Below are 144179 nucleotides of genomic sequence, written 5' to 3'. Positions count from 1 at the left end.
TGAATTTATCTTTCAGTCCTAACAGTTAATTTATTTAACAGTTAGGTTCAGCTCATCACTCCATCTTGAATTACTGCATGGTAAACTTGCAAAATGTTGTGATCTAATTAGTATAAATTCTGTTGAAGAAAACATAATGAAGTAAATGATTGCTTTTTATGGAATTTCAATAATTTTTTAAATGTGTTAATATGCTTTAGAAATATCCCTTCTATCCTTCACATTTTTTGTAGGTTATTTTGTTTTAAAAAACTGGAAAAATATTTAAATTTATTTCAAATATCCTACATAATTCTTTGGTTTCCAGAATAAGACTAAAGCCACTCAGTTCTTCACCATCCATTCCTACCAACACAATTTATAAAATTAAAAATTAAAAACAGCAACATAAGCACAACATTGACCTAGCACTGAAAGTGACACACAGCGTCAGAGAAACCCTGGATGCGAAAACGCATGTGCATATTTTAGCGGTCAAAGCTCTGATCGTCCACCACAAGATACAAATCAGTGGCCACAGTTCAGAGCTTCAGAAGTTCTCACAGTAAAAATTTTTGTTCTCCATTTTAAAAAATAATTATCTTACTCTCTTCACTCCAGTTATCCAATGAGGCACGGCCTAGTGTTTTCCTAACAACAGCATGTGTGGAAAGAAGGTGTTGTAGAAGACGTACTTGGGAAGATGTTGGTAAGGCAATTACACCTGATGTGAATTCATTTGGTAAATTTGCCAGCCTTGGTTCACAAATTCCATGATGCTGAAGCTTCATTAAGTCAATGTGTCAGAGGATCAAAAGAATTCTTCCCACCAAGCTGAGCAAAGGATTCATGGTACTTGAAGGAAGGATAAGCCAATGCTAGTTCCCTTCTCAAAAACTAGACTTGAAACTGAATTCCCATCTAACATTGCTGGCACATGCTTATGTGTTTCAAAACTCCCCAAACCTGACAACTGACCTCACCCCCCTACCTTGAAAATGACTTTGCAATTACACAGCACTTAATCTGACAGGGAATCTATCTCCTGGCTCCGATCTAGCTGGTTGGAGGGAAAAGGGTATAATTTCCTCACAATCTCATACCAACTGCAGAACACATGTGCTATCTTTCCAAACTATATTCATCAAGAACTTTCAGGTCTTTATAGTAGGAAAAATTAAGAGTAGTATTAAAAATGAGATTCTTACCTATGACTGATCCATGTTGACCTATGGTAGAAACCAACACAATATTGTAACTATCCTTACGTTTAAACTAAATAAATTTATTAAAAATGAGATTTTTTCACAATCTTGTCATAGCTTGCTTTTGATGGTTTCATTAAATCTAAAATTCTCCAGCTGTTGGTCTTCATGTTAGAAATGAAACATTGCTTTCTACTAATATTAAGTCTATATCCTAAATTTTAAAAAAATATTAAATTTAAAACTGTGTATTTTTAATCTAGCCTCTGTGGAAAATTAAGGCCTAAAACTATACACACGGCCTCATAAACTAACACAAAATTTCTTTTAGAAAAACTCCTAGAGGATATTTCCAATGAAAGTTAGACGCACACAGGAACTAAGTCTGTCATGCCCAGTTTTCAATTATTGCATAAATACGGAAAAATCTAAAAAAACTCTATCTCCCAGAAAAGGTAGTTTTTTTGTGTATTAAATGACTTTGCTCCATTCACGGATCTGCTAAAATGTTAATGTACCTGAAATCTTTGTGTAACAACTTAATGGAAAGCTATTGGTCAGGAAATTGGGAAACCACTATTCCAGACCTGACTCCACAGAGAACTAGCTCTGTAACATAGCAAGTCACCCTCCCTCAATGGGCACTGAAAAAGCTAAAGAGCAGACATCAGTGAACGTGCAGTCCTGGGGTTCTGAGAGAGGGTACCAAACGCCCATCACTCCCCTAACTCAATCTACTTATTATTGTCAGTTTCTAACTGGAGCAAATCTGAAAGATTGATACTCTAAACTTTTTCTTTTTTTCTTTGGAGTCAGAATATTTAACATGAGACCTACCCTTTCAACAATTCTTTTAAGAGCACAGTGAAGTATTAACTCTAGTTACAATGTTATATACAGCGATCTCTAGAATTCATGCATCTTGCATAACTGAAATTTTCTATCCCTTGATTAGCAACTGCCATTTCCCCCTCCCTCCAGCTCCAGAGTCAGCATCACGGACTCAATGGACATGAGTCTGAGCAAACTCCAGGAGATGGTGAAGGACAGGGAAGCCTGGCATGCTGCAGTCCATGGGGTCACAAAGAGTTGGGCACAACTTAGAGACTGAACAACACCCGCCCCAGAACCACCATTCTACTCACTGCTTCTATGAGTTGGACTGTTGAGGATACTTCCTGTAAGTGAAATCATGCAGTGTTTGTCTCTCTGTGGCTGGCTTATCTCATTTAGCTTCATATCCTCCAAGTTCATGTAAGTCATCACGTTTTATAGGAGGTCTTTCTTCCTTAAGGTTGAACAATATTGCATTGCAAATATAAACCTTATTTTTTTGTTCATCCATTCAAGTGCCAATGGACATTTAAGTTGCTTCCACATCCTATTATAAATAAAGCTGCAATGAGCAGGGGAGTGCAAATATTGCTCTGAGATCTTGATTTTGATTCCTGTAGCTTGAAAGTAAGGAGTGCCTCCAACTAGAAATCCAATAAACAGTATCTCTCCTTTTGTCAACATAAACCCACATTAATATCTACATAGACCTCCACACACAAAATTATTGCACAAAGCACTAAAAACATCACACTTGCCTGGGTAATATTGTATCAGTTGGCTTAAAATTATGCTGACAACAGACTCTGTTTTATTAATACTTGGGATCTTTTCCTCCCTAATATTCAATTTAATTTCTGCTGTAATCACCTAGAAATGACTTCAGTTAACATACCTGATGCAATTCCTTAGGAAGAAACATAAAATCAGTTTCTTTTTAAAAGAATGTGAATCTTGAACTTAAAGTCTTATCTTTTTTCATCTTTATCTTTACATGGCTTTAAAATTACAGCATGTTAATCTGCTTCATACATAGACAATGTATTTCCATTACATCCATTCTAGTAGAGGCTCATCAATTTCAAATAATGTAGCTGTTTTGACATGAGTTCTAGTGAACTGTGTGCTTTCAGGGTCCCCATATTTCCCATCCTACACCCTTTTGCTTCAGTATTCTTGACCCAATATTTTCCTATGCTATTTTTAATTACCTAACAATTTTCCTTATTCTGGAACTATACTTATACTACTGGAGTGAGAAACTTTTGTGACTATGTTTCCACAACGATCCCTTCAAACAGAGTAAAGGCACATTCTGAAGTACAATCTAATATACTACCCCCATATGTAATTTTTAAAATAGATTAGTAAAGAAAAAAACTGCAGAATTTATGATACTGATTCAGCCCCACGATTCTTTTTAATCCAGAAGTTCTGTTCTGAATTCAAAATGTTATGTTGAAAATGATGAACTTTCACCACCCAAAAAAAAGAAAAAAAAGAACGTGAGGTTTTCAGCCTGTCCAACCTCAAAGGGGAATGAAAGATGATTCATAAGTGAGAGATGTTACCAATTTTCAGGCTGTTACAGAGCTCTCAATCTGTGCTAAGACATTTCAAAAGTGTAAAATACATTTGTTTCTTTTACAATCTATGACAGCACAAATGAAACAAGTTGCTGCAATTCGGTGTGTGCAAATTCAGGCAGCTGCTGCTGTGCTAAGGAGATTGAGGGTTATCTTACCAGCTCTGCTGAGCCTTCAGCCCCTTCCTTAAGGATAATTGAGTGCTAATTCAAGGGAAGGAGGCAATGGACCAAGATAGTTTTCATAAAATATGAACACTCCCCAGCACACATTCCTTCTGGCAGCTGCTTCTTCATGAAAATTCTGAAATGCATAATCGCATTCACAGTGAATGTGGTTAGCTCTATCAGTTCTATAGGTCAGCCAACATACCATGATTAATCTTTTTGTACCATATGAGATGAGAATCACAGTAATATAAGACAAAAATAATGCTTTAACTGAACTATTTTTTATATCTTCATAAGTTTTCTGACATGACTAGGATTTGGGATTGTAAGCTAAGGTACATTTATGTTCACACGATGTGGATACGTGTTCATTCTGTGAAGGTTTGTGAAGAAAGTGTTCTCAAGATGTACCGAGGTTTCAAGTCTCTAAAACAATATTAAGCAGACACATGTACAGTGGTATTTTTAAAAAATAATAAATCACAAGTTATAGTTAAATACAAGTCTTGAACTAAAATAAACTCTTACATGAATTAGAGAAGTTGTTCTGGATATAAAAGTAACCTGATTAAACATCTGAATGAAATAGTTGCATGCAGATCAGCAGAAAAGATCTAACTGCTGGTGTTCAGTGTGTATACAATATTATTAACTCATAATCTATGAATTTTTGTGGCAGAATCCTGATGGATTTCATGATTTGCTTATTTTTGTATACTCGTTTCCTAATGAACCACTGCCAACTTGCCTGGTATGCTGCACTGATTCAGAGTAAGAGATAGACCTCATACAAGAAGTCCCACTGGAGAAGCAAATAAACTCAGTGTCTCTCAGAGTCAGCTTGTGAGTTCCACATGAAATCTATGGAATATGAATCAATCTGATAGTCTTTCATATTATGTATGTTACACAATCATCACAGTCCAGTCCCGAACACTACAAGAAAAATCTACACCTATTTTTGAAGAGTCTGTTCATGTGGTTAGGTCGTTCTAAACTTTAGCAGTCATCCCCATTGCTTGATGAACTAGTCACACAGTCAGGAACAGAAATGCTCTCGAGCTGTTTGATTTCCTTAAGGAATTCTGATTTGGCATCTCCTCACCTCACCTCTGCCCTCATCCACAAGAATCCATAATTTGTTCTCACACTTCCCACTTTCTCCAAGTCTCCTGAAGGTGTCCTATTACCATCAGACTGAACATAGAGACCCTGTGCTCGAGTCTTGACAAGCTTCATCTCATTAGTGCCTTTTTTAATCATCCAGGGTGACAACCCATGATAAATTATGTCAAAACATAGGGTTCTAAATGAGGAGAGGGAAAGTGAGGGAAAGGAATGTACTCCAAGAATAGATGTGTTTATTCATTTAATTTTGAAATTGAAGAGAAAGAAAGATAAACCCGAGAGGGCCAGGGAGCACTTTGAGCTAGACTGGGGTTGGGGGTTGGGAGGAGAAGTGAGGAAGAAGAATTGCAAATGAAACTCCCCAAAAGGGAAAAGATGGGGAAGCTAGCCATTTCTCAGTTCTGTTTACTGACCTCTTTTACCTATCAAGGGATAAAGAATGTATCTGAATCCAAGAAGGAAGGAAACAAAGAAGGGAAGGAGGAGGGAAGGAAGCAAGAAAGGAAGGAAAGCAGGGAGGGAAGAAAAAAAAAAGTTTGGCATCTCAAACTGAGACACTTGGTTAGTTCCTTGCAGGAATACATTGACTCCTCTGTGAATTCCCTGAAGCAGCGCTGGAGTGAAAGCAGACTTAGCCAGAAGAGGCAGGACCAGGGAGAATCACTCCAAGAATCATTACCATCCCCTGCTACACAGAGCATCTAAACGGGGTCCTTCCCCTATGCTCTCCTGCCCTAAAGGAGCTTCTCAAGGACCCAGAGGCTGAATAAGCAGCAGTTCTGACCACACAGCAGAGAGAGTCCTTGTCACTTTCCTTCCTCTCTCTGTTAATAGTGTGACTCTCCCTCCTAAAAATAAGAATCCAGGGGAAGACAAAAAGGGGAGAGAAAATGGGGAGAACCCTGAGCCCAGCAAAACTTTTGAGTTTAGCAGGTGTTGCCCACAGGTCAGCTGCTAAACTGACCTGGGCTTTTTTGCTGGGCTCAGGGTGACCTGACCTCACAAGTCAGGCTCATCCAATAAAAATCTATGTAATGATTGAAAGAAAGGGCCCAGGATCAGTTTGATACAGCAGGATCTTTAGTTTAACCAAGCAGTCAGGCAAAGATGTTCTCTTTTCTACAAATCTCCTATGACAAGGAATTGACTGAAATATGACCTGACAAGGGGTCTGGTTCTCATTGCTTCTAATTCCAACTCAGGAAGGAAACATCTGAGCTGAACACTGACGCGTCAAAGATGTTCATGGAAAACTGTTTAGATTGGGTCTTTTTCCCCCAAAGTATTTCACGAGTCAAAATATCAGGTTTAATCTGGAAAAACTGAACAAAAAATTTAAAGTAAATGGATTTCCCCTCCAACTCTGACAAATACAATAAATGTGTTAGGTTAGAATTTATACCTTACTTCAATCACTAAAACGGAGGTGACAGATTAATTTCCATTTTCATAATTATAGAAACCTTAGTTCATTGCAAACTTTACACTTTTTTGGCAAGAAAAACTGTCTGGAACATATCACAACATGCTCAGTCTCCTTCACTGAAAAAACAAACCTGTCTTAACTCTCCTTGCCTTTTTTATTGCCTTCTTTCCTACAAAGCCATGCTTCTTTCAAGAAATTTATATTTCCACCTTCCTATCCACCTCCAAACTACGACAGTTTGGCATCCGTTGCCATGACTCCATCAAGGCCACCAACATCTTGGTCTTGCCTAATCCAAGAGACACTGAGAATTCAAAATGTGTCCCATTGCCCACTGGCTCCTTGGAACTCTCTCCTTGTCCTCTGTGACACCACCCGCTGAAGCTTTCATCCCCCTTCCTGGCTCTCCTCCCACGCCACTGATCATACCTCCTCAGTTTTCATTACCGACCCTTCTTCTGCTCTCCTTGTAAATGTTTCCATTCCCCAAAAGTCAATCAACAGTCTTTTTTTTTTAATTTCCACACATTCCTGCTGGTGAGTTCAAATGTCCACAACCTCAACTACTTCCCTCTGGTCCTCTTCCACACCCTTATGCACCTGGGACACATCTTCAAGACATAACTCAACACAGTGTTGGACACAGTGGATGCACACTAAGTACCCGCTGAAGAATGAATGAATGCATGCATGCGCTTGATTTACAGAACATTCTTAACTCTGCTAGGGAAACCAATAGCTGAATTTCCAAAGAGGAGCCTGGATAACACTCAATCTCGCAATAGCTCAAAGCTACCCTTGTAAAGTCACCATCATCATCACTACCCTCTGTTTAATGTATGTAGACAATGGATATTCATTGGAAGGATTGATGCTGAAGCTGAAGCTTTAATGCTCTGGCCACCTGATGTAAAGAGCTGACTCATTATTAGAAAAGACCCTGATGCTGGGAAAGATTGAAGGCAGGAGGAGAAGGGGGAGACAGAGGATGAGATGGTTGGATAGCATCACCGACTCAATGAATATGAATTTGAGCAGGCTCCAGGGGCTAATGAAGGACAGGAAGGCCTGGCGTGCTGCAGTCCATGGGGTCTCAGAGTCGGACACGCCTGAGTGACTAAACAACTAGACAATAGATGGATGAATGCCCAAATCCAAGTCTTTCTGGTTCTAAAACTCATGTTATTTTTTGCTAGTTTATATGTTCCCACAAAAAGAGGGGAGAACCATTCTTTCCCACCTTAAAAAGAATACTCAGAAGCTTCGTCACCTCACAGACTCCACTGCATCAGTGGATTGGGAAGGCTGTGCTAGAGAGACTGGCATCATCCAGCCAAAGTAATATAATTCCAGGAAGGAGACAGCTATGCAGCAGGACTGGCCAAGCAGAGCTGAGGTGCTGGGCAGCCTGCAGGGGAGAGAGGTGGCCCTATTTTAGCAGTAGACAAGTAAACAGAGGCCACAGTAATTCAGCCATGCCCAGAGGAGGAAGTCATTCCTTTACCTACTAGACAGTGACTCTCTGGGGAGTCCCAGGTATTGCCCCAGAAAGGCTATTCTAGGAACCTGGAGTCAGTCATGGGTTTGGAGTTAAGACTCAGGGAAACAGTTGGCCGTGAAAAGTTTTACCTTGGAAAACAGTCGCTCTAAAAGAAGTCATGAAATTTATATGACTAGAAATATCGGTATAATTTTCTTGCTTTATTGAAATAAATAAATCATGTTTTAGAATGTGATGACTCTTCTCTTTTCAGCAGGAATGTTTAATTTTGTAAGTACACTTTCCCATGAGGTGAGAGGAAATATATCTGGAAAGCTATTAAGATTTTATCAAATGTTATCAATTCATGACACCAAAGTATGTCTCATATGAGAGTGAGAAGGATATCCTGAAATAATTACAAATAGATTTTTGCTCACAGCAAACCCACAACAAGCTCTGTTATAAATAGTCTCCTTTTACTGTAAAGTTGAGTAAGTGAAAGGGATTAATTCATGGTCTGAACACACATCCCAGCAGTGCTCAGGGGACAGTATCTCGACAGACATCTGGACAAGCCACTGATTAATTAATAGATTAATTAATCAGACAGCTGTACTCTTAGGAGAGAATTTAATTGTTCGGATTAATAACCCTACTAATTAATCCTAAAAATCAACAACCTTACAGTTGAGAAACTGCTGATTGTCTAAAGTCCCATCTGTATGATAAATATCCTTCTCAAGCACTTACTGGCTAACTGGACAACAGCTACCAGGATGCTCAGTGCCATGAAGGCGATTTTTCAGCTGGGTCAACATTCTTCCTCCCTCACCCCCACCATCATAACCCCACAAGTCTTTATGGCACAAAGGGGAAGTTCTCAGATGGTGTTTATTTGAAACTTGAAGCGCGTGACACCAAAATAAGGCATGCCATTTCCTAGAAAGAAGGCTCTGAATAAAGTTAAAGAAAGATTGCCACGAGCTAGTATGATTGGTCCATATGACATTTTTCAAGATGAAATAGAAACAGACAGAGCCTTATTCCATATCACCTATCTAACAGATAAAGCAGGCATGTACAAATGTTAATAAATGGGCATGTTTGTCAAGTTAGGAGGAAAAATGGTTTCGGATAGCAGCTTATTAATAACTAAGGACAGAGAAACACTTGAGTGTTTGATAACTCATTATTCAAATATCATTTTTTTCAAGTGACATTCTTAGAGCAAAAGATAACTTCATTTCGCTGGAAAATGTGTGTTTAGAAAATAGACGTTAGTCTCCAATTTTCAAGTACACATACACAGAATCAAAAATTTTGCCAAGGTAGCATTTATGGCCACAGTGAAACACCAGTAGTTTAATAAACAGGGAGTCAGAAATATACTTTTAATCAATTTTTGCAAATCATATTAAGTTTCACAACTTGAGAATACTGTATAAGAAAGTTCATGGTAATGACTGTGCTGAGATAAAGACAGTCATGGACCAGTAAGTCCATCTACATCATGACATATTCTTTGACAAAAGTAGAGGAGGTACTGAAAAAAAAAAAAAAAAACAGAGAAAAAAAAGACAAGTACATATCCTGGCAAAGAAGAAAACATTAATGAAGATAAAAGAAATACTAAAATAATGTGATTTTCTAGAGAAATTTTAGTTACTTTTACATGGCCTTAAGTACCTTACCTAACTGGGAACCTGGCAAACACAGAAGGGGTTCCAGCTAAATACATCATGTAAACAGGATGTATTCCAAATATATCTTCCTTAGATACCCATGCCAGCAAACTCTATGCTGCATAAGTCTATATCACATTCATCTGTGTCATAAAGATAAAATAATAATACTGAGTTGTATAAAGGACTCCTGTTATCATTATTCGGAGAAGGCAATGGCACCCCACTCCAGTTCTCTTGCCTGGAAAATCCCATGGATGGAGAAGCCTGGTAAGCTGCAGTCCAAGGGGTCGCTAAGAGTCGGGCACGACTGAGCGACTTCACTTTCACTTTTCACTTTCCTGCATTGGAGAAGGAAATGGCAACCCACTCCAGTGTTCTTGCCTGGAGAATCTCAGGAACGGGGAGCCTGGTGGGCTGCTGTCTATGGGGTCGCACAGAGTCGGACACGACTGAAGCGACTTAGCAGTAGCAGTAGCAGTTATCATTATTTTCCAGATAAGAACTCAGAGGCATGAAGGGTATGGATGAAATGCCTACAAATTAAAATTTAGATAAATGTTGAAAAGGGTGTGGAGAAAAAGGTTCCTTCTTACACTGTTGGTGGGAATGTAAACTGGTGCAGCCACTTTGGAGAAGAGTATGGAGATTTCTCAAAAAACTAAAAATAGAGTTACCATATGATCCAGTGATCCCACTCCTGGGCATACATCAAGAGAAACACATATAACCTGAAAAGATACACGCACCCCAATACTCATTGGCTATTTACAATAGACAAGACATGGAAGCAACCTAAATGTCCATCAATAGATGAATGAATAAAATAGAATACAGAATGGAATATTACTCAGCTATAAAAAAGAATGAAATAATGCCATTTTCAGCAACAAGGGTGGACCTAGAGATTATCACACTAAGTGAAGTAATTCAGACAAAGTAAAATATCATATGATATCCCTTACATGTGAAATCTAAAAAAAGGATACAAATAAAACTCAAAACACAAAAGATTTACAGACTGAGAAAATAAACTTATGGCTACCAAAGGGAAAAGAAAGGAAAGGGATTAATTACACAGGAGTTTGGGATTAAAATATATACATTATATAAAATACATAACCAAAAAGGACCCACTGTACAATAGAGGGAACTACTATACACATATATATATTCTTTCTTAGATTCTTCTAGATATACATTATTACAAGATATTCAGTATGGTTCCCTGTGATCCAGGGTGGTCATCTACGTGACCACTTTCCTAGAGCCAGACATCCTGGAATGTGAAGTCAAGTGGGCCTCAGAAAGCATCACTATGAACAAAGCTTGTGGAGGTGATGGAATTCCAGTTGAGCTATTTCAAATCCTGAAAGATGATGCTGAGAAAGTGCTGCACTCAATATGCCAGCAAATTTGGAAAACTCAGCAGTGGTCACAGGACTGGAAAAGGTCAGTTTTCATTCTAATCCCAAAGAAAGTCAATGCCAAAGAATGTCCAAACTACCACACAATTGCACTCATCTCACACGCGAGCAAAGTAATGTTCAAAATTCTGCAAGTCAGGCTTCAACAGTATGTGAATCATGAACTTCCAGATGTTCAAGCTGGATTTAGAAAAGGCAGAGGAAGCAGAGATCAAATTGCCAACATCTGAGGGGTCATTGAAAAAGCAAGAAAGTCCAGAAAAACATCTACTTCTGCTTTATTGACTACACTAAAGCCTTTGACTGTGTGGATCACCACAAACTGTGGAAAATTCTTCAAGAGATGGGAATACCAGACCACCTTTCCTGCCTCCTGAGAAATCTGTATGCAGGTCAAGAAGCAACAGTTAGAACTGGACATGGAACCACAGACTGGTTCCAAACTGGGAAAGGAGTACGTCAAGGCTGTATATTGTCACCCTGCTTATTTAACTTATATGCAGAGTACATCATGAGAGATGCCGGGCTGGGTGAGGCACAAGCAGGAATCAAGATTGCCAGGATAAATACCAGATGACACCACCCTTATGGCAGAAAGTAAAGAGGAACTAAAAAGCCTCTTGATGAAAGTGAAAGAGGAGGGTGAAAAAGCTGGCTTAAAGCTCAACATTCAGAAAATGAAGATCATGGCATTTGGTCCCATCACTTTATGGCAAATAGATGGGGAAACAATGGAAACAGTGACAGACTTTATTTTCTTGGGCTCCAAAATCACTGCAGAGGCTGACTGCAGCCATGAAATTAAAAGACACTTGCTCCTTGAAAGAAAAGCTATTGTCAACCTAGACAGCATACTAAAAAGCAGAGACATTACTTTGCCAACAAAGGTCCACCTAGTCAAAACTATGGGTTTTCCTGTGGTCATGTATGGATGTAAGAGTTGGACTATAAAGAAAGCTGAGCACTGAAGAATTGATGCTTTTGAACTGTGGTGTTGGCAAAGACGCTTGAGAGTCCCTTGGACTGCAAGGAGATCCAACCAGCCCATCCTAAAGGAAATCAGTCCTGAATATTCATTGGAAGGACTGATGTTGAAGCTGAAACTCCAATACTTTGGCCACCTGATGTGAAGAACTGACTCATTTGAAAAGACCCTGATGCTGGGAAAGATTGAAGGTGGGAGGAGAAGGAGATGACAGAGGATGAGATGGTTGGATGGCATCACCAACTTCATGGACACGAGTTTGAGTAAGCTCCGGTGTTTGGTGATGGACAGGAAAGCCTGGCGTGTTGCAGTCCATGAGGTCGCATAGAGTTGGACACAACTGAGCGACTGAACTGAACTGAAAATTAACGCAACATTGTAAATCAGTACTTAAAAAACCAATAACTTTTTTTAAAAAAGCAATAAAAAGCAAGAATTTTTTTTGAAAAAATTCAATATTGCAATCACTGTGAGATGGGGTAGGAAGTCGGGGGGCAAGTAGCCCAGAACATCTTCATGACCAGCGAGGACAAAAAACAAGGGCATAAGGGCTGCACTAGAGACCTGAGTTAGAATCTGAACTCTACTGACTAGCTCTTGGGAAAGTTATTCTAAGCTGCAGTACTAATTGGGAAAAATAATAGCCTCAATCTCAGAAGGCTGATGTGAGCATTAAGGTATTGATTGTGTATAAAGCTTTTTGCACCATGTTAAAACAGTAATACTTATTGTCTTCAGTATGAAAAAAAAAAAAATTTCACGGTCTGTGTAAGCATTCCACACATAATGGGGAGTTTTGAGGGGGCTGCTCAAGGTGCAGTGGGTCTCAGAGCAGGGTCAGTTTTCAGAGTGGCATACTATGCAGTGGTGTTAACATGTTGAGGAAGTTCTAAGGCAGTTGAAAATTTTTCTACTATATAAAATTAAATTAATAGCTTTACCAAGGTTTTCTTTGTAGCTTTAGAGAAGCTACATTCTGTCCTCCATTTGCGCCTGAAGGAGGGACGTTCAACTGAGTAAATATAACAGAACTGTCACATTTTAAGGTACACAGATCGACTTCTAAGGAAAGTGTGAAAGTGTCAGTCCCTCAGTCATGATCCACTCTTTGTGACCCCGTGGACTGTAGCCCACCAAGCTCCTCTGTTCATGGAATTCTCCTGGCAAGAATACTGGAGTGGGGTGGGTTGTCATTTCTTCTCCAGAGGAAAACAAACACACATATTACACACACATTTTAAAATCACATCGAAGTTACTTCAGTTTTTCTGTAAGTCTTTGAAGATGCTTCAAGCTCTTGAATTACCCAAGGACCAATCAGGTTGAACCTCAATTTTCCTCTAATGGCCTGAATTCACAGACATGCAAGTTGGTGACAATTTCTGATTAACCGACTGTTAGTAAAGACTGATCAGTTTCCTTTCCAGTAATATGTCTCAAGTGTGGATGAGCTCTGAATGCTCACCTCCTGGCTCCATACTCCTGCCTAGTATCTTTCTCCTTTCACTACTGAAAAGGATCAGCCATCATAATAACTCTCTGAAATCCGCTTAATTATATACCTTAAAGTGGAAACAGCTATTTACCAATACCCATCTTTGTCACATAATGGATTAGATGAAAACTTGTAAAAATCCACTCAGTTCCAATTACCTCTGCTGCTCAGAACTTGGTATAATTAAAGTCAATGGCATTATCTGTAAACTTCATTATAATCTCATTTTACCTTCAATCTTCCCTGCCACCAAAACCTTTTACAAGAGCTGTTAATAAAAAGGAAAAGAGACTATTGCATTCTCCTCTTTCTGCTCTTACCTAACCTCTGATCAAGTCTTAACAAGAAAAGAAATGAGAGAAAGAAGAACAAGGGAGGGGCGCAAAGAAGATCAAAGTGCTCAGATAATACCAAAGGACTAATTAAGGCTGTGAAATGGAAGTGCTCATGCTTGTACTTTTCTCTTTGGCTTCTGGTGCTTTGTATTCTACCTTCACAGGAAAGAGTTTACAGAAAGACTAAGTCGACCTCCTACAATGGATGTGTCTGCTAAGCCTCAGGACACAGAGGCGGAAAGTAAGTACAAGAGATGATCTGGGAGAAGAAAGCACAGTGGAGTCTGACGTCAATGAACAAATTACTGAATCAATGCAGTTTTAATTCTTCTGAAGTTCATGCTCAAGTCATGCCAGTATCTGGGACAACCTTTCAGATGCAGACAGCCTGAAAAGTACTGCATTCAGCCAACTGCGAAGAAGGAAATGGCAACCCACTACAGTATTCTTGCCTGGAGAATCCCAGGGACAGAGGAGCCTGGGGGGCTACTGTCTGTGGGGTCGCACAGAGTCGGACACAACTGAAGCGACTTAGCATGCATGCATGCATTGGAGAAGGAAATGGCAACCCTCTCCAGTATTCTTGCCTGGAGAATCCCAGGGACAGAGGAGGCTGGTGGGCTGCCATCTATGGGGTTGCACAGAGTCAGACACGACTGACGCGACTTAGCAGCAGCAGCAGCCAACTGCAAATGCCTGGTACCCAACGCCACTATACAAAGCTTGGGCATTAGCTACAATTCCAAACACATTAACTATAAGGAATCCAACAGAAGTACTAACCAATCATTCTGTAGTACTAATAACAGGTCTATTAAATTGGCAAATTTTGTACAGAAGGCCTTTCTTGTTTCCTCGGTCTAAAGAAGGTCACCTACCCCTCCTCCTAGTCTCCTGTACTTTGGTTTTAGTACACTGATCATATATTTATTTGAATATTTATTCATATCAGTATGTTTTCTGCCTCTCCCCTAGATGGTAAGCTCTGTTAGGACAGGGAACCAAGTCTATTTTGTTTGCCATTATAAATTCATATATTTTCCAGGGTGACAGAGGAGGCTGTCAATATTCAGTAAAATGAATGAGTGGGCAAATACATAGGTGCTCGAATTCAGCCCTGGCCACGGACTTCTGATGTGACCTAGTGAAGTCACTCCCCTTCACCACAATTTCTCTTCCCTCTGTTGTTGTCACTAAGTTGTGTCTGACTCTTTTGTGACCTCATGGACTAGCCCACCAGGCTCCTCTGTCTGTGGGATTTCCCAGGCAAGAATACTGGAGTAGGTTGCCATCTCCTTTTCCAGGGATCAAACCCACGTCTCCTGCATTGGCAGGCAGATTCATTACCACTAAGCCACCTGGGAAGCCCTCTTCCCTCTACACAGCCTTAATTACCTCTGCAATATCCCGGGACATGACTTCATAATTTTTAAAAAAATCATCATAAGCTGATCACAAAGAAAAGTTCAAAACTTTTCATTTAAATGTCACTCATTGAGGTCAAGCCGACTTCTAACTACTGAAGTTTGTTCCTGGTAAACAGGAAATGGGAAGGAAAAAAAAAAAAGACCATGAAATCAAGTAGTGGCTGCCCCCCTCATGTGGGGTGTGACCCCCTTGCCTTCAGCAAATGCTCACTAGTTTCTGATATGTACAGGACCCATGCCAGGCACGTGAGGGATACGAAATAGTTCATTCACTGCAGGAACTTGTATTCCATAGGAGTTATACCTTCTTTGAAGAATTCTAAAGAAAAATAATTTCTCCCGGTTCCTATGTGAAAATAGCTATGGGCCATTTAAGAGATAAATACAATCCTTCTCTCCTGGAAAAACCCAAAGAAATATTTAGGAGCATTAAACCATCACAATTCTGGCTCTGACTTCAAATAAACAGGACCAATAAACCCTCCCTTCTCTGCATTTCTAATTTAGCAAGGCCTTTATACACCCTCTAAGAGCAAGTGAATTTCATATTTGCATCTTATGCAAAATGTGTTGGCATTTTGCTAGATTTTTTAACTGTAGTTGGCAGCACTGAACCATCTATTTGGGAATATAGAGCAATATCTGCTCAGAGCTCTTATTCTGGGCCCATATACACACACACACGTGAATGTACATATTTAGAATATCTATGATGAATGTTTTTTTGATGGAATTAGGGAGGGAGAAAAATCAGACACATCAGGTTAGTGTCCAGTAATACCACTAGATCTCATTTACTGAGTGCTGACTATGTGTTAGGCACTTGCATTTATATCATATTTAATTCTCTCAGAGCACTATAAACAATTATTATCACATACCTAGTACTGGTGCTCAGGCAGTAAAGACACCACTTGCAATGCAGGAGACCCGGGTTCAATCCCTGGGTCGGGAAGATCCCCTGGAGAAGGAAATGGCAACCTATTCCAGTATTCTTGCCTGGAGAATTCCATGGACAGAGGAGCCTCACAGGCTACATTTCATGGCAAAGAGTCAGACACGACTGAGCAATTAACACGTTTCCTTTTCCATGAGCCAGGTTCTATTTTAAGAGCCTGTAAATATGTCATCTTATTTAAGGCTCTCATAGTCTGATGTTATGGCAGAGCACTAACAGTTGGGCCTGTTAACTACCTCTCCATGAAATGCTGCTGTAATCCCACGTGCAAATGAAGGCTGGGGCTTGGCAGGCTGGCTGGCTGGCCTAAGGTCACATACCCTGCAAATGGCCAAGCTGGGCTCTCAAACTAAGTCATCTGTCTCCAGCTCCCAGTCCTTTATGTCCTAGTGGTATGATGGCCACGCTAGATTTGTCTCTGTGGCATATATAAGGAAGAAAAGCTTGATGTTTGAGAAGCAGAGTTAGAGAAAAGAGGGACATGTTTAGAGTATGAAGAAATTGTTCTAAAAGGCCTTACAGACTGACAAACCACAAAAGTAACTGTCCAAACTTTTGAAAGTGAAATGGGTGCTGTTACTAATAATACCGGCACAACAGGCATAAACCAAGAGGTGTGATCTCCCAAAAGAACTCTGATGCGATTCACCTTATTAGTTGAAGTGAGTAAGAAGATGCATAGTAAAAATAACCCACATACCACTTTTTCTAGGTTAGGTGATCCTTATAAGCAACAAAAGTATAAATCATGTTGACAAACAGATGATTTTTTTTTTAGTAGTCCTCTAAAATGTATTTCAAAATCATATCACAGGGTAAGAAAATGAATTTTATTCAGGGAACTGAAATAATTGCCTGAAACCAGGTAATATCATTCACATGATATATTTGTCTAAAATACTTGAAAACAAATTAGATGTTTCAGACTCCTAGGAAAACTTGTTAATTAGCATAAAAATGATTCTCAAGAATAAATGAGATAAATTGAAAGCAACTTTACCCTGGTCTTTGCTTCTCATCTTCCCATTAACTCACTTTATTGCTTGTTTTACCTTAATTTCTTGGCTTCCATTTTTAAAATCCTATAGTAGCAATATCTACCACTGTAAGAAATCAATAGAATTTTAAAAGTAGAAACAGGTCTTCATTCATTTTGAAAAATGAAAAGCTTCAACCACTGAAAGTTTCCAGGTTGTAGACAATCTTTCCGGCAAATGAGTCCTCACAGTCCAACTTTATTTGTTATTATAAACTCAGAAATGGAACAGAGGGAGAGGAGCTAAGTTCTAGGAGACTAAACAACAAAAATAAGTCATTGCTCTGGCAGGCTGAGAGGGGCAAAGCATGTTAGACAGTGGAAGGGAAAACACACAAGTGGAGAAGTCCCATCAAGTCTGGAAAAAGCTGCAATAGAAAAAATAATCACACAGTCAATTCCAGGGCCTATAGGTGCATCCCTGCTGGTGTATTAGTAAATTCACTATGACATGAGTGGAGAATATCTCTTAACCATCTATATTCATTTATTTTACACGATTTTAGATTTATTATACTTGATGATACTTTTACAGAACATGTCTTCAAGAGTCATTAAAAAATATATCTTTAGCAAGAATTATAGTTGTTGAAGGAATGATGCTGAGGCTGAATCTCCAGTACTTTGGCCACCTGATGAGAAGAGCTGACTCATTAGAAAGGACCCTGATGCTGGGAAAGATTGAAGGCAAAAGGAAGAGAGGGTGGCAGAGGATGAGATGGTTAAATGGCACCTCCAACTCAATGGACGTGAACTTAGCAAACTTCAGGAGATAGTGAGGGACAGGGAGACCTGGCGTGCTCCTGTCCGGGGGGTCACAAAGAGGTGGGCGTGACTTTGAGACTGAACAGTAACAACACAGTTGTTGCAGGTGACGGGAATAGAATGCTGAAAAAGGTACAGGCCTGATCTCTAAAAGCTTACAATCTAGCAGAGAAGACAAGAATTAAACAAGTGCACACACAAATACTGTCAAACTCCCTAACTAAATCTAACAGGAAAATAACATCCATTTTATTGGCATTCATGTTACAATCAACGTCACAGGAAAACAGCTATTTTCTTCAAAGCTTAAAATAACATATAAAACCACAGACGAGGTGCAGCGGAATACATCATTTATGTGCTAATAACTGTTTATTATTTCTCATAATTTTTTTTCTTTCAACCTATTAGAGAAAGGCAGGTGAGGAGCAAAAAAAAAAAAAGGAAGAATGCTAAATTTTTTTTCATTCTAACTTTTATTAATTGGCCTTTATTTTATTTTTGCTGTCAAGGCCCTTTTCCATTCTTTCTATGTCTTTATATTTATCTTTATATCACTTACATCTTTATATTATTGCAATATGAATTATAATGGCTAATACTTTAACCCCTGATATTTTCACAGAGTATGCAGGAAATGATAAAAAGAAAAATCTAGGCAGTGTGGACTTATTTAGAGAAAGACCACAGTATTATTGATTAGTTTAAATGTGGGTGGATATTCAGGCAGAAATATTCTAGACTCTCCACTCAGCAATCTCTCTGTAAACACCCAAAGAGCTATTAACATCAACATTAATACAGATATCCCGCCTTTAGTTTGTTTCCCTTGTGAAAGGCAGAAGCATTTTTATTAAATATTTATATGAGTGAAATTTCAGAAGATTGGATGTTTTCAAATATATGTACACAAGGATTTTTCCCCACCCTTTAAAAAATAAGTCAAATACTTCTGTTTCCAAAGCTTTCCAAATACACACATCCTAACAAATTGGTGTGTGATGATATGAAACTAGGCAGTTTGCCCATAATTGAAGACATTTTGCCAACAAGTCCCAGGCTGCCAAGAGAAGCAGTGACAACACTCTGAATATGAGTGTATGATCCCTATGTAAATATCTAGGCATTCTGCCCTTGTGAAGCCATGATACAGGCCCATGTGACTGGCAGATTCCTTAATTAATCATGGCGCCCTGTGATGGCCATCCTTAAGGATGACTGCTACCTCAGCTCCAAGCTAATATTCACTTCCAACCCCATTCTCTGATCTGACCCATTTCTTTTTGTCATGACGACATTGTTCAGAATTGAGGCACCAAGAAATTTCACTTAAACTACAACTCTTATCTTTGTGTGGTACTTACCACTAAAAAAACTTTGATTTTCTTAACACGTAATTTTCACTTTTCACTAGCTGTTTTCTACATTCATGGTGTGAATATATGTATATATTTCCTCTCTCAAACTGAGATGGTATTAGGACTTAAGAAAATCAGTTCTTTACAAATCCACAATTTAAGACCAAAAATAAGAATCCTTTAAATGACACCAAAAAATGGCAGGTTCTTCATAGTGTATATAGGGCTTGTTACTCCTGAAAAGAAGGAAGTAAATTGCTACTCCATTGGAATACTTTTTCAAGCTATGAAGGAGTAATTTTTTATGCTAGAGTAGTAATTTATTAAATGAATTCCTAGTGACCTGAAGACTTAATGCACCTACTAACAGAAGCACTTTGCTGCCTTCTCATTAACAGTTCTTGCCCATTACATAAAGTTCATAAGAGGCAGGAGCAAGCCCATCGCTGCTCGTAAGGGCAACATCTTACTCTCTTTGGTGAGATTAATTATTGACTTTGGGGGCATGTTTTCTTACTTAACAATCACTGAGGAAAGGGTTCCTGCTATAACTCCATCCAGCCTCATTCTTTCCCTCTGATAATATTTACAGCAGCATTTGGAGTTATCTCTGTAGCTTTTTATTTGAAACTGTCAATGTTTAAAAATCCTCCACGGGCCTCCTGTGCTTAGTCACTCAGTCGTGTCTGACTCTTCAACCCCATGGACTGTAGCCCACCAGGCTTCTCTGTCCATGGGGATTCTCCAGGCAAGAATACTAGAGTGGGTTGCCATGCCCTCCTCCAGGGGATTTTCCCAACCCAGGGATTGAACCCAGGTCTCCCATATTGCAGGCGGATTCTTTACCATCTGAGCCACCAGGAAACCACTGGTCTCCATCCCTCTCCATAATAGATCCTCATCTAGTTGCCATGACATTCTCCAGATTCTTGTATCACCATCAGTGGTTCTCAACCTTTTGTCTGCACCATATACACCTCCTATAAATAAGAGACACTCCTTCAAGGGCTGGGGCATTGGTGGTTGGGAATAAAACTTAAAAGAGTCAGTGTGTTGGTAATGTGAATTGCTCAGTCATATCTGACTCCTTGAGACCCCATGGACTATAGCCCATAAGGCTCCTCTGTCCATGGGATTCTCCAGGCAACGAAACTGAAGTGGGTAGCCATTCCCTTCCCCAGGAGATCTTCCTGACCCAGGGATCTAACCTGGGTCTCCTGCACTGCAGGCAGATTCTTTACCATCTGAGCCACCAGGAGTCAATGTGGATGGGTGCAATTTTTAGAACCCTGCCCCCAAATATGGTTAACATAGCTATACATTGATATATCTTTGATAATATTAAGAACCATTTGTTTGTTATAGCTATTTCTACCAGCAAGCTACTTTTGAAAACTCAACGATTTTCTCTCATGCTCTTTTCTTCCTGTCACATTTCCTATTAAGGGTTTTATAGTTGATAGCACATTTGCCAAAGATAACACACAAGTTACATTCTGCCAGGCACTCACAGAACTAATCTAATTAGTGGCTTGAAACCCTTTAACGATAAGTATGTGTCCTCATTTACTTATTCTAAGAAGGTATATTACACTAACAAAATAAGTATATAATTGGAATTTATACAATAATTCATCAGTGGTAAGACACTGTATAGAATCAGGGAAGCAAATGTCACCCAAAGCCATGTTCCCACGCTGTCTGGCATAGTCACTGGGCTTCATTATCCAATAATAAGCAGAGGGGTGTGGGCCAGGCATTGGCCAGGGCAGCAGCTGCGAGTACAGAGCAACACTGGCTGGGCTAGAAAAGCAAGTGGAAGGCGTAGGCTCTGGGCAGCTTCAGGCTAAGTAAGCCCTGCCCAGAACGAGCACTGGGTCTCTGGTATCTTAGGATAAGGAATATGAGTGGCAAAGAGTTAAAGAAGCAGTGGATCACACTATAGAGATTAAAGAATTCCTTTATAAATATATAGTGAAAAGACAAATGACAGTTCTTTGAAAAACAAAAGAAAGTCCTTAGTCAAGAGCATCTGTATGGTCTCCATGAACTGTCCATAAAAATGTATGAAACGGGTTTGTTTGTTTGTTTTTGATGGGCTGTCTTTTAGTAATCATGGAAGCAGTACATGCTCAGAGCTAATATTCATTAATAAAGGAAAAATCATAACAATGTCTATAAATCCAACCAATTAAAGATAAAAATTGGTACATATTGCCGGGTATTTTTCCTACATGGCTAGGCTGTATAAATTTTTACTGAAATCCTATATGCTCTGAAGTAGGTTAAAGTATTTTAAACTTGGTAATATAACTGAACATTTTATGTATATACATCTTAGAAGAATATTCCAGAGATGTAGCTTTATTTGAAAAAAAAAAAAAAAAAGAACTAGTTCTTTTTTTCTAACAAATTTCTTCCAGGTAAATTGCCAATTTTTGCAGACTTTTTTTAATTCCGCGTAATTATCAGGTAACTCATTCCAGAGCAACGGAATCCTTCCATAAATTTCCCTTGCTCTTCATTTTACCACTCTTTTAGCAGAATGGCAAGAGGTTATGGACTACTTTATGAGCAGTTTTTCATTTCAGTATAAGGCTGATGGTTCCTGCATAAAAATTACCTGTAACCTTCTGGATATATCTTTCAAGTAGTTATGCATATGATTTAATATGCTGGCCCAGGCAGACTAGAGTCAGCTAAATATATGGATTGTATGTGTCAGCTCTTTCTCATAAATAATAATGTTGTACTTTCTCTCTCAAAACAATTGGCTGCCACAATGACAACTGATTGTAGGAAAAACAAAGAGGGTTTCTTGTGATGGATCCTTAATAGGTTTTAAATAATAAAAATTAGAACATGATAAGCTCAAAAGCATAGCGATTACATTTCCCTTGTTTAGAATGTAATCCAAATTCTTGCATTAATTCCGTGTTGTGTGTTTATATTTCGGTTCACTGAGGCTTACTGATTAGACCAGATACATCTTGTAGCATTTCTTTCAATCTCCAGCTCACTGTGGTATTGGATTGAGCAACTATTCCCTCCAGAGCGCTGATCTGGCATCTGGAGAAACAGCTGCTCTGTTTCATATTGGAAAAATATTCACATAATGAAATGTTTATGCTTAAAACTGGATATGGATTTTATACATCCTGTTTTTATGTAATGAAAGGGGTATGTTATTTTAAGAAATCATTAAGTATTCTAATGTTTAGTCAGATTTTCATTTCGTGTAACAAGATTTTCCCAGAAGCTGATGCCACACAGACCCCAACCCACCCCATCCGCCTAAAGCAACTGTGTTTTCTAGCACCTGCAAAACAATGAAGGTTTCAGCTGTGCACCACGGCAGGCAGGCAGGCAGGCACCACGGAACCCCAGCTCACACAAGCAGGTGCAGCTAACACCAGGCCTCTGGATGCAGTACTGGTACAATCCAAAGTCTTGCTCACAGCTTTCGGGGCTCTGCACCTTAGAGACTCAAACTTGGGTTTCCCCGGTGGCTCAGTGGTAAAGAATCCACCTGAAACTGTAGGAGACTCAGGAGACCTGGGTTTGATCCCTGGGTGAGGAAGATCCCCTGGAGGAGGAAATGGCAACCCACTCCAGTATTCTTGCCTGAAAAATTCCATGGAGAAAGGAGCCTGGTGGGATATAGTCCACAGGGTCACAAAAAGTCGGGCATGACTGAGCAAACATGCATACTATGGTATGGTACAACTTAGAAACTCAGGGGTGTGTTTTGACAGTTTTTAAAATTAAAACCACATATTTGCAATACAAAGTGCAGAGAGGAAAAGCCAAAACAGTCACTATGCTCATTTTCTGCTTTTAACATACTCAAGGGGGATACCTAGAGCTCCCCTTGATTTTAGAGCCTGCATACTGCCTACTGCCAAGAAGTCCTTCTGCAGAAGACAGCAGGCCAGGCCCTTTCCTAAAGCCCTGGACCAACTTCGGGAGCACAGCTTATTCCGATGGGGACTCTTTTGATGAGCATATTACTATTTCTATTAGGTCAAATATAAAGGTCACTTTAGGGATACAGAGAATCTTAGACATAAAACTAGCTTTGGCAAAACCAGCACTCGGAATTTTCTCACTACCTACTAGCCTATTAACTTACCACACTGGTCCTTTCTATCTTAGATGGAAAGACACCCTCCTCCCCATGCCTAAGGTTGCTGTCTCCCCCTCTACCTGTTCCTGCACCCTTCTTAGGAGCCCCTCTCTGGATGATCTGCTCACTCTATTCCCACATCTCACCTTTAACTCCTCTCTACAGACCCCTCAACCATCGCTAAGCTACCTGTGAAGAGAAGTGAAGTCACTCGGTCGTGTCCGACTCTTTGCAACCCCATGGACTGTAGCCCGCTCAGGCTCCTCTGTCCATGGGATTCTCCAGGCAAGAATACTGGAGTGGGTTGCCATTTCCTTCTCCAGGGGATCTTCCCAACCCAGGGTTCCAACCTGGGTCTCCTGCATTGCAGGCAGACGCTTTATCCTCTGAGCCACCAGGGAAGCCTGCCTGTAGAACTAAACAAAACCAAATCCAGACACCTCTCCAGCCATCTCCCTTCCCCCCAGCTCCAGCCATTCCAGCTCCCGCCCCTTCACAGCCACACTTATTCTCAGTGGACCCCTCTTGCCGTGCTTGTTGTCTCACCTTCCATCCATCTGTCAAAGCCATGTCACCCTTTTTCACTGGAGTCTCTACCTTCCATGTCATGGGGCGTCATCTACTGGCCACTTTTCAGTCCTTCCTTACCTAGACCTTTCACAACACATGACATTGTCAGAAGTTCTTTCTCTTGGAAATGTCTCTCTTTTTGTCTTTGGTGACCATCTTTTCTTGGCTGTTTCCTCCTACCTTGGTCAAAGCTCCTATGCTTCACGGGTTCATGTGAATACTGATGCTTAGGGCTATGTGCTGTCTCTGGGCCTTTCCTTCTCTCACTCTCCACACTGTACCTGGGCCACCCCATCTTTCCTGTGGTTTTAATTAGCATATGTCAATAACCCCCAGACATTTATCTCCAGCACAGATCACTCTCCAGAGGTGCAGACATACATCCTCCATCCAACTGTACATCTCACCCCAAAGACCTCAAACTCAACGCATCCAAAACGGAGTTCACCATATCCCTAGCCCTGCTAACAGACTCCTTATCTTGTGCATCCTTCACGAATGAATGACATCATTCATGGAGATACCTGTCAGTTCAAATATGACCCCTCCCTCTCCTTCACCTCCCATCCCGCAACCACCAGGAGCCAATAAAGAGGAATCATATCACTTTCCAGAGTACCTATTTGTCTCAACAGTACTATCTCGTCTCTGTTGCAACTCTTACCTTGAGGAAGCCTGTTTAAAAAGAGAGGAAAAAAAAAATACTGTTCTTTTCCTTAGTGAGAGACTGGCAAGAGGTAGATTAAAATAAAAAGCCACAGCAAAGCTGTACCCCCCCACCATGGCATCTTTTTCCTGCCTGCTGCTGTGGCTGGAAGGCCATGTGTACACAAACAGCAAGAGGAAATGTCACTTTCCTGCTCCTAGATCTAGGTGAGAATTTTCATTTAAAAAAAAAAAATCATAGATTGGCTGCAAAAAAGGAATTCCAGGTACGTGAAAACTAGAAAAATCAAATGTAAGAATTTGCCAGAAATATGATCGTCAACCAAACAGAATGTGGACTTGGATAGTTTTTATGAACATCTACTTCTATACTGTCTAACATGTTACTGCTAGCCACCTAAGACTATTTAAATGTGCGTTAATTAAATTTAAAAAATTAAATTAAATATTAAAATGTTTCATCCTCAGCAGCATGAGCCATACTCCAAACACTCAGCGGTCATGTATGGCTAGTGGCTATTGTATTGAACGAGGCAGAATAAAATATGCCCATCATTGCACAGAGTGCTACCTGACAGTGTTGGTCCGGACAATATAATTCATGAGAATGGGAAATAAAATAGAGGGAGCTAAGACTGAATGAGAGGAAAAGGCCAGTGGTAGATTGGCACTGACAAGAGCTGTGCCTTTGGCCTTTATGGTATAAAGGTGGTGAAGACCAAATAAGAAGGAGGAAGTCTCAGGGGAAAACCAGGGAAAGGCTGTCATGAATTCTCAGAATAATGGTGCTCACAGGAAGACTAGCATTTTTTTTTTCTCTTGGCCGCACAGCACAGCATGCAAGATCTTAGTTCCTGGACCAGGAATCAAATCTGTGTGCCCTGCAGTGGAGGCACAGAGGCTTAACCCCTGGGCCACCAGGGAAATCAAAACTAGCCTTAATATTAGCATCCTCTGGTTTCTTCTCAGATGACATCACTTTCCTCCTCAAAGACCTGAGCAGCAGTTGTCAGTGCTGGGAGCCAGACACTCGGAAGAGCTGGTGTGGATTTTCAATGTACCAGTAATCTGCTGACAAGAATATTTAAAGCGGCAGTTTGTGCATAATTGGTGATTTTATGCACTAGGCTCTTCCTATCATAACCAGATTATCATGGATTTGCATTCTAATACAGCACTAAATGACCCACACCTATATTTCTTCAGAAAATCACTCTCCATGATGGCAGGATTATGTCTCGTTTTCCCTAGCACTTAGAACAATGCCTGGCATGAGTAAGGAATCAATACACATTTGTCATATGTGAAAACATGTTGGGCATGTGAATGCCGACAGCCATACACCTTGAGAAACAAGAGTTTGAAAATATCCAGCCTACAAAATAAAGTAGGTCCTCTCAGTATATTAATAATATATAGGAATCAGAGACCACTTTCCAAGCCAACACACATATCTTCCCTTTATTCACCTATTCGTCCTATGTACCTAGGCTCCAGAGCCACTGGCCAACATCCTTTCTTCCACAAACACCACACACTTTCATGGCTTTAGGGCTCTGCTCAAGCAGCTCTGCTATTGGAGAATCCTTCCCCCCTCACTCCTCTTTCACCCTCCCAAAAATCAAAATCCTACCCAGCTTTTAAGACTGTTCATCTAAATCAGACACATCCTGCAACAGGAATTTACTTGGCACAGCAAGATCAAGCCAGTCCATCCTAAAGGAAATCAGTCCTGAATATTCATTGGAAGGACTGAAGCTGAAGCTGAAACTCCAGTACTTTGGCCACCTGATGCGAAGAACTGACTCACTGGAAAAGACCCTGATGCTGGGAAAGATTGAGGGTAGGTGGAGAAGGGGATGACAGAGGATGAGATGGTTGGATGGCATCATCAACGCAATGGACATGAGTTTGAGGAAATTCCAGAAGATAGTAACAGACAGGAAAGCCTGGTGTGCTGAAGTCTATGGGGTTGCAAAGAGTCAGATAGGACTCAGTGACTGAATAACAAGCAGTGCCATTTTGTTGTGATGGAATTTGAATCCTCTGTACACCCACCTCCTTCCTATACACAGTAAATACTTTATTCATTCTTCCTTGTGGTCCCTCCAGAGCCCACTGTGGTACCTGCAGGAATACTGCTCAATAAACTCTCCTCAAATAGCAACATTTAGGAACTGGGCCTTCGTTCATCACACAATCTTAACAGCAAAGTTGTCGAATGTGAAAATGAATTCTGATGGCAACTGCTAACATTTACTGGGCACTTACTATATGCACCAGTTCAGTTCAGTCGCTCAGTCGTGTCCGACTCTTTGCAACCCCATGAATCACAGCACGTCAGGCCTCCCTGTCCATCACCAACTCCCAGAGTTCACCCAAACTCATGTCCATTGAGTCAGTGATGCCATCCAGCCATCGCATCCTCTGTCATCCCCTTCTCCTCCTGCCCCCAATCCCTCCCAGCATCAGAGTCTTTTCCAGTGAGTCAACTCTTCGCATGAGGTGGCCAAAGTACTGGAGTTTCAGCTTTAGCATCAGTCCTTCCAAAGAACACTCAGGACTGATCTCCTTTAGGATGGACTGGTTGGATCTCCTTGCAGTCCAAGGGACTCTCAAGAGTCTTCTCCAACACCACAGTTCAAAAGCATCAATTCTTTGGTGCTCAGCTTTCTTCACAGTCCAATTCTCACATCCATACATGACCACAGGAAAAACCATAGCCTTGACTAGACGGACCTTTGTTGGCAAAGTAATGTCTCTGCTTTTGAATATGCTATCTAGGTGGGTCATAACTTTCCTTCCAAGGAATAAGCATCTTTTAATTTCATGGCTGCAGTCACCATCTGCAGTGATTTTGGAGCCGCCAAAAATAAAGTCTGCCACTGTTTCCACTGTTTCCCCATCTATTTCCCAGGACATGATAGGACCAGATGCCATGATCTTCGTTTTCTGAATGTTGAGCTTTAAGCCAACTTTTTCACTCTTTTCTTTCACTTTCATCAAGAGGCTTTTTAGTTCTTCTTCACTTTCTGCCATAAGGGTGGTATCATCTGCATATCTGAGCATAGAACTACATAAACAGTTCATATAATCCTGACATAGGTGAGATAACTCACCCAAGGCCACATGGATTTAGGTGGCAGAAAGGAAGTCAAATCTATGTGTAACTCTTTTCTTTCCACTGACATTTGAGTTTTCTTTTCTTTGCACTGTGTTTTAAGATCTGTAATAAGTGTGGATCAGCTTAATTTTTTCACTTTGAATATATCACTCTATAAAATATGAATGATTGTTACCCACAGACAACTTTCAACCTCTGCTGTATGTTTTTCCTGTGGATGTTAATTCCAAAATGTTTGAAAGCATTTTTAACTACAGGATATGGATTATAACCTATTAATATTTATCATGCTCTATGTCTACTATAACCAAGTTTACCATCAAGGGGGAAATTATTCTTAATTTTTTTCTATAACTAGATAATGCCTTAGAATTGTTTTTGAATCATGCAAAGATAAACTCATCCTTTATTATGAAGACATACTTATACTCATGCAATTTTTCAATAATTAGAACTCCCTTGGGATCCCCAAAGTGAGCAGAGAAGTATACTGGGTAGTGCAAATTACTCTCCTAACTGGAAGTCACTCTTCTTTTGGGAGGTGGGAATGAAAATGGGCATACCATTTTATTTGCTCAAGATTATTTACTATTTGTGAAACAAGGTGAATTTATACATAAGTAGACCCCAAACATGGGGCTTCCCAGGGGGCACTAGAGGTAAAGAACCCACCTGCCAATGCAGGAGGCATAAGAGACTGGAGTTCAATCCCTAAGTGGCAGAAAGGAAGTCAAATCCATGTTAACAAAGATCCTCTGGAGGAGGGCGTGGCAATCCACTCAGTATTCCTGCCTGGAGAATTCCATGGATAGAGGAGCCTTGTGGGCTACAGTCCATAGAGCTGCAAAGAGTTGAACACAACTGAAGCGACTCAGCAGGCACACAGACCCCAAACATTCTGCTAACACCACAGCTAAGCAGTACAGTATCAAAATGACTAAATGTTAAGCAACTATTAATTAGAGTAAAAAAGATCTAAAGGCACGATTCAAAAAACTTATAAAGCAGAAGGGCAATAAACTTCTGATGGCAGTAAGCTTAATTCACAACACTTTCTTGTCTTTATTCTGTCAGCTGTATGTAACTCCGTGAAGTAGGCTCTGTAAATGTGTTCCAACTTCTTCCCATTGAATGATACAGTCAGGGGCCTTGCCTTATTCCTATTATTGCATTTAGCAGACCTATTATTTTGATATATTGGACTTTTTAAATAGTATACTCGATGTAAGAATATCGCCTTCATTAGTTTATTCTTTTCAATTATTGGTTGAGATTTATACTATGGTTTGTGTTTTTAAAACATTAAACACTAGATTTATGTAAAGCGTCTGTCTGCAATGCAGGAGACCAGGGTTCGATCCCTGAGTTGGGAAGATCCCCTGGAGAAGGAAATGGCAGCCCACTCCAGTATTCTTGCCTGGAAAATCCCATGGACGGTGGAGCCTGGTAGGCTACCATCCATGGGGTCGCAAAGAGTTGGACACGACTGAGCGACTTCACTTCGCTTAGTTGCTACATGCTTTTTAAAAAACTAATTTCTCTAAATCACATACAACTGGCTGTTTTCCATACTACAAACGCTATTTTGGTTTATATCAATGATGTCTGGAGACTTTAAATCTAAGTAGAGATTTAATTTTTCATTCAAAAGTCACTTCTTTGCCAACCCTTTCCTCACACCTCTAAAATCTAGGAAATCTGCCAAGATTTTCAGAAAACATATTTACTTATTCTTTGAATGTTCTTGGAGGGAGATTAAAGCATAGAAAAATAAAAGCAGATGAATAGGACTTGTGGGCTAAAAGAGATATATTTGATTCATTTTGTTGTCAGTTACAAGAAGGAAAGAGAGACAAAGAAAGAAGGAAAGAAGACAGGCTCAAAAATTTGAGGCAATGAGCACAATGTTTCCTAAAACTATGCCTTAGTCAATTACATCTAACAGACTCTTCAATGAACTGCTTTGTCTTAACATGTACATAAATATTACCCTGTTTTGTATTTCATGGGGGGCAATAAAGTAATTTTCTAAAAATAACAGTTCTAATGCTAATATTGGGATTTTATCAAGATGAGATCTTTTGGAAGTTATAGTTTGTTATATGTCTAACTGAATGATCATTGGTTCATTCAAAGTGCAGAAGGTACTACATTTTCTCCCCAAAGGCCCAATTAAAAAAATATCTGGTCACCAAATTTCTTCAGTTCAGGCATCATGGAGAATATTCACAGACATTTGGAAATGTTTGGATCTTGGTACAAAGCTGCCCACTGGGTTATATAAGTAAAAAAAAAAAAATGACATACACACTGCTATACTGAAAATGTATAACCAACAAGGGCCTACTATATAGCACAGGGAACTCTGCCAAATATTATGAAAAACCTAAATGCAAAGAGAGTTTGAAAAAAGAATATATACATGTATATGTATAACTGAATCACTCTGCTATACAATTGAAACTAACACAATGTTGTTAATCAGTTATAATCCAATATAAAAAAAGGTTTAAAAGGTTATCAATTAAGACAAAATGAGAAGAATCAATATGTGTAAGAGAAAATGATTTGGGGGAGGGTCAAAAATTCCAAAATGTTTATTTTCCTCTCAGAATGTATAAAGTGATTTCAAATGGCAAATTATTATACCTTAGGGGGCACACATGGAGGAGGAAAAAGTAATTAAAAACCAGTGTAATAAAATTAGTTTCCATTTCAAGCACCTGATGTACACAGTGTGTTTTCAGGATATGGCTAGTACTCACAAGCATACCTTTTATAAATCTAAGGACACCTAAAATGAAAGAGGTGAGATGAATTTCCTAAGATACTTCAAAAGTCTCTGTGTCTTAGTTTCCTTACCTATAAAATGGAGCAGCTACAGCAACTACTTTATTGGGTTATTATAGAATTAAATGGAATTTGTATACCTTGCTCTGACCAGTGAAAGCACTGGGTATTTCTTCACCAAGGCCACTCAGTAGGGAGCTGGGGATCCTTTCTCCCATTGCCCCAGCCTCTTTCTGCTACACTACCCATCCTCTGAGCATAAGGAATGGAAGCCCAATAGCTCCTGAGGGCATTTAGAAACTTCAAATATTTTAACAGGGTCCTAATATTTAAAGGTCAAATAGTAAATTATGAGCTGCCACTTGGAATTCTAATTATAATATAGAGTATTTCTTGCCCTGAAGCATTAGTGAGAACAAACTCCTGCTTTCAGCAGTGGCTGGGGACACTGGTTCTATGATGGTTTACTCTATAATAAGGCATCATCATTAAAGGACTCAGGTTTCCCTGATAGCCCAGTTGGTAAGGAATCCATCTGCAATGCAGGAGACCCTGGTTCGATTCCTGGGTCCGGACGATCCCCTGGAGAAGGGATAGACTACCCACTAGTATTCTTGGGCTTCCTTGGTGGCTCAGCTGGTAAAGAATCTGCCTGCAATGAGGGAGACCTGGGTTCAATCCCTGGGTTGGGAAGATACTCTGGTGAAGGGAAAGGCTACCCACTTCAGTAATCTGGCCTGGAGAATTCCATGGACTGTATGGTCCATATGGTTGCAAAGAGTTGGACACGACTGAATGACTTTCATACACCATTAAAGGACTCAAGTGAAAAATTATCATTACATAGCAGAAGGTGCTAAATTTTATAAAATATAATATTTAAATCATCATTTAAAGAAACTCCATGAACCAGAGATCCCCATGAAATACAGAATACAGGAAACCAAATTTACCAGTATGTATTGTGTGTGTATGTATCTGTGTGTTAGTTGCTCAGTCCTATCTGACTCTGCAGTCCTATGGACTGTAGCCCACCAAGCTACTCTGTCCATGGGATTCTCCAGGCAAGAATACTGGAGTGGGTAGCCATTCTCTTCTCCAGATTATCTTCCAAACCCAGGGATCAAACCTGGGTGTGTCTCCTGCATTACAGGCAGATTCCTTACCACCTGAGCCAACAGGGAAGCTCATGTATGCCATGACTGTAGGGTAAATCAGATTAGAAGACCACAGAATAATATTAACACAGACTCAACTACAAAAAAAGTCAAAAGAAATTCTTACGGAGTCTAAGGTAGTTATAGACAAAATTACTAATACATAATTATCAAAACTTACTAATATATAATATATAGAGGAACAGAAAGTAAAATGAGATGGGTGGTCTAATTTTACAGACAAGTGTATTCTGTGGATTTGAAAGCACACTTTGTCCCGTTTCGACGACATCAGGACAGAGAACAATGGAAGGGAAGCTACAGCTGATTACACAGGGCTAGTGACACAATTGCTGAGGTGTGCATATGCAAACTTGGATGCCATTCCTGTAGGACAATTGCAGAGACTCTAGCCTACATTTCAGTTAACAAACCATTTAATCACCATTTGAAGAAAGAATGAGACACTGTTTGGAAACCTTCTGCAGACAAGTAAGATCAAGACAGTACCACCATCTAAACTCGCATTAATAGAAGGGCTTGGATGAAATCCAGAGATGACACAGGCTCTCATACAGGCTCCGTCAGCCATCCTCCTGCCGACCAGGACACTGTGAAGACAGACCTGAGTCCAAACGTGACTCAGAAGAGTCTGTCTAGAAAAACGCTGAAGGATGACCTCATGCTTCCTTTGCTTTACTTTTACAGCTGTGTGTGTCTGAGTGATAAAGCATAAATATCTATGTATAAAGAAGTCTAAGATAGCTCTGCCAATAAGCTAAAAAGAAAAATCTTAATGAAAAAGCTGTATGGTGTACTAGTTGAACATGTCTTCTCTTTCAGTGGCACTTACTAGTGGCCTTACCCTCTACTGCACCTTAGACTTGCAATATATTTCACCCCTTCTTCACCTTGTCTCCTGACCCCTCTAACACGCCGTCTTTTTAAGATAAACTTTCTCTCATCCATCTGCCCTCTCCTGCTTCTTAATGTAAGGCCCTTATAACAGAGGAGCCTGGCAGGCTACAGTCTATGGGGTCACAAGAATCAGACACAACTGAACGGCTAAGCACACGTTTGGTCTCATAATAATTTAAGCCTATAAAACGTAAATAAAGGTTGAGGAGCTCAGTCATGCCTGACTCTCTGCGGCCCCATGGACCACAGCCTGCTGGGCTCCTGTGTCCACGGAATTTTTCAGGCAAGAATACTGGAGTGAGTATTACTCACTCCATTTCCTCTTCCAGGGGATCGTCTCAACCCAGGGATGGAACCTGTGCCTCTCGTATCTCCTGCACTGGCAGGCAGGTTCTTAACCACTGTGCCACCTGGGAAGCCCCACTGTTTGTGTAGGACAGGTTATCAAAGTATCTCTGCATCTTCTCTAGTAACACAGCATACACTAGCATTCATGTGATAAGTACATTCATCAGAGTTTGATTAACTTTAATTGCAAGAATAGATTTATATTTTATTAACTTTAATTGCAGGAATAGGTGATATCCTTCTCACAATCCATGTTAGGAAAATATAACCAAAGGAAAATCATAATTCCAATAGTGTGGCAATTTGGTACTTTCAGATGCCTTCGCAAATTATATTTGATATATTTCTGCAGAAGAAAATTTAAATGAGCATGTACATTTTTATTTTATAAAATATTTGCATTTATAGTTTTATACAAAAGGAAACAGGAAACTCAGAGGACTTGAACAATAAACCCCCAGCTCAAGGTGAACTTCTGATAAAGAGAAACTTGGTTTCTTGGGTCCTGGAGTGAAAGGCATGTATGTGTGCAACTGCTCAGTCGTGTCCGACTCTCTGTGACCCCATGGACTGTAGCTCTCAAGACTCCTCCGCCCATGGGATTCTCCAAGCAAGAATACTGGAGTGGGTAGCCATTTCCTTCTCCAGGGGATCTTTCTGACTCAGGGACTGAACCTGGGTCTCCTGATACAATCTGTGCTCCTAGGGAAGCCCCAGTGAAAGGCATGCTCTCCTTCAAACATAAAGGCCATCAAGTTCCTGCAAGTTCCCTGAGACCAGAAATGGCCTGGTAGAACCAACTGACACAACTTGAGTTCAGTTTCCTTATGCCTGTGAGCAAGTTCACTTGGCTCTTCATTCATTCAACAATATTACTGAACACCTACAACGTACTAGAAATGTACCAGAACTGCGTAAGGATCAGTCATAAGCAGGGAACAACTCTAGTGGGTGTGAACCAGATGTGCTCACAGCCTTGGGAAGGTCACAGTCAAAAAACAGACCACGCCGCTCGGTGACTTTCTTCTAAAGGACATGATGTTATTCACAGATACCATCTTTTCCCAGACCTTTCACAGGGTGTGTTTAGGCAACGCTGTCCAGTGGACATGTTTGGAAACCTGAGAGCAGCAAAGGGGTGAAAGGAAGCTACTCACCAGAAAATCCAAGACTAGATTGCAATCAGGGCTTCTGATTTACAGGTCAGGATTTAGAAAAAAGACTAAATGTATATTCTTCACTCAAAATGGCTATTTTTGCAAATGCTAGTATGTAGATTGATTAATTTCCAAAATGAAGTTGAAGTTGAATTGATGGAGCTCGGCGGATATACAAGAATGCACACTGAATATATACAATCCATGATTGGTGTTCATTACTCAACCAAAAGACAGATGAGATTCCACAGATATCCTGTTAATGGTACGTGGATGTAATAAAGTGGAGAAAGTGGGCCAAAAAAGTGTCCATAATTATATGAAGGCACTCTGTCCTCAGAGTAACTCTAGGGTCAGGGAGGGAGGGAAGTAAGCTTTTCACTAAAATTGTTCAAGATTCCTCTTTTAAATTAGGAAATCCTCAGTGGGACAGCATATGACCTGCAATGAAACTAAAAGGTATTCATTTTCTGGATTCAGATGACAGACTTTAAAGACTGCCTTAGGTGAAGTGATTTTACTAATAACATAAACCATCTTATTTCCTATTAAATCCTCCTTACTTGGGATCACTACTGCATGCTCGTAGGGGAAACGTTTTTTAAAAAATACATTTTGCAGCTGCTCACCAACATTATTGACTTTTCTAAATAATGCTCAACAGATCAAGGAAGATTTGAAGCATGAGATTTTAAAGCTGAAAGATTAGGTTTTCATACCATAATGCTGGCCCCCACAGAACCCAGGGGCTGGTTGGAGCTTTAGTTTATGAACAAAAGCATGTCTTGAAAACCTTTGAAACTAAGTTGAAATTAAAGCCAGTCTACAAAAATGGATCTTTTTTTTTTAAGATGCCACAGATCCCTGTAGGTATCTTTCTAGGACCTGACATCAGACAAAAAGCCAGGATTAGAGGATCTGGGAAAACCTCAACTGTCTATCTCCAGCCCAGTGTCATGGTGGGCTTTTCACACACTCCAGGCTCCAGTGTGTCTTAACTACACAATTTCTGAATCTGTTTAGGTCTTCCTCAGGTCCTTTTTCATTTCTAAAAATCAGAAATCTGCATAATTCTTCCTAATATTTATTCCACATCTTCCTGGTTTTAAATTTACTTTCCTCTCATCTTGTATTCAGTGTGAATAAAAACAGCTATTCATTATCATCAAAACATACCACATGATACCATATACAGAGAACCCAAAACACTATTTCAAAACTTCTTTGAATTAATGTTGGGGGCTGCTTATCATGTGCTAATTAGTGTGCTAAGCATTTACAATAATTATTCCATTTGTTCAAAGGTCCTGAAAGCAGAAAGTGGTAAGGCTGGAATTTAAATGTTTAGGTCTCATGACCCCCAAGATGCCGCTTATTTATAGTTGAATCACATCAACCTGTGGGTGATGGAGTTTCAGGGACTCTGGGGGCCACAGCAGGATCCGTGGGAGGAACTCCACAAATGACACCCCACTGACCCCCTAATATATCCCAGCACTCTCCCTTCCACTCTGGGGGGCCCACAATAACTGGAAAAGAACTGCATGCTATTTATCACTCTCAAAAGTACTTTTTTAATCAGCAGAGAGGTGGGGAGAGAAGGGAGAAGCCACAACACACATATACATAACCATCACACAAAAGCATCCAAGCAAACATCATTAAGGATTTATTTGAATTTTGCATGCAGTGTGGGGAGCCAGGCTTTCTCCTTTCTTCTGTTAGCACTCTGATTTCCCATGCTAACCATAATGCTCCAGTATCGTAAACATTTATATATCATCCATTTAAATAACGCACATACTAGGTCCCATTCATTGAAATGTAAATGATCACAAAAGAGCCAAGGCGGGAATCGCAGTGAAAGCTGTAACATTTATTGAACAGAGGACATATGTTTGCAGATCACAGCGTTGCATGAGCATACATTCCAGGATTCATAACATGGTTCCAATTCAGCTTTCCCACACAGTCCCTTTTTCAAATGGTAACTGAAAGGAAAAAGGTGTCAACTGCAATTACATACACAAAACCACAGGGCAACTTTCATTTAGAATGCATCTCTGCTCTACTACCTAGATGGACACATCGTGCTTTTTCAGGCCCGTGCACACATTTTTGTATGATTAGAACTTTTCAAAGAACAATGCTTTCATAACCCACAGGGTATCCGAGAATACTGTCCACCTTATCAAGCTGAGCAACAACTTCAGTGAACAACAGGATTTCTAACATTTGTCTTAATCAATATCCCACTTTGCCCTCAAGACACTCAATACAGCATCTCAGTTTTTGGAATAACAAAGGAAAATTCATCTGACAAAGGGCATAGTACAGAATATATCTATAAAAAGTATTTCTCATCAACATTAAATAGCCAACTTCTTTCCTTTTGTTCTAGTGGAAAAAATTCTGGCCAAATTGTAAAAAAAAAAAAAAAAAACCAACCCACCAAGCTCTTGAAGTAGTCTTTAACCTGCAATTTCCCTCTAAACATTATCTTTAAATAATAACAATAAAAAATAAAATTTAATTTCTAGGAATTTTAACAATTTAAAAGAAAATCTCTATTTTGATCAATTAAAAAAGTAAGGTTGTTCATTTTTCTGAACTACTATTCTTTTTTCTTTCCTTTTATGGAAATATCTAAAATAGTGATCATGAAATAGAAAATGATTATATTTTATCTCCTTAAGAGATTAATAACAGAAAGCTGAAGAGGATTTTTGAATCAAAGAATCTGATAGTGTAAAACATGATATAGGAATGCTTCATTGATTACCACTTGGACTATTAATAAAAATAAAACTAGGAAATCTAAAAGAGAAAGCCTAGCTGATTCACTTTGCTCTGAACAACTAATTTTGTTTAATTTAATACAGCATCTATGATCTATGATGGCTTTCTTCTAAGCACAAGTTGTCAGCTGATCTAAGAATTCCCTATTACTACATGCTTGGTCTGAATGGAGATCTGGCCATTTTTAAGGTGAAGCTCTTGCTTATGTCTTGCATATGTCTCTGGATATAATCTTCTTCTTTATTTTGAAATTCAGAAATCCTCTGCCTGTCTGAACATGATATTTTAACACATAATTAAATATTACATGTAAATATTAATCATTTTGTCCAAGAACTAAATTTTCTTTGACCTTCTTTTTGTTACTGCTCAATGCTCATGCAAAGACCTTTTTATAATACCCAGATGAGAACAAACCAGACAGGCTCATCTGTTTGCTGGCAGGTGCATCCCAGGCATACCACATCTGGTTTCTCTTCATCTAGAAAAGAGTTTGCCGATCCACCATCATCTGCTTCGTGTCTTGGCTGGATTCATCTCAGAAAAGGCTATGGGGGAATGCCCACGTGCACTTCTAATTTGTAAATCACAGTCATAAAATGAGAGGAAAATGCACATTTGCCCTCACTAATTTGCAGAGTAAATTATAAATCTAGAGCTGTTTTAAAAAGAGGTAAATTAAAAAGTTCCTTTATATGTGACTATTTCCCCAGACTTGAAAAACGCTGACCTTAGTCATTGGTTCATTGTTTTTGAAAAATCACAGTCTTTTCATTCTATCAATAAACGCTTCTTCAACCCTACTATGAGCAGGTACAGAAACCCTGTTTTATCCTTCCTAAAAGAAAGCAAGGATTTCCCAGGTGCCGCCGTGGTAAAAAAAAAAAATCTGCCTGTAATGCAAGAGATGCAAGAGATGTGGGATAAATCCCTGGGTGGGTAAGATCACCTGGAGAAAGAAATGCCAACCGACTCCAGTATTCTTGGCAGGGAAATCCCATGGACAGAGGAGCCTGGTGGGCTACCAGCCATGGGGCTGCAAAGAGTCAGACAAGACTGAGCAACTAAGCACACACACAAACACACACACAAAAGAAAAGCAAAGGGCCTTATTCAGTGGGTTGACAGCCACAAGGACATGTCAATTTATGCTTGAGTGGTCTAGCTAGTTTTAAGGTAATCTCTTTTATATAAGAGGAAAAAAAGAAGGCAAGAGAGTGAAGCACTGTGCACCTACTATATGTCAAACACCATGAACTGTGTGGGTTTGTTGCAGAACTCTTAAGCCTCCTAAGAACTAAGGAAGGGTATTTATTCTTCCCATTTTATGGACAAGGATAAAAAGTCTTTGATGAGTTTAGTAGTTGTTCAAGATCATTTCCCATGCTACAGTCTCAGCTTGTCTTCTTTTTAAAAAAATTTTTATTGCACTGTTTGCAGATGACATGATCCCCTACATACAAAACCCTAAAGACTCCACCAGAAAATTACTAGAGCTAATCAATGAATATAGTAAAGTTGCAGGATATAAAATCAACACAGAGAAATCCCTTGCATTCCTATACACTAATAATGAGAAAATAGATAGAGAAATTAAGGAAACAATTCCATTCACCATTGCAATGAAAAGAATAAAGTACTTAGGAATATATCTACTTAAAGAAACTAAAGACCTATATATAGAAAACTATAAAGCACTGGTGAAAGAAATCAAAGAGGACACTAATAGATGGAGAAATATACTGTGTTCATGGATTGGAAGAATCAATATAGTGAAAATGAGTATACTACCAAAAGCAATCTGTAGATTCAATGCAATCCCTATCAAACTACCAACGGTATTTTTCACACAGCTAGAACAAATAATTTCAAAATCTGTATGGAAATACAAAAAACCTTGAATAGCCAAGACAATCTTGAGAAAGAAGCATGGAACTGGAGGAATCAACCTGCCTGACTTCAGGCTCTACTACAAAGCCACAGTCATCAAGACAGTATGGTACTGGCACAAAGACAGAAATATAGATCAATGGAACAAAATAGAAAGCCCAGAGATAAATCCACACACCTATGGACACCTTATCTTTGACAAAGGAGGCAAGAATATACAATGGACAAAAGACAATCTCTTTAACAAGTGGTGTTGGGAAAACTGGTCAACCACTTGTAAAAGAATGAAACTAGAACACTTTCTAACACCATACACAAAAATAAACTCAAAACAGATTAAAGATCTAAACATAAGACCAGAAACTATAAAACTCCTAGAGGAGAACATAGGCAAAACACTCTCCGACATAAATCACGGCAGGAACCTCTATGACCCACCTCCCAGAATACTGGAAATAAAAGCAAAAATAAACAAATGGGACCTAATTAAAATTAAAAGCTTCTGCACAACAAAGGAAACTCTAAGCAAGGTGAAAAGACAGCCTTCAGAATGGGAGAAAGTGATAGTAAATGAAGCAACTGACAAAGAATTAATCTCAAAAATATAGAAGCAACTCCTGCAGCTCAATTCCAGAAAAATAAATGACCCAATCAAAAAATGGGCCAAAGAATTAAACAGACATTTCTCCGAAGAAGACATACAGATGGCTAACAAACACATGAAAAGATGCTCAACATCACTCATTATCAGAGAAATGCAAATCAAAACCACAATGAGGTACCATTTCACGTCAGTCAGAATGGCTGTGATCCAAAAGTCTACAAGCAATAAATGCTGGAGAGGGTGTGGAGAAAAGAGAACCCTCTTACACTGTTGGTGGGAATGCAAAGTAGTATAGCCACTATGGAGAAGAGTGTGGAGATTCCTTAAAAAACTGGAAATAGAACTGCCTTATGACCCAGCAATCCCACTGCTGGGCATACACACCGAGGAAACCAGAACTGAAAGAGACACATGTACCCCAATGTTCATCGCAGCACTGTTTATAATAGCCAGGACATGGAAGCAACCTAGATGTCCATCAGCAGATGAATGGATAAGAAAGCAGTGGTACATATACACAATGGAGTATTACTCAGCCATTATAAAGAATACATTTGAATCAGTTCTAATGAGGTGGGTGAAACTGGAGCCTATTATACAGAGTGAAGTAAGCCAGAAAGAAAAACACCAATAAAGTATACTAACGCATATATATGGAAATTAGAAAGATGGTAATGATAACCCTGTATGCGAGACAGCAAAAGAGACACAGATGTATAGAACAGTCTTTTGGACTCTGTGGGAGAAGGAGAGGGTGGGATGATTTGGAAGAATGGCACTGAAACATGTATGATATCATATATGGTACGAATCAACAGTCCAGGTTTGATGCATGATACAGGATGCTTGGGGCTGGTGCACTGGGATGACCCAGAGGGATGGTGTGGGGAGGGAGGTGGGAGGGGGGTGCAGGATGGGGAACACGTGTACACCCATGGCAGATTCATGTTGATGTATGGCAAAACCAATTCAATACTGTAAATTAATTAGCCTCCAATTAAAATAAATAAATTTATATTTTAAAAATAAAATAAAGTAAAATAAAATTTTTATTGAAGTATCATTGATTTACAATGTTGGGTCAGTTTCATGTGTACAGTACAGTGAGTCAGTTATACACTTGCATATATCCAGTCTTTTTTCTAGATTCTTTGCCCATATAGGTCATTACAGAGTATTCAATAGAGTTCCCTGTGCTATATAATAAGTAGGTCCTTATTAATTACCTATTTTTATATATAATAGTTAGCTTATGTTCATAACACAATCACTACAGGAAAAAGCTATCAACATGATTCTAGAATTTGAACTCAGATCTGAGGAACTCCAAAATGAAAACTCAGTGCTTATTGTTTCTATTATTAATTTCACAACATCAAGATGCTATAAATTTCTCTAGACAGAAAAAATGCCTGAACAACAGCTATTCTAAATTGATATAAATTCCTTTGTGAGGAAAGAACTCTTAAAATTATGCATTCACTCTGCCAAGAATATGTGAGTTAAATCTCTATCTCAAAAATTTTAGATCAAATAAAGAAAATTTTGCTATAATCCTGCCAATTTCTCAATATTATGAAGTCTGTAATTAACCTCTCTCTATGGTCTTGGAAATACAAATCAAGATAATCCTCTAGTTTTGATAAGATATTTATTTATCCCTCCATTATTTCCTTCTCCTTAAAAAATTAACAATACCATGAATATTAGATAAAAGAAAAAAACACTGAAAAATTACTCTTAAGCATTATTATCTCCAGATACAATCCATGGTAAAATTATTTCCTTTCTCATATCTATAATCTAACTCAACTCATCTTCATTTAATGCAAAGGAATTAATGGGCTTCCTTCAATACTTTTCTGCTTATTTTAAAGCTTTCTTCCTCTACTTTCAGGTAAGAAATCTTTAAACTCCACAGGCTATTTCACTGTTCTAGATTGTGCCTCTTAATTTAGATTGCTGTTGTTGTTCAGTTGCTAAGTTATGTAACTCTGCCACTTTGTGGACTGCAGAACACCACAGCTCCTCTGTCCTCCATTCTCTCCGAGTTTGCTCAAATTCATGTCTATTGAGTGGATGATGCTATCTAACCATCTTACCCTCTGCTGTCCCCTTCTTCTCTCGCCTTCAGTCTTTCCCAGCATCAGGATCTTTTCCTATGAGTAGGGTCTTTTCCAGTGAGTCAGCTCTTTGCACAGCTGGCCAAAGTACTGGAGCTTCAGCTTCAGCATCAGTCCTTTCAATGAATAGTCAGGACTGATTTCCTTTAGGATTGACTGGTTTGATCTCCTTACAGTCCAAGGGACTCTCAAGAGTCTTCTCCAACACCACAGTTCAAAAGCATCAATTCTTAGGCACTCAGTCCTCTTTATGGTCCAACTCTCACATCCATACATGACTACTGGGAAAAAACCATAGCTTTGACTATATGGACTTTTGTCGGTAAAGTAATGCCTCTGCTTTTTAATAGGCTGTCTAGGTTTAGCATAGTTTTTCTTCCAAGAAGCAAGTGTCTTTTAATATCATGGCTGCACTCACCATGTGCAGTCATTTTGGAGTCCAAGAAAATAGTCTGTCACTGTTTCCATTGTTTCCCCATCTATTTGCCATGAAGTTATGGGACTGAATGTCATGATCTTCGTTTTTTGAATGTTGAGTTTCAATCCAGCTTTTCACTCTCCTCTTTCACCCTCATCAAGAGTCTCTTTAGTTCCTCTTCACATTCTGCCATTTTGCCAGAGTGGTATCATCTGCATACCTGAGGTTGTTGATATTTCTCTTGGCAATGTAGGTAGAGGATTATCATTTTCAAATTTCAAGAGCAAACCCAAAGAGAAGATTTAAACTTGGCAAAATAATTGAAGTTACACATTATACAAATAGAAAATCAAACCTGAAATGACTGAAGAGTTTTCTAGTTCCTGTAGATTGCATCATAATGCCCAGGATGAAAATAATAGATTTTTCAGAAATCGGGTCCTCTCCAGCAACAATTCAACAAATGCATGAAAATGCACATCTGTGAAATAAATCTGCCACAGATGCTGCACCTGGAAATGAGGTCTAGAACAGGAAGCCATTTATTATCACAATAAATCATATCTATAATCTAGAGAGATCCCTACTCCATGAACAAAACAAAAAAAAAACCTAGTTTGGAAATTTTATAGACTCTAGTTCACTTAAAAAAAATAATGATGAAAGATTGATTGGAATATAACTCTTACAGAGCTGCAAGCTACAGCATGTTGTTTAAAAGGCTTTGTATACATACTTTTAGAGCTTAATTTCCTTGCATTTGTACTTAAGAATGAGACTGAATTTACCTAGTCTAAATTAATCTTTAGAAGTGACCAAACTATGTAAACCTGATATTTTTAAAGTGATTAAAATGGCCCTTGGAGACCTTAACTGCCTACCCATTCCACTATGCACCAGGAAAAAATGAAGGTAGATTTCTTTTTTTTTCTGAGAGTTTCCTACTCTTGAGTATTGTGTGATGTAAACTTTTATCTCTTACATACATCTAAGCAGTGCAGAGATTTTGGAACACAGTACTGTCTAGCTGCTCTTAGAAGCTGTTTGACAATGGGGCTGGCTGTGTTTCTAGATCTTTCTGATGGTCTCCTTTCAACCAAGTTTTTGGTCTTCTCAACATGGTTGCATTTTCTAAGCAGAAAAGAAAACTGCCAACATCCAAAGGCAAGAACATCAGGAAGCAGAAAAAATTCAAGATTCACCTTCATTTCCTCCTCTCACCTCCTTCTACTCTCCTTTTAGGCTCTGGTTATAAAGGGCTCTTAATATCCACTCCCACTGCTCACCTCCCGCCAAAAGCCTGAAGTCAGAGTCTGGGGAGGCAATCTGGGGCATAGCAGCGTCCAGGGCTGAAGAAAACCAGCCATCAAGCCACACGGCTGGCCCTTGCTCAACGTATGTCAGAGTAAGACACTCTTACAGTTCCCAACACTCAAGTTCAGTCAGATGAAATTTAAAAACAGACGTTAGAAAAAAGTTTCTTCCTTTGCTTTTCTTTCCTTACAAGTGTATCTTGTAAGGAACATAAATCTGTCACCTTTATCATTCTACCTATATGTGAAATAACCATATAAAGCACCTTAAAAAAAAAAAAAGCTCCTTCACCAAACTATTCTATATAAAATTATGTAAAATATCTCAAACTATGAAAACACAATCTTATATGAAGTGGGAAAAAAATGTTTAAATACAAAATTAAAATGACTATTCTCAAGTTAAAGGCTAATTTAGAAATGATATAATGTCTAGCTATTGCCAGAAACTTTTTTGCCTTGTATTACACACTAAAAGTTAGTCAGATTAACCAAAAGCTTTAGCCAGTCTCATTTGTTTTCATCAAGAATGTATAGTATGGAGGGCAGAACCCCCAAACACGCAGAAGACTGTTTCTAACAATGGTATGTTAAAAAAAAAATGAATTCAGTACTTCTTTATGTGTGATATTTCACTGCCTTTTGTCTAGCTATTATGAATGTGTTACCCAGTGTACTAAGTTGATAATTCCAGAATTTTTCCAAGCAAAAAGTTAGGCTGATGAGTATTTCCAGGGTCATCATCCATTTCCCTTTTTGAAAGAAGGTTCTAAATATGCCCTTTTCCAGTCTTCAGGCACCTTATCAGTCCTCCGCGAGTTTTCAAAACTGATATCTAGCGGTTCTGTGATGACTTCGGCCAATTCATTAAGAACTCTAGGATGCCAGCCATTGGGACCTGTGGATTTGAACATATCGGGGTTATTTAAGTTCTCCTTTACCCATTCTTCCCCTAGTCCATCACGGATTTCTGCTCCATTTTTTAAGTCATACTTGTCCCTTTCTGGTTACCATATGGATTTTTGAAAACTAACTTTAAGACTCTGTTGTTTATTAATTTTCTCTTTGAAGCTAATAATAAGAAAACGTATTTTATTCTTCTCAAGTCTATATTTCTTTTTTTAAAAAGGTCTACTTCTCTTTCCTTTAATGTTTCTTATGAGAACAGAAAAGTAAAAAAAATTAAATAAAAATATATCTTGTAATAAGTTTGCCTTCCTAAATCACATCACTCAATTCTACACTTTGGTAGCCTTAGTCATAGAATATCAGTGAACATACTGCAAAATACTTCAAACGCTACCTAGCTCATGCTCAGAAGGTATGTATCTATCCAGCTTGTCTGTGTAAAGGCTAATTCAAAATGCACCTTCCTAAATAAAAGATTCACAATCATCTTTAATCATAATCATTTGTGTGCACAAATAGTAACTTTTTCACACAGGCATTTAAAAGCATGTTTGTGCATAAGCTGGAAAGAGATGAATAAAGATTTCTTACAAAGCAGTAACCTAGCAGAATTCATCTGCTATTGTGTGGTCATCTGCACCAGTGTTCTGGGATTGATATTACACTAATTATCTCCAAGCTCTGATTGTTGACAGTTTTAACCCCTTCATGGTCACCATGATTCCTCCACAAATGAAAGGCAGCAACAGATTACAGTTTCCAGCCCATCTGTCACTGTTGTGCCCTGGGCCAAGAGTCCCTTGACGGTTCAGAATGGACAAAGGAGAAGGAAAAAAAAAAAAGAGTGCAAAGGAAGAATGAGGATGCCTGGGTCTCTCCCATGATTTTTGATACGACAGGCAGACGGTGCTGCTTGGATTCAACCATTTACTTGTTTTTTGGTGTGTTTGTTTTTATTGTTGTTTAACTGAACAAGCTTTTCGAAAAGGTTGAATCACTTTTGCTCTCTTTCATTTTTGTTTTTCTAGTCTACAACTCTTCAGTGTTACCCGTAGTTTTATCTCTTGCAAAAAAAAACTGTATTGCAGGCATTATTGAAAGACTTTAAAAAATGATTCTGCACATTTCTCTAGGGTACAATAATTTGTTTTAGCACATGCTATGTTCACCCCTGCTCAAACAGCCACCTACTGATAGCAATATGTTAACTAATATGTCACTATTAATTACTTTGGGTAAAATCATCCAACAATTGCATCTAAATGTATAGAAAGTATTACTAGCCATGCTCAGAAAGTTTCTTTCCCCAGAGAATCAGGCTGTTTTGAGATCTTTTTGTCCCTGTAATACCAAGTAATAATATCTTAGTACTCACTAATATATTAAATAGTCACTCAGATAAACCCATCTCCAAGCCAATCCATTCTTCTATGAAAATCAAGCTCCTATTATAAACTATGTAAAAGTAATGTTTGATCTAACTTGACAAGCTGTTTTTTGGGTTTTTTGTTTTCTTTTTTTGAGGGGAGGAGTGAGGGAAATTTAGCTTAACATGAAGGCAAAACTGTTTCATTTTTAATGCTCTAATAAATCAATAAATGAAAAAGTGCTGCAACAAAAATGTATTTGTTTTAGAGTGTGAGTTAACTTGCTATTTCTACCTGAAAAACCAGAAGGAGCCTCTAGTTACAGCACTAGGCAACTAAGAGCTGACTCATTAGAAAAGACTCTGATGCTGGGAAAGATTGAAGGCAGGAGAAGGGGATGACAGAGGCTGAGATGGTTGGATGGCAACACCAATTCAATGGACATGAGTTTGAGCAAGCTCCGACAGATAGTGAACGACAGGGAAGCCTGGAGTGCTGCGGTCCATGGGGTCACAAAGAGTCGGACACAACTGAGCAACTGAACAACTGAACAACAAAAGGCCTCAGGAAGACTACAGCTGAATTTTGACAAAGTCACCAAGGAAGGAGACACCATCCTGAGAAGACTCTTGTTAAAACAAAAGATTCTCAGATGTTGCACCATGCCTGATACAGCTCTGCCTGAAGTCGCCAACCATTAAAGGTCATTGTGTTAAAGAGCATTGTCTTCCAGAAACCTATGGAAATAAAGAAAATGCCTTGGACAGGCTATCATCTAGTAAACGCAGGTACCCTCTACATTAAACTCAGCTAAAGATGTGCACCACGAAGTCATTCACAAACATAGCATCAAGCTAACAGCCCCAACTGAAACCTCTTGCGTCTTAGGTTCAGCAAAAACAAATTGCATTGATTAAACAAGCCCAGCCTTGCCATTTGCTAGTTTTCATTCTTTGGGGGAAAGGGTGGGAGGCAGACAAACAGGATTTCCGCAGTTGGGTCATGGAGAGTTTCAAGATGTGAGAGCAGTCTCAGAGAACAGTAATTAGCAGAGCACATGTTGCTTCATGATCAGAGGAGACATTAGTAATTTCCCTGCTAGGAAGGCTCCTTGGTGCTCTGGCACCTGGCATGCACTGTGACATCCTGGATCCTGCTCCTTATAGATCCCACTCTTCAAGCAGAAGAGAAATGAACAGATGTTTACAACTCTGATCAGCGTTAAGGAGATAACTGCTAAAAAGACGTCTTATGGGCAAACAGGCAGTGTCAGTCCAGTCTCACTTCACAGAGCAGCTCACATTTTTCCATTTCATTTTCCCCCTAAATTGTCTAGCATATTCCTACAGAGAAAAAAAAAGCCCTTTCTTCATTCCTCCAAGGAAAATAAAAATCTGTTTTATAAAAGTTTGGGCTTTCCAGGTGACACTAATGGTAAAGAATCCGCCTGCCAATGCAGGAGACACAAGAGACGCGTATTCAATCCCTGGGCCAGGAAGATCCCCTGGAGAGGAAATGGCAACCCTCTCTAATATTCTTGCCTGGGAAATCCCATGGACAGAGAAGCCTGCCAGGTTATAGTCCAGGGGGTCACAAAGGGTCATACATGACTGAGAACACACACATACACACACCTTATAAGCATTTATAGCCTTCTTTGAATATAGGACTAGGTTGACTTAAAAAAAAAATCATGAAAAAAATTGCCTCAAATCTGGTCCTTTCTCAAAACTCGCAAAAATCCATCTCTGGACCAATAAATGAGTGAGTGAGTAAGTGAAAGTAGCTCAGTCGTGTCCAACTCTTTGCAACCCCATGGACTGCATAGACCATGGAATTTTCCAGGCCAGAATACTGGAGTGGGTAGCCTTTCCCTTCTCCAGGGGATCTTCCCGACCCAGGAATCGAACCTTGTCTCCTGCATTGCAGGCGGATTCTTTACTAACTGAGCTATCAGGGAGATCACAGGACCAATAAATGGTAAATTATATTTTTGGTTTTACTAATGTTCTTGAAGCTTTACTGTTTTTAAAGACAGAGTTTATAAAATTGAATGCCAGCAGTCTGGAATGTGCCAAATTATTATCTATTGCTAAGGAGATATTACTAAAACATTTATAATCCTAGCTGGCCTAATTCTTCCCTGACCTGCCTTGAGACACTCAGAGTTCTTACCTCAGGGCCATACAAACCTAATTCCTGGTCTGAACTGTGGCTTTCTCAGTCTTACTTGTTCTAGGCTATTAAGAAGGGTGAGAGAGGAAGAGAGGACGTCTATCATTTCCCACCTATCTGGCAATTCTAATCTGTTAGAGTTTCAATCAGAGAAATGAAGGGGGTGTATGGAGGCACAGAAAAAGTTATTGAAAGAATTAAAAAAACTATTATCCTGTGGCTAAATATTAAGTTTTATGAGATAATGTGCGTTTTTTCCTTAGCTGATTATTCTGATTTTTAACTGGCTTCAGGTCTGCTACTTTTTAGCCTCTAATTTCCCCTTAATTAAAAGGCAATCAGTGTCAGGTTCAGGATCAGCCATTTAGAAGTTATTTTGCTATTGCGGTGTTATTTAAAAGGATGCAGCCCCACTGCAGATGTAGAACCAATAAATTCTCCACTTATGGTAGCTGAGATTTAAAAAAAAAAAAAACAACTGGTGACTGTACAATAATATTCCATGCAATTTCCTTACAATTGGGGGTGGGTCAACTGCCTCTCGGAGAAGGGAATGGCACCCCACTCCAGTACTCTTGCCTGGAAAATCCCATGGATGGAGGAGCCTGGTGGGCTGCAGTCCATGGGGTCACTAAGAGTCAGACTGAGTGACTTCACTTTCTCTTTTCACTTTCATGCATTGGAGAAGGAAATGGCAGCCCACTCCAGTGTTCTTGCTTGGAGAATCCCAGGGACAGGGCTGCCTGGTGGGCTGCCGTCTATGGGTCGCACAGGGTCGCACACGACTGAAGCAACTTAGCAGCAGTAGCAGCAGCAACTGTCTCTTAGGAAAAAATTAATAAAAAATAATGGTACAAATTTTGCCTGGATGGCACACATGCCCTAATCTGGTGATATACAAGATTTTTTTTTACCACATGACTTTCTCAACATTTAGCCATGTCACATGACCTATCATTATGGACCTAAGGAAGATCGGTAATACTCTAACAGACTGGGGAGGTGGCAGGTGTGTATAAATACAGCCTCATTTTAGCTTCAAATTTCTCCAAAGGCATAACCACATTTTATACTTCTTTATATCCACTGAAGCCGTGAAATTAGAAGATGACTGCTTCTAGGAACGAGAGCTATAACAAACCTAGAGAGTGTATTAAAAAGCAAAGACATCACTTTGCAGAGGTCCATATAGTTAAGGCTATGGTCTTTCCAGTGGTTATGTATGGATGTGAGAGTTGGACCATAAAGAAGGCAGAGTGCCAAAACATTGATGTTTTTGAACTGTGCTGCTGGAGAAGACTCTTGAGAGTCACTTGTCCAGCAAGAGATGAAACCAGTCAATCCTAAAGGATCAACCCTGAATAGTCATTGGAAGGATTGATGTTGAAGATGAAGCTCTAGTCCTTGGCCACCTGATGCTAAGAGCCAACCCACTGGAAAAGACCCTGATGCAGGGAAAGACTGAAGGTAGACGGAAAAGAGGGCAACAGAGGATGAGATGGTTGGATGGCATCGCCGATTCAATGGACATGAACTTGGGCAAACTCTGGGAGATGGTGAGGGACAAGGAGGCCTGCCTTGCTGCAGAACACGGGGTCGCAAAGAGTCGGACAGGACTTGGCCTCCAAACAACAACAGCAATATCCACCCTGGGAATATTATACAGCATGTCACGTACTACTACTGCTGGCTGATTCAACTGTTCACAGTAAAATTTTTACATCCAATTTCTCAGTAAACTAAGCTGCTATCAAGAAATTTAAGTCTAGCAAGTCAGACAGGAGTATAGCTCCCTTTGCCTACGTGGCAGAGAAAAAAATATCAATATGTTCACTAATCCCATCGGAATCTTCATGGTCACCTTTCAGTTCCTCCAAGTGCCTCTAAGGGGCGCCTCTGAGCTGCTGGAAAGGTTGAGGCTGCCTCCCAGAATAACAATCTGGAGGACAGGATGTCATGTTACACAATGAGCTGGCATGGATGTCCTTTTTCCTGCTACAGGAGTTCCACAGGGTAGGTTTCTTAGGGATTCTATAGACCAGAAAAACGTTTGCCCGTTACAGAATGATCTGTGTATACTTTCTTTTTTTGACTGTAAACACAAATACCCAAATGCATTATAAACCGTTCTTTATAACTATCCTGTCTTCATGTATAGTGTGTCCTTGCTAAGTACTGATTTATTAGCTAGTTCCTGGACAAAACTACATAGGTTATAACAAACTGTACTGCTCCTCACCACTTTCTCTGGACTCACAAGAGTTCTAGGCTTCACTCAGGATTAAATCTGCAGATTTTCAGCAAATTGAAAGTATACTGGAGAGAATGGAAATTTTCCTACCCCTTCTTATTCAGCAAACCCTCAGGAAAAGACTCCGAGGTTAAAAGACAAAAGCGTCTTTGTTTATTCTCTCCTCCAGGCATTAACTGGCTTTATAATTTTTCCAACTGAATAGCTATGTAAATTCCTGATTTCTTAAAAGCACTTTGTTGTAGTCATCGCATATTCCAAATATGCTAAAATTCCCCCACATGGAGAGCAGCCCACAGGGCTATGGTCTGCAAGCTGCAGAAAACTCATGGAGAAAAGAGGCCTAGGACCTCCCTCACGCCCCAGAGTTGGTCCTGTCTTATCTCTACCAGGAAGAAATTATCAGGAATTGAACTGTTAGGAATTCTGAATTGTTCTTTCAGCAATTTTATAATAATTAACAGCTGGTCACAACATGAAGCTGGGGCTAGGTCACCATACTTTCAAGAAGTATAATAGCACAGTTAAGGAGGCAAAATAGTAGCTGGAGGGGACAGTGCTTTTAAGAACAAGGAAGGATCTGGGCACGTTTACAGAAGGAGTGGAAGGGTTCCAGGGAGAGAGACCAAATGCAAGAAAACAAAGGGATAATTATGGGCCATAATTATGACTAGGGCCAAGAGTAGATACCCAGAGGACGGATTAGTCTTAGAGGGGAGAGGGTAATTCTTCACTGGAAACAGAGGGAACAAAGAACAGATGGGCAAAGATGCCAACACACTTTGAGATGAAGGAGAGGCAAGGGAGGGAGCTCTTGTGCAACAGACTCGACGTTCTAGGTAACGACGTAGCCAAGGCCATCTGCAGAAGGGGAGGTGAGGGGGCAAGGGTAGTTTTAAAGCACCTGAAGGTGGCATGGGGGGTCTGAAACAGTCACCAAGAGAACTGTGACATGAAATCAGTTTGACAGTTCCAAGAGGACAGATTAGGCTGGGCTGGGCAGGACTCACAGAATGACAATGAAAGGGCTTGTAGAGGCTTTCTGTATTACGCTTCAAAGTCTCCAAATGCTACCCAAAATAGTGATCAAGACACAGGCCTAGAAACGCTCAACAGAAGTCCAGAACAGAAACAATGATAAATGCTACAGGATGCTGAATACTAGGGCTTCCCAGGCGGCTCAGTGGTAAAAATGCTCCTGCAACACAGGAGATGCAGGAGACGTGGGTTCTCACATCCACTGAGTCAGTGATGCCGTCCAACCCTCTCATCCTCTGTCGTCCCCTTCTCCTTCCTCCTTCAATCTTTCCCACCATCAGGGTCTTTTCCAATGAGTCAGTTCTACCCATCAGGTGGCCAAAGTATTGGAGTTTCAGCCTCAGCATCAGTCCTTCCAACGAACACTCAGGACTGATTTCCTTTAGGATGGACTGGTTGGATCTCCTTGCAGTCCGAGGGACTCTCAAGAGTCTTCTCCAACACCCCAGTTCAAAAGCATCAATTCTTCAGCACTCAGCTTTCTTTATAGTCCAACTCTCACATCCATACATGACTACTAGAAAAACCATAGCTTTGTTAGCAAAGAGATGTCTTTGCTTTTTAATACCCTATCTAGGTTTGTCCCTACAAGGAGCAAGTGCCTTTTAATATTGTGGCTGCAGTCTCCGTCCACAGTGATTTTGGAGCCCAAGAAAATAAAACCTGTCACTGTTTCTACTTTTTCCCCATCTAATTGCCATGAAGTGATGGGACTAGATGCCATGATCTTGGGTTTTTAAATGTTGAGTTTTAAGCCAGCTTTTTCACTCTCCTCTTTCATCCTCATCAAGAGGCTCTTTAGTTCCTTTAATTCTTTATGTTTATAGTATATACTATGATTATAACCAGTCTACCTTAGTAACAGTCAAGAGCTACTAACAGTAACTGAATAAACTTCTTCTGTGCCAGGCACTGTGCTGAGGACACAGCATACTTAAACATAATCTCCTTTACTTCTTATCATAAGCCCACATGATGGCTCTCCTGGACTCAGTTTTACAAAGAATCTGAGGCTTTTAAGTGTAGATATCCTGAGAGTGTCAAATTAGTGGCAGAGCAGTTCTATCCAACAGTGAAGCCCACCCTTGTAAAAGTATGCCTATACTCCCCATCATTTTTGTTTTATTTTACTTATTTATGTATTTACTTATTTATTTTGGTTGCATAGCATGCAGGACTCACCCAATCAGGGATTGAACCCATGCTCCCTGAAAAGGAGGTAAGGAGTCTTAACTACTGGGCCGCCAGGGAATTCCCCCCACCATTTTTGATTGGTGAATGTACAATAGTTGAATAACATCCCCCCCAAACTCACAGCCACCTGAAATTCCAGAATGTGAACTTGGAAATACAACCTTTGCAGATGATGTAAGCTCTGCAGATGCCATCACTGGTGTCCTTTCAAGAGGAGAGGAGACACACACAAAAAAGGCCATATGAAGACGGACACGCAGAATGCAGTGATGCAGCTATTCATACAATCAAGTAATGCCAGGAGCCACCTGACGCTGGGAGAGAGGCAAGGAAGAATTCTCCCTTCAAGGCTTTGGAAGGGAGCATGGCCTCACTGAAACTGTGTTTTCATATTTCTGGACTCCCAAACTGCTAGAGAGTAAATGTACATTGCTTTAAGCCACTCAGTTTGTGGTACAGCCCTCAGAAACTAATATGAAACCCTTTCATAGAAATATATAATTTCTCAAATGAGCTTAGGAGTATTTTTAATCACTTCATTTTCAGCAGTACATGCAAATGTGATTTTAAGCAAGAAGTATTTCATTTTTATTCAGGGTAAGAAATGTGCATAATACTTACTTAGATCTTATATTTAACGTCATTCATAATACATAAGAAAATTTTAACTTCATCCTATTAAATAAATGATGCCAACTATTTAATTATGTAGGAAAAATATGATTTATAAAAAATACATTAAAAACTAAATACTGTGTTTCTGCATGGCCTCCATGTATATTAAGACGCAGATGGAGATTTAACTGTTTCCTACAAGATCAAAAATATAAAATAGGCAGCAGTTGGGGTGAATGTTTTTATTTTGCTTGATGTCCACTAGTTTATGTACCTGAATATTTATGATTTGCTTTAAATTGCAAGATAAGAAAAAAGGTTTCAGTGACTACTTGTAAGTATTTCTCTACAAATCACATACTACATATGTGGACATTTTAATTTCCAATAAGTTAAAAATGAATGTAAATGCCAGTATTCTTCTATTCTGCTATCAGTTATTGAAGAATTGAAGAATGAGAGTTTAACATGCAATGTAAGCATATTTGAGCTCTAAGAGGTTTTCATTTCACAGAGGAAAATATTTAAATAATTTCCATTGTATATTTAAAGATATGTAATGAAAGAGTTACTATTCCCAACCTGGAGAACTTTTTTGACTCCTTTAACAGTTCAGAAACCTCCTGCTAGTCAACATGGCGATTTCTATATTAGCAGTTCTCAAACATCTGGTTCCAGGAACAATTTGTAGTTTTAAAAACCACTGAGGATTTCAAAGAGCTTTTGTTCATGAATTGTAACTCATATATATATATATATGCATATAAATAAAATAACTTGATATTTACCATATTTGAAACTGCAAATGAGAAATATTTTAAATATTTAATTCACTTAAAAATTAAAATAGTACATTCATCAGATTAACATAAATAACATTTTTATGAAAGATAAATATATTTACCCCCAAATTAGTAATAAACATGGCATTGTTTTCCATTTTTTGCATATCTCTTTAATGGCTAGATTAATAGGCTACCGAATACTTACATCTTCCACACTTGAACTGTGATAATATGCTGTTTTAGTTGAAATGTATGAAGAAAATCTGTCATTAGAAAGAGGAAAATATTTTAATAGCTTTTCTAGGTAGACAATTGTAGACATTCTTTTGATACCATGCCAAAATTGACAATGTATAGTTTCTTAAGTCAGTTACAATGTGAAATCTGAAACCATATCAATAAACTTTTTGTACTCCATTAACGACATGAAAATCTGTCTGTCTTCTACTATTAACAGATCCTTTCTCATATGTGACTTGGTAATATCATGCATTAATCATTTGGAAAGTACTGGGTTCCTGAGTTGTGCAAACCTTCTAAATGTTAACACTTCATCATCATTGAATGTCAAAAAAGAAACATATGCTACTATCACCACCCACCGCATCGAAAAAGGCTTCAAGTCTTGGGAAACTGTCAGTTTTACTGTGGCATACACGTTTTTAATGCAAGTTTTACTTAAATATTCAAATTTTGTCATTAACAAATATTGTCCATTGTTTTTCTTAAAATATTAATAGTCACTCAGTAGTGTATGATTCTTTGTGACCCCATGGACTGTAGTCCACCAGGCTCCCAGGATTTTCCAGGCAAGAATACTGGAGATTTCCTTCTCCAGGGGATCTTTCTAACCCAGGAATCAAACCTGAGTCTCCCACATTGCAAGTAGACTCTTTACTATCTGAGCCACCAGGGAAAGGTTTACTTTACTCACTTTCAAGAAATTTAGCTGCCAAATATCCAATAGGTAACCATAGTTTGTTCCACAGTGTTCTTCTAAGTGAAAATGATATTCCATGACTAAAGCAGAGACATTACTTTGCCGACTAAGGTCCGTCTAGTCAAGGCTATGGTTTTTCCAGTAGTCGTGTATGGATGTGAGAGTTGGACTGTGAAGAAGGCTGAGCACCAAAGAATTGATGCTTTTGAACTGTGGTGTTGGAGAAGACTCTTGAGAGTCCCTTGGACTGCAAGGAGATCCAACCAGTCCATTCTAAAGGAGATCAGCCCTGGGATTTCTTTGGAAGGAATGATGCTAAAGCTGAAGCTCCAGTACTTTGGCCACCTCATGCAAAGAGTTGACTCATTGGAAAAGACTCTGATGCTGGGAGGGATTGGGGGCAGGAGGAGAAGGGGATGACAGAGGATGAGATGACTGGATGGCATCACAGACTCGATGGACGTGAGTCTGAGTGAACTCCGGGAGTTGGTGATGGACAGGGAGGCCTGGCATGCTGCGATTCATAGGGTCGCAAAGAGTTGGACACGACTGAGCGACTAAACTGAACTGAACTGAAAGCAGCTAGTTGAGCTGGTAACTTAGACAACAATTGAAGGGGTTGGTAAGATACAAGATTCACATTCACTTCCATTTGCAACAGAAATCTTTGTGAGTGGTTATCAACAAACATGTACTCAAAAGTTGAGACTTAATAAGCTTACTAATTTCTACTGCTTCATCAAGGACATTTTAAGGAAAATGGTCATTTTTTTTGGCATGTGTACAAGAATGCCACAAGCACTAACGTAGTTTAGTGTCACTGCCTTAATTGGCACTAATGTGATAGCATTTTTACACCTAGTGGCTTCTGTGCTACTAATGCAAATGTCCACAAAGTAAAAAAAGGCAAATAATGTCAAAGAGTATTGATATGAAATAATTACCTTGCAAACTGAGTTTTGGGGACCCCCAGGGAATCTGTGGACCACACATTGAGAACCACAGTCTAAACCACCTCTAGACACCAGAGTCAAGATACAGGCCACACACACACACACACACACACACACACACACAAAAAAAAAAATCACCAGTGGATCTCAGACCAATTCATCAGTCTGAAATATAATTCTGCCCTTTGCAATAACTCCTTCCTTCCAATCACTCTGCATTTACCTTCCTGGCTCCCTACCTGCCTCAACTTCATGAAACTAGGAAGTCTGTATATAGTCTTTCTGCCTTGAAGGTGAGTTGACTTTCCTCCTCTGGGGAGAGGGTTTGCAAAGATAGCTAGGCTGGCTTGGGCGGAAGGGGTGGGCAGGGGAAACACTTCTCAAAGGGACTGTGCTTGCCAGCCTTTACAAAAGCAAGAGCTTTTGAAGTGACTTAGGCAATTCTGATCAAAAATAACCCTTTGTCTCTTGGCATCCAGTCCCAGCTCCCCGAACACTGAAGCGTGGCCTCCACTGGGCTTTAACCTCACCTGCCAAATTGGAATGGGCAGGGAAGCAAGACAACTGTCATAATCCTCTTTAGCAATTCCTTGGAAAGCACATTTGCATGTTCAGTGGCAGCCAGAGTGAAGACTACTCAGGGGATCTCTGCTATTGTCCATCACTCCACTTCTCTGATTTTTGCAGGGGAAAGAAGGACACTTTCAAATGTCTCAAGAAAGCCACAAGCTCTGATGGCCTCATTCTGGGTCTTAAGAACCATCAGCTAACTGTTTTAAAAAACAACAACAACAGTACTTATGAAGTCTTCTGAATAATCCTCAAAATGCTGGCCTTGTCCAAATGAACTCTGAGGACATGTAAATGGGTTACCTGAAGCAGCAAAACATGTAAATAGGACTGAGTTCCATCACACACTGAAGGTCTTTTGCACACATACACTTGCTGTTATGAAGTGATATGCCGAGAAGGTTTGGGTGCAAAACACAAATCAGAGGGCTTCAAACAGTTACAATTCAAGGTAGCCTAATGTCACACGTACAGAGTAAGTCCAGGGTGGCTGTGTGTGTGTGTGTGTGTGTGTGTGTGTGTGTGTGAGAGAGAGAGAGAGAGAGATGTTGAGGCGGGGAGGGTGGGGGAGAATGGAGAAAGCATGGATCTACTTCCTCAAACCAAACCAGCCTGTCCTCCAGGTTTTCCTCAGCAGTCATCACATCCCTTCCTGCCAGGACAGAAGTGAAATCCTGGGGGAAACGGTGCAGGGTTAGAGATCCGTGCTCAGACTCTGGAAGGAAACTCCAGGCTGACGACTTCCTGGATGGGTAGCCATGGACACATAGCTGCTCTGTGCTTCTTTCCCATCTGAAATGGGAACCACAGTGCTGCCTACATTTCAGAGAGTTATTATTAGAATTAAAAGAGAAAATATTTGCAAGACGGTTTAGAACAGTATCTGGCACAATGTAAGCCGATATAAGTGTCTGAATGTTTTTTCTAATACATGCCCCATAACAGGCATGGAATTCTATTTCTTCATTCAATCACAGAGTGATATAAAAACCCACCCCTAAGGAGGCATAGATACTTAGACACATCTTCAGAACAAAAACATAATGGATGTGCGGCAACATTATTAAGTTAGTCATCCACAAATGTTATTAGAATAAATCATGAATAATGTGTATGCTTTAAGCACTGTCTAGCCATTAACTTTTAAAAATTTCATTTAGCTTTGTGAAGCATGCCCTATAGAACATAACTCCCATAGCAGTTGTTCTCAGCTTATTCAAGCATAAAAACCTCTTTTTAATTGTTTTAAAACATAAGACCCCCCACTTCTGCCATAGGGCACGTGTATACACACCCCCCCACCCTCACTATACTCTCAGAAAAGAGAGTAACTTCATATTATATTCTTCTTACTTTCTTCCCACTCTTTGAGAAAAATTGTTGCTTTAAAAGTGACCAAGAGGGAATTCCCTGGTGGTCCAATGGTTAGGACTCTGAGCTTTAGCTGCTGAGGATGTGGGTCAATCCCTGATCAGGTAACTAAGATCCCACAAGCCCCATGATGCAGTCAAAACTAAAGAAAAAGAAAATAAAATGTACATTGTTGTATAAAAAAGTGACCAAGAATTCAAGAACTCCTTCAAATAAATTTATATGAAACATAGTATTTATGTACAAATCCACTGAGAATAGTTGGTACCCAAGTAGGTTCCAAAACCCTTGGATTAATTCCTCAAGAGTCTGGGTTTCTCATGTTAGAAGATGCTTTCACAGAAGAAAGGGAATCATCAGAAACTAAGATCATGTTCTTGAAGAAATTCAAACATTAAAATAAAAGATTAACCAAGCGAAAGTCAAATGCCAGAATCGCAACTTCTTTAATACTGTGGGGTCGCTCCAGTCATGCATGGGTGAGTATGCCAGTCAAGAAGTATTTCAGTACATCTGAATACAGCAGTATTTCAATAAGCTAAAGGCCAACATTTTTTATGACTTAAATCAGAATAGTTTGCTTTTATCTTCACACAATCTTCCACAGTTGAGCCTGACAATTTTTCATTGTTTACTCCTTTAGGAATCTGACCCACTGTAACAAAGATGTTAAAAAACAGAGAAACAGATAATCCCATGTAGTTTCTGCAAGAATCATGTCTGGTTCCAGAGATAATAGAAAGGACCGAAATTTCCTGGAACTAATACAGATCCATGGAAACATCCCCAAGCAAAAACAGAGAAGTTCACTGGACTGCACATCTTTCAGACAATTCAAAACTAGGATAAGAAGAGATTTCAGAAACCCCCTGTTGTTGATAGGAGTTTCCCTTGTATGACATGGAACACAATCCCAAGAGCTGACTTTTTGTCCCTCAGATAAAACTGTATTTAAAATATGTATAAACATCTGCTGAAATCACATTTAGGAACCAGTTCTTCAGCTATTTTTCTTCTGTGTTTCTCATTTCCTTTGGGACCTAATGTAAAATCACCTCTCACATAACTGCATTCTGCCATCACTTTGAAGGCAGAGTTGTTTTTATTTTAGGATATCATGTGCAAAATCATGCTATTTGACACTACATTATATTCACAGATGATGCAAGTTAAATAAAGACACCTTGCTGATTTCTTAATATAGACTCAGCTAAGATTAGTTATGCATCTGCCACCTTAACATTCAGATTGGGGGGAAAAAAAGCCTTAGTTAAAAATCACACTTGCATTGGAAGCACTTAGAATTTCATGGTTCATTTAAGAACATCACAATCAAGAATTTAATTATGTCAGATAATAATGGTAGCTTCTTAACAACCAAAATGGCACCCCCTCCATTTCTCTCGCTTCCACCGCCAAAGTGGTCATTTTCCTTAACATTTACAGGCCTGTCCTCTGATCTATGGAACATGAAGTTTGATGAGATGATTTTCAGATACCCTCTGGTCTTACCATGCTGTGATTTTAAGACTTCTGGAGAACAGACTGACAAGGAGGTGAAGGGGAAACAGAGCCAAGACACTATGGGAACTTGGCCAATTCAGTTCCTAAACAAGGCAGTGTTTCCCATGACGCAGACACACATTCCACTTGCCTCTATCAGTGGACTGGCCACTCAGAGCTCCCGAAAACAACAGTTTCACCAAAACCACAATTCTGTATTAACATTTAAACATCTGCCTACTTTATTCAATCCATCCTATTGTTCATGCAAGGAACTCAGTGACACCTGTTATAAAACAAAATTCAGCTGAGGAGAGGTGAAGATCTAATTGGCTTTTAAAATAAATAAATAAAACTTAAACAAATAAACATTCGCCTAGTAGTCGTAGTGTAGTGTTAATCACTCAGTCGTGTCTGGCTCTTTGTGACCCCATGGACCGTAGCCCGCCAGGCTTCTCTGTCCATGGGATTTTCCAGGCAAGAATACTAGAGTGGGTAGCCATGCCCTCCTCCAGGGGATCTTCCCGTTCCAGTGACAGGACTTGGGTCTCCTGCATTGCAGGCAGATTCTTTACCGTCTGAGCCACCAGGGAACCCCAACAGTATGTTAGTCAATAAATCACTGAACCTCAAAAAAATATGATGCTTCCCAAATAAAGTCTTTGTTACAGCATCAGAATGGACTGAGAACTAAGGACAGGAAATTAATATCTGTGAGGTGGAGGGGAAAGTCATATTTTGGAATCAGCAAATCTAACAGTAACTTCCAGGCTAACAAAGTGCTTATGCTTGCTTCACAAGCTTCTATAAATGTAGTAAAATCCTTTACAGTGTCAAGTTAAAGTTTACACCACTGAATTACTTAAAGAATTCACTCTGGTGGTGGATAATGTTCTAACTGGAAGAATTGATGCTTTCGAACTGTGGTGTTGGAGAAGACGCTTGAGAGTCCCTTGGACTGCAAGGAGACCCAACCAGTCCATTCTGAAAGAGATCAACCCTGGGATTTCTTTGGAAGGAATGATGCTAAAGCTGAAGCTCCAGTACTTTGGCCACCTCATGCGAAGAGTTGACTCATTGGGAAAGACTCTGATGCTGGGAGGGATTGGGGGCAGGAGGAGAAGGGGACGACCGAGGGTGAGATGGCTGGATGGCATCACGGACTCGATGGAAGTGAGTCTGAGTGAACTCCGGGAGGTGATGGACAGGGAGGCCTGGCGTGCTGCGATTCATGAGGTCGCAAAGAGTCGGACACGACTGAGCGACTGAACTGAACTGAACTGAACTGAACTGAAGAAAATGTCTGACTGGTTCCTCCACCAAACAGAAACTGAGACAAAAGCTTTAGGTACAGGTCATTTATTTGAGAATGTGATCCCAGAGAGCAGAAACAGTGGCCAGGGAGAGTGAAATAAACACAAGGATGCAACTGGCCACTCTGTGATGTGCTGTTCGATTCTCTAAAATGGTCAGAGGAACCTCAGGAAATGCATTTCAAACCATGCATGCGAGAGAAGAAAGAAACATTTAGCCCTCATCTTTTATTACCCACTTGTCAAGGTTTGCTTTGTGGGTGGTCATTTTTCTGCACTTCGTGCTTACACACGTTGAATGCCCAATCAGCTCTCACAGGAGCTAGCGACAAAGTCAAAGGAGCTCCTGGCTATAAAACAAGAAGCACAGGCTTGAGCCAATGAGATGTCAGGCTACATCTCAGAGCTACCTGTTGAAGCTTGTGCAGAACTGTTCACTCAGCAGTGGATGGAATAAGAAGTAAGGCCAAGATGACCTGAACTGATGCACACAAGCATCAGGCATGTATGAGTGAGGATGGGCCACCTTATGCTGCAGTAACAAATGACCCCATGATTTCAATGAATTACAACTACAAAGGTTTCTTTTTACTCATGATGCAATTCCAAGGTGGGTATGCTATGATTCTGGGACATTTTCTTCACTCTAGGACCAAAGCTGACAAATCAGTCTCCATCAAAAACATAGCCAATCATTGCTGCTTGAGGGAAAATATTAAATTTGTGAACTCTGCACAGTTTTATAAAGCTTCTGCCTGGAAGAGGTCCATATCACTTCTACTCACCTTTCATTGACTAAAACATGCCATCTGCCTAAATTTAATTCAAGGGCTAGAATATATAATCCTTCGGCAGAAAGGGGTATAATGTAGCAAGGTGACTGAGAGTACAGTAACACAGTCTATTACTCTGTACTTTCATTTTCACAGGAGAAAAGCCGAGGGTAAGAGGAGCAATTCACTTTAAGGAACCCTGTGAAAATTCTTTCATGGTACCATCTTTTCTTTGAGCACATGGCAATCAATATTTAAGAATATTAAGTCTCAATCAAAGAAACTAAATCTTTTTCCAATGAGGAAGAAAAAGACATGAGGGATACCTCATGGGGAAGGATAAAAAAACCATCACACGTCCTATGTTGTGAACTTCTTCATCTTATGGATGTTGAAATGATTCTCAGAAATCACAAATAAGGTTGACTTCTAAGGACGTTAATGACAGACCTGGGCCGAGGCTTCAATTATCTGTATTCCCATTCCAGGACAAAGTTAGGGAACATTCATCAACATTTTATATTCAAGTTACCTGAAAAGTATAAACACTTTACAGAAAATCTCTTTTTTTCTAATTTAACAACTTAATGTAACAATGAAACAATTTAAATAGCAAGGCAAGCATTCCCTGACAAGACAAAATTCAATTTAATAATAAATACCACTGCAAGTAAGCATGTTGCAGTTAGAACATTTGATTTATCAGCCTGCTGAGCAGAAACATCGAGGTCTTTGTATTAATACAAACTTAAGTATCATCAGAATTCTATTAGATGAAACAACCAAGTGGGAAGAGGGAAGAGGTTAGAAGAGCCTCACTGAAATAAAGGGAGTCCCTATTTGGGAGAGAAAACTGTACCCTCCAAGCCTTTATTTAATTTGATCTGCCTCAGGGGCCAATGATGAAAGGGTGGTAGACCATACCAGTCGTTTATTCGTTCCATCTGTATTTACTGAGTGCTCATTCTGTGCACAGCACAGTTTTAGGCACTGGGCTCAATGCCTAGAAGAGCAAGGCAGCTATGCCCCTCCCTTCATGGAGTGCACACTTTAGGGAGCGGGAGGGGATACAGAGAATAAACAATGAGAGGTACAAATAACCAAGATAACTTCAAATTAGGGCAGGTCTTTAAAGACAGTACTAGCAGTTGAGGCTTTCCTGGTGGCTCAGAGGTTAAAGCGGCTGCCTCCAATGCAGGAGACCCAGGTTTGATCCCTGGGTCGGGAAGATCCCCTGGAGAAGGAAATGGTAACCCACTCCAGTATTCTTGCCTGGAGAATCCCATGGATGGAGAAGCCTGGTGGGCTACAGTCCACAGGGTCACAAAGAGTCAGACACGACTGAGCAACTTCACTCACTTCACTAGCCGTTTGAAGGGGAGTGGTGGGATGCCAGTCTCTAAGTGGCGATCTCTCTGAACTGGCAACACGTAAGAAAATTTTGACACTATGTATGTAAAGTGCAACCTGGCTGTTAGAAACAGCAACACTATCCTTTAAGGGCTACTGCTGCTGCTGCTAAGTTGCTTCAGTCGTGTCCGACTCTGTGCGACCTCATAGAGGGCAGCCCACCAGGCTCCCCCATCCCTGGGATTCTCCAGGCAAGAACACTGGAGTGGGTTGCCATTTCCTTCTCCAATGCATGAAAGTGAAAAGTGAAAGTGAAGTTGCTCAGTCGTGCCTGACTCTTAGCGACCCCATGGACTGCAGGCCACCAGGCTCCTCCGTCCATGGGATTTTCCAGGCAAGAGTACGGGAGTGGGGTGACATTGCCTTAAGGGCTATTGTTACTCTAGCAAGATCTCTGAATGTTTTGGTCTCTGTTCTCTCCCCCCACTTCCCATTCTCCACTAAATCTCTCTTTTAATTGCCTAGTATTATATTTTTTCCTTGCTTTATTTATTAAATGTATTTTTATGATTATAGTCTTAATTTTTTTAAAAATAAGCTATTTTATATCCCCATTATCCAAATTAAGTTGCTTTTTAAGTATTTTGTATACATTATGAATACTTTGCAAGAAAATTCATCCTCCCACCTCACTAACCTCAGTTTCCTCCTCTTCCCCTACCTGCATTTAATTCCTGTTGTAGAAAGACTTCTTCCCTTTTAAAGCTGTGTTTGGGAAAAAAAAAAAAACAGGTTCTGCACAACAAAAACTTCCTTTCTAACCTATCCTTGGCAGAAACGCTAAAGGGAGACAGAATTCAAAGAATGTCATCACTGACTCTCGCCTTTGTCCAAACCCCCTACCCTTTGAGTAAGGCTGACACCCATGAGTACATGATGTCACTCCCATGATTAAATTACACTGTATGACAAAACACAGATTCCTTGGGTTGGCTTAATCTAATTCTAGTCATTTTAAAACACAGTGTTCCTCTGGCTAGAAGACAGAAAGAAAAACTGGGAACAGGAGAAGGACTTGGCTCACCACTTCCAGAGTGAAGATGGAAGGGCGTACATGAGAAGGCATACAGTCAGCCCCTGGTTGCCCAGCACTAACAGCCAGCAAAAATGTGGAACCTTGAATCTACAGCTGAACAAACTGGATTCTCCCAACAACTTACGATCTTAAGAGCAGATTCTCCCCCAAATCCTCCAGATAAGAGCCCAAGTTGACTGATACCTTGGCTTTGGCCTTCTAAGACCCTAAGCAGAGAATCCAGCCAACTTGCCCAGAGTGTGGACCTACAGAACTGTGAGATAACCAATGAGGGTTATTTTTAACCATTAAGTTGGTGGAAACTTGTCATGCAGCAAGAGAAAACTAATACAACATGTAACCAGATTTATCAACCTAGTGTTCTATTGTTCAGTTCAGTTTCAGTCACTCAGTCGTGTTCGACTCTTTGAGACTCCATGAACTGCAGCACGCCAGGCCTCCCTATCCATCACCAACTCCCGGAGTTTACCCAAATTCATGTCCATTGAGTCGATGATGCCATCCAACCATCTCATCCTCTGTTGTCCCCTTCTCCTCCTGCCTTCAATATTTCCCACCATTAGGGTCTTTTCCAATGAGTCATTGGGCACCTACCAACTTGGGGAGTTCATCCTTCAGTATCCTATCATTTTGCCTTTTCATACTCTTCATGGGGTTCTCAAGGCAAGAATACTGAAGTGGCTTGCCATTCCCTTCTCCAGTGGACCGCATTCTGTCAGACCTCTCCACCATGACCTGTCCTTCTTGGGTGGCCCCACACGGCATGGCTTGGTTTCACTGAGTTAGACGAGGCTGTGGTCCATGTGATCAGATTGGCTAGTTGTCTGTGACTGTGGTTTCCATCTGTCTGTCCTCTGAGGGCCTCTCTCAGTGCCTACCGTCTCACTTGGGTTTCTCTTACCTTGGACGTGGGGTATCTCTTCACGGCTGCTCCAGCAAAGCGCAGCCGCCACCCCTTACCTTAAATGGCTAAATAATGACTCCTTCCCACCCTCAGAATGTGCATCATTAATTCTAATGAAAGGAGGGGAATTTTCTGGGAACAAAAAGGGAGGGGGATCAGTGATGAAAAAGTGGGACAGATTCAGGGCAAACATCCTGTATGATTTACCCTGCCCAGGCACAGTGTCACAGTTGTGCTGGGCCACCAACTTCTCTAAAGGAAGGAAAGAGAAAAGCCAGGAGAAACCAAAATGTGCCACATCACAAGTGACAGGACACTAGGTACAACCAGCTGATTTTCTTATCGATTCTTGGCACATGGAGTAGGGGGATGGGGGGGTGATAAAATTGCTTGAATGATGTCATGCCTTCCTGGCATTTTTCCAATGATAAATTCACATGATTATATGCAGAGTTCAGAAGCATTTGCATATCGCAGCAGAGGAAGCACTGTGTGTTCCCCTGACGCCCCTTCCTTTTCCTTGGCACAAAGGAAGACTACTGTTTCAGGCTCCCCTACAAATATGTTAGGGATATGGTGGGGTTCTGGCAAACAGGACTTAAGTAGAAATAACAGAAGTCATCTCCAGGTCACACTCTTTAAAAATAGCAAGATCCAATCTCAAGCTCTCTTGTCCCTGAAGAGGCCTTGTGCTGAGATGGCAGGCTGCTAGATAGAGGGAGTCTGGATCTCTGAGTCACTGTGTGGAAGAGAGCCTCCACCAAGATATACTAGACTTTCTTGGGGCCATACGTAAGTATCTGTTAACGTTTTGAAATTGAGTGGGGGTCATTTTCTTATTATGGCACAGCTTAATAATATTAATTTATCCTAAATAATACATGTGTATTTGCTCATTTGATTTAACAAGTTTGGACAGAATCTCTTTATCTTAGACTTTTTCTTGATTTAGTGCAACATCTAAGCATTACACGAGGACTTTAACACAGGAACTTGAATATCAAATTTAATTACTGTTATGAGAAACTCACATTCTGACACATCTGATATTTACACTGGATAATTTCTGTCTTACATAAAACTACAATGAGGAGCACATATACACATGCAAATTTATACACATACATGTAATCATCAACAGTAGGAATAATGACAAACTCCTTCCTGCAGTGCCAATTTTTAAAAGTGTTTTGGCCTTAACCACATCTCTGTCCCGCATTGACCGCTCACATCAGAAGATGGAGCTAACCCTATGATCTTCTCAGCCTAATTTAAGCAATGTCAACCTGGAACAAGGACAAGTTGAAAGTAAAAACTAGCAATTGTTTAGCAGGGAGAAGGACTTACAATGAGAAGTCAAATTATTTCCCTGAACATTCAGAAAAGGTGTTTAACCATTTAGAAACCAGGAGAAGAAGTGAATATACCAGGATTTCTAACCTAATCACCCATCTACCATTTACTTGAAATGAATTTCAAAAGACCTAAGAAAAGACAAAGGGCTAATACATATTCTTAATGTACAAGATTATAATTAACCTAACGTCTGTTTCAAATTTACTATTATCTATTAAAGAATAAATAATTTCACAGCCCTCTAATACAGCTCTTAAGCTTTAAATCAGTGACCATAACTAATAAGCAGCTTAATAGCAAGAATACCCTAAACAGAGCCACAGACCGCAATTTCACTGAGTGTAAATCATCATCATTTTTAATGCAAAGGCAACAGCAAATCTCTGTAATTACTGGGTGCATTTTGAATCACTTTTATTATTACTGCACTGGCCCCATTAAAAATCCAAAACACTGAACTGCATGGAATATAAAACTGGAATTATGATACCCTACAAACTCTAATTGAAATCCATAAATTTTCTGCCAGTATTCAGAATTATTTTGTTGCCAAAGAATTTCAGCTATTCAGAATTAACTTTGAAAGCATTTGCTTTGTCTCAAGCAATAAGTAAGAGCATTTTACACTGCCAAATTAGGGGAAGTCAATTTTGGAGCAAAACTATGTGGATGGTTTCTTAATCACCAGGATTTTACATTTCTAAGGAAAATCGTAATATGAAAAAAGAAAAATAGAACAGAAAAATCAAATAGAATATACCATCCACAAAAGCATATTAAACAGTGCATCCCTCCCCAAACCACATCAAGATCAGGGCATCCCATCACTTCACGGGAAATAGAAGAAGAAAAAGTGGAAGCAGGGACAGATACTCTTTTCTTGGGCTCCAAAATCACTGTGGATGGTGACTGCAGTCACAAAATTAAAAGACGCTTGCTCCTTGGAAGAAAAGCTACAACAAACCTAGACAGCATATTAAAAAGCAGAGACATCACTTTGATGACAAAGGTCCATATAGTCAAAGCTATGGTTTTTCCAGTAGTCATGTATGGATGTGAGAGTTGGACTATAAAGAAGGCTGAGAGTCAAAGAACTGATGCTTTCGAATTGTGGTGTTGGAGAAGACTCCTGAGAATCCCTTAGACAGAGAGCAAGATTAAACCAGTCAATCCTAAAAGAAATCAACCCTGAGGTCTGTTGCTGAAGCTGAAGTTCCAAAACTATGGCTACCTGATGCGAGGAGCTGACTCATTGGGAAAGATCCTGATGCTAGGAAAGATTGAGGGCAGCAGAGGATGAGATGGTTAGACAGCATCAGTGACTCTACATGAACTTGAGCAGACTCCAGGAGATGGTGGAGGACAGGAGAGCCTGGCATGCTGCAGTCCATGGGGTCGCAAAGAGTCAGACAGGGCTGAGAGACTGACCAACAAGCCAATCACTGCCATAGCCACCCTCGCCAATTGGATGCGATGGGGACTGCAACAGTCCCCACAACAGCAGCATCAATCTCCTTACTAAAAGTGACCAAAGGATGTCACTCCATTTACAAAAAGTTTATAATGCCAACATTCTTGTCGGTGCACGTTTGAGCAATGAACACAGGATGGACCACCAAGCCACTGGAAGGGATGGTGATATCATAAACATAACTTTATGTGTAAGTTTAATACCTAATGATGTAATAACTGCCTCTTAAATATATTCCATAAATACTGGCAATTCACATGCATGCACGTATCTGTGTAGTTATAGTATTTACTATTTACATCACAAGGTTGAGCATGCAGTGTAACCATCCTATTAAAATTAAATTTCCTATATACTAACTCCTACTAATTTGCCTACTGTCCACTATAGAGGTTACAGCCCTGCAAAACTAAGAATTTTCTTTTAATGAGGTTGTGCCACCATAGGGAGCCTTTTTATAAACTGCATGCATTAGAATTTTCCAATCACAATGCACTGGCATCTGAAGGGCCTTAATCTCCTTTGAGCATCTTATTTTTGAATATACTTTAAAAAAAAAAAAAAAGGATTTTGCTCTCCCTTGAACATTCCTTTCCCACTGCTTTTATGTGTTTGCTTATATTTCACGTTCTCCTGGAATGCCTCCATTCCTCCTCTCAATTCATATCTAAACTTGACTCAAATTTCATCCTTTATGTTAGAAATTCCCAGATTACTCCACCCTGAAGGATTCCTTCTCCTTATTCTAAACTCAGTTCAACTAGCAGCCCCCCTGCTTTCCCTATCTTTGCTGCCTTAAGCTATCACTTAAGTTACACATGTAATATTTCATAAATTTTTCTTATAACTGTAAGTTCATCAACAGAAATCATGCCCTCATCATACTGAAGTATTTTTTAAAACTGCCCATAATTCCCAGTACTCAAGAGTTCCATAATTTTAGGTTTAGATGTTCTTCCTCAAGTTATTTAGACCTAAATGTTGTCATAATATCCAGTTCGGCTCCAACAAATCAAACCTATAGATATGGCAAAGCAAAGACTCTGATAGTAAATTTTTTTTTAATTAAAATTTTCTCACTTTTATATAAGTTCAAGTAAGTTCTATAATTCTGACTGTGCTATCCAGTAATGACCTATATAGGAAAATAATAGAGTGGTTATATGCAGATATATACTTAATTCACTTTGCACACACTAGAAACTAACACAACATCTTAAATCCACTATACACAAATAAACTTTTTTTCTAAATTTCTGACTTGCTCTCACTAGAACTTTCTCCAGAGGACTGAGCAGAGGAAATTCTCATTTAAAATCATAAAAAAATGTTTCTAGATGTCAAAATGTACACTTGTGTTTAAGCAAATCAGTGCAACCCAGGGCAAATGACACAACTTTCAACAGAAAATTTTCTAGCCAATTTTGCAGCCAGGAGAAATGTGATGTCAAATCTTGATTTTGTCAAAGCCAGGATGGGAAAGAGGGTTAGAATGACACTAATCGGTGATTCTCAAACCAATGAGTTACCCAACCTGCTATGCGTGTGTTATCTGACTCTTACTCCTTGCCCTAACTGTTCTTTCAGACAAACTCCTATTAACTCTGCTTGGGAACTCCTTATGAGATTTTTGCTTCATAAAAGGTACTACAAAAAAGTTGAAAATCCAGCCCTTTCACTTCTGACATAGCATGTCTCTACAAATACTGTCATTTTATTTGGAAGGAAACTCAGGTTGAAAAGGCTAAAGGATTCACCTCATTCAGGACCCCAAACTAAAGCAGCCAATGGCAAAGCAGAGATGAATCCCCCCAAAATCCACCTGTGTCGTTCTACTGCATGCTAGGTATGGCAGACCGTCACACCGTGGCGGGAGGTGACCTGCCCCCTCCCACCCTTTGTTGTGTCCAAGTTCACACTGGGCTTTGTGATGGTTCATTTTCTGTATCAATGTGGCTTGGCTATGGTGCCCCAAGACAGTCTGGATGTTGCTATGAAGATTTTTTTTTAATGTGGTTAAAATTTAAATCAACCTACAACAGACTAAAGCAGTTTTGCCTGAACAACATGGGTAGGTCTCATCCAGTTAGTTTAAACTCTTAAGAGAAAAAGGGGAAGTCTCCCAAGAATGAAGAAGTTCTGTCTTCAGGCTGACTTTGGACTCAAGACCATAACATCAGCTCTTTCCTGAGTCTCCAGCCTGGCCCTCAGGTTTAGAAACGCCAGCCCCCACAATCATGTGGGCCAATGCCTTAAAATAAATCAGACTCTCACTCCCTCCTTCTTTTTCTCTCCACACATACATGCACAAACACACACACCATGCACACACCCTACTGATTTACTCTGATCCTCTAATACAGACTCCTCACCCTTTTTCAGTAAGTCTCTTCCTGTCCTTTGCCACCACTAAGCTTCCTGGGTATCATGTCTTGCAATCCCTGAGAGCTTTGCCTGATCCCTAAAATGCTCCCTTTTCTTGATCAAAGTCAAGTCTGCCATGAAGGCTTCATTGGTGGCTGAAATAGTAAGGAATCTGCCCTCAATGCAGGAGACCTGGGTTCTGTCCCTGGGTTCGATCCCTGGATCAGGAAGATCCCCTAGAGAAGGAAATGGCAACCCATTCCAGTATTCTTGTCTGGAAAGTCTCATGGACAAAGGAGCCTGGCAGGCTATAATCCATGAGGTCAGGAAGAGTCAGACATGACTGAGTGACTAACACATACACACAGAAGCCTCCAGGCTTCTTACCTGGGCTTTTCCCAGGCCTTTGACTTAATTGTGCATTTTGTTCCTTAAAAGTGGCCCACCTGCTCAATTTGACAAATCTTCATCTCCAAAAGACCTGGCTCCATCCCTGGGTTCCACAGTTGGGTGGGCCTGGTCCCTCAGTTGGAGTCTGCGCTCCTAACCTGCCCACCCCACCTCTGGCAGTGCCACCAGACTCCTCCCCTGCCCAAGGTCTGACCATTCCTGGGACCAGGCTGCATGGCAGGTGTGTAAAATCTCAGCTCAGAAGAACTTAAGTTAACCTTGACTACTTAAAATCCTAAAAGTAACTCACACAATAAGGCCTCCTCAGTGGAGTGCAGTTAATAGTTAATAACTGGCTCCCCAGGGGGCAGGACAAACAAAAGCAGTGCGCAGGCACAGGCAGGGAAGTGGTAGCCGCAGTTGGAGCGGCGGGGACCAGGGTGGTGACCATGACCCAGCAGGGCACGGCGCTGCTGAACCACAACAAGCTGGAAGGGCTTCCGTAGTAGCTCAGCTGGTAAAGAATCCGCCTGCAATGCAGGAGACCCTGGTTCAGTCTCTGGGTTGGAAAGATGCCCTGGAGAAGGAAACGGCTACCTACTCCAGTTATTCTGGTCAGGAGAATTCCATGGGCTGTAAAGTCCATGGGGTCGCAAAAAATCAGACACGACTGAGCAACTTTCACTTTCACCGGGGGGAAATGAATGCACACGGATACATTCATAAACATATTACACATGTAACTGACATAAATGATGCATAGCACATCACTTACAAAAAATATCCAGTATCCTTGCCTGGAAAATCTCATGGACACAGGAGCCTGGTGGGCTGCAGTCCATGGAGTAGCAAAGAGTTGGGCATGACTGAGCGACTAACACTTACACCCCTTATGGTAAATTCCATAATACCCAAGTGATTCTCACAGTACGCTTTTGTTGCTTTGGGCTGAACGCTTGTGTTGGAAACCAACCCATAATAATAAAGAGCATGGTTTTGATCTGAATGTTGGTTGCTCGTTTGTTGAAATTAATGAGCAAGATGAAAATGGAGGCAAGTGTACTCTTAGCGCCATTCCATTGAGTGGGTGCCTGCCAGGCACCAGGCATGGTGTCCTGCCTTGGGGCTGAAGAGGTAAATAAGACAAGGGCCTGCCTTCACATCTTATAGACTGAAAAGACTTAAAACAGCAATTATCCTGACAGTAGTCTAAGATTACAATTAAGTACTGCAATTTCAGGCAGAATATTTCAAGTGTTGTGCCAAATTCACTTCTACAATTGAGTGTAGATTATGTAGACTGGACTTCATTCACAAAAACAAGTTTAAATTTTTTTCAGAAACATTAGAACAAAAATCAATTGAGCATTTTAAATCCTAAAGAATCTCTTTGGTCTCCAAAACGGAAAAGAAAAATATATACATTATTTTTAAATCCTTGAAAGTTCAAGTGCCCTGGGGTAATTGAAATGTATATTCTGGTTTTGTTATAGAGACTTCTCAAGCCAGAAGGGATCTACAGTAAGGAGAAAAAGGCATGTTTCATAAACACAACACTGTTTAATGTGCCACAGTCAAGACAGTAGTTTACAATTTTAAATAAGGCTAATTCTAAATGAAAGTAGGTCAAGTTCAGAGGTTAACTTGGATTAACTTGGATCTGTGTAATGTGATTTGGTAATTCTTAGAATAACAGATTAAGACGTCAAATGGCAGAAATTGCAAAGAAGGCTAGTTATGTAAAATGCCCAGAGCTCAGAACCAAGGACTTTTCTCCCAGTGTTCAGGAAGCACAGCCTGGCCATGCATCTCGCCAATTCCTCAACTCCACCCCAAGCTACTCTACACCCCTGCTTTCTGCCTTTTAGTTGGTGATCCTTAGCATTTACAGCAAAGCCTTTGTAAGGTTTGCTTCTCACTGTTTGTTCTGCTTAATTAATTAATTTCACAATTAAAAAGCAAAACTACCAGCCAGTTGTGGTTGAGAAGGCAGGGGTGGGGGCTGGATGGCACGTCTCTAGGATGCCAGCAAAAGGAAGGAGTGGGCAGGCCCCAGAGGGTACCGTAGGCTGTTTCACTTTGCACTTCTCTGCAGAAAGGAAATGAGAACTGACATGTCCTATCACTTATAAAAAGCTCTCTGCACCTGCCTCCTGCACACTGCCCACCAGCCCTGCTCCAAGGTAAATGCCAACAAGCAAAATCTGCATGTGTGTATGTGACACAGGTGTACAAGACTGTTTTGGTAAGTAATTATTACTAAAAAAATTCCTACACTAATATTAACCTGATTCCTTTCCTAGTCACTTCTACTTATAGTTTAAAAGGTTAATTTTTTTTCAATTTTATTGGATGGCTCAGCAGCTAAAGAATCTGCCTGGCAAAGCAGGAGACATGGGTTCGATCCCTGGGTAGGGAAGATGCCCCAGAGAAGGAAATGGAAACCCACTCCAGTATTCTTGCCTGAAAAATCCCATGGACAGAAGAGCCTGGTGGGCTACAGCTCATGAGGTCGCAAAGAGTCGGACACGACTAGGCACACACACAGCACACAGCTGATTTCCAATGTTGTGTTGCTTTCTGCTGTATAGCAAGGTGAATCAGTTATACACATATCCACTCTTTTTTAGATTCTTTTCCTATATAGGTCATTACAGAATACTGAGTAGGGTTCTCTGCTATATAGTAGGTCCTTATTAGTTATCTATTTTGTATGTCACAGTGTGTATAGGTCATTCCCAAGCTATTCCTAACCTCTTTCCCCCAGTAGCTATTAGATTGTGTTCTATACCTATAACTCTGTTTCTATTCTGTAAATAAGCTCATTTGTACCATTATTTTAGATTCCACATATAAGCAGTATCATATGATATTTGTCCTTATGGTAATTATTGCTAAAGAGAAATCCCAATCACAAAGAACAAATATTTCCTTTCCTGTGGCAGAACCTTTGAATATGTTTGCTGAATAGCTGTTTGTAGGATTTTTTAAAGGAGACTATAAATATTAGAAAGTACCTTTTCCATATGTGGTAAAGACTAATCTATCTTAAGGGGAAAAAAAAGATGCTGAAGAGTCCCAACTATTTATGATATTTTAAAATGTCCTTTCAATCTGTTTCTAAAACTAACAAACTTTTTCTGCTAACTTTATTCTTTTAAACATGCAATACAAATCGTAAGTATCTCAGTTACCATTTGCATTGTATAAACTGGGCAACTTCTGAAAGAATTATTTTATGATATTATTCAAAATAGCCATATAGCTCTTCCCTTCTGTGGCCATTGCTGAAGTGCCAGTGGCCAAAATGAAGTTCAATCCCTTTGTTAAAAAGAAAAAAAAATAGCCATATATTACAAAGTATTTATAAGTGCCCAACTCATTTTTATTGGATGTTTCAAAATATGCTAAAGTGAGTATAGGACTAGCAAAGTGGTATGAAAAGCATTAATAATAAATTGCTTTGCTCAAAATGGGAAGAAGTAGGCAGAAAGTACAAAAGGTTCAAGAAAATCATTACCAGTGAGTTTATTCAGCATTTTCTGCGAATGCCATCATTTCTTTATGCAAACCTTCCTATAACATTATCTGTAATGAAATGGTAATGGTGTCCAATTGCTCTGGGTATCTTAATACAAAGAAATAACTTATTTGCATCTACACCACATAAGAAAGACAATTAAATTTATACTGTTAACAGAATCAAATGTTCAATTCTAGAAGATAAATCTACCTAAGTCAATCCTAAAGGAAATCAGTCCTGAATATTCATTGGAAGGACTGCTGCTGAAGCTGAAACTCCAATACTTTGGCCACCCGACGCGAAGAAGTGACTCAATGGAAAAGACTCTGATGCTGGGAAAGATTGAAGGCAGGAGGAGAAGGGGATGACAGAGGATGAGATGGTTGGATGGCATCACCAACTCAGTGGACGGGAGTTTGAGTGAACTCCAGGAGTTGGTGAGGGACAGGGAGGCCTGGCGTGCTGCAGTCCATAGGGTCGCAGAGAGTGGGACACGACTGAGCGACTGAACTGAAACGGAAGTTACATCTAAATTGATATTTCTCAAATTGCTGGATTAAGGCCAAGGAGAGTTATTTTTCAAAAATATTACAGTGTACACAATAATAACCTTATTATTTGATAAGGTTACCAGAACCATATCTATAATATTTTTAAAATATATAAGAAAAAGTTTATTTATACAAATATGGCTGGGAAGACAAATATTTGGCTAATAGTTCTACTGTTAACATGCCTGTGAAAAGATTCACCATTTTCATCTCTAACAGCAGCTACACATTGAACACATATTAGTTAACTTCCTGAGTGCTTACTATGTACCAAGCACTGTGATAAATGCTTGGTATACATTTTTTCCTTTAATCTTCACAACAATCTTATAAGGTAGGGAACATTATCTTTCATTTATAGATAATAAAAGAGTGGCAGGGAAAGATTAAGCCATCTGTTGGAGGTCACACAGATAAAAAATGATGGAGCCCAGGGCGTCTGACTTGAGAGCCTGGGATCTCACCAACTATATATGCTATTGAGCACTTGCTTAGTTGGTAGTTCTCTAGTAAATATCACATAATTATGCTATGGACTTACCTTCTTCCTTTTCAAACTTACTTAAAACTATTGTAATAAGGACTGCTTCTGGATTTGGGAGAGACTGAGCTCTTCAGAACGGATCACCTTCACTAAGCAACCACTTAGATCCATCAGCTTCTGAGCAACTAGCTACTTTCAACCTTAAAGCCACGCTCAGATCCCAACATATGACCCGGATTGACTTAAACCCCAACAGCATGACTGCCTGTCAGGTGGTAGAATATAGATGCAACCACCTTACGTCAATGTTATGGGTTGAATTGTGTCCTGCCCAAAATTCACATGTTGAAGTACTAAGCCCCAGGATTCCAGAATATGACTGTATTGAAGATAGGGCCTTTAAGAGGTAATTACAGGATAATAAGGTCATATGGATGGGCTCTCATCCAATAGGACTGGTGCCCTTATAAGAGGAGATCAGAAGATTAGGATACAGACAACGCACAGAGAGGAGACCCATCTGCAAGCCAAGAAGAGTCCTCAGAATGGAATGAACCCTGCCCACACCTTGACCCTGGACTTCCAGCCTCCAGAACTGTGAGGAAATAAATTTCTGTTGTTTAAATCTCCTACTCTTATGGTATTTTGTTATAGCAGCCCCAGTCAACTAATACAGTTTAGCAATTAAATCCATGTTCAACCCTTGCAGGAATATCCTGAATTATATGCTTTTGACCAACAAAAAGGAAAAGTAGTTGATTACCATTAGAGAAATATAGGAGACAGTTTTTTAAAAATCAAAGCCCCTAAGTTGGAGGGTAGGGTGGAACCCAATAAACTGGTGCTTGTGGAGAAAGAGAATCAGAATTCCTGAGGAGATAACGGGGAAGAAAACAAAGAATGGTGAAAGCATGAAGAAGCTTTGTAAAATAAATTGGTTTAGGTAACTGTCCTGGTCAAACATATCTGCCAGGTCCCAAGCAATGGAATAAATTCTACACTTCCTAGCACTAAAGCAAAGAACCTCAAAAACCCAGCCCAGCTACACTAAATAAGCCCCTGGGAGAGGAAATGTCAACCCACTCTAGAATTCTTGCCTATATAATCCCATGGACAGAGGAACCTGGCGGGCTACAGTCCACATGGTGACAGAGAGTCAGACATGACTGAGCAACTGAACTGAAATGAACATCATAAACCATCTAGCTTTCCAGATGGCATACTGGCTGTCACGGTTGTGCTTTTCTACCTGTAGGTAAGCATATCAACAGACTGATCCTTCAAAAGCAGCAGAAATTTTCCAAGCACATTCAGGGACACTGACAATAACCAGTACTTCTCTAACACAGGTTGACAGATGTTTCCCTCTTCATGAGACTCTGTAACACAGGTTTCAGTTGATTTTGCCCACACAGGAACCAACCACCATGGTTCACACCTCAACTTACAATCTTAACTGCTCTCTTTAGGAATTTGAGGACTGTGGTTTAAGTCTGACCTTTCCATTATGACTAAAAGTGATGCCAAGTCACAAATGGGAAAAGGTTTGAATCAGATCCTTTGTAAGCTCTAGCTATGTACATTCTGGATATCAACTGATTTTACTTAAAGACTGAATACTATTTATACAGACTGAGTTCTGTTTTTTAAGGTTCTATTCTCTCTGTATGGGTGTTCCATGAACTTTTAAAAATGTATTTCCACTCCCAAACAGGCCAACTGATGACTAGCTCGCATCAGGGGTCAACCACATCATCACCTCTTCCATAAGATCTTCCTGCTTTCCAGATCAGATACAAACTCCACTGACTCTCATAACAGGCTCCCACACCTACTCACAGCATTTATCACAGTCAGAGCATTGTAATTCCCTACTGAGTGGTCTGTTCTCATAAGTTCTTGAGAGCACAGACTGAGTCTTATTCCTCAAGATAATTCCACCACCTAACAAACAAAGACTATCAGAGAGAGAATGCCCAGTCAAAAAATTTCAAATGAATGCAGAAATGAATTTATGCACAGCAGAAGCAAACATCAATTTTGTAGTAAACCAGCATGGACAAAGAATGGCACCTGCCTTTCAGTAAACAAAGGGTGTTACAGCCATCAAGTCATCAACCTCTTCAGCCACCCTTGATGGTGTACCTAAGGGGAAACAGGCTGGAGAAAAACAGGACACTGGCCCAGATAGTTAAACTGCATATCAAAGGAGTAATTTGAATAAGCCCAGACTCTTGCATCTTCCCATACAGAGAAAAGTGCTAAACTCATTAACTTGAGGTGTCTGTTTTTTCTTTAATTAGCAGTCATCTTTTGATATTTCGACTACCTGGATTTTTGTTTGGTTTGGTTTTGATTTTTTTTTTTTTTTTGGAAAAATCTCCTATATACCCTGGCTCCTCACTTACCTCTTCAGACCCTTACCTCCCTTACCTCCTCTCCAAGTTATCTGAGAGGCTATATCCAGTAAGTCCAGTAAATAAAACATAATCCTCAACTTTTAGGTTGCAGTTTTTCAGTGAGCAATAGTAATATTTAATCTAGATTCTTACTTCCAGTCATCAAGAACACATGGAGAGCTAAGTCTTCTGTCCCCTATTACATTCAATTGCTAAAGCAACACAGAGATAACAATATTTGAGTCCTTACTGTGTTCTGGGAATTTTCCTAAGTCCTTTGTGTGTAATATTTAAATGCTCACAAAAAATTCATATAAGGTATCAAGGATTGCTATCCCATTTTACAGATAAGGAAAATAAGGCCCCAAGAAGAGCAGTAACTTATCCAACCCTCCTCACATAGCACAGCATTACTGCAAACAGAAAGTATCACACAATCTTAAAATTATATTTTAAATTTCTTCTAAGACCTTACTATGTGTCCTTCTAGAGTATACTAGCATTTGGGGATAGGTCTGTTTAAATATAATTTGCATACAATAGTGTATCCTTTTAATCTATTTGGCTCAATGAGTTTTGACAGACATACAGTCATGAAACCACAACCACAATAAAATATATAACATTTTCATCATCTCAAAAATTTTCCACGTGCCCTCTGGCAGTCATTCCCATCCCTCCATCCCAGCCCAAGGCAATCACTGATCCTTTTTTCTGTCACTATACTTTTGTCTTTTCTAGAATATCATACAAATGGAAGAATACACTATGTAGTCTTCAGAATCTGGCTCCCTTCATCTTGCATAAGGCTTCCCAGGTTATTGCCAAGGGGCAGTTATTTGTTCCTTTTTCTTGTTTGGTAGTATCTCACAGTATGGATATATGACAATCTGTTTATACACTCACAAGCAGATGAAGATTTGGGCTGTTTCCAGTTTGGGACTATTTTCAGTAAAGCTTCTATGTATATCCATGCACAAAGCTTCTATGTATTTTTGTATGGACATACGTTTAACGTCTCTTGGGTACAGCTATGAATGAGGCTGGCTGGTTGTGTGGTAAGCTTATGAGTACCTTTTGCCAAACTGTTTTCCAAAGAGGTTGGGCCATTCTGCGTTCTTATCAGAAATGTGCATTCTACTTGCTTTATATTCTTAACAGTGCTTGTTTTTGACAGGCTTTTTCATTTTAGCCATTCTAACAGTATCTCACAGTGGTTTTAATCTGTATTTCTCTAATGACTAATGATGTTGAGCATCTTTTCATGTGCATAATTGCAATCCATAAATCTTTAGTGAAGGTCAAAATGTTTGTCTATTTTCCTGCTGAAATGATTTTCTTCTTATTGGTGAATTGTTAGAGTTCTTTCTATATTCTAGTTGGCTAGTTCATCAGTTCAGTCACTCAGTCGTTTCTGACTCTGCAATCCCATGGACTACAGCACGCCAGGCCTCATGTCCATCACCAACCCCCGCAGCTTGCTCAAACTAATTTCCATCCAGTCAGTGATGCCATCCCACCATCCAACCATCTCATCCTCTGTTGTCCCCTTCTACTCCTGTCTTCAATCTTTCCCAGCATCAAGGTCTTTTCCAGTGAGTCAGTTCTTTGCATCAAGTGGCCAAAGTTTTGGAGCTTCAGCTTCAGCATCAGTCCTTTAATCCGACAAGCACTTTGCAAATTCTTTCAGTCTCTGGCTTAAACTTTTATTTCCTTAATAATATATTTTAAATACATTCTTTAACAATATAATTTTTAATAAAGTTTATCTTAGAAAAGTTTCAGATTTATAGAAAAATCGAGAAGAAGGTAGTATAAAGAGTTCCCATATAATCCCGTACCCATTTTCCCCCATGGTGTTTTTTTTTTTTTAATAATTAATAGCCATTTTTTAACTTTCAATCTGATAGTTACAACATCCTGGTCATTCCTAGGTCTGGTTCTGTTGACTGCTTTTTCTCTGCTAAGTCAATTTACTTTTCCATTCCTTTTGCATATCTATGAGTTTTGATTAAATGCAAAACACTATATGTAAAAGAGCAGCTGAGACTAAGGTAAATGAATTTACTTCTGGGAGGGGCACATCTCTTCTGTTATCAGGCTATTATTGTGAGTGGCTGTGTTAATCTAAGAGTACTGAAGTGGATGTGTGTTTTGTTGTTGGCTATAGTAACAAGGTACAGCAAATACTATGAATTTCTCTAGCAGTGGATTCCAGCTACCTTATGTTTAGTGAGAGATCTGGAGTAACAGCAGTGTTTTTCTTAGTGTTCCAGTCCACACCAATACATGGTAGGGTCAAAAGGAGTTTTCCTTATTCTCCTGTTGCACATGTCTTTGACAGACCTTGTAACCTAAGCTTCAGAGGTGAGGCTTTCTCAGCATCCCTACCTGCTCTACCCATGAATGACAGCCAGTCTCTACCCTGCATTGCTGGATAATCATAGGTCCCTGCCTGCTCCTCCCCAGCTATGGCAGACCCCTGGTTAATATCAGTTCAGATCCTGGGCATAAGTGGAATCCCCACTCCTTCCTTGGTTGTTGTTGTTCAGTCGCTCCGTCATGTCCAGCTCTTTGCAACCCAGTGGACTGTAGCACACCAGGCTTCACTGTCCTTCACTACCTCTCAGAGTTTGCTCAAACTCATGTCCTTTGAGTCAGTGATGCCATTCAACCATCTCGTCCTCTGTTGTCCCCTTCTCCTCCTGCCTTCAATCTTGTACCTCCCTTGGTACAGATGGGCTTTATCCACCGTCAGTGCAGGGCTGGGACAGTTATTTTCTATACCTATCCAACTAATGGGAAAACCACTAGACCATTCAGGTATGACCTAAATCAAATCCCTTATGATTATACAGTGGAAGTGAGAAATAGATTTAAGGGACTAGATCTGATAGATAGAGTACCTGATGAACTATGGACAGAGGTTCGTGACACTGTACAGGAAACAGGGAGCAAGACCATCCTCATGGAAAAGAAATGCAAAAAAGCAAAATGGCTGTCTGGGGAGGCCTTACAAATAGCTGTGAAAAGAAGAGAGGCGAAAAGCCAAGAAGAAAAGGAAAGATATAAGCATCTGAATGCAGAGTTCCAAAGAATAGCAAGGAGAGATAAGAAAGCCTTCCTCAGTGACAAATGCAAAGAAATAGAGGAAAACAACAGAATGGGAAGGACTAGAGATCTCTTCAAGAAAATTAGAGATACCAAGGGAACATTTCATGCAAAGATGGGCTCGATAAATAACAGCAATGGTATGGACCTAACAGAAGCAGAAGATATTAAGAAGAGGTGGCAAGAATACACAGAAGAACTATACAAAAAAGATCTTCATGACCAAGATAATCACAATGGTGTCATCACTCACCTAGAGCCAGACATCCTGGAATGTGAAGTCAAGTGGGCCTTAGGAAGCATCACTACGAACAAAGCTAGTGGAGGTGATGGAATTCCAGTTGAGCTCTTTCAAATCCTGAAAGATGATGCTGTGAAAATGCTGCACTCAATATGCCAGCAAATTTGGAAAACTCAGCAGTGGCCACAGGACTGGAAAAGGTCAGTTTCCATTCCAATCCGAAAGAAAGGCAATGCCAAAGAATGCTCAAGCTACCACACAACTGCACTCATCTCACATGCTAGTAAAGTAATGCTCAAAATTCTCCAAGCCAGGCTTCAGCAATATATGAACCGTGAACTTCCAGATGTTCAAGCTGGTTTTAGAAAAGGCAGAGGAACAAAAGATCAAATTGCCAATATCCGCTGGATCATAGAAAAGGCAAGGGAGTTCCAGAAAAACATCTATTTCTGCTTTAGTGACTATGCCAAAGCCTTTGAATGTGTGGATCACAATAAACTGGAAAATTCTTCAAGAGATGGGAATACCAGACCACCAGACCTGCCTCTTGAGAAACCTGTATGCAGGTCAGGAAGCAACAGTTAGAACTGGACATGGAACAAATAGGAAAAGGAGTACGTCAAGGCTGTATATTGTCACCCTGCTTATTTAACTTATGTGCAGATACATCATGAGAAATGCTGGGCTGGTAGAAGCACAAGCTGGAATCAAGATTGCCGGGAGAAATATCAATCACCTCAGATATGCAGATGACACCACCCTTATGGCAGAAAGTGAAGAGGAACTAAAAAGCCTCTGGATGCAAGTGAAAGAGGAGAGTGAAAAGGTTGACTTAAAGCTCAACATTCAGAAAACTAAGATCATAGCATCTGGTCCCATCACTTCATGGGAAACAGTGGAAACAGTGTCAGACTTTATTTTGGGGGGCTCCAAAATCACTGCAGATGGTGACTGCAGCCATGAAATTAAAAGATGCTTACTCCTTGGACAGAAAGTTATGACCAACCTATATAGCATATTCAAAAGCAGAGACATTACTTTGCCAACAAAGGTCCATCTAGTCAGGCTATGGTTTTTCCAGTGGTCATGTATGGATGTGAGAATTGGACTGTGAAGAAAGCTGAGCGCCAAAGAATTGATGCTTTTGAAAGTGGTATTGGAGAAGACTCTTGAGAGTCCCTTCGACTGCAAGGAGATCCAACCAGTCCATTCTAAAGGAGATCAGTCCTGGGTGTTCTTTGGAAGGAATGATGCTAAAGCTGAATCTCCAGTACTTTGGCCACCTCATGCGAAGAACTGACTCATTGTAAAAGACTCTGATGCTGGGAGGGATTGGGGGCAGGAGGAGAAGGGGACGACAGAGGATGAGATGGCTGGATAGCATCACCGACTTGATGGACATGAGTTTGAGTGAACTCTGGGAGTCGGTGATGGACAGGGAGGCCTGGCGTGCTGCAATTCTTGGGGTCGCAAAGAGTCGGACACGACTGAGCGACTGAACAGAACTGATCCAACTAATCTGTCAAAAAGAACCTGGATCCAGGTGGTTGGGCAGCTTTCTTGCCCATCCCCTGCCTATGACACCTTTTGTATCCCACGACAAAAGTTCTGGGACACTGAGGGATTCTGTGCCTGTCTCCCATCACCTGCACGCCTGCATCACTGACAGGCTCTCTCTGGTTTTCTGCCCCACTCCTAATCTTTCTCATGAGTATTGAGTGAAGGCCTATGGAAAAGAGTGGCAAGCATATACAGATCCTCTTTGTGTCTGGGGTGTGTTTGTGTTTGTGACCATTTAAAATTGTTGTGCTAGCCCACACTAGCTTTTTAAAATTTTCAAAAAATTTTGCTCATTGTCTTAACATCTGCCCTGATGACTGGTAAAAGCAGAGACATATCTTGCCAACAAAGGTCCGTCTAGTCAAAGCTATGGTTTTTCCAGTAGTCACGTATGGATGTGAGAGTTGGACTATAAAGAAAGCTGAGTGCCAAAGAATTGATGCTATTGAACTGCGGTGTTGGAGAAGACTCTTGAGAGTCCCTTGGACTGCAAGGAGATCCAACCAATCCATCCTAAAGGAGATCAATCCTGAATATTCAATAGAAGGACTGATGCTAAAGCTGAAATTCCAATACTTCGGCCACCTGATGCGAAGAATTGACTCATTGGAAAAGATTCTGATGCTGGGAAAGATTGAAGGGAGGAGGAGAAGGATGAGGATGAGGTGGCTGGCTGGCATCACCGACTCAATGGACGTGAGTTTGAGTGAACTCCGGGAGTTGGTGATGGACAGGGAAGCCTGGCCTGCTGCAGTCCATGGGGTCACAAAGGGTCGGACATGACTGAGCAACTGAACTGAACTAAACTGACCATGATGTGTCTCTTCTCTCCTTGGGATTTAGATCACCAGGCTGCCTTTAGAACTCAGATCTCTAATGGGACAAAAAAAAGGCATGATATTGTATATTAGGCATCTTTTTCTCATGGTTAAAGTGGGAGCAGTGTCTTCTTGTGGCTTTCTATACCTTAAATGAAAGCAGAACTGTAGAGCTTAATATTATTTAAAACAAGTTATTGATCCTATAGGACATTACAGTATAACCAAAGGCTTTCTCATTATTTTGAAACTTTCCTTCTTTCCAACAAAATTAAGCCTCATATTCAGTATTTTTCAGACTGAAATGATCTGAGGGTTTCCTGGGCATATTCCAATGAAGACACACATGGTGCTCACAGATGTAATGTGGGCTGAGCTTTACTGGAACTCAACAATATGTCAACTAGCTCCTCAGAACAAGACAGCCTATTTCCCCAAGTTTGCAACTGCTACTCAATGTCAAATATCCTTAATTTTATTTCAAAATAAGACCATTAAAATGGATGAACCTAAGCAAAGGGGATACTTATTATAAATGAATAAATATATTTTTTAAACAAACAAATCAAGACACGTGTGACTGAAGAAAAGTATCCTTAAAAGTAATTTTTGTAAACAGTGCTGCAATGAACACTGGTGTGCACATATACTTTGGGGCTATTTACAGTAATGAAGACATGGAAGCAATATAAATGTCCGTTGACAAAAGAATGGATAAAGAAGATGTGGTATACACACACACACACTGGATTATTACTCAGCTATTAAGAAGAATGAAACAATGACATATGCAGCAACATGGATGAGATTATCACTTCAGCAACCTAGAGATTATCATATTAAACGAAGTAAGTTAGAGAAATCTGTATGCAGGCCAGGAAGCAACAGTTCAAACTGGACATGGAACAACAGACTGGTTCCAAATAGGAAAAGGAGTATGTCAAGGCTGTATATTGTCACCCTGCTTATTTAACTTCTATGCAGAGTACACCATGAGAAACACTGGACTGGAAGAAACACAAGCTGGAATCAAGATTGCCGGGAGAAATATCAATCACCTCAGATATACAGATGACACCACCCTTATGGCAGAAAGTGAAGAGGAACTAAAAAGCCTCTGGATGAAAGTGAAAGAGGAGAGCGAAAAGGTTGACTTAAAGCTCAACATTCAGAAAACGAAGATCATGGCATCCGGTCCCATCACTCCATGGGAAATAGACGGACAAACAGTGGAAACAGTGTCAGACTTTATTTATTTGGGTTCCAAAATCACTGCAGATGGTGATTGCAGCCATGAAATTAAAAGACACTTACTCCTTGGACAGAAAGTTATGACCAACCTAGACAGCATATTCAAAAGCAGAGACATTACTTTGCCAACTAAGGTCCGTCTAGTCAAGGCTATGGTTTTTCCTGTGGTCATGTATGGATGTGAGAGTTGGACTGTGAAGAAAGCTGAGTGCCGAAGAATTGATGCTTCTGAACTGTGGTGTTGGAGAAGACTCTTGAGAGTCCCTTGGACTGCAAGGAGATCCAACCAGTCCATTCTGAAAGAGATCAAACCTGGGATTTCTTTGGAAGGAATGATGCTAAAGCTGAATCTCCAGTACTTTGGCCACCTCATGCGAAGAGTTGACTCATTGGAAAAGACTCTGATGCTGGGAGGGACTGGGGGCAGGAGAAGGGGACAACAGAGAATGAGATGGCTGGATGGCATCACTGACTTGATGGACGCAAGACTGAGTGAACTCCGGGAGTTGGTGATGGACAGGGAAGCCTGGCATGCAGCGATTCATGGGGTTGCAAAGAGTCGGACACGACTGTGCGACTGAACTGAACTGAAGTTAGAGAAAGACAAATATTGTATGATATCACTGATATGTGAAATCTCATTTTTTAATGATATAAATTTTACTTGTATCATTTTAAAAAAATAGATTGCATGTAAAAATATTTACAAAACAGAAACAGACTCACAGATATCAAGAACAAACATATGGACTTCCCTGGTGGCTCAGATGGTAATGAATACAGGAGACCTGGCTTCGATCCCTGGGTGGGGAAGATCCCCTGGAGGAGGAAATGGCAACCACTCCAGTGTTCTTGACTGGAGAATCCCATGGACAGAGAAACCTGGTGGGTTACAGTCCATGAGGTTTCAGAGAGTCAGACATAACTGAGCAAATGAACAGCAGAACTGTTCTCAGTATCAGTGACTGCTGCTGCTGCTGCTGCTAAGTCGCTTCAGTCGTGTCCAACTCTGTGCGACCCCATAGACGGCAGCCCACCTGGCTCCCCTGTCCCTGGGATTCTCCAGGCAAGAACACTGGAGTGGGTTGCCATTGCCTTCTCCAGTGCATGAAAGTGCAAAGTGAAAGTGAAGTCGCTCAGTTGTGTCTGACTCTTAGTGACCCCATGGATTGCAGCCTACCAGGCTCCTCCGTCCATGGGATTTTCCAGGCAAGAGTAGTGGAATGGGGTGCCATTGCCTTCTACAACGTCTGAAACCAACACATTGTAAATCAAACATACTCCAATAAATTAAATTTTTTTAATTTAAAAATAAAAATCTTTTAAAAAGTAACTTGGTGGGAGACAATGCTTATTACAACAGCAGCACTATGTACATGATCAAAATATTAATAAGTCATTTCTCCCTAGCATGCACATTTCTAAGAAAATCAGTTTCGTCTCGTTACAGTCACATTTTTTGCTTGTTTTACTTTTTATTTGATTGTTTGGGATTTGGAACTAAAATAGGACTATCCACTAACTAAATGGCTACCCACTCCAGTGTTCTTGCCTGGAAAACTCCATAGACAGAAGAGACTGGTATGTGGTTGCAAGAGTCTGATATGACTGTGTGACTGAGCACACACTAACTAGTTTACTAGTTACCAGTTACTAACTAGTTTACTAAAATGACTTGCAAGTGACTCTGAACCCCACCTCAAACACCAAAAATGCCATTACAGATGTTCAAAGCCTGTGTTGGAGGCTACAAAAGCAACTCAGATGAAGTATTCCAACAAAGAAGAGAATCACTTGATTAAACATCTGCTTCCCAAACTATTCTACACTTTTTCTAAATGAAGAAAAGCCCTGGATCTTAAGAACTTATCTTAAACTAAAACTGGGCTTCCCTGGTGGCTCAGTGGTTAAAGAATCTGCCTGTCAAAGCGGGAGACATGGGTTGGGTCCCTGATCAGAGAAAATGCCACATACCACCGAGCAACTTAAGCCTGTTGGGCCAAAACTACAGAGTCACGTGCCCTACAGCCTCCACAAGATGGGGAGCATGCTCAGTCATGCCCAACTCTTTGCGACCCCAAGGACAGACTCCTTTGTCCATGGGATTATCCAGGCAAGAATACTGGAGTGGGTTCCTATTTCCTTCTCCAGGGCATCTTCCCAACCCAGAGACTGAACCCAGTCTCTTGCATCTCCTGCACTGGCAGGCGGATTCCTTACCTCTGCGCCACTTAGGAAGTCCCACAACAACAGAAGCCACCACAATGAGATGCCCCAGCACCACAAAGAAGAGTAGCCCCCGCTCACCACAACTAGAGAAAGTTGGTGAAGCAACGAAGGCCCAGCACAGCCAAACATAATTAAAAAAAAAAAAAGAAGCTAAAATCACAAGTTATATATATAGCAAGACAGTAATACAGTAAAAACGGGACTTCCCTAGTTGAGACTCTGTGCTCCCAATGCAGGGGGCCTGAGTTCGATCCCTGATTAGGGAACTAAATCCCACATGCCACAACTAAAGGTCCCATGTGCCACAACCACGATTAAAGAGCTCAATTGCATGCAACAACTAAGATCTGGCACAGCCAAATAAACAATTTTATTAAAAATACAGTAAAAACCTTGAAAATCAGAACCAAAAAGAACTAGTATTTGCCGTGCAGAATATGTTCGACAGTAACATACACAGTTAATGATGACTAATTGCTTCATCAGTGGATTAACACTGATGAAGATTAACACTCAAGATTAACAGGGACTTCTGTCACTAAACTGATGTGATTTAATTTCTATAGGACTCTCTTTCCAGTCTCCTTTTGCCAGTCAGTATCTGTAACACATGTTGAAAGAATGAAGGCATTCTCTTTGTCTTATCAAACATAAAATATGGATTCATTCTATCATGAGCCTGTGGAATTTACACTAATTAGCATGCTATTAAATTTTAAAAATAAAGTGAAAATCTCTAGGACATATCCGCTCCCTACCTTACAATTAGTCCTCATCTTCCTCACCTATAAAACGGATAGCACAAATAACGTTGCTCTCAGAGACCTGTGATGAGGACAAAATGAAATACTGTGATAAAGCACTCAAATAATATAGACTGTTACCACGATTATTATCCTGCATGAAGGAGGTAGTTCAGTCAAGAAGTCTCCCCCTGATATGAAGAGAAAAATCAGACATATCCATAATTAGTTCATATAAGGTTAAATCAAGAATGTATATGTGTTCAGTCCCTAGTCGTATCCGACTCCTTTTGGACTGTAGCCCGCAGGCTTCTCTGTCCATGGGATTTTCCAGGCAAGAATATTGGAGTGGGTTGCAATTTCCTCCTCCAGGGGATCTTCCCGACCCAGGGAGCAAATCCACCTCTCTTGCCTGTGTCCTCTGCCTTGGAAGGTGGATTCTTTACAGTTGAGCCACCTGGAAAGCCTTTGAATCAAGAATACGTCTAAATTTCACACTGAGTGAATCGAAGCACAGTGAAAGTGGTCATATTACAGGGTGAGCTCGCTGCTCTAGGAAGCTCCTGCTTTTTCAGTTTGCCTGCCTTCAAAAGCACACCTCTTCTACTTTTCCTACAAATCACTTGTAACATAATTCAGCATGTGCATCCCAAAACAGCGATCTTGGGGGTGATAAAGAAGATCATGCCTCCTGTCAGAGAGCAGGACTAATATGACTCAGCAGGTCAAGCACGTCACTGTCACAATGTTTTAATAAACGATTAGAAGATTCAATTCACCACTATTTTCAAGGTGAGTATATCAATATAAGGAACCATATTAACAGAGATAAACACATGGCCCACACTGCTCTGCCAAGAAGTGGCAGTAAAAACTCTGATTTAAAATGACATGACAATAAAACTCAAAGTTAATGTCACCAACCTAACTCCAACTCTCCACCACCTCTTTATAATGAAGTCGGTCTCAAAATAATAAATTACTTTGCATACCCTCTGGCTCCACTCTCATCTATAATGGATGCAATATGCATATCCTGAATTATTCTTCTACTGCGCAAGCCTAAGCAAGCCGGAGATACAGGGGATTTGTGGGACCCCAGACAGGAACTAATTCCATCTTTTCTTTAGATGCTTTACAGATGACGGTGACTAGAGCACTGACTTTGGATGCAATTAACAACTCATCGAATTTTTTTTTTTTCTTTCACATTTAGGTAGAGCCACTTTTCATCTTAACTGGATCCTGTAGTTAGCAAGTCCTAAGAATTACTCAGGGACTTCGCAGGTGGCTCAGCAGTAAAGAATCCATCTGCCAATGCACGAGACACAAAAAACATGGGTTGGATTCCTGGGCTGGGCAGATGCCCTGGAGGAGGGCATGGCAAACCACTCCCGTATTCTTGCCTGGGAAATCACAAGGACCGTGGAGCCTCATGGGCTACAGTCCATAGAGTTGCAAAGAGTCAGATACAACTGAGCAGCTAAACACACACACACACAAAAAAAAATTACTCAACATTTTTAATGTAAAATATTTCCCCTTCATAAAGACCATCTACCACTTTATTACTTTCTGGCCATGAAAATATGGCTAATACTTAAAGCAGTACCACTTTTGTCAATCAGGAGTTTCCCAAGGAGAGCGTCCTAATCCAGCAGTGTTTCATCTTGCATTGATACATGGCTACTTTAAAGTGCCTGTATCTTTACTACATGATTGATGGCCAGCTTGGGAAGCGTTGAGAGCATCCATCTCTACAAACTAAGCTGAATACAGCAACTGAGGTAGCTGTTTCATCTAGAAACATACCATTCTTATATCCTCTTTAATACTTGCTTCAATGGCCTTTTAAAATGAAAGTCATTCTATTTGACCTTTCAACAAATGTTTACCTGTCAATCAAGGATTTGCTCTAATAATATTTCTTACAGAGTTCTCCAATTTTATCTTTCTTACAAGTGGACTGTTGTTTCTATGCAAAGCCAAACATTCAAATTAAAATGAATGCCACTTCAATTTCTTTTATAAGGGTTTTCTATTTAACATGGCATCTGGCAAGCAGCCCCATCTGTATTTTCCACTAAAAGGTGTGGGGTGGGGTGGGGGCAGAAAGGGCGAAGACTAATTGATCAGGGAATACAAGGTATGTGGGGGAAGTGGAAGAGTAGGAGGATGGAGGAGAAGAATATAATTCTAGAATCTGGGAGCAATTTCCTGAACTCCACATGGTGGTGGTGGGGGTAGCCCATTTTGGCTGTGAAAACAGTAAAATCAATAAAAATTCAAGTTAACCTCTCACCCCCCTCAGAGTCTCTGCCCTCTGGTTCAAAGACAAAATGTCTCCACAAACCAGAAACCTCAATCATTACTCACAACTCCGTGTCAATTGCCTTTTGAGTAAGTAGAGTGTGGCGCTGGTCCCCCCATCTCCCTGCTGCCACTGCCTCTCCTGCTTGTCTCGACAGAGACAACTTCCAAAAGCTACTGGCAGAAGTCAACTGTAATAATATCATGACAACAACTGTCTCAGTGGTTACCAAACTGAAGGTAAATGTCAAACATCATCTGAAAGGAAAGATGCATAGTATAAAAGAATGTGACAATAATCTGGGCGTGAGATCACAAAATTCCTCCTCTCACACTCAGGCTGCTTCAAAAGACAGCACTTAAGGATGGTTCATGTCAGGAAATCTGTTCACGCAATATATCATAGCGGTAGGCCCAAGAAGAAAAAGACTCTCAACTATTTTTAAGTTGCAAAAAATGACATTTACTAGAATCAAATGTCCATTCCTAATTAAAAATGCCTACAAAATTACTAAAACCAAGATGTTCTTCAACATCGCGAAGGATACCTTAAGCTGAGAGCCAATGGCAGAATACTAACAAAATCCTTGTAGCATGTCCATTAAAATTTGGAATAAGACAAAAACATCTACTTATCATTATTATTTAGCACTGCCATATAAACTCTAGCCAATGTGATAAGACCAGAACAGACAAATAAAAGCTATAATTCCTGTGAAGTAGGTGATAGAATTTTGTCTATATCAGATTACATATAACATTAGAACTTTATCTTATATCATGTCCCTAAATAAATTTCAGATGAATTAGAGAGCTTGATGTAAACCTGAAACCAAAAAATTTAATTGGAGATATAGGTAAATATTAACTGATTTTTAATAGAGAAGGAATTTAAGGATAAAATAGTCATAAATATTATAAGGGTATTATCATAAAATATTATAAGGATAAAAGTAATCATGAAAATAGAGATTGATTATATTTCTTCATTTAAAAAAAGAGGAAACCATAAAAAGCAAATGGTAAATTGGGCAAAATATCTTCAACTGTTACACCAGACAAATAAAGTATATATGTTATTGATAGAATAAAAGCTTTTTGAAATTATGAAAAGAACAACAAGCCTCAACAGAATCACAAGGACATAAACTAATAATTTAAGATAAGTCTTCCTATTAAGAATAACCTCATAATCATATGGTTTTGTATTATACCACAAACATTACTCAGATGTTTTGAGGAATTACTATCCGTCAGTTACTCTCTGAGGTGTTTCTCATATACTATCTCTGTATTCAACAGTCTTTAACAAGTGGGTGACAGTTTACCCATTTTATAGATGGAGCAACTCATCTATAATTATTTAATCTTTTTAATCAGTGGTTACCAAACTGAAGGTAAATGTCAAACATCATCTGAAAGGAAAGATGCATAGTATAAAAGAATGTGACAATAATCTGGGCGTGAGATTATTAGAAAGATTAAATAATTTGTCCAAGTAAATAGTAAAAAAAAAAAAAAAAAAAAGATTTTAAATTCAATTCTAAGTCTGTATCCTCTATATTCCTTCAGTCTGAAAGAAACAACTAAAATTATTGATAAGGTAAAATACATAAGAGTTTAAAAATTTTGGACATCCAAAAATAGATCATAAAATTCTAAGCTAAACCAACATTCTGAAAAACCTATGCAACCTTTATACAACAATGATTATTTTCCTTAATATAGAAAGAATTCTTGCAAAGCAACTGGAAAGGTGTAAGACCAACAAACAAACAAACAAAAAAAAATAGGCAAACACCATTAAAAGCACTATGTAACTGTAAATATAAAAGCTACAAATACAAAACTATGTTGATTGGTAATCTAAGAAATATCATTCAAAGAATGATGAAATACTACTTCTCAAACATGACATTTTCAAATAATAAAGAAATTAAATAATCAATAATAACATGGGTAAGGCTTCAACCCAGTAAGAAAATGACTGAATTAATTATGGTGTTAAACTAAGATGGAATATGTCTTAGTATTAAAATCATCAAATGATATCTGCTAACATAAGAATAGCCTTACCCTTCTTCTTATCCAATACCAGATTTGTGCATGTGTACAAGACAGAAATTCTAATTCATGGGTAATTTTTAAAGAAATACACTATGAGGGTTAGAAATTGTACAGACCATTTTAAATTTCTTCTCAATCTGCTTCAGTGTCTTCCAAATTTCCTCAATTCAGTGTATTCACTTTTCAATCAGAAATATTTTAAAAATTATATTAGAAACATAATGAAAAAAAAAGAAACATCATGATTTATACACTATCAATAAGAACACTTTAAATATGTATAGTTCTTTTAGAATTTACAAAGTAACCTTATAGATATTATTCCATTTAATTCATACTACAGTCTTTTGAGATATATACTGGCACCATTTAACAAAATAAATAACTTTTCTTAAACTAAAAAGATTAAATTTCTTTATGTCTTCCAAGGACAGGGCAGAGAAAGGGGCAGGCAAAGAAGGGCCCTTAAAAGAAAATGAAACTCTGAATTATGAGCATGCCCTAAAGAAATGCTAAACAATGTCAGTGATACAACATTTCTCCCTGAAAAAATCTTTTGTTGGCCTCACTTCTAGGCCACAGTTCTTGTGGCCTAACTTCTTGCCACAGTTATTGTTAAGTGATAATGGTATTACATTCACTTCAAACTAGCATCTTTTATTACCTGAGGTTTTATAAGCATCGTGTTCTACATGAGAGTTAATTCAGAGAACTCCTGGTTATATAACTGGCACCAACCCACAAACTTGGTTATAAGAATCCTTTTCTAAAACAAGTTGGTAAAAGTGGTCATGTCTCTCCCATGGTACTACATGAATAAGTCAAACAGACTGAAAATAAACAATGATAGCACCATGATTTGTTATAAAAAAAAACAAATAAAACTTGAATTAGTTCAATTCTATTCTTCTTATGTGACCACTTTAAGAGTTTTCATTTGTGTTGAAAAGTCAAAACAGGGAAACATAGCACAAACTGGTACAAACTGCAAGGGGGTCGTATGTTAGTTTGGTTAAGTGCAAATTCTATTTCATAGATGAAATGGTTTTACTAAATTTGAGCTCTTTAAAACTGAAATGCATTCCTTATATTAATTGTTAACTGTTTAAAACAAAAAAAAAAATCAAGAAAATGAATACTGTGTATTATTCTCTGACTTGTACTTAAAATAATCTTGTCATAGAGGTAGAGTGCTAAAAAAATACAGGTGTCAAATCAACAGGTTCATCTCTAGTCTCATTATAAAGTTATGCTCTAAGAAAAACACCTTAAAATTGGAATATCTGTTCATTAGGATTTTGGTAAAGAATACACAAAAACTGTTTTCCTTGTCTTTTGAGCATGTTCCAAATGTGGTAGATCTTATTTTGTTAGTATTTATAACTTTATGGAAAGATAACAGGAAGGTTTTAAGAGCTCATCAGACCATTTATTTCAATTAGAAGCAGTAATGAAATCTGTTTAAACTATTAGATATCACTTAGTCTCTATGTAAGACAGATTGTGTACTTAATGCCTTTTGGCATGATCCACAGTTTCTTGTACTTAATACTTTTCATATTGACTGAAAACAAAGATTCTCTTCCTACTCCACCCAGACCTCCTCAAGCCCAAATCAGCAGTTTGATCTGAAATAGCATTTTTCATAAACCTTAGAAAATAACTGTTATAAACCTTTAGCTCACGTGCTGGCAGTAGCAATAAGAAGCCTTAGCTATAAGCCAAGAATTCAATGCTGTTTCTAGCTCTACACAGACTACAACCTTGAAAAGTGATAACTATCACAGTCCTGGATGTACCTGCCCTCACCATGGGCAATGTTCTTCCAAATGCCTTTCCTTTCCGAAAAATGACACACTGGACCACTGTATTCACTCATGACATCACGCTGCTTGGACCTTGTGTGCAAGATGTAGCAACTACTCTAGATGTACTGGTAAGACTTCTGCATGTCAGAAAGTGGGAAATCCATCCAAAATTCAGGGGCTTTCTATCTCAATGCAACTCTCAGGGTCCAGTGGTGTGGGTTATACTGAGACATCCTATCTAAAGTAAGGATGAGCTGTTGCGTCTGGCCGCTCTGACAATCAAAGAAGGGGCACAGTGCCCCTTTGGATTCTGGAGAAAACTTATGCCCCTTCTGGATGTGTTGCTTGAGCCCTTTTACCAAGAGACCCCCCAAATCCATTAGTTTGAGTGGGGCCCCGACCAAGGGATTCCCTGGTAGCTCAAACGGTAAAGAATCTGCCTGCAATGCAAAAGACCTGGGTTCGATCCTTGGTCAGGAAGATCCCCTGGAGAAGGGAATGGCTACTCACTCCAGTATTCTTGCCTGAGAAATTCCACAGACAGAGGAGCCTGGTGGGCTACGATCCACGAGGTCGTAAAGAGTCAGATACAACTGAGCGACTGACACTTGCACTTTCGGAACAAGGGAAGGCTGGGCACCGGGTCCAGGCTGCCATACAGACAGCTTGGACATTGGGCATAGGCTCCAGCAGGTCGGCAGTGCCTGTCCTCTCAGTGGCAGGGAGAGATGCACTGTTTGGAGGTGCTTTGGGAAACCTGTAGGTAAATCAGTGCAGACCTTTAGGATCTTGGAACAAGACTCTACTGAACCTTAGTTTGGAACATCTAGCCTCCAGAACCAGCAGAGAATAAATTCCTATTGTTTCACACATCCAGTTTGTGGGACTTTATGATCACAGTCCTAAGAAACGGATAGAAATTTTGTTCTAATGAGTTCAAGGGTATTAGCTCATCTAATCGCTTTAAGGACTACAGCCCACCAGGCTCCTCTGTCCATGCGATTATCCCAGCAAGAATACTGGAGTGGGTTGCCATTTCCTCCTCCAGTGGATCATCCTGACCCAGGGTTCGAATCCACAACTCTTAAATTTCCTGCACTGACAGGAAATTTGCCATTAGTGCCACCTGTACAAGGACCAATCACCTTAAGAGTCATGAGTATTACTACTTTTTAGAGAGGGGCTTCCCAGTTAGCTCAGCTGGTAAAGAATCCGCCTGGAATGCAGGAGACACTGGTCCGATTCCTGGGTCTGGAAGATCCCCTGGAGAAGAAACAGGCTACCCACTCCAGTATTCTTGGGCTTTCCTGGTGGCTCAGACATTAAAGAATCTACCTGCTAATGCAGGAAACATAAGAGACTCAGGTTGGATTCCTGCATTGGGAGGATCCCCCGGAGGAGGGCATGGAAACCTACTCCAGTATTCTTGCCTGGAGAATCCCATGGACAGAGGAGCCTGGCAGGTCAGTCCATGGGGTCACAAAGAGTCAGACAGGACTGGGTGACTAAGCACACAGCAGAGAGAGGAGCCAAAGATGACCTTGCATGGGGCAGAGCTGGGACATGAACTCTGCAGTCTGGTTCTGAGCCTGTGCTCTTAACCACTAGACCATCACGTCAACAGAGGAGTAAGAGGAACCCACAAGCCTCTCTCACCTGGATGACCTAAGTGGGCTGCCGTCACCATAGAAACCATGTCCTCTTAGTTTGGGAGCTCAGCTCTCTAACTAGGCTCTCAGCACCCTGCTGTTGAAGGCAGGTTCAGAGTATCTGAAGGGTAGGTGACTGCCCAGGGTTCGACTTGAAGGCTCCCTGCAATGCCCACAAATATCCACTATTTGCTGGTAAGGGATTGATTTTGTTAATGGCAGACTGCCCAGGCTGGCACAACCCCGAGGGTGATCCCTTTCTTCAATTTTGTACCTTGGCACCCCCTACCTTACCCTGGTCCTGGCCTTGCTGCCAGTATCTTCTTTTCAAATGACCTGCAAGAATAGTCCCTTAAGCCCTAGTTCTTCTTTGATACTACTTAATGAAGAAACACATTTGGATTTTAAACTTCATCACCTGACTGGAGTCTCAACCACAGTTGATCTTTTTTTAACATTTGAAATAAACCCAAGCATAAAATTCTCCAATCCTCGCTAACTTTTGGAAGTAATATTCAACTTTTACATGGTGCATCCATTCCACGTCAGGCAATGGGCTGGACCCTCAACATCAAGGTCCATTAAAGAGTAAGCAGGAGGATATCTGTCTAGTTCTCCACTATAAAGCCAAGGGCTTGGCACATGGCATTTGCTTAATGTTTATCAAATAGGGTGGGCGGATGGATTGATGGATGCATGGATGGATGGATGGCTGAGGGTCCACGGATGCTGAAACTCCATAGAAACTAAACTATGAGGAACATGATGAAACGGGCAGCCCTGCCAGCACCCAAGCTCATCTCCTCTCTCTCTCTTTTATCCAGAGTATTCTTTTCAGGGAATACAATCAACCAAACAAAAAAACCTAGAAAGATCATTTCTTGCCCAGATTGAGGATACTTGATGATATTGATTTGATTTGAAAAAATTGAAATTTGCCAACCTCCAGTCTGTCCAAAGTAACTTCATAAAGGCAGAAGTTCTTGGGAGAAGGGATATTTATTGTCATTTCAGCTTCTGCCAGGACCCAAGGCACAACTCCAAAGGACATAAGCCTATCTGTGCCAACATCTCTCTTTCTAAATATTTCTTCTATATCCTTCACCCTGGTGCCAGACACAGGAGCCCTCATGCTACCTCCAAACACCTTCATCCCAAGCCATCTCTCCCAGACACCTATGAATAACCCTATTACCAAGAAACTCTGAGGCATGAATGAAGTTTAACACTCCTATAGCATTATTAAGTAAGGTTATACTAACTGAAACAGCTCTAGTTGGTAGCGTGTGCCTAGGAGGTATTTTTCAGTGAAACCTATATACCTGCTCCATCCATGAACTACCCTAGAGCTCCCTTCCGCTTTCCCAAGTCTGCTAGAAAATAGGATACTTTTACAGTTCCCTACCATCCACATCTTCATGGCAAGTAGATGGGGAGACAATGGAAACAGTGAGAGACTATTTTCTTGGGCTCCAAAATCACTGCAGATGGTGACTGCAGCCATGAAATTAAAAGATGCTTGCTCCTTGAAGGAAAAGCTATGACCAACCTAGACAGCATATTAAAAAGCAGAGATATTACTTTGTCGACAGAAGTCCATCTAGTCAAAGGTGTGGTTTTTTGAGTAGTCATGTATGGATGTGAGAGTTAAGCTGAGCGCCGAAGAACTGATGCTTTTGAACTGTGTTGTTGGAGAAGACTCTTGAGAGTCTCTTGGAGATTCAACCAGTCCATCCTAAGGGAAATCAGTCCTGAAAAGGGAAATATTCATTGGAAGTACTGATGCTGAAGCTGAAGCTCCAATACTTTGGCCATGTAATGTGAAGAACTGACTCATTGGAAAAGACTCTGATGCTGGGTAAGATTGAAGTCAGGAGAAGAAGGGGATGACAGAGGATGAGATGGTTGGATGGCATCACCAATTTGATGGACATGAGTTTGAGCAAGCTCCAGGAGTTGTTGATTGAAAGAGAAGCCTGCCATGCTGCAGTCCATGGGGTGGCAAAACGTCAGACATGACTGAGCAATTGAACTGAACTGAACCATCCACATCTACCATAACCCCCGTGCACAAACATGGCCAAACTTACATAACACAACATCATACATAGCTTATAACCTGCAGCACAAATATATGAATAGTGAGTGTGGTTTCTATTCATTTTTACTTATATAAATCCTTTTAGCACTGTTCTATAATATTTCTATTTAGGCAAAGGTGCTTCCCTCGTGCCTCAGTAGGAAAGAATCTGCCTGCAATGCAGGAGACCCAGGTTCGATCCCTGGGTCGGGAAGATCCCCTAGAGGAGGGCATGGCAACCCACTCCAGTTTTCAGAGGAGGCTGGCAGGCTATATATAGTCCATGGGGTCACAAAGAGTTGGACACAACAGAAGCAGCAGCATAAACACCAGATTCAAAATACCTACTATTTATCTATTAACACAATGTTTGCCAAAAATCTCTAATCTCTCCACCTATCCCCTCACTGGTATCATGTGGGCAGAGAGAGAAAGGAAGACTCTTCAATGTCACCCCAACAAAGTTCCCAGTCTGTTCATCCATCCTTCCTCTCTACCCCTCTGTCACAGAGAAAGTACCTCCACCCCCTTTCCTTCCAGTTCTCTGAACACAATTCCCTCCACTTCCTTGATCTCTTGGGTCATCTCCTTTCTCCCATTATCTTCACAGGCTCCCTCTCCCTGACATTCTCCCACCAACACTTAGACATACTATAGCTTCTCTCATTCTCAAAAAAATACAAATTCACAAAACTCCTCGCTTCTCAGTCTGACTTCGTTAAAAAGTTGTCTGCAGTACATCCAGACAATGGAATATGACTCAGCACTAAAAAGAAATGAGCTATCAAGCCATGAAAAGACCCAGAGGAATCATAAATGCCTATCGCTAATAAGTGAAAGAAACCAATCTGAAATGGCTACAGAACTCTTAACTATGTGATATTCTGGAAAAGGCAAAACTATGGAGATAGAAAAAAAAAAAAAAATCATTTGTCCCCAGGGCTTGGGAAAGAGAAGGATGAATGGGCAGAACACAAAGGATTTTTAAGGCAGTGAATATACTCTGCTTGATACTATAACGATGGCTATATGTCATTCAGTATACACTTGTCCAAAGTCACAGAATGTATACCATCAACAGTGAGCCCTAATGTAAAATCTGAACTTTAGATGATTACAATGTATTGATATAAGTTTATCAACCGTAACAAATGTACCACTTCTGGTGGGGGGATGCAGATAAGAGAGGCAACCATGCTTGTGTAGGGGCAGGGGTATATAGGAAATCCCTGTACCATTCTCTCAGTTTTGCTATGAACTTAAAACTGTGCTTTTAGAGACTTCCAGGATGGTCCAGTGGTTAAGACTTCGCCTTCTAATTCAGGGCATATGAGTTTTATCCCTAATCAGAGAGTTAAGATCCCACATGCCTCATGGTCAAAAAAAACCAAAGCATAAAACAGAATCAATATTGCAACCAGTTCAATAAAGACTTTAAAAATGGTCCACATAAAAGAATCTTATTTTAAAATCTTAAAAAAAATAAAACTGCTCTTTAAAAAAATTAAGTCTTTAAAAAGAAAAAGTTTTTACTTCCTCTCGGTCCCTCACTTTCACCTGCTATTTCAGAGGTCCCCACTGGCATGGCTGCTCCTTCCCATGGATACACTTAGTTCTTATCCTGTTTGGTCGCACTCTGACCTCCTGACCAGTCCCTCCTCCTTGAAGCAACACTGCTTCCAATGACTTACCCTTTCACCTCCCTCCAAGGTTCCTCATCCTCTGCCCATCTCTCAAATCCTGGTTTTCCCCAGGGTTCTGTCCAGGTCCCTTCTCTCTTCTCCCTCTACAGCTCAGTCATATCTGTGGCTTCAACACGGGGACAACTCCCAAACCTGTATCTTTTGCAACAGCATCTTTCTCTGCTCTATCGCCATATTTCTAACTGTTAACTAGATAAATTGATGCTTTTGAACTGTGGTGTTGGAGAAGACTCTTGAGAGTCTCTTGGACTGCAAGGAGATCCAACCAGTCCATTCTGAAGCAGATCAGCCCTGGGTGTTCTTTGGAAGGAATGATGCTAAAGCTGAACCTCCAGTACTTTGGCCACCTCATGCGAAGAGCTGACTCACTGGAAAAGACTCTGATGCTGGGAGGGATTGGGGGCAGGAGGAAAAGGGGACGACACAGGATGAGATGGCTGGCATCACTGACTCGATGGACGTGGGTCTGAGTGAACTCCGGGAGTTGGTGATGGACAGGGAGGCCTGGTGTGCTGCAATTCATGGGGTCACAAAGAGTCGGACATGACTGAGAAACTGAACTGAACTGAACTAGATAAATATGTACAAATATGCCTCCGGCATTGGACACTCAGTGTGTTTAAACCCGAAGGCAACATCTTTGTTTCTAAACTTGCTTTTCTCCTGGGTTCCCTACTCAGGAGAGGGCATCGCAACCCTAGACTGGAACTCTCTACTTGTCATCTCAACCTCCCTCCTCTCTCACCCTTGTCATTCAAATAGTCATCCAATCCTGGCTCACTTACTTCCATGGCACCTCCCGCTGTTGCCAAGCAGTCCAGGCTGCAGCACGTGGCTCCTGACACTGCAACCTTATCCTAGTCATTTACTCCATCGCTGGTCAGGGTCCATCAATAGCTCCCCTCTTGGGATACAGTCCAAGTGCATTCAGGACCAGGCCCAGCCTGTCTCCACCTCCTGCCACTTCCTCCAAGCACTCCAGCCAGACTGAATCCCTCTACATCCCCTCTGCCCTGCTGGATGGTGCCATCCCTCGCTTTCTGGCCCTTGCACACACTATTCTCTCTGCCTAGAACACCTGTTCCCTTTAGGTCCCTCCTCTCCTTCAGGCTAACCCCTGCATCCTTCAGTTCTCAGACTAAAGACCGGTTCTAGAAAGCCTGTCATGATCTCGCCTCCCCAGACTAGATTGGAGGCACCTGTCCATGGCTCTTGTGCCTCCCGTGAAAGCAATCAGCATACCTTCTGATTGTTGTTCATTCTGTTCTGTCTTCCCCACCAGATCCCAAGTTCCTTGAGGGCAGGGCTGCTGCATTCTGCCTATCTCAGTAACATGGAGCCTGGCAGAGCCTCCACAGAGAGAAGCTTGGTAAAGTATTGAGAAGGGGCTTCCCTGGTGGCTCAGATGGTAAAGGGTCTGCCTGCAATGAGGGAAACCTGGGTTCAATCCCTGGGTTGGGAAGATCCCCTGAAGAAGGAAATGGCAACCCACTCCAGTATTCTTGCCTGGAGAATCCCATGGACAGAGGACCCTAGTGGGCTACAGTCCATGCGGTCGCAAAGAGCGGGACATGACTGAGCAACTTCACTTCCTTTCTTTCTTATACAAAGCTTTACCTAATCCTTACTTTGTGAAAACATGTCCTCATTTCATGAAGGTAGAAAATCACCACAGTCAGAGAAGCTAAGAAAAGGCCAAAGGAGGGAGTCATTCAGCATTTTTAGATTTTAAGCAGCGCTCTTTCCAAAGCTATACTGCCTTTGGAAAACAAAGAGAAACTTATTTTTCTTACACTTTAACTGACCTAAAAGAGGAAATTAACAACTGTTGATAAGATGTAATGAACACAGCACTGTGGCAGGGTTCCTGGCAATATTAACTGTTATTGAGGCAAATACCACAATCCTACAGTTCTTTCAAGTAATTCTTGGGGAAATTCTGCAACTTACTTTCTTCTGTAAGGGCTCACTCTTTCTGCCTTGATCATCCTTAGTAAAATCTGCTTTCAAATCATCTAATAATCTCACCACAGTACAAAAAAATTACAAGGATCAGCCATGCAGAGACTATAAAAGAGAGGCGAGGCCTCTCTAATAAGCAGAATTGCAAATGCATATAATAAACATTATATTTTCTGATCATAACATAGCCAAGGAATCTCAAGAAATTAAAAATTGGATCACATTTTAAAGAGGAGTCCTAAACCGGTCTGTAAAGAAACAAGCTGCTTCCAAAAACATCTTAAATAAACTAAAATCCAAAACTGAAAGAGATAATGGACACATAAGCAACAAATTCAGAATGACCAACATAATCTGGCATTATACACGTGCATGCTGAGTTTGAACTATACTAATTATATTTTGGTTTCTAAGTATAATTATTTATAATTTAGTGTGTTTTTCTTGCAAAAAATATATAAAGTAACAGAATTTTTTTACAATTAAATTTGTCAGCCACATTTTTCTGGTCCCCAGTTGGGAGCATCAATGGAAGAGGTACAAAAACATTCTGGCCCCATTTTATTCTTCAGTTTGAGAAAGGGAATTACATATGCATAGAAAGTGAGAGAGGGTACATTTTTATTATCAAACGTTATTGTTATGGGATTTATATATAGAAGTTGACCCAAATTATTATTTACATGGAAAGTAAATCATATTACAATGTAAGCTGAAATTTTCTTCAATAAATTGCGCTTACTCAAATATACACCATATCATACACTGATTTAGGCAGGAATGCACAGTCCAAAGCCGATGGCCGGATACTCATGGGCTTAGAATCCTCCTCCACTGATTGTTTTTAGATTCTAAGTTTGATATCTAGTCTGTCTTTTTAAGCATCAGAATCAAAATGTGTTACTTCCTGCACATCAACAGCCTACAGCCCATCCTCTCCTCTGTCTTCCCAGCCCAGCACCCAGCTCTCCTCCTGAAGCATAAGCAATACCAAGTGATATGAACTTGTTCTTGGCATCCCTTTCTGGCCAGGACTTGACCTGTGCGCTCACCATGCACCCAGGTGCTCACACTCTCTCAGCCCAAGCCCACCTCACTTCCTGGGCTGTTATCACAGAAGTCTGAGTGGCCTGAACTCCTCTGACCTCCTGTCTCCAAGAATGAATGTTTCCAAGAATGACTTTGAGTCAAAGTCCCTATATATACACTGTGTGGATCTCTAACTCTATATGCCTGAGAAAACTACATTCTCCTCTTCATTGTACTATTTGGGGTACACATCAGAAACACAGAGTGGGTAACTGGAATACATTTTTAATTTGAGGCAAACTGTCCTCCAGACTTGCCCTCTTTATCCTCTTTACATACGTCTTATAAAACAAAAGTGTACTCTTAAGCAGATTATCTGAACTGCCTATCTGTCTTACAAGACAACATACGGATAATATTAAATCTTCTATTCCCCTCTACCCTACATACTGTTGTCTACATTTTACAGTTTTCTTTGGAACTTCCTTGAATCCAGACATTATGGTCTTCAGACGTGTGGATTATATCCGCCTGGCCCCGTTCGCACGCGGTGTTCACTCCTCGCCAGCAAGAGCAGCACCACCAAAAACAAACAAAAAAAGAGCAGCCCCACCGTCATTTCCCCCTGGGCCTCTCTCGGTCCTGACTTTCCCGCTGAGGCGCTCCTTTGCCTGCGGTACTGTCTACTGCCTCCTTTCAAGTTAGGACCCCTCTACCTGGATGGCTGCAGAAGCCTAAGCTCAACAGTCTCAGCTGGAGGCCGAGCTCTCGAAAGAAATAAGACTTTCTGCGGTTAATCATTAAACGCCCAAATCCACAGTTCAGCCTTCCTCACACAGCGGCTGCCACAACTTCCCTGCTTCTTTCCAGGCTCCTTCCCTAGGGAATTCCTCACTGGTGACGGAAAACTTCACTTCCTTGGGTTGTGCCCTCCTTTCCCACATTCGAACCGACTGAGAAGTCCGTTGCACCTGCTTCATCTCATCTGAATTAATAATCAACCAAACTGATGACCCAGCACAGAACGAAGCAGCGCACCTTCCGTGGCCCCAGGACCTCCAGCGTCCTGAGCACCCACTACCTCCCTCTACCTAAGTCGAAGGAACTTATCCCAAGTGGACCGACTTGGCTTTCTGTTAACTTTCCCCCTACACTGTTCAGGTCAGTCATTCGCGTTCCAAATGTGCAGCAGTGCTGGGATTCGACGGAATGGAATTGAGAGCAACAGGGCATCAATTCTCACTCTTTGATGAAAAGAGTTGGCCAGTTTCCTTTAGCAGCTTCTCGAAAAGGCAAGGAAAAGAACGAGAAAAAAGAAAGGTCGAGAACCATGTGGGGTTTAACCATTCTTCTGGTACCCCTAGACCCAAAACTACACGGAGGCTATCAAGAACTGCCCGGGGCCCCCCTGGGGGAGCACCGAGCGTCCAGTTGCTGACCGAGACTACGCGGGGGACTTGGTCCTGGTGGAGAATTATTAACACCTGGGTGAGAGGTCCCGTCTTAACACCAGGGAGGAGGGAATAAAAGAGCGAAGACAGAAAGAACATAGAAAAGGGTCCCAAACACCCGAAGCATCCTCGTCTCCCGGAATGGGCTGCCCCACGCTGGAGCCGACGGGCTAGGCGGGTCCCTAAGCCGCGCGCCCCACGCCGTCCGGGCGGCGCCTCCTTACCTTGCGGGAGTACGGGGGCTTGCTCAGGTGGATGCCGTCGCGGACGAGCTTATCCCGGATCATGATCTTCAGCTTCAGTTTCGGGTAGCTCACCAGCTCCCTGCCGCGAGGGGCGGTCGTCTGGCCGCGGGGGTCCCCGCGGGGGCCCTGGCTCGGGCCGCCGCACGACTCCCCCAGGCGGCGGGTGGGGACGGCGAGCGGGGACGGCCCGGGTGGCGCGGGCGGCGGCTGCGGCTCCAACGTGAAATAGAGGCCGGCGGCGGCGGCGTCCTGCTCGCGCAGCCGGCGCACGGCCTCCAGGATGCGGCGGCGGTGCGCCGGCGCCCGCACCCCGATGGCGTCCAGGTCCGGGTCCCCGATCTGCTTGCACACCTCCAGGTCATCGTAGCCGTTATCCACGAAGGACTCGGCGTACTGCGGGAGCTGCAGCGCTTTCAGCCACTCGTAAACTATGTTGGTGCACATGGTGGCCCCGGAACCCCGCCGGCAAACAGCGTCCCGGCGCCCGAGCGTCACCAGTTCTGAGAACTTTTAATCCTCTTCCTCCAAAGGGGAAAATGAAATCTCGGTAAAGTTTTCCTTTTAAAGAGGACAGCGCCGGAGACAGAAAGCCATCAAAAGCCTGAGGAGGGAGTAGCGGCAAAGCAGCCAAGTGAATTCCCCAAGCAACCCGGAGCTTGCAGGCACTGGCGGCTAGGCGAGCCGCTCCGCTCAGCCCCTGGATTCGCCGCCGCCGCCGCCGCGGGGAGGAGCGCACGGCGGGCGCGCGAGGGGGCGGAGGCGGGCGGGGCCCGGGCACACCCCTCGGACCCGAGCGAGGTCAGCGGTGCCCAGCTCCGCCCCGGACCTTCCTCAGCCGGGACGGTCCCCCGGCTGCGCGCCGCATCTCAGTCCCTGGCCGCCGCTGTGGGCGTCTGAATGCGTCCCTCGCGTTGGAGAGGCACCTCCTCCGCGCTGACCTGCGGCCGCCCAAGAGCGCCTGGTCTCCGCGAGTGCGAGTCTCGGTTGTCCTCCTAGCGGGAAGGCGGTGGTCTTCCAAACTGCCAGGCTGCAGCGGCAGCCTTGGAGAGCTTTTTACGTGTCTTTTTAAATCCGTTTTCTCTAGCCCGTGGAAATCTCTGCGCTCACTTCTTCCCGAGCCTCTCTGACCAGCCTGCGCGCTCGCGGGCCGCCCAAAGGCACTTACCCTGGCTGGGCGAGGCTGTGAGGTCAAGTTTGCCCTCTCGTTTCCCGATCCGTGTTGGCTTCCCCCTTTCGTCCGAGCCCGCGCGCAGGCCGGAGCCCGGCGGTCCGGCTTCTCAGATGGACAGCCGCTCAGCGCCGGGAGCAGCGGCGCTTTGGCTCGGCGAGTGGGCGCGACGCGGGGACCGCCCGTTTCCAGTCGGCGTTGCGCTCGGCCCCTCCTCGCTACAGCTGGGCGCACCGGGCGGTGGGAGAGGCTGGTGCTTCTGCCTGGCTCGCGCTTCCTAGACCCCGGGGTCCGGGAAAGTTTGGGTTGGGTTGTGCTTTCCCTCCGCTGGCGCATCCCTTGCGGTCCCCCACCGGGTCCTCTCACCCTCGTGTCCACTACGCTTTCCTTCCGGTCCCACCGCCCCCACCCAGCATCCTGCCCGACCTTCCCGAGTGGCTCTGTCCTCCAGGGACGGCACTTCTAGGTGTTCAGTACCGGAGCCTGGGGAGCAGAGCGCACGCCTCCCGCCCCGGGATCGCGTGGACATCGATACACCACCACCCAGCTCGCGTTAGAGGAGACGCTCTTGGGAAGAACGAAACCTACCGAGTTGTCTCTTTCGTGCTCAATACCTGAACAGGCCCCTGGCCGGGGGACCCGAGGAGCAGGTTGAACAGCCCGAGTACCTCGCCCGAGTTTCCTTGAGTGTCTTGACCTCTTCTTGGGCTCGGGAAATTTGGGTTTAGGTACTCGGTGGGCAGGGTCACTGTCCTCTCTTTTCAGGGAAAGGCGATTCAGCTTCGCACCTGAGCCATTTCAGGACCTGAACTGGACATTTCTCCTGGAGTCTCCGTGGAGGCGTGCCAGCCACTAGCCCCGACCCTGGAGGTGGACCACGATAATTTCAGTGTCGTTTCCAGACCTGCACATTTGGTCTGTAGAGCGGGGAGAGGGTCCGCTTTACCTAAATCAGAAGAGTTTAACCCCTTTGGGGATATAGACCCCTTAAAGAATCAAATAGCTTTTGCCCTTTGAGGCGGGAAACTAACGCAGCTAATTGCACGTAAAATATTCCCTATAGTTGGGTGCGGAGGGAAGAGGATGACCCGGGTTCCCAAGCCTCGGGACTAGCAGATTAAGAACAGTTGCCAGGAAGGATCTGCCTGGTAAGAACCTGGTGGAAGGTGGGAAATCGAGCGCGGAGAGCCGTGGGGCTGCAAGTAGCCTTTCCCCATCCCCTCTGAGTCACCCGGGTCACCCCTTCCGGAGCTCGAGCTGGAGTCGTCGGCTCTGTTAGGATGCTCGTCTTCTGCGCTCTTCGGCGCTGGAAGCACTAAGCCCTTTCCGCCCCTCGAGGCTCACCTCCTCTCTCGCGCCAAGGCGGACTCACAGTGCCCCCTAGCGATTGCGTGACTGAATTTTAAGGTGTTCTGCTGCTGCTGCTGTCGCTTCAGTCGTGTCTGACTCTGTGCGACCCCATAGATGGCAGCCCACGAGGCTCCCCCCCGTCCCTGGGATTCTCCAGGCAAGAACACTGGAGTGGGTTGCCATTTCCTTCTCCAGTGCGTGAAAGTGAAAAGTGAAAGTGAAGTCGCTCAGTCGTGTCCAACCCTCAGCGACCCCATGGACTGCAGCCTACCAGGCTCCTCCATCCATGGGATTTTCCAGGCAAGAGTACTGGAGTGGGGTGCCATAAGATGTTCAAGTTGCCCCAAACTTGATTTAGTTCAGCGAAAGAAGTATCTTCAAGGTTTTATACTAGTTCCTGGCCCCCTTTTAAAATACGAATGTTTACTTTTTGCATCAGATTCACCCTTGTACCCAGACACTGTTTCATAAGGACCTTTGACTTGTAGGAGGCAAATGTTCCAGCACTTTGAATAATGCTGCTGAGAAAAGAAGATATAGCAGATATTTATTTGGAACTTCCTATATGCCAGGAACCTACACATTTCTCTGTATACATGGCAAGTATCATATTATTATACAGTACAGGCTTCCCTGGTTGCTCAGTGGTGAAGAATCTTCCAGGAGACAGTGGTTCAATCCCTGAGATGGGAAGAGCCTCTGGAGAAGGTCACAAAAGAGCAAGACATGACTTAGTGACTAAAAACATCCTACAGAAGAAAGGGAGGTACCTAAACGAATCCCTGTTCCTCCCACCCAAGATGTCACCACTGTTCACAGGAGAGCGAGGGTTAGAACTCCGGAGGCATTGATTCAGCGCTTGTGTTCAGCCAGGAAGCTTCTGGAGAACATGCAGAAAACATCTGACTGGTTGTATTAGGGGAATGCATTTTGTTTTTAGAGTGGAAAAGTGAAAGGTCCAGGTTGTATTGCTATTATTTTTTTTTTTTCCTTTCCCCAGTTGTATGAAAAATCCAACACTGTTACCAAGGGGTTCTTTGCTTGCTTATCTACAGCCTTTTCCCCTCTGTGAGCTGAGAGATGCTCACCTTGCTCATTAATCCTTAGAGATGGGCATCAAGTGTTTTTATTTCCATTTTATAATTAGGGAAACTGGTTTGGGGAAAGATAAATGACTTGCCCAAGGTCATACAGTAAATCAGGGCAGAGACAAGAACAAACCTGCCATGTCAAAGTGTCTCCCCAGCCGGTGGCAGTGATTCTCCCTTTATTTATGTGCAAGTCAGTATCCAATTAGGAAATAAAGCATCCTGGTACACTCTTTGGAAGGGAAGCCTTTTCTAAATTAATCACTTGCTAATCAGTCATAAATAAAACTTACTATTACCTCTAGAGAAAGCCTGCTATGTGGAGTCTTTACTAGTGCGAACAACAGAAACACTTTCCAGATACTTCTACTAACCTCTCTCCTTTCCTACACTTGCTCAAGCCTTTTACGTGTGAGCCCTCAAGGCTCTTTCTTCTGCTTGCCTTAGCATATTGAACCTCTCTAAATAGATTTAGTTCCAGAGGCAACTATGTATAATCTCAAATACAAAAGTTTTGTAGGTTTAACAGGAGGGAGAGACACAAAGCTAAAATCCAAAGTAAAACAGGCAGTTTTAAAGATTTATAGCTGTAGCTTTTTGGAGCTAGAAGGCCTTTCAAGGTCATCTCAAGCATCCATGTTTACACGAAGGAAGTTGAGGCTATGAAAGTCAAGTCACTTACCTAAGGTCACATCACTGGTTGGTGACAGATGTAGGACAGGAACCCAGGTCTGTTTCCTCACGTGTTCTTCACAATGCCCTGCATTACCTCATTTTGCTGTAAGCGCCTGGCTACTGTCAAAATCATTCGTTTACTCATCAAATGTTTATTAAGTAGGCACTTCAGTGCCAGGCACTGAAGCAAAAAGAGAAGAGTTTTTTTCCATTAATTGGAACTGGAGAGATTTCAGCATTCTAAATATGTAGAGAATAAACCCATAGTTTTTTGTTTTTTGTATGTGGGTTCATGAATTAAGATTACGAAGGTGATATTTTCTTCTATCTTTAATTAATTATTCAAATTCCATGAATCATTACATTAGCCAAAATTTGTAATTAAACTATTCTACATCTAGACAAAAATGTACTTTAAAAAATACAAGTGGCTATTATACTTCTAGGCACAGTCTTAGAACACCAAATTAATTTACTCAACACACATTGTCAAGTACCTATAATTTTACAAGTATTCTCAAGTGGTATTGCTTTATTAGAATTTCTTTCCTTTTTAAAAAATGTCCAAAACATTTATGATGCTGATTATTATTTAATGTTTGGGGCCAGATTTTTTTTTATAGAGAGGCCTGATGAAAATCAAAGATAAAATAGGTTTTCTTTTTTAACCTATCTTAGACAAAGTTTCTAAATGTTTCTTTTTAGGCATTCTTTTGAACTATTTTGTAATGGTAATAACTGGCAAAAATGCCTATTGATACTCAGTGTAATAAATTAATGATAATTATATTCAAGTTTTAAATTCTAAATCTCAGAAGACAGCTTTTCTACTTTGCTCAGACTCTATAACTTGATTTAAGGATATAGAATGAAAAATAATTTGTTGTGAAATTTTCTTGGTGCCACATAACGTTTCATGAGGTTTCACACCATTTTTTTTTTTTTGAAGATAAATGTTCACACATAGGGTGTGTAAAAATTAAATTCCATTAACATCTATTAAATGTCGGTCCCCAGGGTGTCTAGGCTTGTAAAAGTCAAGGATATATAATATTAATCTTAAAATGCAGACTATGTCTTGCCTCTGTTTAAACTATGAGCTGAAAAGCATCTAGGAGGAGCATATGCCATAGGGAGAAAAAAAGAGTAATGAACTTGAGTGATGTAACAGGCAATCTATTCTCCAGTGGCTGGGAGTCAGGCATTGGGTTGGAAATTTAAGGGGGGGCGGGGGGGGGGGCCATGTCTGTTAATATGTCTGAGCCGTATACATTATACTTGTGTGTGACAATACATATATGAAAGAAGCAGAGACATGGAGCAGTAGGGAGCAGCAGCAGGATTCCATTAGATAATTCATTACTATTATAACAGGCCTTTCTTTCTTTAAGGAAGGAACAAAGTGTAAAAAAAAGAAAAAAAATTTCAAAAAGTCAGAGACCTGGAGATCACTAAGAGAAAGAGCCAAGCAAGGGATTAATAGGGATAGAAAATAAAATGAGATCCATTTTTTAACTATCTGATACTCTTATCTCTGGTCCACTCTCCTGCTGTTCAGTTGCTCAGTTATGTCTGACTCTCTGTAACCCCATGGACTGTAGCCTACCAGGTTCCTCTGTCCATGGGATTCTCCAGGCAACAATACTGGAGTGGATTGCCATGCTGTCCTCCAGGGGATCTTCCTGACACAAGGATCAAACTCACGTCTTCTGCACTGCAGGCTAATTCTTTACCACTCTGGTAAGCACCCCCAATTTCGATATTTTCAAATGCACTCAGGAAACAGAGGAAAGAATTAGTTTGGTGTTTCCTAAGGTGGAGAAGGCAATTTTACCCCACTCCAGTACTCTTGCCTGGAAAATCCCATGGATGGAGGAGCCTGGTAGGCTGCAGTCCATGGTGTCGCTAAGAGTCGGACACGACTGAGTGACTTCACTTTCACTTTTCACTTTCATGCATTGGAGAAGGAAATGGCAACCCACTCCAGTGTTCTTGCTGGAGAATCCCAGGGACAGGGGAGCCTGGTGGGCTGCCATCTATGGGGTCCCACAGAGTCGGACACAACTGAAGCGACTTAGCAGTAGCAGCAGCAAGGTAGAGATGATAGGTGAAGCTATTTTGTTAAATGATAGGCAGCTCTTAGGAGTAGCTTTTTTTTTTTCCCTCATTTAAATCAGCAAAGTTAACTTACCACCTGAAAATTAGGTTATACTGATATAATAAAAAAAAAAACTCAATACAAGTGAAATGATATTGATGAAAGCTATCTCTGACAAGTGCAAGTTATTTACCTAATCACAACTGTGAAATCACTCAGTTTATGAACAGGTGTCAAAAACTGAACAAATATTAGTTGTTCCCATCTAACAGTTGATTTCCAAATCGGTCTTAGGACAAATGATTTGGTGAGGCTACTTCCTGAGGTCTATTTGGCTCCCTATTGACTGAGAGGTTGTAGGTGTTCTTTTTTGAGACAGACTAATTTTATATATTTGTTTTCACCTCTTTCTTCTTACTTGGTTTAAGTTTGCTGTTGGGATATATACTCTAAAATTATTGAACACTCTTGAACCTTTGACTTAAAGGAAACCTGCGTGTAATCGGGGCCCCTATGGAAACCTTAGTTTGTTACCATGAGCTTGAACGCTTCTAACACAGATTTTTAAAAAATAGCCAGTGGTTATTAATCAATGTGATTCTTTGTATTGAATAAAGAAATACGTCCACATTTGGAAGTTCTACCTATATCAATATATTTTCCAAATACTGTCACAAATTCATGCCTGCTGAGAGATTCACTAAAAAATGGAAGATAAACTTATCTGTAACTGAATAGGAAAAGTTCATTGATGTGGTTTTAGATCTCACATTGCAACTAACCTTTAGAAAACTAAAGGTATTCATCAAGGTTTCATATAGTACGGAGAAAAATATCTACAATTATCTGAAAAGGGTGTTAAAACAATCCTTCCACTTCTAACAACACATCTTTGTGATGATGGATTTTTTTTAATGTACTTCAAGTAAAGCAACATATTGCCACAGATTGAATACAGAAACAAAAGGAAGAAGCCAGCAGTCTGGCTTAAGAGATTAATAAAAGAGATTAATAAATATGTTAAACAGTGCTCTTCTTGCTAATTTTTTATTTTGGAAAATAGAGTTTTCCACATAAAAGCTATTTATGTTAACATATAATGTTTGATTATTGTTATTTTAAATAAATAACTATTGTCAGTTTGTGGGCTTTAGTTCCCTGACCAGGGATCAAACCAGGGCCCTCGGCTGTGAGAGTGTGGAGTCCTGACCATTGGACTGCCAGTTAATTCTCAAAGAAATATTTTAAAGTTTTCTCTGTTTTACTTTCTAAAATAGTAAACACCAGTAGATAAAATCCACAAAGCAAAAACTCTGGATGATCCTCGATAATTTTTAAGACTGTAGTGTATTTGGCCTTGGAATGCGGAATGAAGCAGGGCAAAGACTAATAGACTTTTGCCAAGAAAATGCACTGGTCATAGCAAACACCCTCTTCCAACAACACAAGAGAAGACTCTACACATGGACATCACCAGATGGTCAACACCGAAATCAGATTGATTATATTTTTTGCAGCCAAAGATGGAGAAGCTCTATACAATCAACAAAAACAAGACCAGGAGCTGATTGTGGCTCAGATCATGAACTCATTATTACCAAATTAAGACTGAAATTGAAGAAAGTAGGGGAAACCGCTAGACCATACAGGTATGACGTATATCAAATCCCTTATGATTATACAGTGGAAGTGAGAAATAGATTTAAGGGCTTAGATCTGATAGAGTGCCTGATGAACTATGGAATGAGGTTCGTGACATTGTACAGGAGACAGAGATCAAGACCATCCCTATGGAAAAGAAATGCAAAAAAGCAAAATGGCTGTCTGCAGAGGCCTTACAAATAGCTGTGAAAAAAAGAGAGGCGAAAAACAAAGGAGAAAAGGAAAGATATAACCATCTGAATGCAGAGTTCCAAACAATAGCAAGGAGAGATAAGAAAGCCTTCTTTAGCGATCAGTGCAAAGAAATAGAGGAGAAGAACAGAATGGGAAAGACTAGAGATCTTTTCAAGAAAATTAGAGATACCAAGGGAACATTTCATGCAAATATGGGCTCGATAAAGGACAGAAATGGTATGGACCTAACAGAAGCAGAAGATATTAAGAAGAGGTGGCAAGAATACACAGAACTGTACAAAAAAGATCTTCACGACCCAGATAATCACGATGGTGTGATCACTCATCTAGAGCCAGACATCCTGGAATGTGAAGTCAAATGGGCCTTAGAGAACATCATTATGAGCAGGGCTAGTGGAGGTGATGGACTTCCGGTTGAGCTATTTCAAATCCTGAAAGGTGATGCTATGAAAGTGCTGCACTCAATATGCCAGCAAATTTGGAAAACTCAGCAGTTTGCCACAGGAATGGGAAAAGGTGTTTTCATTCCAATCCCAAAGAAAGGCAATGCCAAAGAATGCTCAAACTACCTCACAATTGCACTCATCTCACATGCTAGTAAAGTAATGCTCAAAATTCTCCAAGCCAGGCTTCAGTAATACGTGAACCGTGAACTTCCAGAAGTTCAAGATGGTTTTAGAAAAGGCAGAGGAACCAGAGATCAAATTGCCAACATCCGCTGCATCATCGAAAAAGCAAGAGAGTTCCAGAAAAACATCTATTTTTGCTCTAGTGACTATGCCAAAGCCTTTGACTGTGTGGATCACAATAAACTGTGGAAAATTCTTCAAGAGATGGGAATACCAGACCACCTGACCTGCCTCTTGAGAAATCTGTATGCAGGTCAGGAAGCAACAGTTAGAACTGGACATGGAACAACAGACTGGTTCCAAATAAGAAAAGGAGTATGTCAAGGCTGTATATTGTCACCCTGCTTATTTAACTTCTATGCAGAGTACATCATGAGAAACGCTGGACTGGAAGAAACACAAGCTGGAATCAAGATTGCCGGGAGAAATATCAATCACCTCAGATATGCAGATGACACCACCCATATGGCAGAAAGTGAAGAGGAACTACAAAGCCTCTGGATGAAAGTGAAAGTGGAGAGTAAAAAAATTGGCCTAAAGCTCAACATTCAGAAAACGAAGATCATGGCATCCGGTCCCATCACTCCATGGGAAATAAATAGATGGGGAAACAGTGGAAACAGTGTCAGACTTTATTTTGGGGGGCTCCAAAATCACTGCAGATGGTCATTGCAGCCCTGAAATTAAAAGATGCTTACTCCTTGGAAGAAAAGTTATGACCAAACTAGATAGCACATTCAAAAGCAGAGACATTACTTTGCCGACTAAGGTCTGTCTAGTCAAGGCTATGGTTTTTCCAGTGGTCATGTATGGATGTGAGAGTTGGACTGTGAAGAAGGCTGAGCGCTGAAGAATTGATGCTTTTGAACTGTGGTGTTGGGGAGAACTCTTGAGAGTCCCTTGGACTGCAAGGAGATCCAACCAGTCCTTTCTGAAGGAGATCAGCCCTGGGATTTCTTTGGAAGGAATGATGCGAAAGCTGAAACTCCAGTACTTTGGCCACCTCATGTGAAGAGGTGATTCATTGGAAAAGTGCCGGGGTCCAGCCCCAGTGGATCCAGGGTGATTCGAAGGTGGGGACGGAGTCGGCATCCTTGGAAAAATACATATTCAATTACAGAGATATAGAGAGACTAGAAACGGACCATGTAGTAGGAAAATTAGTGGAGAAAAAGAAGCTGAATAACTTGCAATTCAGCCAGAGAAACGAGGAGCAAGAAAGAAGCGACATGGGGGTATCAGTCTTTCCAGAAACTGATCCGATTTCTTTATTTTGGGGTTTGCTTATATACCTTTTGTTACACATAGGGATGAATACAGAGTCACGTGGGGGTCAGCAGTCCTGACCTTTATCAAAATCAGGTGCTTCACATAAAAAGGTCTTAGGGATTTTATGATCCTTTCTATCTGATAACCAAAAACTTATTTTTTCCAAGGGTGTTTTTTCTTAAACCAGGCACCACCCTCCAAATAAAGTTGCATTCCTATAGGGTGAGGGTGTAGTGAGTTACAATCAAGAAAGGAATTTATTTAACCCAAGGTTAACATGATTAATCTTAAAGGTTAATACTTATTTCTCCTATATGCTTAAAGGTTAATACTTATTTCTCCTATATGCTAGTTATATTCATTATAAGGGCAGGGAATATGGAGATTTAGCAGCAAACATCAGCCCAACAAATGAAAATCTTTTCCCCAATGTTCCCTTTAAGATCTATTTAGTCTTAAGATAGTGATAAAGTTACATTTTTACATAGCAAGGACACAGTGATTTATAACAAAGTACAGTGATCTATTACAAAAGAGAAAATTCATTAACTCAAAAAGTCTAGTATTGCTAACCTTAAAAACTACTATATTTCCTTTTCTATATTCTAAATACTTGATTAATATATTCCCTGGTGCCTAAGGATATGGAGGCCTGGCGGCAATCATTGACTCAACAATGAGAAAAGCCCTATGCTAATTAAGACTTTCAAAATACTCCCAAACTCTCTGTGCTGTTTATGGTTGAGAGGTAGTAAACAATCATGTACCTAGTGGCAGGAGTATGGATAATCCTGTCACACAAGCTAGCTTGTCAGCAGAGAGGTTTGACCTGAAACACCCTTGTCACACCCAGGGTAGGGAATTAGCAGCAATTGGCACAACAAATGAAAAACCCTTCACCAGTATAATTCCTAACCAACCCACTATACTAATAATTTCCAACTCCCCCAAAGAATTTGTCTTTAGTAAGTCTAAAACATCTCGTGCCTCTCAGATTGGGAGGCTGTAAACAATCACATGTGGCCGGACGAACCTATACAGGTGGGCTAGATAACCTTCAGAGGAGTCCGTAAGCTGAAACACTCTTGTCACGCCCAAGAATTTTTATTGCCTTGGAGCTGCACGTTTGCTCCTTCTCCAAGAGAAATGGTTATGGGGGAGAACATAAAACAGACTCTGGTTTGGGGATAGATGCTTGGGAACAGGGGGTTTCCTGAGGCTTGATCACGCCTTTGCGTATGCCAAGCCTCCTTCCTCATGACCTTTGCCATGGGCGGAGTTCCTCACGCTGGCCCCCGGCAGAAAAGACTCTGTTGCTGGGAGGGATTGGGGGCAGGAGGAGAAGGGGACGACAGAGGATGAGATGGCTGGATGGTATCACTGACTCGATGGACTTGAGTCTGAGTGAACTCCAGGAGATGGTGATGGACAGGGAGGCCTGGCGTGCTGCGATTCATGGGGTCGAAAAGAGTCGGACACTACTGAGCGACTGAACTGAACTGAATGTACTCATAAGACAAAAAGTTTGATAACTGCTAATCTAAGTAGTATGTTAACAGCTGACAGCATCACTAAAAGAGAAACATCCCGATATTACCATTACTTCAATTGGAAGTAGACACTACCTATGAAGAAGTTTTGCTAAAAGTTATGTTGACTTGATTCTGATCAAAGCTCTACAAATAATTAGCAATTTATAGGAAACACTATATCTCCACACTTACAAGAGTGTGAGAATAAACATGTGGAAGGTACAGTCAGCAAAATCCAGAATGAAAGGAGATTGCAGGGGGAAAAAGACCGTGTTTCTTCCACAAAAGTGGCAAAATAGAGAGTGGGTGGGGAGGGGAATTAGGAGATAGGGACTTTGAAGAGGAACAAAAGGCAGATCAAACAATTAAAAAATACAGACTTTTTCTGGAACCTGACTCAAACAAACATTTTAAAATATTTTTATAAGAAAATGAGAAAAATGTGAATATTGACTAAATAGTTGTTGATATTAAGAAATTGATAATTTTAAGGTGTGATACCAGTATTATGGTTAAGTGTTTTTTTTTTTTTTTTTTTTTTAATGTAGCCACCTGATAGAGATGCAAATTTTGCAGGTGAAATGAGATAATGCCTAGATTTGTTTCAGAGTTAACCAGGAGAAGTAAGAAGTGGAGATACCAAGCTGGCCAAAAATTTTTGGCTAACAAACCCAAACAAACTTTTTGAAAAACCCAATACATGAAACAAGCTCAACCATGAATTAATTGTTGAAGCTGGGTGATATTAAATCGGGTTCATTATATTATTTCCTTTATGATTTTACATTTTCTGATTTTCATAATAAAAGGTAAACAAATATACAGGCAACCCAAATTCCACATTATTCTGTGGGTGACTTGAAACTCTTAAATGAACACAAGGTGGTCTGTTTTAATTACAATCCTTACCACTCTCAAGGGGGCTTCCCCTTGTGGCTCAATGGTAAACAATCCATCTGCAATGCAAGAAACACAGGTTCGATCCCTGGGTTGGGAAGATCCCCTGGAGAAGGAAATGGCAACCCACTCCAGTATTCTTGCCTGGGAAAGCCATGGACAGAGCAGCTTAGCAGGCTATAGTCCATGGGGTCACAAAGAGTCAGACACAACTGAACCAATGGGGCACTCACACCACTCTCAAGAGGTGATACTAACATTGGCAGGGATCAGAGAGATTATGTAAAGGTCCAGAGTTGTGGACAACTAGAACCATACCTGTGACAAAAGCTCCATTTCAAAGAGTATAATCAATGTCCAGTACACAAGTAGGTGGAACTAGAACTAAAAAAATTTTAAATACCTTATTTCATTGATTAGTTTTTATCACTTAATATTCATTGAGTGCCTGTCATGTTTCTTGCACTCTTATAAGTGTGGAGATAAAGCAATGCCTAAAGAGGGACAACGTTTCTGTCCTTGAAAGTTTCAAATAAAACACTATATCATTTCAGATGCAGATAAAAATATAAAGAAAAATAAAGGGAAGAGAACATGTCATGAAATACCTGGAGGAAGGAGTGTTCTGGGTAGCCGGAACACCAAATGGAAAGGTACTGAGGCAGGATCAAACGTGGTGCATTTGGGGAGAAACAAGAAGGTTTATGAACGGTAGGGGGAAAAGGAAAAGCACAGGAGAGTGGAAGCAAGAGGAATCAGAGAGGCGAGGCAAGACCAAATTGCTGTAAGGGGTATTTGGCCCTGTTTTAAACTGGGTGATGATAGTGGTAAAGAAGTCTTCTGCCAGATCAGGAGACATAAAGGATATAGGTTCGATTCCTGGATCGGGACCCACTCCAGTATTCTTGCCCAGAGAATCCCATGGACAGAGGAGACTGGTGGGCTACAGTTCATAGCGTCTCAAAGAGTTGGACACAACTGAAGCGATTTAACACACAGCACACAAATATGATGAAAAGTCACTGGAGGGTTCTGGGCCAGGAGAACTTGAGTTGATTCATAATTTAACAGGACTATTCTATCTACTTCATGGAATAGAGACCAGAGGGATCAAGGGCAGAAGCAGTGTTCAATAGGTCTAGCAAAGCCTTGGACTTGGTCCCTACAGAGGCAAATCTGGAATGAGAAATGTTCAGAATTTATGACACAGACATACCTCATTTTATTGTGCTTCACTTTATTAGGCTTTGAAGATATTGCATTTTTCATACATTGGAGGTTTGTGGCAACCCTGAGTTGCACAATTCTATCACCATCATTTTTTCCCCAACAGCATTATCTTTTAATTAAGGTATGTACATTGTTTTTAAAGATGCAATGCCATCACACACTTAATAGATTTCAATATAGGGTACACATAACTTTTACATGCACTGGGAAACAAAAAAATTCTTACAACTTGCTTTACTGTGATATTCACTTTATTGCAGTAGTCTGGAATTGAACCTGCAATATCTCCAAAGACTTCCTGCAGTAGGAATGCTTGGTAGATGTGGGCTGTGGACTCCTAAATATTTGACGTGAGCAAGTGAAGGAGCAGTTGCCATCTTCTAAAATGGAAGAGACAGGAGTGAGTTTGGGAGTGGGGAGGGAGAAGAAGCAAGAGTCCTCATTCTGACATACCAAGTTTCAGGCACCCGACAGTCATCTAAGTGGAGTTATTCAAGGGGTGTCTGCAGCCAGGGGAGAACAGGAGGTAGAAATATTATTGTGTTGTTTAGTTGCTCAGTTGTGTCAGATTCTTTGTGACCTCGTGGACTGTAACCCACCAGGCTCCTCTCTCCATGGGATTTCCTAGGCAAGAATACTGGAGTGGGTTTCCATACCCTCCTCCAGCTTGGCCCATACCCTCCTCCTCCTCCTGGTCTTCCCAACCCAGAGATCAAACCCAAGTCTGCATTGCAGGCAGATTCTTCTACCACTGAGCCACCTTGGCCATTTCAACAGGTAGTTGGTACATAAAATCATAGGATAAAGTGAGATTAAAGAAGGCAAGCAATGAACATGTACCTCAACATGGAGACTCTGGGAGGGACTCCAAGGAGCCACAGGAGAGGAGAAGGATCAGCTGTGAGCTCAGCGTGGGACCTGTGAAAAAAAGCCATTTCAAGATGAGCAACCGCATTCATTGCTGCCGAGGGATCCAGAGGTGTAAGGACTGAAACGGACCTGGATCGGCAACAGGAAGGCTAGTTTCTGGCCTTGCCCAGAGCAGTCTCATCCATGGGAGTGGGCTCAGGAGACACTGAGGGGAGCAAGTGGCTATGACAATATAGGGACTGTAGCCATAAGGGACCAGAAAAATCGGTGGGGGCTAGAGAATGTTATGCAGTATGGAAGGGTCTTTTTTATACTGAGAAATTTCTGCATGTGGGGCTGCCAAAGAGAAGGATTCAGGAAGCTGGGGGTGGTGGGGGGTGGGGGGTGGTGGGGAGGGAAGGGTGATACAGGAGCACCTGGGTGCTGTGAGGGGATGTAAATGGAATCCAAGGCAGGCGTGGGTGCTCTGGCCTTGGGTAGGAGCCCAGCTGGTGCGTTTCATTTGTAACAGGTGAGAAAGCAAGTCTGTGGGGACAGACACGGGTAGCTGAGTAGACGTGGGGATGGGAGGATGTGGAAGTTCTGTTCTGCTTGATGACCAGAGGCAAAGTCATCTGATGAGAAAGAAGAAGAAGGCAAGGGAGATAGGAGATAGTGTAGGAACAGTCATCCTAGAGAGTGGGAGAGTGAATTGACCAGAGAAATATAGCAGGGATGCCAGGAATCCCAGGGTCATATTTGCACCTATGGCCATAAATTGAGACCGGTTGGCAGCATTGTGTGTTCTTCAGTGGCACTGAGCTGCCCTGGTGGCAGTGCAGAGCTGCTGGAAAATTCACTGTAAACACACTTGACTTAGGAAAAAAAAAAAAAGAATAAGATGCAAGAGAGGATTTACATATAGGAAATGAAAAAGTGGAATAATCCAACAAACTTAAAACTTGACAGTCTTTCTGTTATCCAACATAAAGCAAAGAAAGAATTGATCTAGTTAATTGAATAATCTGGCTAACAGAACTTTGTCAAATAAGATTGTACATATTTAAAGGATTAGTATAAATAAAATAACTACTGAAACCATACTGGCAACCTTCTTGATTCAGAGGACAGTGTGGTATGTTGGGGTAATAAATAGGAGCATCAGTTACTCATTACAGTATATCAGTACATGAGTACAGTACAGTACTAATCAGTACATCATTACTGTACTAATCTTGATATTAGAGTGAAGAGGAGACAATGACTATACTTGATAGAATTCCAGATAATCCAATTTACATTCTAATCGAAATTATCTTAGTATAATCTGTCATTCTGAAAATGCTGCTGGAAAGGAAATCAAGACTCAAAAATGTTTTTCCAGTGTCAGATCAGTGGTGTAGGTGGTGAAAATGATTTACAAATCCCTTTGAGCACATAAATTTCAGGTACAAAGGAAATAAAAGAAAAGAGCACAAATCCTCCATGAAAGGAAGAGTTTCTTCTCTAAATTTTGTTAGATTAATTTAATCCTATACCTAGAAATGATGGGAAATGACTTAAGCTTTTTCTTTCCAGAAAATTCTGAAAGATTGTGCTGCCAAAGGTAAAAGGAAGGTGGGAATAATTTATATCGTGAAAGATTTATAAAATATAAAAGCTATAAAGTAGACTTTTCCTGAAGACATCCAAAAAGAAGATCTTTAGAAAAACTATGTTTTCCAAGAAATTTTATAAGATTAATGGGAAAAAGTGTTTAAAAGTTTCTTGACAAAAACTTAGGGTGTCCACTAAAATAGAAATTCTATGAAGCAAATACTAAATGATAAATATGAAGTGAAGTGAAGTGAAAATCACTCAATTGTGTCCAACTCTTTGTGAGCCCATGGAATGGAGCCCGCCAGGTTTCTCTGTCCATGGGATTCTCCAGGCAAGAATACTAGAGTGGGTTGCCATGCCCTTCTCCAGGGGATCTTCCTAACCCAGGGATCAAACCCAGGTCTCCAGCATCGCAGATTCTTTACATTTTGAGCTACCTGGGAAGCCTGATAAATATGAATAAAATGATAAATATGCAATATTACAGGAACTTATGTCTGTGCATTTTCTAATTCCTTACAGAATTTCTGGGTAAGGGCAGAATTATTTGAAATAAATGTCATAGATGTTAGTGTGTAGTAGAAAGATACAGGGTTGTGCCTTTCTTTAAGATACACATAGCTCCTACACTTTTACGGGAACCCTGTGGGCTTCCAAGGTGGCAGTAGTGGTAAAGATTCCACCTGCCAGTGCAGGAGAGACAAGAGAGGCAAGTCTGATCCCCAGGCTAGGAAGATACCCTGGAGTAGGAAACGGCAACCCACCCCAGGATGCTCGCCTAGGAAATTCCGTGGGTAGAGGAGTCTGGTTGGCTACAGTCCATGGGCTTGCAAAGAATTGGATGTGACTGAGCAACAGAACACAAATATGTGATATTATATGTCACAGAAATCACCTAATAGTTTTTTTAAGTGTCTCACACAGGATAGAGTAATTTATAAGTAAAATATTTTAACATAACTTCTTTTTGTAAAATTCCACTTTTCTGTAATAAAATCCCAATCTGAATTTCCCTTTCATATAGATTTTTCATGTGCCTACATCAAGTTAAGACAAGAGGAAATTCAAAATATTCTTTGTACATAAGAAAAAAAATGTCTTCTGCTTCTTAATATCAGTACAAATTAATGGGCTTTAAAGACACTAGTGAAAGATGAATTCTCAGATCCAGCAGCCCCTGCTTAGTACGATTATTAATAATAATGTTAATATTAACTTCTTGAGAGAACAATTAGATTTTTATAGCTTTGTATATATCACACCAAGCTAAGTTCACCTAATACTGTTCATAAAGTTAAAGTAGGTCTTACTCTGGTTTTTATCACAATGTAGTTCAAGTGCAGGAACCAATGAGGCCTTGAAGCTCCAGTACATGACTGAGTGACTGAACAAAAGCAATGACAAAGAATAAGTTAAACAAAAGACCACATGCTTTCTTCCAAAGTCACTTTCTTTCTTTCTTTTTACTATGTGATTCCAATGTCCTGCCCGAGAATGATATTCCCCATTTCTAGACATTTTTGCAATAAATATAATCTCACTATTTATGAGTCAGTACCTGACAATAATTTTTTTTTATAATTAATATATGTAGTTATAATGCCAAATTAACTACCAATTTTTAACAAACTTTGACATAAACAGTCCTCTCTGTATGAACCTGGATGACCAGGACAGGGATCTGCTTTCCTATAAAGGGCCAACAGTAAATGTTCTAGGCTTTGTGTTCCGCATAAGTATCAGAAAACACTCTTCTCGATCATTCCACAAAGAGCCCTAAGTGCATTTCCCCCTGAAAAAGATTGTTATCCACATATGCTTATATTGTATCCTTTACACAAATGTCTCTGATGTAAGTGAAGTGGAAACACATTCACATATTTCTATGATCCAAAGTCAACCTTCTTTTGAAAAGCCATAAGGTGTTTTCCTGGGGCTTTCCCAGTGGCTCAGCGGTAAAGAATCTGTCTGCAATGCAGGAGACACAGGTTCAATTCCTGGGTCAGAAAGATCTCCTGGAGGAGGGTACAGCAACCCACTCCACTTGTCTGGAAAATTCCATGGACAGAGCAGCCTGGCGGGCTATGGTCCATGGGGTTGCAAAGAGTCGGATATGACTGAAGCGACGGGGCATGGATGCAGTGGGATTTTCTGGGACCACCTTGAGAACCAAGGTCCTTTTTTTTTCTTTTAAGATGTCTTTGATGTAGACCGTTTTGAAAGTCTTTATTGAATTTGTTACAATCTTGTTTCTGTCTTACGTTTTGGTTTTTTGGCTTCAAGGCATGTGGAATCTTAACTCCCTAACCAGAGACTGAACCCACAATCCCTACATTGAAAGGTGCAGTCTTCACACTGGACCATCAGTGAAGTCCCTGAGAACCAAAATCTTTGAAGGTCCTCGCACCTTTGAGGATTTTCTTTGCAAAGCCCAAGGCCGTGCCACCTTCGCCTTATGACAGAGCTAACTCCACTCACTTTATCGTGGAACTGACTATGTAGGTTGATATTCACTAAATGGAACAGAGCAAACAAACAAACAAAAAGTGACCAAGAAAGAGTAGATGACAAGCAACACATGATACAGGATTCTTTTTCCTATTTGTCCCTGAGTTGTGGCAATGAAAAGTACTCTGAGGAACAGCAGTAAAGAATATGAAAAGATGAGCGTAGTAGGGGTAAACAGTGCCCGTTCTAGTTGACTTCAGAAGCACCATTGCCAAACTTTCATGCAATCTTTTAAAAGTTCGTGGTTCTGCCTTTGAGTCTGACAAATTCTGTAAGCACCTGAAAGATGAAAGTGGTAAAAAACTGTGGATTTTCAAATATATAATGTATTTTTTGTGGAGTGGTGTAGAACTGTGTGGTCCTGTGGTGATTCTTAGCTTTCCAAGAGGCATTGAATAGTAAAGGTCAAGTTCGAATTCCCGCGGATTCTTGACAGCAAAATAAAAATACATCTGGTAAAAATAACACTTCTCTGACAAAGAAACATAGATTTGCTGACTTTTAAAAAATACAGTAGATTCAGTTCTGCCATGTTTAAAAAAACAAGAGAATAGGCTGAACGCATCACCAGAGACAGTAAGCAAAATTGAACAGTAGCGTTAACTCTACTGTAAGTTAAAAAAGTTTTGAGAACAGCAGTTATATAGGGATTTCATGGAGGAAAGGGGTCAATGTACAGAAATGTACACCAGAAAAAATTCATGTCATTATTTTTTAAATTCATTTTTCTGATAATCAAACTAATCTATACAGGAAGGTAATACACAAAAAGGGTCACTGTAATTATTTAATTATTTTAGGATGATGAGGTTATGAGGGAATTTTAACTTCTGTTTTATACTTTTCTGTATTTTTTTTATTTTTACAATTACAATATATTTACAAGCACAAACAAGAAATAGTGAATGAGTCAATAAATACTATTTTCTAATATTTATATTATCTCTGGCATTACGTCTTCAGGAGGAGAAGTACCTTTTAGAGGACCTGACTCCTTTAAAACTGGGTTGCTGCTGCTGCTGCTGCTAAGTCACTTCAGTCGTGTCCGACTCTGTGCGACCCCATAGATGGCAGCCCACCAGGCTCCCCCATCCCTGGGATTCTCCAGGCAAGAACACTGGCGTGGGTTGCTATTTCCTTCTCCAATGCATGAAAGTGAAAAGTGAAAGTGAAGTCGCTCAGGGCTATAATAAAGAGTCAGACTTCCAATTTTGATGTTTGACTGCCCACAGCTTTCAATCCTTACCCTTCTCTCCCTGGTGTGTCACGAACTGGCAAGTGGATAAGAAAGAGCAAGTGGATCCAATGGGAAATTCAAACCACACAAACCTCTGCACACCCACTAGAACTCTCACCACCGTCCCAACACTCAACCACAATAAAAACCCTGAGTTAGTTTCCTTTCCTTCTGTTCTCAGGCCATTTTGACCCACGAGACGAGCCTCCCCTCCAATCTCCTCCCCTCTAATTCCTGCTGCCCAGAAACCTCAATTATTTAAGCAATTAACTTTTTCATAACCTCTCAGGGTGTGTGTGGCATTATCATTCTTGACATTTGAACCAAAATTTAGGGGGAGGGTCTAGCAGAGACTTGGACTCTGGGAACTCTGAGACTATCTGGTTTCCTCTTCTTCTTCTTCCTATCTTACAAATACCCCCAGGGTAGTAACCCAGTCGTGTCTGACTCTATGCAACCCCATGGACTGTAGCCCACCAGGCTCCTCCATCCATGGAATTTTCCAGGCAGGAGTACTAGAGTGGGTTGCCACTTCCTTCTCCAGGGGATCTTCCCGACCCAGGGATCTTCCCAACCCAGGGATTGAACCCAGGTCTCCCTCATTGAAGGCAAACGCTTCACCATCTGAGCACCAGGGAAGCCCTTACAAATACAGGTGTTTCTAAATTGAATTATCTCCTGTCTTCTCTGACCACCATTTTGGATGCTTGCAATGACACTTTCAGGTAATCTTAGCATCGCTAGCCTGGTTCAGGCTTTCCATCACCTCTCACAGCAGCATCCTAACTCTATCTCCTGACTCCTGCCCCTGCCCTATCCTGTGTATCCACACACAGCAGCCGGAGCGATCCTGTTCAGATTTAGTCAGGCCTCTGGTGCCCTCCATGTTTGCCCATCTTTTCTCTCAGAAGAGAAACCAATGGTTTCACGATGTTCTGTAAAGCCCTACAGGACACATCGACAGCTCCAGCAACCTTCCCACCGCCTTACTCCGCTCCAGGGCTGTCGTCTCCTTGCTGATGGTCGAGTATGCCAGATGCACACGCTGACCCTTGGAACTTTAACCCTGGCTGCTGCCTACGCCCGAAGAAGCTTCCCCACCTGACCTGCCAGGCCTGCTCCCTCACTTCTTCCTTCATCTTTATTCAAATGGGCTTTTTCTGGCTACCCTAATTAAAGGGCCAAACAAACAAGCAAATAAATAAGCAAAAATTCTCCCCCACTACTGCACAGTTCACTCTCCTCCCTGATTTTATTTTTCTCCTTGGAACTTATTATCATCTAATACAATATTTAATGAGGTTCAATCAGAACAGAGATTGGGGACGGGATAGTGGCTGTTTTGTATACTGTTTATACTTATTTCCTAATATATAATAGGTGTTTAGTGGCTATTTTTGGAATGAATGCAGAAATGATGAGCAGTTCTTTAAAAGATCAGTAAAGATCTACATGGTGGAAAAATCCACATGGCACTTCTAGACCTAGCAAGCTTGCGTTAAAGAGCGTGCATAATTTCTGTAATTTCTTGGTAAAGAGAATACTTTCATTATATGCATAACTGGAATAATGTATGTTACCGTATTAATGTATATATACATGACTCCAGTTATTTGGAAACCATTTGTAGAATTCAAAGACACTTAGTTATTAGGATTTTTAAAGCCCTCTAAGTTATCTGGCCCTCTTGGCCTATTCCTTCAGATGATTTGACTTTGAAACATTGATTGTCTATTGTGTTTACAGATTTGTAGCAGAATGATTAGAGCAGCCTCAAAGAACTTTGAAATAAAATGAAAATTGTTCTTATTCTTACTAGCTCTTCCTAGCACATTTCTAATTTATCTCTGTCGTTTCATTGTTTAAAGTTAAGCGTGCCGCATTGCACGCTCCTCTGCCTAGAACCATGCGTGTGTCCTATAGATAAACTGGGAAAGAATAATGTGCTAATTTGTGGGCTCCAGAGCATGGTTGCATTTAGGTTTTAGCATAAACTTTAATTTTAACAAAGAGAAAATAGCAGATTCAATTATAGATGTGGAAAGCCTCAGAGACAACTAGGAGTAAAGGAAGACAAAGTCAGAACCATTACAGTTTTAAAATGATAATAGCATTAGTATTTCACTGTACAAAGCACTTTTGAGAACTTTATCTTTTGTGCACCTCATCACTATAAGCCCTGATATCAGTATTTTTATCGCTTTAAGATGTGGAAACCAGGGCTCAGAAAGGCTCTTGGTCATTTATAGTTACATAACTATTAAGTGACAGACAAAGGATTATCAACCTCAGGTCTCACAGCTCCAAACTGTATGTTCTTTTCATTGTATTACATTAATATATCCTTGTTGATCCTTGATCAACAATTATCAAAGCCCCTGAAATAATCTGATTTTTAAAAACTTTCCAGAGGCACCTACGTAAAAGCAATGGCAAAAAACCTTGTGAAGAGTAGATCTTCCATAATTGAAGAAAGAGGTTGAGAAGCAGGCAGTAAACCGACTGTGAGTGTCAAAATCAGAAGAGATGTCAAAATGAAGTAGAATTAGAGACTTCACAGAAAGAAAGAAGGGTAGTAACAGTGGAGATAAATGGCCTCTCCAGGTGCCGACAGCGTTTCTGGGGAGCCACAGTGTACCTCCTAACACTCAAAAAATTATTGTGATTATTATTAAAGGTATAAAAAGGAGCTTAAAGTTTAACAAGATCTTCTGTGTGGTTGGTAGTCAATAAATCTTAATAAGGTCACAGTCTATTTTGTATTTCTTTTGAGATGTTTCAGATTTTACTTTTCTTTATAAAGATATTTGCTTGACTTTTAGCTATGATACTTGAAATTGATGCTCATAAAAGTAAGGCACACGTGTTATAAACTTGGACATAACCAGAATTTCAAAAATCAAACGAGTGCTTTGAAGATGGGAAAAATAGTTCACTAAGGAATGTGAATGTGTCTTGTGAATTTTTAAAAATACAAGAAAATAAATCTCATAAAAAATAAAGTAGCAGATCCTGCTGTTGTTATAAATTGTATACCTAATAAAACATTTTTCTTCTTTAATATTTCAGGGAAAAAACAGTTGTTCCAGAAGATAATAATGAAAATTAAATTAAATATAAAATTGTGTTGTCTGTGAAACAAACCACTTTTAATAAAAATGAGTTTTTGAAATATATATGGGCTTATTTCAAAATTTTCAAAGCAGAGCAGATCATAAATTAATCATATACAAGGATAAATTACACATTTGTATTCTAGGCATCTGTTTTGTCATCTGCTTCACTAGATTCTAATTATGAGTTTTAAACTGGACAACCTGCACATGGTAGAATTATATACTTAAAATATTAAGAGAAGCATTTATTAAACATTTGGTTTACACACTTAACTTACCATGAGGCATTTTATTCAATCATAATTTATACACCTAATGCAATTTTTGTAAATACACCTAAATCCATTTGGTTGAATTGTGTGTTCATATGAAATGCTTGCAGGTCTAGTAGAACATAAGCAGCTCTCTTTTTGTAAAAATAAATATTACCTGCAAGTTTTATTTTTCCATCTTTAAAGTTATAGGCTAGGTTTGGAAATAAATATTCTCATCTTAAAATGGAGAATACAACAAAATTTGAAATTTTTATAGACATATGTCTTTTCTGGCTTTCTCTACAAATAAGAATTTCCTTCTCCTTAATCAGACTGTGTTAGATGTTATCATGAGGAATAATATCTAAACATATTTAATGAGGATTTGATACATTCACATATTTAAAAAGAAAATGTTTTTCGTACATTTATTTTAAGAGAAATATACTCACATTGAAAATTTAGAAAATAAACAATGAAGGAGAAAATAATTTCTTATTTTTTACTTTTATCACTACTTATTCATAATTCCATCAACCAAGGATAACTGCGGTTGGCATTTTGGCACATTTCTTTTCCACTTTTATACATTTTTTCACTAATTTAAATGGACATAAAACGAACATTTTTATACATTTCTTTTCGTTCACATTTCTGATTATATTCATAAGTTTCTAGAAGAGGAAATGCATGATTAATGTCCACTGGATTGTTGTCATCTGCGCAGAAACTTCTCTGATATTTTCCTTCTAAGGAGCACTTGCTTGACTCCCATGATCCTCTTGCGGTACATCCCTAATTCCTATTATTCTTTATAGAAGAAGTACCAGAGTTATCTTTATCTCTTGTTTCTCCTTAGCTCCTCCCAGTCAAATGTCTTTCCCATCTTCAAAGATCACTCATGACTCTCCCAACGCTGTCAAATTTAAAGAGCTCTTCTCTGTTCTTTCAGCAGCATTCAATGCAGTTACCCACTCCCTTCTGTGCAAATACTTCTTTTCTTGGCTTCTGTATCACTAAACCATCCTGTGAAACATACAGCAGGATGCATATCACACTTTCTAAAGCTGGGCAAAGCGAGATGGAATTTAAGAACTGCCCAGGGCCTTCCTCCCAGGTGATCACGAGGTATAGACAGAGAGAAAAGCAACAGCACGACAGTCAGAAGCCTCCTTCCTCTCCTTCTCACGTTTCGCAGCTTTGGCTCTGGCAGCACGAGGGGTTCTCGGGGCCTGGAGTACCAGGTGTGGGCAAATTGGAGGCAGCGGAAGAAAACTAAATAAATCACTTCCTTCTGGAGCTCCTCATATTTTCTGAAAATAGACTTTGCCAAAACCATCTTGGAGAAGACAACTTTCCAACTTTAACTTGTGTCACAGGACTGACTCATGACCCACCAAACATGGCCAAATGGGTCTTTTAAGAGTTTATGAATGGGTGACAGTCTAACAAATGTAGGCTAGAATCACAGATGGTGTCCAGGCTGTCCTTTAGGCATTGGTCATAATTCAGTTTCAAAATCTTTTCTGAATCCACTTCGTCTTAGACCATCCTGTTATACTATTTATACTAGATGCTGTTATTACGCTAATATATCCTCAGTTCAGTTCAGTTGCTCAGTCGTGTCCGACTCTTTGCGACCCCATGAACTGCAGCACACTAGGCCTCCCTGTCCATCACCAACTCCCGGAGTTCACGCAAACTCACGTCCATCGAGTCGGTGATGCCATCCAGCCATCTCATCCTCTGTCGTCCCCTTCTCCTCCTGCCTCCAATCCCTCCCAGCATCAGAGTCTTTTCCAGTGAGTCAACTCTTCGCATGAGGTGGCCAAAGTACTGGAGTTTCAGCTTTAGCACCATTCCTTCCAAAGAAATCCCAGGGCTAATCTCCTTTAGAATGGACTGGTTGGATCTCCTTGCAGTCCAAGGGACTCTCAAGAGTCTTCTCCAACACCACAGTTCAAAAGCATCCATTCTTCAGCGCTCAGCTTTCTTCACAGTCCAACTCTCACATCCATACATGACTACTGGAAAAACCATAGCCTTGACTAGATGGACCTTTGTTGGCAAAGTAATGTCTCTGCTTTTCAATATGCTGTCTAGGTTGGTCATAACTTTTCTTCCAAGGAGTAAGTATCTTTTAATTTCATGGCTGCAGTCACCATCTGCAGTGATTTTGGAGCCCAAAAAATAAAGTCTGACACTGTTTCCACTGTTTCCCCACCTATATCCTAGATGCAAACTAATGAAGCATCTTTTGATTTGAATGGAGTAACTACAGTTAAAAAGACTAGATTCTAATTCGCTTTTGAAGTTAATGGGGTCAAAGACTGGAGAGAAGCAAAGGTGCTGATGGAGAAGCTCGGTGGGGACAGAGAGAAAGACCCCGTCTCCCCCCAAATTAGGTTACTATCTTTGTTGGAGAGAAACACTTGTTAATTATGAACTGCTCATAAATCTGCCTCAACTTAAGTGCCCACGAGCTGAGGATAATGGAAGGAAAAACAATTTAAATCACATTATGTAGCAAGCAACTGAATAATGTATTTCATGCTGTCTCAGTGCATTTCATTTCTTCGAAGATATAGACTTGCTTCTGCAACTTCAAATGACAGAAGGAAAGCACCCTTTTGGTTTATATTGTTCTCTATCATTCATGGGTTCTTGGTGGTAAATAGCACTTGCTCCAAGAGGATTTTTCCTTTTCAATGCCTACTGCCGATTTATGGCTTGTTTTTTGAATGGCTTTGAAAGTGTTGAATTGGCTAAATATAGAGTTATCTCTGAATGCTACCTGAAATTTTAGGAGAATTTCTATAACCAATAACTCTTCTAAAGAAAGCCAAATCATATCTCAAAAAATTTTAGAAGAATTCACTGGTTGTCCAGTGGTTAGGACTTCATGCTCTCACTGCCAGGGGTCTGGGTTTGATCCCTGGTCAGGGAACCAGGATCCCACAAACCACGTGATGCTGCCAAAATAAAATAAAATTTTAAAGTCATTAATAGTAATAACGGAACATCTTGCTTTTCAGGATATGTCATTGCTATTTTACCTCTTCTGGGTACTATTAAAATAGAAGTGAAGGAAAAAACCAATTTTTTATTTTGGTGTATTTTGTTTTACTCTTCTAATATTTTAAAGTGGAATTATAATAGTCATCAATCAGGTATACAGGCCCCAATACAAGAACTCCCACTATAGAAGAGAAAATGAATGAGCCACTCAGGTCAAAGAAAAACTATAGTTTTGAGTAAAACAATCTCATCCCTGCTATGTAAAAAAAAAAAAAAAAAAACAAAAAAAAACTCCCACTACGTGATTAATAACTATTGAAGTTTCTGCACAATTAAGAATTATTGCATCTGCAAGTCATGAACATTTACAGCTGAAAGGGTCCATAAGGATAATTTAGCCCAACCTCTTCATTTTTCACAGATGGAGTTGCTAAGACACAGAGAGAAAGAAAGACTAACCAAAGGTCATGTTGCTAGAACCGGAATCAAATTCCCCACCTTCACTGGAGTGAAATTAAAAAGATGTTAATTAAAATCCACTGCTGTTAATATTGCAGACTAAATGTTCAGAAGAAAGGAAAATTGCTATATAATTTTAAGTATTTTATAATGCATGGTTGATCTGATAGAAAAGTACAAATAATAATAAGAGCAAAAATGATAATAAAGTATGAATTTGGAATGGCATGTAAGTGCTGGAATCAGGTGTTTGTCGATGGTATTTGGCAGTCTCTGGGGGACAAGAATTTGGGATTTAAAGAACCATACAAGGACCTCTCTGGTGGTCCAGTGACTAAGACTCCACACTCCCAATGCAGGGGTCTGGGTTGAATTGTGGTCAACTAGAGATCCAGTTGATCTCACATGCTGCAATTAACGATACCCCATGCCAGAACTAAGATGTGGCACAGTCAAATAAATAGATAAATATTTGAAAAATAAATAAAGTATGAGGCCTTAAAGAAAAAAAAAAAAAAGAGCCACATATGAAACCTGGCACTTTGAGCAGATTAGAGGTTTGTATAGTTGATTCCCTCACGTAAAAATACAACTTACAAATGATAACCTCAGTAATAAAGTAAGCTAGGGAACTATCACCATGTGAAGGGATAGCATTGGCAAACATCTCAAATTTGGCTCTGAGTGTCAGAGGAAACACAGGTTTCCCTAGAAGATTCCTACCATTCAGGTAGGTTTGGTACAGAAATGTATACTTCCCTGGGTGGTAAAGTTAATTCCAAGTGATCAAGGGTTGTCGGTGTCCCCAAAGATCTGGCAGAAGCAATTTTAAAGGATCTCTGAACACTTTCAAGCTAAATCTTACATCATTCCTGCATTTAAAGGGGGAAAACAAAGGAGGAAAGAAATCTCTACAATAGAGACATAGGTGAGAACAGGTGAGCAAAATATACTTGCAGAGATTTCATATATTCAAATACCATATCTGATCACATTTTACTTTAAAAGAATATATGTTAAAGCTTGAATTATTAGGCCACTATGAAAAAAGAAACAAATGGGACTTTCAGGAATTAAAAATACAGTGTTGAAGTTAAAACTCAGTGGAACCATGCAAAATGAAAGCAAGGAGAAAAGTACCATGTCACAATTGCATACAAAATACTTAGGAATAAATTTCATGAAAGAAGTATAGAACTTACACTCTGAAAATTATAAAACATTGCTTGAAGAAATTAAAGAAGACCTAAAGAAGTGGAAAGATGTCCCAAGTTCTTGGTTCAGAAGAATTAATATTGTTGAAATGGCAATATTTCTCAAATTGATCTACAGATTTTATGCAACCCAGAGTATGGTTGGGTTTTTTGGAAGAAATTAACAAGATGATCCTAAAATTTAGATGTCAATTTAAGGTACATGAAATAGAGTTAGGCAAAAAAAAAGTATTGAAAAAGAGCAACATTGGAGAACTCTTATTTATTTATTTCAGAATTTACAAATTTACAGGAATAAGACAAGGTGGTACCAGCATAAGGGTAGATGCAGAGGGTAGAATAAATAGATCAGTGGAATAGAATCAAAAGTACACAAATAAATCCTCATGTTTACAATCAACTGCTCTTTGGCATGGAGAAGGCAATGGCACCCCACTCCAGTACTCTTGCCTGGAAAATCCCATGGACAGAGGAGCCTGGTGGGCTGCAGTCCATGGGGTCGCTAAGAGTCGGATACGACTGAGCAACTTCACTTTCGCTTTTCATTTTCATGCATTGGAGAAGGAAATGGCAACCCACTCCTGTGTTCTTGCCTGGAGAATCCCAGGGACGGGGGAGCCTGGTGGGCTGCCATCTATGGGGTCGCACAGAGTCGGACATGACTGAAGCAACTTAGCAGCTCTTTGGCAAGGATGCCAAGTCCAATCAACGAGATAAAAATAGTCTTTTCAACAAATAGGGGTGCAACAACTGGATAGACAGTGCAAATGAATAAAACTGGACTCCTACTTTATGCCACTTACAGAAATTAACTCAGAATGGTTCAGAGACCTCCGTATATGAGGTAAAACTTTAAAGTCTTAGAATGAAAAATAGATATGACATTAAAAGTACAAGGAACTGAAGAAAAAGATAAGTTCATCAAAATTATAATTTTTATGTTTCAAAGGACATTACAAAAATGAAATACAACCTATAAATTGAGAAAAAATTTCCTGATCATTCATTTGATAAAGGATTTGTATTCTGCCTATATAAAGAACACTCATAATAATAAAAAGACAAGTGACAATGGGTAAAAGATTTGAACAGACATTTCCTCAGTCCTCAGCAAAAAAACCACTGGCCATCAGGGAAATGAACATTAAAGCAACAATGATATATGACTTTATATCTAGAATGACAGTGATGATGTACAGAATTTGGAACACTTATACAATGCTAATGAAATTGCAAAATAATACACTTACTTTGGAAATGATTTTGGAAGTTTCTCAAAATATTAACATAGATTTACCATATGATCCAACAGTTCCACTATTAAGTACCTACCCAAGATAAATTTAAACATATGTTTACATGAACAATTGTACAGGAATATTCATAGCAGCATTATTTGAACCTAAATTTCCATCAAGTGATGAATGCATAAAATAGCTTCTATCCATATAATGGAAAATTCAGTTCAGTTCAGTCATTCAGTCGTGTCTGACTCTTTGTGACCCCATGAAGCGCAGCACGCCAGGCCTCCCTGTCCATCACCAACTCCTGGAGTTTACCCAGACTCATGTGCATTGAGTCAGTGATGCCATCCAACCATCTCATCCTCTGTCGTCCCCTTCTCCTCCTGCCCTCAATCTTTCCCAGCATCAGGGTCTTTTCAAATGAGTCAGCCCTTTGCATCAGGTGGCCAAAGTATTGGAGTTTCAGCTTCAACATCAGTCCTTCCAATTATTCAGCAATAAAAGAATGATGTGCTGATACATGCTACAACACGCATGACTCTTGAAAATAGTATAATGATGAAAGAGGCCAATAACAAAAGACTATATTGAATGATTATATTTATATAAAATATTCATAATAGGAAAATTTACAGAAGTCAAAAGTAGATTGCCTAGGACCAGGCCTGAAAACAGAGGAAATGGGAAATACCTGCTAATGGGTATGGGATTTCTTTGGGGGATGATGAACAATCAGGACAGTTTTCACAGGGAAGGACAATCAACAGATGCCAATGCTGATATGACACAGATATTGGAAGGATCTGAGGAAGACTTGAAAGCAGTAGCTATACAAATATTCCAGCCAGCAATTGTGAACATTCTAGAAACTAATGGAAAAATAGCCTCAGCAAAGAAATTGAAGATATAAAGATGAACCAAGCTGAAATTTTGAAACTGAAAAAATAAAATGATCAAGAACAAGGCAAGGGTGGCCACTCTTACCATTACTATTGACCATAGTACATCTTAGGTAGTACAATAAGACAAGACAGATTTTATATGGATGGGTAGAGAGATGATAGATAGGAAGGTAGCATACCAATTGAAAAGTAAGAAAACTGCCCTATTTGCAGTTGGTATGATTATCTACAATAAAAATCTCAAAGAATAAACAAAAACACTCTAATACTCATATGCGAAGTCATAGTATAAGATACCAGGCCAACATATACAACTGAATCATCTTCCTATACAGTAGAAATGTATGAAAACTTTTTTTTTACAGTACCATTTACAATAGCTCCAAAAACAAAAACAGATATATTTAGGGATAGATCTAGCAAAACTTATACAGAATCTGCTTGTTGACCACAACGAAATACTGGGCAAATATAAGCAAATATTTGACTTGACCATAAAAGAAATGAAAACAGCAAATGAGTTTGAAAATATATTCAATCTCACTCATGATTAAGGACATGCAAATCAAAATAAAAATGAGATTCCATCATACACCTACTAGAATGGCTACAATTAAAAAAAACAAAACTGACAATACCAAGGGTTGAAAGGATTTGGAATAACTGGAACTGTCATACACTGCTGAGAGAAATGTAAGAATTTGCAGCCACTTTGGAAGGCTTTGTTAGGTTTGTACACAATTAGCCATACATTCATTATTCAAACCAGAATAACCAAGTGAAATGTTGATAAGTATCCTAGACAACTAATATGGCCAGATACTCCTTTGTAAGGAGAGGTAACCAAAGAGACAAATCTGCTTCAATCTTAGATGTATAGGAATGACTCACAATCTGACTTCCAAACTTAATTTACTTAAGTCATTTTTCCTCCAGAGATAATTATATGCCATACTGATGACGTGAACATTATGAATTATTATGTTTTTCATTATAAATTATCCCATTATGTTTCTGGTTTACCATTCCACTGCTTGTCAGTATTTGTCCAATTGCTTTTAGATGAACTGACTAAGCCATTTCTGAAACTGAAAATTTGAGAATTAGTCTATAAAACACAGCCAACTAGTCAGTTACAGTAGCAAACCATTGGTCTGCAAGGTCCTACAACATGGCAGGACTCTTTAATCCACTGGACACCATAAACACAACGCTGGAGCCTATGACTTTTCATGGTACCATGAAATATTTGTGATTTTGAAAAAGAGAGATTTCATATCTTGAAGGAATACTGCAGAATCAAATTAATAAATGTTAACAAATGTTTGACTAAGTATCTATAGAATATAAAATTATGTTAACTAATCACCTGTATCTAAACTCAATACATGTGAGTTTAAATACAAGAATATACAAGATGTGGGCTTCCCATGTGGCTCAGTGGTAAAGAATCTGCCTGCATTGCAGAAGAGCCGGGTTTGATCCCTGGGTCGGGCAGATCCCCTGGAGAAGGGCATGGTAACCCACTCCAGTATTCTTTCCTAGAGAATACAATGGACAGAGGAGCCTGGCGGGCTGCAGTCCATAGCATCGCAGGGTTAGACATGACTGAAGCAACTCAGCAGCAGCAAAGTATACAAGATGGAGGGGAATATTGCTTGGGAGGAGTGCTGAGTGTTCACAAAAATTTAAAAACAGCAGAGAGTTGAATCATTTGTTTTAGAATATGACTTATGCACAAAGGGATTGTCATTCCTGAGGTCTATAAACAAGTGCTCTTGTCCTTGTTTTTCTCTTGGCTGTGACAATGAAACATCTGTGTAGTCCAGCCATGTAGCCCATAACAGCAGACACCTATTGTAGTTTTAACTCATGTATTATGTGTTTCCTTCTTATAAACTTACCATCTGAGGGCCTTCCCTGGTGGCTCACCGGTAGAGAATCCACCCGCCAATGCAGGAGACATGGGCTTGATCCCTGATCTGGGAAGATACCATGTGCTGCAGAGCAGCTAAGCCTGTCCCCCACAAGAATCGAGCCTGTGCTCTAGAGCCCAGGAACCACAACTCCTGAGCCCATATGCCACAATTACCTAAGCCCAAACACTCTACAGCCTGTGCCCTTCCATAAGAGAAGCCACTGCAATGAGACGCCTACCCACTGCAACTAGAGGGTAGCCCCCGCTTGCTGGAACTAGAGCGAGCCCGTGAGTACTGGAGTGGGGTGCCATTGCCTTCTCCGAGTGAAGACCCAGGGCAGCCAAATATAAATAAGTAAATAAAGATACCATCTTCAGTGTATTCATGGTGGGCATCAGCAACAATTCATTTTGATCTATACCTACTTGTGGAAAACTTCTATAATTGCAAGAGATAGTGGAGGGCAATTAATAGCTTTGTATTTCAAAAGTTATATTTATAGTCATGAGAAAATGAAATTCATTCTGTCAGTGCATTTACATCTAAAGTCCTGAATGTATTTGTGAAAGCATTCAGATCTCCCAAAGAACACATAACTTTGGAGTATATACCAATTGTAATGGGCATTTTCCTTTCATATTTGAACATTTTTCAACTGTAGCAAAAAGATTGTTCTGAATCATTTTTAAAAGGAAGATGACATTTATGATAAGATGTACACTCTTGGAACCACAGATGATAATTTGATGCATAAAAATTTTCAACAAATAACATCTGTTCCATATTTATTAATACATTCAATAGGCTAAGTCATATGCTAACTACTGATAATAGAGAGGAAATTTTTACAGGCAGGATTAATCCACAGACTATTGAATTCTGATACTTCTGAAAGTTAATTCAGTAAGAGGTGAAATTAGTGTCCCTAAAATGTACTGGGTGTTCCTAAATTGACTAAGTGGCTTAAACAACAGAAATTAATTTTCTCGCGTTTCTGGAGGCTCGAAGTTTGAGACCACGGTGTCAGCAGGGTTAGTTTCCTCTGAGGGTCATCAAGGAAGGATCTCTACCTGGCTTGTAAATATTAACAGATGGTCATCTTCTTCTGCGTTTTCCATGGTTTTCTTTCTGCGCTTATCTCTGCCCTAGCCTCCTCGTCTTGTTAGGACACCAGTCAGACTTGATTAGGATCCACTCCAGTGACAGTATTTAACCTCAATTACCTCTTTAAAGACCCATCACCATGAACAGTCTTATTCTGAGTCCTTATATTGAGGACTCCAACACATGGATTTTGCGTGGACAAAATTCAGCCCATAACACTTTACAACAAAAAAGTGAAAAAAAAAAATTTTTTTTTTTTAAATCAAGACACAGTCTAATTTAAACATGAGCTCTGAGAGAGGTAGTTTGTCATCCTTAAAAAGTGAAGTTTTAAAAATGTTTTTCTACTTTCCCAGTGTTTCTTTTGGGTTGACAAATTGTATCAAAAGACTATTTTTATTCAACCAAGTGGCAAATAGAGATCATGCCTGGGGGAAATAAGACGCAATTTTAATTAACAATTTTTATTTCTACTAGTTGTAAGTCTATCGGTGTCATTCTAATTTAAACCAGCAATCCCTCCCTGCCAGTGATTTCTTAATGATCCTGAAGCCATGAGGCAGTGCCAGTGCTTCAGGGTGGATTCTCATCCTTGGGGCCTCATCTACTCTGCACTGGATGCATCTCAGTGTGTGGGGGTTTTTTTTGGTGGGAAAGGGGTTAGGGGTTTGTGTAGAGGGCACAGACAGTCCAGGAACCCCCCAAAGCTGAGGCGTCCAAACGTGTAATTGAGTTGAATGTGACCAGGTTTTTGAAACAGCAAACGCGTCTTATTTCAATGTCTTTGGAGCCCATAGCTCTATCGTTGTCATTCTGTTTATTTACTGGCTTCATCGGGTCTTAGCTCTGGCATGCAGGATCCTCACTGCAGCACATGGCCTTCTCTCTAGCTTTTATGCTCCAGGGCTTATGGGCTCAGTGGTTGCCGTGCTCGGGCTTAGTTGTCTTGCAGCATGTGGGATCTCAGTTCCCTGGCTGGGGATTGAACCCGTGTCCCCTGCATTGCATGGTGGATTCTTAACCACTGGAACACCAGACAAGTCCCTACTCATCTTTATTAATAAAGAGCTTTTGAGCACCCAGTACTATGTGAAAGTATATTTTGATTTTTACATTTATAAATATCACAAAAATGGAAACTTTAAAAGCAAATACAAACAAACTACCTTATATTTTCTCTTTGCTCCTCCTTGTTCTGTCATACACATTTCCCAGAGAGTAGATGCCCCATTTTGGAGGCTATTGCCTCAGATGTCTTACGACATGAGTCCAGCTGTGAAAATGGAAATGGACCAGCGCCAGGAAGGAATATACACGTCATCTGTTGAAAGGGGGAGATGTGCGTGCAGACTTCCCCCAGTCCATGTGGTTTTCTCCAGATCCACAGAGTCCACAGTGGATGGGACAAATGTTCTCTGAGTGCTAATGGTCTTCTCATGATTCCCAATGCCTTCTACATCAGGAAGATTTCTCGTCAGAAGCTTAAATTTTCTCAGAGGCCAGTAAAACACATGACCACAGCTGGATCCTGGCTCTGCAACTCTGTGAACAGAACCAGGTTTGTATATTATCATAATGAGCCGCATGATTTGAAAGACAAGTCTCATGGATCAGTCTCTCAAAAAGGAAAAAAAAAAAGAAATTCCCAGACGCAGCAGGGGGTCTCTCTTTTACACTTACTTTGATTTGCTTTTTTCCTAAGAGTTATCAGTAGGGGAATGATATGGACTTATTGTGGTGATCATTTTGAAATGTATAGAAATATCCAATCACTATGTTGTGCAACGGGAATTACCATAGTGTTGTGGGTCAATTATACTTCAAAAACAAGCAAAATCACAGAAAAAGAGATCCAATTTGTGGTTACTAGAGGTGGGGGTGGGGTGGGGGATGAGGGTAGAGGGAACTGGATGAAGGGAGTCAATAAATACAAACTCCAATTATAAGACAGATGAGTACTAAGAATGTAATGTATAACATGGTAACTATAATTAACGTTGTTGTTTGCTATATATGAGAGTTTTTAAGAGCATCAATCCTAGGAGTTCTGATCACAAGGAAAATTTTCTTTTCTATGTCTTTAATTTTGAAAAGATGAATGTTCACTAAACTTACTGTGATAATCATGATGAGGGTGAATCAAGTCATTATGCTGTATACCTTAAATTTAAACTGTGCTGTATGTCAATTATATCTCACCAAAACTGAAAGGAAAAAGCTTAACAGTAAAAAAAGAAGAAATATTTCTTTTTAAAAAGATAAGAAATAAGATAATGAAAATCACTAAAATACAGCTATTCTCTTTCTAAACTACATATTTCAATTTTAGATAGCATTTATTGTTACTCTACCAAAAAAAATGAGATTGACATTTATACTTCCATTGACCTCTTTCCCCCACCATTCCAGTTTTCATTACTCACTGTATTATTTTCTGACATTTTGACAGATGTCAAGATCTGTGAACGTTCTGAGATTTTACTACTCTCCAATTAACAAGTCGGGGTGCCACTGCTGAGGGAAGACAGAACTCCTAGGTCAGAAACAAAGGATGTTATTACTCAGGAGATAAGCAGCATGAATCACTATACTTGCATCAATTCCTCTTACCCTCAAGTTCCATGAAGGCAATTCAGATTGAAGGGGTGATTTCTAGGGATGTTTAGGAAGTAACCTGTAAAACAGAGCCCAGAGAAACACTGCATTAAGATTCCTGTGACTGTAAGAAACGATTATGTCCATAAGTCAAGAGATGGATGAAGTCCCAGTTTTAACAGGCATAGTTATTAGAGGTGCACAGTTTCTGCAAGATAAACCCTTGACTTGGGATAGGGGATTAGAGAGCCTGAGAGATTTGACTCAGCTAACCTTGCCTATCATAAATATGATCTACAATCCATGATTCTGTTGTATCAGAAGACATTAAAATCCTGGTGCCCTTTAAGCCACTAACTCATTATTATTTTGAAATGGCAGGAAAAAAGTATACAAAGAAGCATGAGGGGGGGATATTTTCTGGTGAAAAAAAATTAAAGAACTCATCTTTTGCAGGAAAATTTTTGCTTTGTCAGGGCAGGGTGATCTTTTTTTTTTTTTTCCTGGCACAAAGTTATTTAAGAAATGATTGATTGGAGAATAACCTCTTTATGTCCTAATACCCAAAGGCACACTTTCATATCTGAGATTCTTCTTTAAAGATTCCTTTAGGTAATGTAATAATTTGCCTAAATTTCACTTCACTCAACTTTTTTTTGAGACTTTGAAATATACAACAGAAACTTATATGTATGATGGAAAGCATCAACCCTGTTTTCTTGCATTCTTAGTCACTTCAGCTGAGTCTGACTTTTTGTGACCCTATGGACTGTAGCCTGGCAGGCTCCTCTGTCCATGAGATAGCAAGAATACTGGAGTAGGTTGCCATGCCACCCTCCAGGGGATCTTCCTGACCCAGGGATCGAACCCACATCCCTTGCATCTCTTGCATTGCAGGCAAATTCTTTACTGTTGAGCCACCAGGGAAGCCCTGTTCTCCCACTACCATTTATTTATAGTTTTACTTTAAATAAAATCATTAGTTGGTGTAAGTAAAACTCTCCATGTCCGGTTGCAGGAAAGTGCACATGAGCAATCTGACAGCCGGGGGCTTGCTGTGAACAGCATGGGTTCCAAATCTGGCATGTCTACAATTATCCAAACATGGTCATCTTTCATTAGTTACTGATAAATTAGGCAGGATGATAAAAGTTTGAATTAATATCTCTGAAAGATGGATGATAAGTATCCACAGCAGGAACCGTTCTCAAGCCTGTCCTACAATTCTAGGCTCTTCCCACCTGCCTGTATGTGAGGAGACCTCCTTAAAAACAGATATGGGGCTTCCCTTGTTGCCCAGTGGTTAGGAATCTGTCTTGCAATGCAGGGGACACTGGTTCGATCTCTGGCCGGGGAGGATAACACAGGCTGTGGAGCAAGTAACCCCATGCACCACAGCTACTGAATCCATGCTCTAGAGCTCATGAAGCATAATTACCAAAGCCCGGGCACCTGGAGCCTGTGCTCCTTGACAAAGAGTAGCCCCGCACACTGCAACTAGAGAGAGCACACAGGCAGCAAAGAAGACCCATCACAGCCAGAAAATAAAATAAAATACATCTTTAAAAACAGAAAACCAGCAACAACTACAGCCAGTTTGGGATGAACCGTAACTATCTGAATTTTTTAAAGGTCAAAAAGATGATTCTGCTCATCTTTGGGATTTGCAAACTACTGCTGTAATAAATGAATTTGCTAATTGTTCTATCCTGCTCAACAAATAAGCCTAGGCTTAGTTTTCAGTATCTATCATATATCACACATGACATTTATCATAAATCCTATATGATTTGACAAATGTGTCATACACCAGAGAAAAAGCTTAAATAACTTTCTTGGGGTTATAAATATGTGAACGTCAAAGCCAGATACAGAATTCACAGTCTCTGAATTTTCAACTCGTTTTATGAGTGGATTTGCTGTCATTCTTCATTCCATCCTTGACACGCAAGTGGAATGAGGGTAAAGAAAAATAAATAACTTCCTGGATGCTTCTAAGTCTTCTTTGGTAAGTTTTAGGGAACAAGTTTAGAGTCCTAAACACGGAGGGCTTTTTAGGTTTTGAGTTATTTTGCAAATAGTTAAACTGAGTTGGAAATAATTACAAAGCAAAGAGAGATCTAAAATCTGAAAAGACTCCAAAGCTTGATAATAAAGCAGGAAAGAAAACTGAAAAAGACACAACTTAAGTCTAATGACTGGATACAATTAGCCCAGGAAGAAAATGGTAATAGTTGTGTCCAGAAGGATGATGCAAGCGCTTCCCTCTAGTCCAGTGTCTGAGACTCAGCACTCTCCATATAAGGGGCCCGGTTGGATCCCTGGTCAGGGAACTGGATCCCACATGCCACAACTAAGAGTTTGCATGCTTTGGCTAAAGATCCCACATGCCCCCAGTGAAAACTGAAGATCCTGAATGCTACAACTGGAACCCAGGGTAGACAAATAATTTTTTTTTTTTTTAAAGAAAGATGATGCAAAGGAAGGAAGTTCAGAAGTTAAGCAAATCCAATTCAACTTGAAAAAAAGAATGACCACATTCTGTCTACTATTAACAGGGATAATAAATACACTAATCTCTTGGCTACTGGGTATACTGTATACATATCTGTGTGTGCACCCTATGTATACACACACAACCTGGATTGAACTGTGTTGATAATATATATTAATGCAAAACTATTTTAAATTTCTTTCTGTGTTTGTGTGTGTGTGTGTTAGTCGTTGTGTCTCACTCTTTGCGACCCCATGGACTGTAGCCAGACAGGCTCCTATGTCCATAGGATTTTCCAGGCAATATTGGAGTGGATTACAAGTATCCCCTTCTCCAGGGGATCTTTCCTACCTAGGGATCAAACCTGGGTCTCCCGCATTGCAGGCAAATTTTTTTTTTTTTTTTAATTGTATGAGCCACCAGGGAAGTCATTTCTTATAACTACAAAATAAAAATCTCATGACCAGAGGAGCCTGGCGGGCTACAGTCCATGGGGTCATAAAGACACGACTGAAGCCAGTTGGATACAACGTGTCAAGGGAAGCCCCAGAGAAGGCAGTGGTAAAGTGAGAGAGGAGAGGCTCCTGGCTAGCTGATCATCGCGGGGTGGGGGACAGGAGTGGTGTTGAGAGTGGGGGTGGGAGTGGGGTTGGGGAGGAATGCCCCCGCAGCCTGGTGCCAGTAGGAGCAGTCTCTGGGCACCTCAGGAGGGACAGAGAGGCCACTGCGCAGGCTTGGCCGGCTTGTTCTTGGCAGGAGCGCTTTGAGTGGTCGCGGTGGGGACGGGGGTTGGGATGGATAGGCTCCAGGTGACAGAAGCAGCCCCTAAACTCCCCTCTGGCAATTCCTGATGCAAAGATAGAAAAACTTACAACCAACAAGCCGGGAGAATTTACTGTGGGTGGGTGGGTGGGTGGAGAAGCCGGGTTCATAAAGCAAAAGCATTGCAGCTGGTCTTGGAAGAGGGGAAAGGGTGGCAAAGTGCAAAGTACGGGGGTGGGGGTGCGGGTGTGGGTGGGCAGGCAGTCAGGAAAGGTGCTGGGGAGGTTGCTGGGGGGATAGACTAGGGATGTGTTAGGAGATGACAGTGTTTTAACACTGTTTTAGGCATTGCGGGCCTAACCCAAGTAGCAAAAGGTGTGCGCTATGAGGAATAGGAATTTTCCTTTGCTTAAAAAATACTCTTCAGTATTAAATATGTGGTTTAAGTACCCATGTGAGTTTGATCTGTACTCAGCCTCAGCTTCCAACACGCCAGGTTTTGACAGTCAGGCTCTGAAATTCACTCTTACCCAGCTTGTTTTTCTCTGGGATCTGTGGATTAGAAGGTTCCACCCCCTTGGCGGGCAAGGGGCTTCACTTGTGGCTCAGCTGGTAAACCATCTGCCTGCAACGTGGGACATCTGGGTTCAATCATGGGTTGGGAAGATCCCCTGAAGAAGGGAATGGCTACACACTCCAGTATTCTGGCCTGGAGAATTCCATGGACTGTGTATTCATGGGGTCACAAAGGGTCAGACACGACTGAGTGACTTTCAAAATTAAAAGAAAAAAGCCACTTCATTTAGTCTGCCAATACAAATATTAATCTCAAGTAGAAACCTCCTCACTGATACACTCAGCTTTTTTGACCAAATACCTGGGCACCTTTTGGCCCAACCAAGTTGACATATCAAATTAACCATCACAGCTATCTAGTCTGAGACATGGGCTATTTTTGGCAGATGAATACTATCTTGAAAACTGGCAAGAGAGATGTTGAATGAGTTAAACATGAGACAAAAAGACTCGAAAATTAGCTTGAATCAGTTATACTTTATTTATATTCATTTAGAAGCACTATTAATTATAAAATAAATCACGCATTTCAGAGAGCAGAGGCAGAAGTAAAATACGGTAGTTGACAAGGATTCTATTGGGCCAGAGTCATAATAGGGGCAAAGCACAATTTGTGCATTTTGCTCTTTCGGCAGCTCCATTAGAAAGAAGTCCATCAATCAGCTGGAAGAATGCAGCGAGTCAGCAGATCTGAGTCTCAGTTGAGAGATTTGAGGGCTGGACAGTCTATAATAGATGTAAGAGTCGTGAAGAGGCACAGTCAGACACTAAAGCGCATCTAATAAAGGAAATATTTTTAAAGGAACAGATGTCATCCCTGAAGATAAATGAAGATTGTGTACTTTTATGGAAAGAGGATTATAGAAACATTTGTCTTCATTTGTTATCTGAACCTTGTGAAATCCTTTTCATTATCGTTGAGTACTACAGAAATGGTTTCGGTGACTAAATATACCTGAAGTACATTCAGTTAAGATAATATTTAGCTTTTGTGAAAGTGTTAATCGGTCAGTCATGTCTGACTCCTTTCGACACCATGGACTATAGCCTGCCAGGCTCCTCTGTCCATTGAATTCTCCAGGCAAGAATATTGGAGTGGGTAGCCATTCCCTACTTCAGGGGATCTTCCCAGCCTGGGGATTAAACCCAGGTGTCCCACATTGCAGGCAGATTCTTTACCACCTGAGCCACCAGGTAAACCCATTTAGCTTTAGGGGGCTGAATAAAGAATTTAAGAATTCTTCTCTTCCCCAAAAGAAATACAAATTAGTAAATTTATAAAAAGTTTTCTAATATTAACTATTGAGTTTTTTTTTCTTTAAATGTTAGAAATAAATGTTAGAAAAGGTCAT

The 144179-nt window shown here is 40.4% G+C and overlaps 1 protein-coding gene across 1 annotated transcript; it reads right to left on the bottom strand.

Moving 5' to 3' along the window:
- Nucleotides 1–43878: 43878 nt before the first annotated feature.
- On the bottom strand, nucleotides 43879–103868 carry SAMD5 (sterile alpha motif domain containing 5). The gene is made up of 2 exons (XM_040238647.1): nucleotides 103164–103868; nucleotides 43879–44180 (listed from the first exon to the last, which is right to left on the bottom strand). Exons 1-2 carry the CDS (start codon nucleotides 103626–103628, stop codon nucleotides 44118–44120), a joined length of 528 nt encoding a protein of 175 aa, XP_040094581.1. The 5' UTR covers nucleotides 103629–103868; the 3' UTR covers nucleotides 43879–44117.
- Nucleotides 103869–144179: the final 40311 nt, after the last annotated feature.

Source organism: Oryx dammah, unplaced genomic scaffold (assembly GCF_014754425.2).
Source record: "Oryx dammah isolate SB20612 unplaced genomic scaffold, SCBI_Odam_1.1 HiC_scaffold_4, whole genome shotgun sequence".
In the NCBI taxonomy this organism is placed as follows: Eukaryota; Metazoa; Chordata; class Mammalia; order Artiodactyla; family Bovidae; genus Oryx; species Oryx dammah.
This window is presented reverse-complemented; position numbering and strand designations above follow the sequence as displayed.

Excerpts from the sequence above, each read along its gene's own strand:
- SAMD5 (XM_040238647.1), bottom strand. The coding sequence starts at position 103,628 with ATGTGCACCAACATAGTTTACGAGTGGCTGAAAGCGCTGCAGCTCCCG. Across the intron at positions 44,181-103,163 it reads AGCCCCCGTACTCCCGCAAG|GTCCCAATGGCTGGCATCCT; the intron begins GTAAGGAGGCGC and ends TCAAATCCACAG.